At 41.5% G+C, this 130529-nt stretch overlaps 1 protein-coding gene across 3 annotated transcripts; it reads right to left on the bottom strand.

The window, feature by feature from the left end:
* Positions 1 to 21938: 21938 nt before the first annotated feature.
* On the bottom strand, positions 21939 to 130227 carry ARHGAP8 (Rho GTPase activating protein 8). Of its 3 annotated transcripts, XM_054038014.1 has the most exons (15): positions 130100 to 130227; positions 118883 to 118985; positions 110315 to 110428; positions 101729 to 101869; positions 81009 to 81096; positions 78156 to 78287; positions 73198 to 73284; positions 69769 to 69867; positions 68797 to 68907; positions 53842 to 53915; positions 50503 to 50556; positions 32274 to 32351; positions 31484 to 31612; positions 27147 to 27250; positions 21939 to 23869 (listed from the first exon to the last, which is right to left on the bottom strand). In XM_054038014.1, the coding sequence occupies exons 2-15, from the start codon at positions 118935 to 118937 to the stop codon at positions 23672 to 23674; spliced, it is 1464 nt and encodes a 487-aa protein (XP_053893989.1). In that variant the 5' UTR covers positions 118938 to 118985; positions 130100 to 130227; the 3' UTR covers positions 21939 to 23671. The 3 variants fall into 3 exon arrangements, with proteins under 3 accessions (XP_053893989.1, XP_053894008.1, XP_053893998.1); XM_054038033.1 differs by lacking the exon at positions 118883 to 118985 and having other exon boundaries at positions 130100 to 130226; XM_054038023.1 differs by lacking the exon at positions 50503 to 50556 and having other exon boundaries at positions 130100 to 130225.
* Positions 130228 to 130529: the final 302 nt, after the last annotated feature.

Here is a 130529-nt window from a genome sequence, read left to right as displayed (position 1 = left end):
GACGTGCATCTGTTTTCCCAAGTGAGGGACAAGAGGGGCTTCATGCACTTGCCTCCTCTATAAGGCAGCCATACTTTGGACCAAGATGGAACAGCCAGCCCCTTTGAAAAGCAAACCCAGTTCTTCTCCTGTAGTGCTGAGGGAGCAGGCTGTGAGACTATGTCAGGCCACTTGGCTGAACAGACTCCTGTGTGAGGCTTTTGTGGAAAGCCTAATAAAGGTAAAGAAGGGCCATGTTCTCACGCAGTCCTACTGAAAGCGGTGGGGCTATTTCTGGGGAAAGACACAGTCTGGCCCTGAGGAGGAAAAGAAAGGAGATCTCACCACCTTACTCTGGACTCCCTCTCAAAGCCGAGAGTTAGGGTTTCGCTGGCCCCTTAGGGCCATGGCAGGGAACTGGGAATGGCCAGTGGGTTTGTCAAGGCTGATTCCCCACTCTGGCACTTCGAGTGCAGAAGGTGGGGACCCGCAAGGACTTAAATTAATACTGGCCACTCCAGGCTTGTATTAAACTCCCAAGGTTATATCTTCTTTCTGACCTTGGATGGGTAGATGCTGCCACCACCCAAATGCAGAACCCTTTTGAGAACCCAGGAAGACGCACTTGGGAATTCCTTCCTGTGGGGTACCCTCAAGCCCTTTCACCCCCGCTCTGGGGAAGAGCTGAGAGAGAGAGAGAGAGAGAGAGAGAGAGAAAAGGAAATCAGCTGTTGCCACCAGCTAATTAAATAACATGTGCACAAACCTCTTAAGACACAAAAATCCAATTCTGTTCTTTAAAAAGGTAAATTTCATTAATAAAAAAAGACAATACACCTGGAACTTAGGCTTTTGCTAGATTAAAAAAAAAAAAACTACAAGGATTAAGCATCAAGAATAGCCTCAGCTGGTATCAGCCAGTCTAGCTCTTAATTTCCACTAAGTTACCTTGGCGTGCACCAGCTGAGGATCTGGTCCACTAGTGGTGGGGGGAAGGGAGAGGGGAGGGCCAGGCCAGAGAAAGCTGATTGTTGAAGCCAACCTAATGGTTTGGAGAAATAAGCCAACAGAATGAAATCCTGAGCCTATTTCTTTGAATCCCTATATTCTAAACTATAATCAAAGTCCCACATGCCCATGAGGCTGAGGAACAGCACTTGTTTGCGCCACAGAAGTGCATTCCACCACCTCAGAAGCTGCTGTTTAGGTCTGTTAGAATATCTGGCTATTTGTTGGAATTAATTGTTACTTTTTCCTCTGACTGCCCCTTCATGTTCTATATCAGAAACGATTCTCGGTGGCTGCCACTGCTACTTCTTCCAAATTCCTTTATATGGATTTCCTCCTTATTACTCTGAGGCTTGGTCTACACTAAACCCCCAAATCGAACTAAGGTACGCAACTTCAGCTACGTGAATAACGTAGCTGAAGTCGACATACCTTAGTTCGAACTTACCGCCGTCCAGACGCGGCAGGCAGGCTCCCCCGTCGACTCCGCGTACTCCTCGCGGCGAGCAGGATTACCGGAGTCGACGGGGAGCACTTCTGAGTTCGATTTATCGCGTCCAGACTAGACGCGATAAATCGAACCCAGAAGTTCGATTGCCTGCCGCCGAACCAGCGCGGTAAGTATAGACAAGCCCTGAGAACCATCCCTATTCAGATGCACTCAGCCATCTCGCATATCTCTCCCTCCCTCAGACTGACACACTCATGGCTAGATCCTCCGATCGTTTTATCGTGGGCAGCCACATGCACTCTGCATAATGAAATCAGAGCATGACGGGGCAGCTATGGGGGGGGGGGGGGAAACCTCCATCAGTGACTGTAAAGCAGACACAAAAATGATTTTACAAAGAACATGTAATTCACCTCCTACAGCTTTAGTAGAAAGGACTGTACCACCTTTTACTTAACTGGGGAAGGCCCAGCCTAAAAGCAAAATAAAACACATACTATTCGTTTAATGTAACTATAGTACTGTTTAAGGTCTTAATTCAACAAGTTACATAAGCACATGCATTGCTTTAAGCACTGACTTCAATGGGACTGCTCACTTGTTTAAAGTTAGGTGCATGCCTAAGAACCTTCCTGAACTCGGGTGCTAAGATACCCAAACATTTCCTCCCAGTCTTTATTCAGGCCTAATCTGATGGTATCCAGTTTGCAAATTAATTCCAGTTCTGCAGCTTCACGTTAGAGTCTGTCCCTGCTACAAACCCCGGTGCCAACTCTGTCCACATATCTATTCAAGGGACACCATCCTAGGACCTAACATATCAGCCACACAATCCGGGGCTTGTTCACCTGCACATCTACCAATGTGATATATGCCATCATGTGCCAGCAATGCCCCTCTGCCATGTACGTTGGCCAAACTGGACAGTCTCTGCGCAAAAGAATAAATGGACACAAATCGGACATCAGGAATCATAACATTCAAAAACCAGTAGGAGAACACTTCAATCTCTCTGATCACTCAATAACAGACCTAAAAGTGGCAATTCTTCAACAAAAAACTTCAAAAACAGACTCCAACGTGAAGCTGACTGGCTCAATAATATCTAAATTAAGCCCAATCCTGCAACTGGATCCATGCTGGAAAACTCTGATGCCCACAGACTCCCTCTAAAGGAAAAAGTAGAAGGGTCTACCTGCGTAGTAGATCTAACTGTAGTAATGCTCTGACCCTGACTTGAGTGGGGGCTCTGCAAGACAGCCCACAAGCTACAGGATCAGGCTTTTAGATTGTAAGCTGCTTTAAGGAGGGACCATGTCTCTTCAGCACCTCACCCAATGGGTCCAGATTCTGACTGGACCCTTTGGGTGCTACCAAAATCTACACAAATAATAAACAAACATTTCTCAAAGACTGAGAAACACTATATCAGGATACGGAATTTTGGCCCAAAAGGAAAAACGCCAAGAAGGGTATTATAAGCCACCAACTAAAAGTGGGGCTTTACAACAGGCTGTTAGCCTAACCTGCTCAGATTCGCCACTCAGCTTTATCCCTTCCTGAACCATTGCGGAGTGAGAGTGTTGTGTTAAATGTGACCCGCACAGAGCTGCCAGCAATTAAAAAAATGAATAGCAATTTTTTGGATGAGGCAGCACAAATGCCAGCTTTTCATTTTGTAATTCTTTTTAGTTCTGTTTTTCCAAACTACCACAGTGATGATTTCTCAATGAAGGGTCAAACGTCGGCTGTTTTTGAGAGACTTCTGTGCTAAAATCCAGCCACAAAATGCCCATTACAAAACCTTTATTTCCAGAGTAAAAATAACACTTTCTGCCCCACTGTCCCAGCTCAAAAACAGCTGACTAAATCCTACCCCAGCTTTCCAAAAAGGAAAAACAAAAACCCAGTACTGGGTTGAAAGCAAGCATGGAAAGGGGAAAATAGACTGAAAATGGAGGTTAAAAATGGAAGTTAAGCTACAACCTTAAACACACACACTCTCTCTCTCTCTCACTATGGCCCCTATGCACTACTCTGGCAGCCCCAAGAGGCCATAAAACTGCTCTAAATGGGCAGTTTATGATTCTCCCTGGTGTATGTGTGTGTGAGGGGGGATCACCAGCTGGGGTAGAACCAGTGTAACCAGTCTTGAGCCACTCTTTCGCAACACACAGGGCATGCTTGGGGAGGGAAGGAGCATGGCTGCATCACAATACACTCCAGTGATCCCCAGTCAGTATAGAGGCCACTGGAAGAGGGGATGGGAAGGCTAGAGCAAAAGTAGCCTACAATAGACATGGTCAATTTTTTTTGGAAGGGGTTTTTAGTGAAGGAAAATGGAATATTTATAATGGCTATTTTTGCAGGAAATGTCCCTTTGCAACTAACTGTATTGTGCTTTTGTTGAAAACTGAAACATTACAGCCACCTCCTCCCCCCGCACATTTTTTTTTTCAGTTTTCAACAAATGTTCATAGAAAATCTTTGAGGAAAACTTTTTTTTTTTCATTTTCCTCAATTTCGTTAGGTTTCAGAGTAGCAGCCGTGTTAGTCTGTATCCGCAAAAAGAACAGGAGTACTTGTGGCACCTTAGAGACTAACACATTTATGAGAGCATAAGCTTTCGTGGACTACAGCCCACTTCTTCGGATGCAGGTTCCATTCTATATGCATCCGAAGAAGTGGGCTGTAGTCCACGAAAGCTTATGCTCTCATAAATTTGTTAGTCTCTAAGGTGCCACAAGTACTCCTGTTCTTTTTGCTCAATTTTGTTGTTGTTGTTGTTGGCAGTAGCAAACATTTCCCAACCAGCTGTAACATACCGGCATCTCCGGCCCTAAATCCCACTGTGCATCACTTGGCCAGACCTATGGACCATATTTATACACATGCAACTATAGACACAGACACACATGCAAAGTACAGGTCATCTTCAGCATTCCTAGGGATTTGTTTTATACTCAAACCACCAATGTGGGATGAAGAAAGGAGCAGGGTGGTGTGTGAGAAGCCATCATGCAAGCCCATAGTAAGTTCTAGATAGCTAGCATAGACATGCTCCGGAAAAAATAGTTGCTTTTAAACAGACCATTTCTTTGAGCTAAAAATGTAAGAGCTGAGAATAATGACAGCCCAAGTTCCTTCAGCTCTTGTCAACAACCTGTGGAGATTAAAAGGCTGTCAGAAAGCTATCAACCGAGGCGTCAGAATTGCTTTCTGAAGTCATTCTGAATTAAAAACTAATGATAGTTTTCTTTGATAGCTCTTTTTAGTGGAGTGCAGCTGGAGGAAAATCAGCCAAAAGGGGAATTCAATTTTTTTTTAATAATTAATTTTGACTTTCTTTACCATATGATTTCTGGGTATCTCAGTCATCTTTTTAATTTCTCTCTATACAACATGAAGGAGGAAATCTTGGTGAATAAAATGAGTGGTACATTTTTCATTTCCTCTCCCAGTACTTTGACAATGTGTTTACATTACCTTATCAATCATTCCTTGTTCCTCCCTCCACAGACACAATAAGTAGCCCATAAATAACGGTGGGATTTTTGCTGGGGTAAAATGACCAGTTTAAATGAAGAGGCTTGCTTTCTAACAATAATGTTGATAGAGTTGCTGGTGGAGGTAATAAACAGAACAGCTCGACATGTTGCAGATAGTACGGTGTAGAAAAAGATGCTTGAATGTTTGCTTTTCTGCCTACCACAGTTCCAACCATTCCCCTCCCCCCCTCAGTACCTCTAAAGGTGTCCCCCTCCCCCCCCCATGGTTAAACCCCCATTGGGATTTTTATTTTCAGAATAAATTTTCATTGCAATGCTTTGTTTTATGCTCGAGAGAGAGAGAGAGTATGTGTGAGAGAGAGATCCAGTCTCCTCTTGATTAGAAAGAAGGGGCAGGTTTGTTCTTTTGATTATGAAGGCAGCAGAGCCAACTGGCACAGAATCAGAGGGTCCACACATAGAGTTAGTTAGGGGCAGTTATTCCCGAATAACTCCCATTTGTATGTAGATAAGCCCTTAAGAGAGCAACTCTCCCCTTTGTTTTCAATCACCAAGGGGAGGCAGAGAAAAGGAAACTTACAATCACTATATATTTCCAATACGGTATTAGTCTTAAAATAAAATATTTTTAAAAATTGTGTTTTAGTATGGAAACATCCCCTAATAAGTTTAAAAAAATAGTTGGGAGACAGAACTACCTTTGGAGATCCTGCTTTATACCTAGTTTGACTGCTGTCCACCAGCAGGGGGTGGCTTGTGAGTGTGAGAGAACTTTCATAAGTGTTGGACCTAGACTGTGGCAGTCCCATAGGAGATAAGAATGAATGCCTGAGCATTATCAGAACTAAATGCAAGACTTGCTTCCTCCTCTTAACTTTCCCTCAGTAAATTCTTCTCGCTCTCTCTTTCGTGCTGACCCATGCTTGTAAACGTATTGAGTTATTTCTTTTACAGGCTGGGAAGGAAGAGAGAGAATGAGAAGAAAGAGAGTTATTGTTTTAGTTTTTAAATGATTGGGTGGTGAGCAGATGCTAGAGTGCCACAGGCCACGTAAGTATTTTGACAGTCACATGAAAGCTAATGGCCCAATTTTCAAATGTGGGCACTGGTTAGCGGACACTGATCTAGAGCGTACCAACTTTCAGCTCCCAGCTTTAGATACCTAGGAGTCTCAAGTTGGGCACCTCAAAATTAGGCCCACTTTTGAACATTTTGGTCTAAAAGTGTCTTGCCCCACGGTTCACTCACAATAACTGTCTCAGCCCACAGTAGGTGCCATGATCCTTTCGGTTTGCAGACTTTTTTTGTAAATACTAGAAAACATGGCCACCTCTTATTGTTCCAGCTGTTGCACATCCTCTAGTATACAGCCCCAAAGTGTTAGATTATTGTAAAAATAATTATTTACACTCTTCAATTGAGGTTCTCCATGCACTTTATTAACAGGTATGAATTAAATTCCATAGCATCCCTGCAAGGTATTTCCTTAATGCTGCAGGGAAGGAAACAGACACGGATAGTAAGAGATGTTACCCATGTGGCAGAATGAGCCATTGACAGAGTTGGGGAATGGAATGAATGTGGTTCCAACTCTCAGCCCCCTGTTCTAGCCATTAGAATATGCTTCTTCTCACTATTAATGAGAACCTATAAAACAAGTCTGGTAAGAGCATTAGCAATTGGTTCCCTCATATTAAGAGGTTTTGTTAAAACTTCTGTCTCCAAGGCAGACTGAAATGAAGGGACAATTGAAAAGGGCAGTGGAAGGGTCTTCAAGCTAATCTGTTCATCCCATTAGATAATTCATATTGGTACTGAAAATAGTTAACATTATTTAAATGTAAACATATCTACAGGGAAATATGTACTAGGTGCAGAGAGCCTTCAGATTTGCCACACACACACACATCAGCTTCAGATCATTAGTTTAATAAACTCTAATGGCTCCCTATTGTCCAGAGGTGGATTCTGGGACATGTTCACGTGCAGATCATTAACTCAAGGGGTATGTTGAAGTTCACCATATCAAGACCTGGTGCGCTGCAGGTAACTTCAACCCACCCATTATTGACATAATAGACTCTAATGACTCCAGAGGATCTATTTCAGCTGTCTGTTGTGGCAACATGGCAGATGTATATTTGCATTAATACTGCATATTCATTATCTTTACCATTATTTTTAAATATGCACTATGTACTATTTTATACAATGTTGTTATAATGCACAGTGTCACAGCAAAAAATCACCAACACAATCAGATCTTATATCCTGTTTTACAATTCTAAGCCCCCTTTCTTACTTCTTAGCATATGTGCAATGTGCCTCAGGTGGCGCGTGACCGGGATTCATCACCGAATTTGGTCTGCTGGTTGGGTCACTAGCTTCCCCGGCTCAGGCCAGTTACTGTTGGGGAGCTTGACATGAATGCTGATCTATGCCGTGTAGAGTTGGACCTTGCGAGGGGAATTAAAAGCAATAGTAAGAGGTTTTACAGCCATATAAATAGGAAGAAAGCAAAGAAAGAAGAAGTGGGGCCGCTGAAGACTATAGCTGGAGAGGAGATTAAGGATAATCTAGGCATGGCGCAATATCTTAACGAATATTTTGCATCGGTGTTTAATGAGGCCAATGAAGGGATTAGGAATACTAACAGCGTGACGGGGGGGATACAGGAGGGGGGATTACAGTATCCGAGGTAGAAACCAAACTTGAACACCTTAATGGGGCTAAGTCGGGCGGACCGGATGATCTTCATCCGAGAATACTGAAGGAACTGGCATGGGAAATAGCAGGCCCCTTAGCGATAATTTTTAATGAATCTGTAAACTCAGGGGTGGTTCCGTTAGACTGGAGAATAGCTAATGTGGTTCCTATTTTCAAGAAAGGGAAAAAAGGTGACCCGGGTAACTACAGGCCTGTTAGTTTAACATCTGTAGTGTGCAAGGTCCTGGAGAAAATTCTGAAAGAGAAAGTAGTTGAGGACCTTGAGGTCAATGGCAATTGCGACAAATTACAACATGGTTTTACGAAGGGCAGATCATGCCAAACCAATCTGATCTCCGTCTTCGAGAAAGTAACGGACTTATTAGATAAGGGAAATGCGGTGGACCTAATATACCTTGATTTCAGTAAAGCGTTTGATACTGTACCGCATGAGGAATTATTGGTTAAACTGGAAAAGATGGGGATCGATATGAAAATCCAGAGGTGGATAAGAAACTGGTTAATGGGGAGAATGCAGCGGGTCGTATTGAAGGGTGAACTGTCAGGTTGGAGGGAGGTCACCAGTGGAGTTCCTCAAGGTTCGGTTTTGGGACTCATTTTATTTAATCTATTTATTACTGACCTCGGAACCGATTGTAGGAGTGGGCTGATAAAGTATGCGGATGACACGAAGCTGGGAGGTATTGCCAATTCGGAGGAGGATAGGGATATTCTGCAGGAAGACTTGAATGACCTTGTGAATTGGAGTATCAGAAATAGGATGAAATGTAATAGTGAAAAGTGTAAGGTGATGCATTTAGGGATGACCAACAACAATTTTAGTTACAAGCTGGGGACGCATGGGTTGGAAGTAACCAAGCAGGAGAAAGACCTCGGGGTCCTTGTAGACCGCAGGATGACTATGAGTAGACAATGTGACGTGGCGGTGAAAAAAGCCAATGCGGTCTTGGGATGCATTAGGCGAGGTATATCTAGTAGGGATAAGGAGGTGCTGCTTCCGTTGTATAAGGCGCTGGTGAGACCTCATCTGGAGTACTGTGTGCAGTTCTGGTCTCCCATGTTTAAAAAAGATGAACTCAAACTGGAACGGGTGCAGAGAAGGGCCACTAGGATGATCAGAGGAATGGAAAACCTGTCGTATGAAAGGAGACTAGAGGAGCTCGGGTTGTTTAGCCTGACCAAACGAAGGCTGAGGGGGGATATGATTGCTCTCTTTAAATATATCAGAGGGATAAATACCAGGGAGGGAGAGGAATTATTCCAGCTTAGTACTAATGTGGACATGAGAACGAATGGATATAAACTGGCCGTGGGGAAGTTTAGGCTTGAAATTAGACAAAGGTTTCTGACCGTCAGAGGGGTGAAATATTGGAACGGCCTTCCGAGGGAAACGGTGGGGGCGAAGGACCTGTCTGGTTTTAAGATTAAGCTAGATAAGTTTATGGAGGGAATGGTTTAATGGAAAAACATGATTTTAGTCAAAGGAATACCGTGCCATGGCAAGTAAACAGTATAATGGCTAACAAGGGTCAGGCTGGAGACTCTTGCCTACATGCTCGGGGTTTTACTGATCGCCATATTTGGGGTCGGGAAGGAATTTTCCTCCAGGGTAGATTGGCAGAGGCCCTGGAGGTTTTTCGCCTTCCTCCGCAGCATGGGGCAGGGATCGCTAGCTGGAGGATTCTCTGCCAATTGAAGTCTCTAAGCCACAGGATTTGGGGACTTCAACAGCAGAGTCAAGGGAAAGGGTAGGGACGGCTTTGTGGCCTGCATCATGCAGGGAGTCAGACCAGATGATCATAATGGTCCCTTCTGACCTTAAAGTCTATGAGTCTATGAGTCTATGCCCTTTCCTTTCTTACTAAGAAATATTGACTGGAATGCACAGGTTTTGTGGTATTTGCAGGAAACGGTGTGCTAAGATGGATAGTCCTTTATACTTTTCCCACCCAGATGCCAAAGAGATGAATTAGTAGAGCTGGTGAGGAGTTTTTCCGTGATTTTTTTTTTTTTTTACTGGAAAATGCTGATTCATTGAAACAGAAAATTTTTGCAGGAAAGGATCAAGTTTGATGCCATTTAAATTGAAAATTGTTGACATTTTTTAAAATGAAAAATTCTAGTTTTCTGGTTTGAAATTACTTTTTGTTTAGCCCTGTAATCTAATTATAGTAAATTATATATATAGCCACCTCAAAATCAATTTGAAATATTTCAATTGACCTGAAGCAATAATGTTTTTACATTTTCATTTCACAAAAAGTTTTCAAGATTGACTTTTCATCCAATTCAGTACAGGGAAATTTTTTCAAAATCTTGAAACTTTTCACGAGACCCAAAAACCTTTCCCTGGGCAGCTGCATTCATTAGTAGTATTCTTTCAATGTATAAAAGCATGAAATAGAAACATAACATCCTATGTGATATAAATTACAAGGGGAAAAATTCTCCCCAAACTCTCTTTCTAATAAATCTCACTCCCTCATCATGCCCCTCCTTCCCCCCAAAGCCGCAGGGCTGTCCCGGGAACCGCAGCGGTGAAAGGTGCAGAACGTGGGAACTACCCCCAGCCCAGCCCTGTCCTCCGGCATGGCTGCTGTACAGACCCCAGACAGCACTCAGGAGATACAGCTGCATGGAAGGGCTGGGGGCAGTACAGCTGGAGGAGCTGCTGGTGTGGGGTCACTCAGCGGCCCCATGTTCTGTGCCTCCTGTGTCTTTCTGGTAAGGTGTACCAGCTATAAATCTCTTACTGGTCCGGTGTACTGGACTTTACTGCTCTACTTGCACCATTGTAGACCCACATCCTCTGTCTGAGTTACTGAAGTCCTCAAATCTTGATTTAAAGAGTTCAAGTTACAGAGAATCCACCATTTACACTAGTTCAAACTAGCAAGAGATCCAGGCCCCATGCTGCAGAAGAAGGTAAAAAAACCTCTGATAATCTGACTCAGGGGAAAATTCCTTCCTGACCCCAAATATGGCAAACAGTTAGACCCCGAGCATGTGGGCAAGACCCACTAGCCAGACACTTCAGAAAGAATTCTCTGTAGTAACACAGAGTATTTCCCCATCTAGTGTCCCGCCTCAGGCCATTGGAGATATTTGCTAATGGCAATTGTGGCTGGGCCATATGCCATTGTAGGCAATCTCATCATACCATCCCCTCCATAAACTTATCACGCTCAGTCTTGATCTGGGTTCTGTCACTCTGCCACTGACCTGCTGTGTGACCTTGGAGAAGTCACTACACTTAGCTGTACCTTTGTTCCCCCTCACTCTGTGTCCATCATGTCTATTTAGACTGTAACGGGCATGACTTTTCTCTTACTCTGTGTTTATACAGTTTCTAGCACAATAGGACCCCAATCTTGATTGGAACCTAGCCACTACCGTAATGCAATTAGTAAATAATAACAATAATTAAATCCTAGAAGAATGACCTAATTTATAACAATCCAACAGCTTGTTCTCCAACACGGTGTTTTCACAGTATAGGCCGTAATGGATGCTAAACAGCTGCTGCACCAGGAGTGTAGTTCTATTAACTTTCAAATGGTAATTATAAAAAGAAGTTGTGATACTGTGTCATGTATATAATGTGGTATTATTATTGCCTTCCTTGTAGGAGCACACCTGGTTTCAGCTCTTGCGAATGATGGATACAAATCCACTGCTTATTTGCACCCTTCTGTAAAGATCTTTTGATGTAAAACCATAGTGGTATTATCTTACTTTAATGTTATTTTTTAATGTAATAGATTTGCTTTTTCCTTTGCATGGGCCATTTACCCATTAGGGCTGTGAGTTTGCACCTTGGAAGGATTTGTTGCAGTACTACTTGAGAATGCAGCCTCAGCCACGAGGCAAAGATTGGAATAAAGATTTATTCAAGCTTCAGAACAGCAGAGGTCTTCTAATCCATCTACAAAGGTATATGTGGTTTCTGGCTTATTTGTTTTACTCTGGTGTTAAATCCTCCATGAAGAACATACAATATATAAACAATTGGGGCGACCAGCTGCTAACATTTGGTAGCCCAGTTAGTGTGAGAGACTAGTGTACAGAAAGTGGGTGAGAAATAAATCCTCCTTTCAGATCTCTTATGTAGAAGAAGGGGAATACTGACAGCGAAAGAATGCATTGGAAACCCCTTCTTCAGGTATATGCTAGGGTTTAGAATGGAAAATGACACTGCTTGGTGTGATATTGTTTCCATTCTGGGCACGGTCGTTAAATATAATATTAGCTTTACTGGACTCATCAGCTGTGGTTGCATTTCAACTACCTATCAATGTGGTACATTTTCGGGAGGCGAGGGAGGCTAGGAAATAGGAAAACAGCTTTTTCATTTTTTTACACTCCGCACAACAGCGCTGGGATATTATTAAATACAAAAGTGTAACCTATTTCTCAGAACCATAACCATCTGTCTGTTCCAGAGATGGTGAAACATATTTTGGGCAATTTCATACTCATTCGAACATTGTGATTTCGAATTTCCTCATAGAATTAAACCCCTTGCAGTTTCAGTTCCATTTATCCGCAGTCTTATAGAAATGGTGAAAGGCCGAGTGGCCTCTTCCCTTGTATGGCCAAAATGGAGAAGGTGAACTGAATGGAGGTGTGAAGAAATGGGGGCTAAGGAGCAGATGCATGAGGAGCATTATTAATAGCGAAGTCAAATTAAGCATGTGTGTAAGGGGAGTGTGGGTGGGGCACCGGAAGCAGCCTGGTTTTAATCACATAAGTATGGAAATAGCAAAGAAAAAGTTTGGAAGTGACAAAAGAGGGATTTAGCGGTGGGGGGGAAGGACAGGCAACAGCCCTGAGGAGGGATGGGGGAGAGAGAGTGAGCTTTGGCAGCAGAGAAAGCATGTTTCTTTGGAAGCTGACAACAGAGAAAGACGCAGGGTGGATAATATCTGTGTCTGGCACTTTTAGGGCTTAGTATCTAGAGTGCTGGGTGCAGTGACAAAGAATCTGCCCAGAAGAACCCCACGCGATTGCTGTAGAAATTAAGTTCAGACACTGAAGACGATGCAATCTGGTGTATTTTACAGATGCTTTTTATTGCCCCATTAATTAAGGGGATAATGTTTGTGGTGAAGGAATAAGAGGCAATAAACTGCTTTTGTGAGTGATTAAAGAGAAGCCAGAACATTTGAAAGCACAGAAGCAGTTTAGAGCACACTCCAGCATTGGGAACACATTAAACTCCCCCCACAAAAGATGGCCAGGTGGGGATGCCTGATTTCATGTAGATTTAAAAGTTCGGTCACTTTGTTGGACTTCCCATTGATGTCACTATGGTGACAAGGGAACTTAAGGTTAATAACCATTTGAGGACAGAAGAAAAAGTGAACTACTATTTGAGGAAGTGGCCTGGATAGAAATAAAGTAGTACAATGTCACATAGAAGAGGTGATTTTGAGAAGTGGAATCACCTTCTGCAACCAAAATATTTGTGTAAGCCAACATTTGCATCTGCAATGAATTGTAGCACAATTCCTAGCACAGTGACATGTAGGGGTTACACTTAGTCACTCAATCTTCTAAATGGTGTGAATAGCTCCAGCAAAATTATTGTACCTTCAAAATAAGAGGCCAGCGAGAAATCACAGCTATAGCATCACTGAAGTTTTCACTGTCTTGTGAAAAGTGATTGCTAATTTTTTTCTGGGCTGTGGTTAGCTGAATTCCTTCTCTTGAATTCAAATTATTACTAGAGCTGGGTGGAGAAAGGTAATTCTGTTTCATGGAGGATTTAAAACGAAAACCTATGAAATTCTCCAAATGGAGCCCATTGACTCCAGGGCAGGTCATGTGGTGGGCTGCTGAGGAGTTAGGCCCATCAGCTGGCAGGAAACCAGGCACAGCTCCGTCAGTTTCTTGAGGAACTTACTCGAAATAAAACCATTTCTGCAAAACTTTTCAATTTCAATGAACTGCTAAATCCCGACAAAAAATATTTTGTAGGAATGTTACCAACCAGATCTAATTTTTTCGAATAGCTCTATATATTGCAAATAAGTGTGGTGTCTTCTAGGACTGGTGAACTAGCTCAACTGGTATCTATTATATCCACCAGGGCTGCAGGACTCTTCCTCATGGTGTCACGTCTCATGCTGTCAAAGCCACCAGGATGGAGGCATGTCACATAATGACCAAAGCATATTGGGATTCAACGATGGAAGTGAATTCCAGGAAAGAGATCACACCTGAATTCTTTTTCACTGCAGACACAAACACAATGAAAGCACGCATATCTAGACCTGGGCAAAGAAACTGACTTCAATGAGACTTGTGCTTCTTAGTCACTTCTAAAAATGCCACCCTGAGGTGCCTAGATATAGACTTGTTTGAAAATGCTGGTCTTGGTCCACTGGCTAGTATATTGTCCAAGCCATGTCCTTATCCATCAACCTATTACAAAGATAGCTGCATGGGTTAAAGCAGAAAAATGGTGATACACCTCTACCCCGATATAACGCTGTCCTTGGGAGCCAAAAAATCTTACCGCGTTATAGGTGAAACCGCGTTATATCGAACTTGCTTTGATCCGCCGGAGTGCACAGCCCTGCCCGCCCGGAGCACTGCTTTACTGCGTTATAACCGAATTCCTGTTATATCGGATCGCGTTATATCGCGGTAGAGGTGTATTTATAAGTAGGCTTGGAAGGATTAGATTTTTATTGGTGAATGTCAGTAGAAAATTAATTTCACCATACACACACAGAGCAAGAAAAAAATATTTCCATTGAGAAGAATCAAAATTTACAGATACGCAAAGTAAGAAAAATGCTGCTAGAGAACTTGCTAATGTTTGATTTAAGGATATTTACTCTAATTTGTGTTTTAATGGTTATAAAGCTTTAATTTTTTGAACCTCAATGCTTACTGTCATTAAATAATTATTGTTTGACCCCCCGCCTGTTGTCTGATTCCCCTTATAATTTCCAACTGTGAAAATTTAAATTGATACAAAAATTAAAAATGCTTAAAACCCATAATTTTGTGCAATTGTGAAAATGTATATTGACAAAAATGCTTAAAAGTAATATTTGTCAAAATGATAACAAAAATAAAAATCAAATTCTGCCAATTCTATTTATAACAGGAAAAACCTAATGAAAAGTGTTTGTAGCGCACTGCACCTTTTAAAGACCCTCCAATATCGCTTCTTAGATTAGTTGGCTCTAAAATATTGGAGAATGTTTTGATAGGTTATATACACTACATACTCATATGAAAGCTGGTTTACTATATGCACAGGAACAAAGATAAACACGAACAAGATCCTCAGCTGATGAAAATCAGCATAGTTCCAATGAAGGCAATGGCGTTACGACAATCTACACCAGCTACAGATCTGGCCTCATTCATATGGAGCAAGTATTCTACACAAATACTGAGCCTAATTCTCTGCCAGTGTAAAACCATTGACTTTAGTGGAGCTGCCCTTACTCACTTACTTAATTTGGCCCATTAGCTTATTTAGATGGTAAGTTTTAAAACTGAATAGAATAAGAGGGGGAAATTGATTGGCCAAGAGAATGCCAACAAAACCATACAACCTTATAGTTTGGCCGGTTCTTGCAATAATCTTGCTTCTTGAAAGGTGTAATAAAGGAAAAAACCCACATTTTTTGGAGTTTTGAAGACACTTCACTTTTTGCTGCAAAATGCTTCCAACGCAGGTAGGTATTCAGGAAATAAAGTGGAATGGCGGAGCCTAGTATTATTGTATAAATTCTACTTGCTTCCCTACCCAGGTGACTAAGTGCATATTTCACATTTGAATAAAATACCTTTTGATTTTTTCTATTAGAATCATCATGGTATGGGTGGGTGAATATATCAATATTTGTAAAGCTCTGAGAGATTCTCCAATGAAAGATGCTCTACAAGTGCAATGCATTATTATATACTATACACAGAGAGATGTAACAGATCCAGTAATGCGATCACTCATACTTATGATCATTAAGAATTATAACAACTCCTTTGGTTAACAGCACTGTTCTATCTTTTCACGTTTCTTTATAGATTCTGGACAGCCCATAAGTCACCTTATTTCTAGGAGCATTTGATAATCAGACTAATCCTGGGAACAATTTAAAACTCCTAATAGCTCAGTAAACTAGAATGTGTAGGCAATTTATTCTCTGCATATTGTCAGTACAGGTAACACTCCATTTCTCATTTCATGAACGCATTTTATTGTTTTAAACTGAAACCCAGCACATGTGTTTCCAACAGATTATCTCCATAATCATTTCCTTTTTGCTATGGAAATGATCTGAAAATTGTTCTTTGATACAAGGGAAGAGTTCGCAAGGGCATGCTGTACAAAAGCTGGAATTGTGCAATTACCATTTGTAAAGAGAAACTGTTATCAAAGTAACTGCAGGGGACATCTCCAGGAATCCTCTTGGAGTCAGGAAATTTGAAACATACATTTCTCTAACATGAATTTCACTATAAACCCTTCTGAATAATGCATAAGATTTGATTTAACATCATAGTTAATTCTGGCATTCAGTCCCAGATAACAGGGGTTCCTAGGGCAGATTACCACACCCACACACCCTTTTTTGCAACTGAACTGTGTAGTAGTTGCAAGTCTTTTGATGCCAAAGTGCCTTCTGTCTTTGAAGGATTCTCCCTAATGACAATGCTGAAGCACAACAGTCAGGCCAGGTCTACACTATAAATTTACATTGGTATACCTACGTTGCTCAGAGATGTGAAAAATCACAGAGGTACATTAACTACTCCCGACGGCATAGTCACATCTTCACTAAGGGCTTGGTTACACTTGCGAGTTAGAGAGCATTAAAGCAGCCCCATGCGCTTGAACTCACAACGCGTCCACACTGGCAAGGCACGTAGAACGCTCTGACTCCGTGGCTAGAGTGCTCCTGGTACTCCACCTCAGCGAGTGGAATAACGTTTGATGTGCTCCCGCTAAAGCACCACAGTGCCAGTGTGGATGCCCTGGTCTGTTAATGCTCTCTGATCGGCCTCCAGAAGTGTCCCACAATGCCAGTTCTAGCCACTCTGGCCATCATTTTGAACTCTACTGCCCTACCTTCAGGTGACCAACCGTCAGACCCGCCCTTTAAATTATCTGGGAATTTTAAAAATCCCCTTCCTGTTTGCTCAGCGAGGCGTGGAGTGCTCTCAGCGAAACTTTCCAGGTGACCATGCCTCCACACGCCAGGCGAGCCCCAGTATGGAGCAATGGCGGGGTGCTGGACCTCATCAGTGTTTGGGGGGAGGAAGCTGTCCAGTCCCAGCTGCGCTCCAACCATAGGAATTATGATACCTTTGGGCAGATATCAAGGGACATGATGGAAAGGGGCCATGACCGGGACGCACTGCAGTGCAGGGTTAAAGTGAAGACGCTGCGGAATGCTACTGCAAAGCCAGTGAGGCAAACCGCCGCTCTGGTGCTGCCCCCGCAATCTGCCGTTTCTGCAGAGCTGGATGCGATACTTAGGGGCGACCCCACCTCCACTCCGGGGACCACCATGGACACTTCAGAGCGCAGTTCAACAAGGCAGGAGGAGAAGGAGGAGGAAAGCAGGAGCGAGGGTGCTGAGGAGGAGAAAGACACCCCAGAATCCCTAGATGCATGCAGCCAGGAGCTGTTCTCAAGCCAGGAGGAAGGTAGCCAGTCGCGGCGGCTGGTGCTTGGGGAAGGACAAACACCAGAGAAGGTTCCCAGTAAGTGGCTTTTATTTTGGAAAGGAAGTTATCCAGTGCGGGCTCTTGGGGCGAGGAGGGTTAGGACTAGGGTGTTGATGTGCTCTCTCACTTTGCGGTAATCGGCCTCAGTGATCTCTTCAAAGGTCTCATCCAGGAGTTGGGCAATGCACTTGCGCAGGTTTCTGGGGAGAGCCACTGTGGTCCTTGTCCCAGTCAGGCTAACGTGTCTGCGCCACTGTGCCACGAGGGGTGGGGGGACCATTGCTGCACACAGGCAAGCTGCATATGGGCCAGGGCGGAAGCCACATTGCAGTAGAAGACCCTCCCTTGCTTCTCAGGTCACCCTCAGCAACGAGATATCTTCCAGGACAAACTCCTGCGGAAAATGTGGGGACAGTGTTCAGTATAGGGGCCCCCTGCAGCTGTTGGCTCTCCCCAAGGCACAGAAACCCAGAGGACAGTACGGCTGTGAAACAATCAGTTCCCCTTGACCCTGTGTCTACTCACCATTTTGGGGCTCCCATGGGTTATGTGCACTCGCTTTGGGATGGGCAATTTCTGCTATTGTGTAGACTGTGCTTGCCCTTAAGTACAGGGGAATCATTGCTCTGACTGGTGTGAACAATGCTGCCTCTGTTAAGTATTGCATTTTTCCTTTATAGATGCAACCTTAGGATCTCAGCCATCCGTGTTATCACCGGCCGAAAGACTCCAAAGAATTAGGAAGAGGCCACGTAAAAGCAAAGAAGACATGTTGCATGAAGTAATGCAGAAGTCACTTAACGAGAATCTAAAAGCTCAGGAGTGGAGGGAGAGTGAAAGGAGGATCCGCCAGCAGAATGAGGAGTGCCAGCACAAAAGCGCAGAGCTCCGGCAGCAAAGCACGGATCGGCTGATAAGCATCATGGAGCGCCAAGCGGACTCAATCCAGGCGCTCGTAGCTATGCAGGCGGAGCACTACCATGCCCACCCCCCACCCAGCCCTTTTCCCAAAACTCTTTCCCTTGTGCCCCCATGTCACCTCCAACCTACTTTCCCCAACATCCGGGTTCTTATTGCCACCAGCTGCCTCCAACACCTGAAGCTTCACCACCCAGCCCTGCAAACTACGACCCCTACCGACTGCACTCAACCCCCATCACCATGCAGTATAGTCATCCTGAAGTGCAGCACTCATTGCACAGCACTCCAGACTGGATGTCTGAGTATGAGAACAGGACATACGCAAATCTGTGATTGTACCGTTCCCCACCCCACCCCCTTGCCCTTTGTTTCCCAAGCAGTTGTGTTTCTTTTCAATATATGAATTTTCTTTTCAATAAATGGATTTTTTGGCTTTGAAAACATTCTTTATTATTGCATAAAGTAAAAGATACCTTTGCCCAGGAAAGCAACATGCACTGCAAGTCAGCATAGCAAACACAGATTCCTACTAACATTGGAACCACTGCTCTTCACTCCTGTGCAGGGCACCAGACATTACCAGCCTCAAATTGCTCCCTCAGGGCATCCCTAATCCTTGCAGCCCCGCACTGGGACCCTCTAATAGTCCTGCTCTCTGGCTGTTCAAATTCAGCCTCCAGGTGTTGAACCTCCGAGTTCTATGCCTGAGTGAATCTTTCACCCTTCCTTTCACAAATGTTATGGAGGATACAGCACGCGGATATAGCCGCGGGAATGCTGTCATCGGCCAGGTCCAGCTTCCAATACAGAGAGCGCCACCCAAAAGCACACACCACAGTCATTTTGCACTGGCTCAGACTGTTGTTGAACCGCTCCTTGCTGCTGTCAAGGCTCTCTGTGTAGGGTTTCATGAGCCACGGCATTAAAGGGTAAGCGGGGTCTCCAAGGATCACAATGGGCATTTCGGCTTCCCCACGGTGATCTTCTTGTCTGGGAAAAAAGTCCCGGCTTGCAGCTTCCTGAACAGGCCAGTGTTCCGAAAGATGCGTGCATCATGCACCTTTCCAGGCCAGCCTGCATTAATGTCAATGAAATGCCCACGGTGATCCACAAGCGCCGGGAGAACCATAGAGAAATACCCCTTCCGATTAACGTACTCGGAGGCTAGGTGGGCTGGTGCCAGAACTGGAATATGCGTCCCATCTATCACCCCTCTGTAGTTAAGGAAACCCTTGCATTTGTGCAAAGCCAGCCACAATGTCATGCACGTTACCCAGAGTCACAGTTCTTCTGAGCAGGATGCAATTAATGGCCCTCCAAACTTGCATCAACACGATTCCAACAGTCGACTTTCCCACTCCAAACTGGTCAGCGGCCGATCGGTAGCTGTCTGGAGTTGCCAGCTTCCAGATTGCAATAGCCACTCGCTTTTCCACCGTCAGGGCAGCTCTCAATCTCATGCCCTTGCGCCGCAGGGTGGGGGTGAGCTCCTCACACAGTCCCATGAAAGTGGCTTTTCTCATCTGAAAGTTCTGCGGCCATTGCTCATCATCCCAAACTTGCAGGACGATGTGATCCCACCACTCAGTGCTTGTTTCCCGAGCCCAAAAGCGGCGTTCCACTGTGGTGAGCATGTCCGTGAATGCCACAAGCAAACTTGTGTCATATGCATTACTCGAGTCGATATCATCGTCGGAGTCCTCACTGTTAGTTTGTAGCTTAAGGAGTAACTCAACTGCCAAACGTGAGGTGCTGGCGAGACTCGTCAGCATATTTCTCAGAAGTTTGGGCTCCATTCCTGCAGACCGAAAGGGAAGACAGAGCGCGCAGTACAAAAAAACGTCGAAAGATGGCGCCAAATGTGGACAGAAGCACAGGGATTGCTGGGATGCAAACTGATGCATCACAGGGCGTTGGGATAGGACCCAGAATGCCCCGCCCCCCCACCCTCTTCCCACAAGCCTCAGCGCCAGAATGAGAAGAGGTGCTCTGTGGGATAGCTGCCCATAATGCACCGCTCCCAATGCTGCTGCAAGTGTCGCAAATGTGGCCACGCCAGTGCGCTTGCAGCTGTCAGTGTGGACAGACTGCAACGCTTTCCCTACTGCGCTCTACAAAGGCGGGTTTAACTCACAGTGCTGTACATCTGCAAGTGTAGCCATGCCCTAAAGCTCTACAGCTGCACCGGTGCAGCATTTTAAGTGTAGATCTGTCAAAGTCAGTGAATGGCTGGGAAGGGGTCGAGCCAGCTATCACACATTACACTTTTCTCTGCTGCCATCTGAGAAAAAGTGACTAGAAGCGGGAATGTACCATCACCGATGTGAACACTGCTCATAATCAGAAACAGTATTACATTTTCTAAACAATATCAAATTGTTCAAACTGCGGGATATTGTATGTCCTGTTCTTAAAAACGAAACAATCCTGGAATCAGAAACTCCATTCTGTACTTCAATCGGTAAATGACAGAAGCCAGCGAACTCTGAAAAATGGTCATTTACAAAGACTAAAAGGAAAAACTGCAGTTTGGTATGTGACAAATAAAAAAAACAGATCCACTCTTTAAATCTCTCTTGGTGCCTACGAGCAGATACAGTAGCTAAAGCCATGCACACTGCAGGCACTTTCACTTGTTGCTAGGCGCCAGCCACTGATTCACACAGTAAGAGATCAGTTTCTGAGACACACAGTCAAAGATCAGCCAAATGATGTAGCATATACCAAATCCACCTTTGTAGGAGACAGTGGACCTCTGGGGAACAGAAAACTAATGCAAGGAGTCAGAAAAAAACAACTTTTCTCTGGGGTGAATTACTGCTGAGTTAGCAATCTATTCCGGCAAGGGCTCTGCTTTCACTATGCTGTAAACTGATACTGGGATACTTCTGCCACTGTTTTCTAGTGCTGTACAAAAAGAGAGCCAGAGAATGTGGTGAAATCCTAGCCCCACGGAAGTCAATGGCAGAACTCCCATTGTTTTCAGCCAAGTCAGGATTTCACCGCTAGGTGTTTTGGTACAGTATTTTGCCTAAACTCCCTCTATACTCAAATAACTGATCAGTGCAACGTTCCCCAATGTCTGAAAACCATTAGTACTGTACTGAAAGTGCCATTTGGCTCAGCTGGATTTTGGAAATATCTGAATGATAACATTTTGTATTTCTATAGTAATTCTCAGCCAGTAATCTCAAAGCTCTTTAAAAAAAGTAGGTATTGTTATTTTCTTTTACTCAAGGAGAAATGGAGACATAGAAAGGTGAAATAACTGCCACTGCATAGCTATCTGACTGTGGGCAAGAGATGTTATTAGAAAGGAGGTTTTCTAATTCTCAGTTTCATGCATTGGCCTGTAGACCAAGGTCCTCTGATATAAATGTTTGGTGCCGATTCACAGAATAGTATCTTCAAAACGTTGTACTGTACTGCACAGGAATTTGTTTGTCTTAACAATTTATGATATAAAACAGAGACTGAACACATTTCCTCCTTTGCAACCTCATTTTCCTAAAAGTGCAACAACATTAAATTCATAAACTCATCTTAATTATGCTCTTTATACTGGGCAACATTTTATACTTAAGTAGCAAAGACATGCCAAACTGGCCACTTGATACTAACAAAGAACAGACACTTAACAATAGATATTAAAAAGCCAAAATTTTGTTTTTAATTGAAACACTTGATGAATTAAGAGAAAATTACACCACAATTTAAATTTTAAAAGGATGTTGCATACAGTACAGCTTGTTCTATAGCTTTTTGATTATTTACATTGTAATAATTTCCTTTTATCGCCTTATGCTGTAGATGACATCTACTGGATAAACATAGGACTGACATAGTGTGATGGGTACTCTCTCCTATTTTCTCTAAATTGCCAAAAAGAATAAATCACTCTCTCCAACAAGGATTTGGAAGCCTGCATCTGTTAGACAGGCAGATACTTAGTCGCTGTCAAGATGAGAGACTAGAAGCACAAGCCCTCAATTAGCTAGAACCGCTGGAAGGGAAAGGGTTCCTTTGTTTTTGAAGGTGAAGGGATAACCAAACCGGTGTCCATGGATCATTGTCTCTACTATATCCTGAATGGTATGTCTGCTTCAGCAGCTTTGTATGGGAGCAGGAGAAGCAGACGTTGGGGAAAATACTGCTTATTTTGGTCACCACTAGTTCAGTCCCTTTTGCTGTTACAACGATAACCTCCCTATCCTGTTCCACTAATGATCAGTAGCAGACATCGAGGGAGCAGAACTTTAAAGTGGTATTCAAATACAAGTATCTAGAGAGAAAACACAGAAACTCCCCCTTACATTACTATGGCTAATTATTCCCATTGGGATTAATGTCATCCCACCGATAACATAGACTAGATTAGATAAAAGTGCCATCAGGAGTATTTTCCAGGGTTCAGGGTGGGTTAAGATTTTCTCTCTCTCTCTCTCTTTTTTTTTTGGGGGTGTGTGTGTGTGTGTGTGTGTGTGTGTGAGAGAGAGACTGATTTTAGAGGCAGATTTCTAACAACTCAAAAAACTTGAAGAGCATGCAGCAAATAATGAAAACATTCAATGCCTTTTTCAAACAATGTTTTCTCACATTCTGAATTAACTATATACTGATACAAACAGAAATTCTTTAAAGATAAAAACACAAATGACTTGATTTGTAAAAGCTCAAGAGTGCTTGTGTAATTTTCCACTTAGTTTGCATGTGCAACTACAATGGTTGGACAGGCATACTAGATATTTAAAAGCACAGAGACAGATGTATGCATAATCTAACTGACACAGGCAAATACTTTGGTTTTCATGGTAATTGCACATAAATGCAGACACAAGTGCACACACTTTTGTGTGTGTGGGAACGAGTGCCTGAAATTCTGAAAAATGGATCCATAATTTGTATATATTTGAAGATTTCAAAAGAAACTTCTTCCAGAGGAAAAAATGCCTACATAGCACTACTGCAAGAAGGGGGATGATGGTCCAGAAGTTAGTATCACCCTAGAAAAAAAGCCACATAGGGAACTTCCAGATGCTTAAATAAATGACAGTCTTATCTACTGTTATGAATTTTTAAACTAACAAATATTTAACAATTGCTAAAGATTATGAAAAGAGGAAAGTTCATGCCACTTTGACTTGAAGGTTTGTGAATGTTTATATATACACACCCACATACAAAGAGTATCGGTAAGCATATTTCCCCTAACATCTTTGATATTTGGAAAATCATGGTGATGCAAAAGAGAGAAAAGGATTTTGCTCTGTATATGAAATATACTTGTTTCTGTAAAATCCTGTGTATAGTAAATTCTCATAGGTTTATATGTGGAGATTTTTGCTAAGGTAGGCATATTCCTTTTCCCTTTTTGTGAACATTAAGGTAAGATCTCACCAGGTACCGTTCGTGAACTGAAGATCTTAGAGTAGAAATCTATCAGTAATTCAGTGAAGAGATTTAGAGGATTCAAAGCACTCAGGGAAGAAGCTCCTTTAGGCGGCCAAATTAAATTCAACCCAAAGACACACGCCAGGTTGGATCCAGTCATTTTGTTATAAATACTCTCCTGGGATACCTGGAAAAGAACAAACATACCACCGAAAGTGACAAATGCAAGCAATATGAAGGGCCAAATCCCACATGGAGCTGCCTTGAGTGAATACTCTATAACCACAGGGGGATCCCACCTCGAGGTTGAGCACATAGTAGCTATGCAGTTGCCCAACCCAGGCCCCACCCCAAGGCTGAGTCCACAGCTCTGGGCCACCCAGGTGCTGGCGAATGGCATTGGGGAGTCACTAAAAAAGCAGAGTGCTTTCCCAATCCCATGATAGGAAGCTGATTGACAGCTAGTGACATAGGAAATCAGGTTTTACTGGTTGATGACTCAGAGAATATGGGTTCTATTGGACCAAAGATCACAATAGTCCTCCATTGTAAATTGAGGGGAAATAAGGACAGTGACACCACTCCCAATCTCCCTCCAAAATCTAATCTTTCTTGGTTAGAAGGTAAGGACACCCTCTTGTGAACAGGTAGCAGTAAGCCTAGGGGTTACTGCAGCTCTGAGACCCAGCTGCCAGGAATGAGAAAGACCAGGATTCATGGAGGGCAGCTTGGCATGTGTATAAGTTCTAAGGATCCTCCACCTGAGAAAGCAGATATTGATCCTGTCTGGCGGCTTTCCATACACAACCCAGTTTTCCTCCCTTGAGTTGACATGGCTATAGCACTCCAGGGTGTGAAAAATGAACATCCCTGAGCGTCATAGCTCGGCTGACCTGACCCTTGGTGTAGATGCAGCTAGGTTGACAGAAGAATGCTTCCATCAACCCAGGGAGTTGGAGTTCCTAAAGTGATGGAAAAACCTCTTCTGTCACTGTAGTCTGCATCTATATGACAGGGTAACAGTGGCATAGCCATGGCATTGTAGCTATGCTGCTATAGTGCCCATATTGCAGACATGGACTCAGTATTGATCTGTCCAGTGAAGAGCCTGCTTACTCAGCCATCTGGGGCTTATGTGCCCTGTACCACCACATAAACAGAACTCAAAATTTAGCCTCAAACTGAGTAACTGCAAACTATCCTGCATGCCGTGCTGTAAAGAGGAAAAGAACCCATTTCCTGACAAACAAATTGAACTATGTATTCATTAACAAGATGGTGGTGTACATTTTTCGCCCTATTTTTATAATTGGAGCCCAAAAAAGTGCTTCTGCAAAATAATTTGCATACATATAAGCATAGTTTTCGGAGCCCACTAAACTCATCTATTCGTGCATAAATCAACTTACTGCATATGCCAATGGAAACTTATACATACAAATACTTGTTTGTGCATGCACACACATTTTGTGAACTCAGCTGAGCATCCATGCATGTAAATCTTTTGTGGGCACCATTTACGGACTGAGTCTTGAAAACACGGCTTGTTTTCCCCTTGTGATTTGTATGCCTAGATACCTCAATTGGGGGACACTGTGCTAGCTGCTGTACAAACATGCAACATTTTCCACTACTCAGATCTGCTCTTAGTGGTCAGGTACTGCTGTTACCCAAAATGATCATTTTCTAGCAACCTGAGATATTCTTGAGTGGGGAACGGACAGTTTGCTCCTTTTTCGGTATGCTGGGCTCATTATTGAAGGAATCATTCACTGCTAGTCTAAGGTCAAAGGACTTGGAGCCATTCCCATAACTCAGGTATTTTACTGCTGTTGGAATCACATTGTCTTGTTGTAGTGTCCCTTGGTCACAAGAAGATATATGTTAAGTAAGGGAGTAGAGACTGCAGAGCAAAGTTGTTGGTCTTTTGCTGAGAAGCTTGAATCAAATTTACCATCTTTAAAAACTGTATCTCGTGATTACATTTCATCCCACTTCATAAAATTACCACAAGTACCTCTTGCACTACTCAAGGCTGAGCTTGTGAGGGAATTAAATTGCCTCTTATATGTAAGAAGGGTGGTGGTCACAGGTAAAAACTGGGATTACTGGAAGAGCCATGTGTTCAAGTTTGAATTATGGCTGCTTGCATAGCACACCTGACCTATGATGAATAGAAATCTCCAGCTTCCAGGTTGTTTCACATTCCCTTGACCTTTATGAATGCAAATACTCCCTCAAACGTGAAAGATTAAAAGCTACAGATCAGCAAAAATTGCAGATCTGAGTGCTAATATCAACTTGACTCTGTGCTTTACATAACAAGGCACACTCAAAAATAAATGCTATGTTCTGTTGCCCAATTATAGAAAACACTATGTAGTACTTTTGCACACCTCATTAACACCTCAAGTGTTCAGCTCTTAAGAAGTGTGTTGAGATGGTGCATCTATTATTGGAACAAAGGCACTTACACGATTCATAACACTGAGGAGAGATATCAGTTGCTGAAATAATAGCAAATGACATGAGGATTTTTATAATAGCTTTTGGAGTTCAGTTAAGTAATGATAAATGAACATGTAGGTATGAAAGGCACCTGTCTGCAATAGGGTTGTATCAGTGTGTTTCCTTTAATACTGTTTTTTGGTGGGGTTTTGCTAGAAAGAGGCATTATAATAACTTGTTTCTGAAATGTGGCTCACAAATACATGGCCCACAAGGCCTTCCCCGAGGACCAATTCCTCAGATGGTATAAATCAGCAAAGTGCCTCAGAATTTAACGGGATTTGAGAGTGCCCAGCACTCTGAAAATCAGGCTGCTTTACTTAGGTGCCTCATAAATATGTATGAAGGGGCTTAAATTTAAGCATCGAGGCTTGAAAAAGTTAGCCCAGAGAGATGGCAAATTGGGCAGTAGGAAGGGAGATTGCATTGCTGCTACTATTGCTAGATTGCTCTTCTGTGGATAAATAGATGACTTTAGACTCCAGGGGCTACTGATCCAACACCTTTCTCTGGCACTAAAGGCTTTACAGGCTTGTTTATTTAATTGCTGGGGGGGAAACATTATTTCCAAGCTTTTTCTAAAAAGGTATTTCACACAAAAAGGAAAAGTAAAAAAAAAAAATTCAAAGCAATAGAAATGTGGAAGTGTCCCTTTCAAACACATTAGCAAGTGTGTGGTTTTATTTCTATTTACACCGTGGTTTCAATTATTTATACAGAGTTTTATACTGAAGTTATCATTGAGGTCATTATTCAACTCTGACTTTTATTAGAAGTGGAGATGTGCTGCAGATTGAAGCTGCTGCATTGACAATTAATGCACAACCACCTTTTTGCATTTCTCCAACTCTTCAATTTCTTTTTCTTTTCTTTCTTTTATTTTAAATGTTGAATTTTGCAAAATCAGACTTTAAAGAAATGTCTGCCAGAATAATGGGAATTTTGCCTATACTCACCATATGAAGGAAGCATATCAAGTATTTCAGAACAACATAATTGTGCTCAGGAAGTCCTTGGATTACTTGTTTACAGCTTGTCACTCGTAAACTGCTTTCCACACCTATAATATCAAGGTCATATGTAATCTAATCCAATAGGCATAAAAATATAGACAAGGTTGTAATTTTCTTTTTAGGACAATTTATATACTCAGTGACACCTGCAAAAATCTGGTGATGTTACTTTGGATTTACATCTTTGTAAGTGAGAACTGAATTTAGTTCGATCTGTTTACACTACTTCCCTTTGTTGAGATATGTGATGGGGCAGCTGCCCCTCAAAGGCAGAAAAGGGGTTAAAAGCAGCCCTAGGGAGGCTGCACTGGAGGCAACCAATTAGAAAGGAGCTGATGGGAGCAGCCAATCAGGGCCAGGCAGACCAATATAAAAAGGGAACTGCAGGGCAGAGGAGTGCAGTTCTCTGCTGGGAGCCCAGGGAGGAAGGATTGTGTCTCTGGAGGGCTGAGAGATCTCCCAGCACCCTAGACAGAGCAGTGCTGCTAGCAGGGACTGGGGGAGCAAGAGACAGCTCCTGGCTGGCTGCTGGAGTTTGCAGGCTGAGGTCCTGAGGCAAGGGCAATGAGGATGCTGGGGCCACAAGAAAGTGACACAGACAATTTGGTGCAGTAGCCACTAAGGAAAGTAGCTGAACAGTGGACTGCAGGTCCCCAGGAAGGGAGGAGCAGTGTGTGGCATGGATGGAGAACTGTGTTGCTGAAGAGGATGCCATGGTCCTTGGAGAGATGTGGGTCCTGGAGAAGGAGTGATGGTGGTGAGGAACCACCCAAAGAGGGTGCACTAATATGCAGAGCTAATTCCCAAGACAGCCAGCAGGAGGTGCTGGAATGGTGAGTTGCACCCTGTTACAGGATAATAATTAGTGGCATGACTTTGGAATGTGAAAACACTTTCAACTAAGATTTTCAAAGCATCTTCCAAGTATTAATTAAGCCTTGCACCATCCTTGTGAGGTAGGCAGGGATTATTATGCCCATTTTACAGACAAGAGAACCAAGACACAGAAGTGAAGTTACTCAAAAATCATGATGTTAGTCATTGATGGAGTTATGAATAGAATCTAAAACACCAGATTCCCAGCCCCTCATATAATCACTGGATAGCACAGCTCAGAGCCTGAGAATAACCCTCAGACTATTCTCTCTACCAGATGAGTTAACTGAAGCTGTTTCTTTGCTACAGGGAAATTTCATGGTCCTAAATTTGAATCCCATTAACCTCTCTTTATGTACTGGGTACAGCTGCACTATATTTATTCCCTGACTCAACTGTCAATGAGACCCCTGCCTCTCAAAATGCTCTCTCCTTACTCATATACCTGCAAACATACCTCTGTTGGGATCCTGCAACAATCCTCCACGTTCAAGTCCTAGGCAGAGACTGACAAGATGGTGATTTCTGTGGATATGCATTCTCTAGAAACTAGCTTGATATCATTAAACTAATTTTCACTGATGAGCTAAATAGGGTTTGAACCCAAGACTCCAAGGGGAAAGTAAATGACACCCTGAACCACTTAGCTAGTCTATTTGACTTCCAATTACATGAACATTAGAATATATTTTAAGGTGTTCTCCAAAAGACCCACACACAGTAAATTCATAGAACTCCATGAAAGCTTTAAACAAGAGTTCGTTATTAATTTGCACTGTACCCTGGATTATCACGAATGGGATTACTCACATGAGCAAAGCTAAATATGTGCATAATGGCTGCAGGATCAGGGACATGTTCAACTTTTCTTCTTCTTCTTTGTTTTGCAATAATGCCTAGGAGCCATACTTATGGCTCAGGACCACTGTATTCCTGTATTATGTAAACACATAACCAAACGACAGTCCCTGCCTGAAAGAGCTTACAATCATAGTCACCAGCCGCAACAGAGACTGCCACTGATAACAATTTCAGCTTTCCAACAGCAGAGTCTCTCAGTTATTAACAGAGCGTTAACAAGCTGTTCTGGAAGCAGCCAACCCTTAGGGTACGTCTATACTTACCCGCTGGTTCGGCGGCAAGCAATCGATCTTCTGGGATCAATTTATCGCGTCTTGTCTAGACGTGATAAATTGATCCCGGAAGTGCTCGTCGTCGACGCCAGTAATCCTGCTCCGCGAGAGGAGTAGGCGGAGTCAACGGGGGAGCCTGCTTGCCGCGTGTGGACCTGCAGTAAGTACCTTTAAGTTCGAATTCAGATACTTCAACTTCCGCTACGTGAATAACGTAGCGGAAGTTGCGTATCTTAGTTCAAACTGGGGGCTTAGTGTGGACCAGCCCTTAGTTACCCCCACCTCAAAGAGCACCAAGTTAGAACAAACACCCAATCACAAATTGTGAAAGAAAGTTCTGTTGACTCAATGCTTACCAGAATTTAGAACCCACCCAGAATGAAACTAGTGGGTAGAAGAATGTGTCTCTCCAAGCAGCATGTACTAAATGCCAGACATACTGGAATATATTGAGTCACTCTGTCAGCATAAAAAATTCTCAATGCCTGGAAAAAGACCATATGATTGAAGTTTTATTACCAGTAGATTCATGTGATGTCAGCCCTTTAGATAATTAATATATTCCCCTCTCTAAGCTTTAAGTCAATCTGGTTTGTTCCCTAATATTTTATTCCAGAGTAGTAGCTCTACTAAAATTTCAATGAAATATACGTAGGCTGGGCCAAATTCTGCTACCACAATTTCACCAGTGCAGATGAAAACACTAAGGTTGAACTGGTGTAATTGAGTGCGGTCCAATGTTTTGAAGTAATTGAGTAAAGCACGCTGGAAATTTTGCCTAATTCTTGATAATGCAGGATTGCAGTACAAATAAATGAATAAACCTTGGTTAAAGCGAGAGGCCTATGTGTGGGCCTTTGGGGCTAAACCTTCAAGCTCCTACTTGCCTTGTGCGGACATTACATATCACATAACATGCTTCCATAAGAGTGGAGCTTGCCCTGGTGGCATCGTTCCAAATTCCTCCCTTGCTCAACTTCCTCACTGCGCACTGATCCCCATCCGGTTGCCAACTTCCATCCCCAGGGGCAGTTGCACTTTAGCAGTAAAGTGATTTTTGTATGGAGCAGTAAATAGTTTCTAAAAGCATTTTGAAAACCTCCAGGATGCAAAGCACCATATAAAAAACATACAAAAAGAACAGAAACAACTTTGAACAACGGGGTTTAGTATGGGAAAAGGGAATAGAGCAAAGCGGGGGCGGGGGTGGAAGAAAAAGTGCATATTAATATATTGTACTATAAATATATAATAATATGCTGTTTTGTACTTCTACAACATGGGTCAAGATTTTAAAATATATAAATCCAAAATTAGACTGCTAAGTCTGTATTTAGGCCCCTGGTCTATTTTCAGAAATGCTGAGTTTCAGAAACTCTTATGCACCTGCCAGGCTGGAAGCTATTAGCTGCTCAGGACTTTTGAAAATCAGGCAGATGCCAAAATATGGACTTGCAATCTAACTTTCTGAAAGTCTTGGACATGGATTTTTACTTCTGTCCTCTATTGGATGGAATGTTATACTTGCTATCAGATCAGTCTAGTGCAGGGGTCTCAAACTCAATTTACCTTAGGGCCAGTACCAGTCCTCAAATCCTCCGAGCGGGACAATAACGTCACTGAAGATGGTGTTCAGAAAAGAAAACGTTTATATTGTATTTTTTATTTCGAATTTCTTAGAAATAATAAACCTGTCATACAACTTTATACAATTTTTTGCCTGCCAGAGAGTTTTTAGTGTTTGCCGATACCTGGCAACGCTTCAGTTCTGTCAGTTGATGTTTGGCCTCAGTGACTGAGCAGTTGAAACCTTCAGGATTGCAGCAAGGTGTGCATCAGATAGTTGTGTTCGGTATTTAGACTTGTTTATATTCGTTGTGGGAAAAAGTGACACAGCCTCCATGACTGACTCTGCCCCGCAACTAATGATGCTGCCTCCATGGCTGACTCTGCCTGGCAACTAGTGATGGTATCTCTGTCCCTCTCCCCAGCCAATGGGAGCTGAAGGGGGCAGCACATGCAGCTGACAGAGCCGGCAGTGTGGCTGCATGCATCTCTCCTCCGCAGGCCACAGTGGGGAGGTTCTTGGGCTGCAGATGACCCGCAGGCCGGGACTTTGAGACCCCTGGTCTAGTGCCTGCAGCTTATTGGAGATGAACGTTCCTATACAAATCCTACTGTGTCATGGGTTAATGACAAAGTCATTATAAAGTAGCCAAACCCAGATCAACTACAAATATAAAACTCATGACATAAGTGATTTATACTCACCGGTGATTCCAAGGATTTGATCGTAGGATTCAAAGGTTAACAAAGGCTGTGGGAGTTCCCTGAGGAAGGTCTTCAGGATAACAGCAGGAATATGGATATCTCCATAGTCATCAAAATTCACAGGCTTCCCTAGAGGACCAAAAAGGAGGATTCCTCAGTTACATGTTTCAACATATCTTTTATTACTGTTTAAAAATTGTGTTCCAAACCACAGTTAGAAAAAGAAAACCTTGTTTGCAGCAGCTGCAAAATCTTAACATTGTCATGTTGTACTTTTTTAAATGGAGTTTTATTAATCTAGCTTCAAGAGACTCACCTCAAAAAGACATTTCAGCAAATGAATTCAACACATTTCACAAATTGTTATGTAAAATTATATTTCATTGTCATAACCATGGAAAAACACTAGAGACAAAATGACAAGAAGATACTGCACTGGATAATTTGTAACTAACTGCAGTAACCTACTGAGCATTGAGGCAATGCAATTGTTTATGAAAAACTAGACCATTTTTGACTTAAGCCTCATAATTCATTAGCTGCTGCAGATCTTGTAAACTCCAGCTCTGACATCAATTGATGATTCATTATTCAGAAAGCTTTAAATGCCTGTCGTTATCTTTCAAGTTTCTGTATTACTGCTTACACTAATATGACATTTTAGGTTACAAATGGGTTTATGATTAACTAATTACATGAAAGATAGCAATACGGTGTCACCAACAGATACAACATCAAGGTGGCCTTTAGAGTGTTATTAATTTAAAGCAACGGGAGGATGGTGACTTACCCTGATTATAGAGTTTATGAACCTCTTTGATAGTTTGTATGCTGGCTGACCTTCTGAACAGGCCTTCTACTCGGAGTCCTGAAAAAATAAAATGAAGGTGCTCTGTGTGAAAGCTGTTGTTCATTGGCTTGTTTTGATGGGTTTAAATCCTATTGGAACAGAATGAGTGGGTTTGGTGACAGGTACACATGACAGATTCAGAGGCAAGCGTTTTTCAAACACTGCCATTTTGTTGAGTTTAGAGTTCAGCGAGGTTCTTCTGAAGAGGTGCCTGCATTTTGTGATCCAGAAGCAAACATGCTTTACTCTGTAATAGCAATCTGAGCTCATCCTTTAGCACACTTTGTGGAAATAACATTTGCTTTTCTCAAGGTTTTATTAAACACTTTGCAATTAATTTTTTTCTTTCAGGGTAAAGTTTACAAAAGTGCCCACATGACACAGGAGATTAAGTTCCATTTCAAAGATAGTAGTGCCTAATGGCTTATCTGTACAAACACTTATTTGTGGCAAGCTGGGGTGTGAATCTACCCCACACTAGCCTGCCACAGACTAGCTGTCTGTGTGGACCCTGTAGCCATATATTAAAAGTTCCCTATTGCACTTCAATCTATTCCTGTTTCAAAGCAGGGTAGTTAAAAATGCACCACAGAACTTTTAGCGCACAGTAGCAGGGTACACATGGAAGTTAGTGTGCAGTAGGCCAGCCTGGAGTAGATTCACATTCCAGTTTGCCATCAATTAATGTTCAAGTAGACAAGCCCTTAGACTATTAAAATCATTGGGATTTAGGCTCTTACGTCCCTTTTGAAAATGGGACTTTGGTCATATAGGGATTTTGCAAATTTTACCCTAAATTTCCCACAAAGGCATTTACTATCCCAAGAGACAGAGAAAACAATGCAGTGAACTTCCTACATTCAAAGCTTTAGATAAACATTTCAAAATAGGACATTTATGTGAACCAAAATGCTTCTGAAATAAATGTAGTCAAACTTTACTAATTCTGGGTCACTGAGAACGAAAATGATGCTTAAAATTGTTGATTGGCTCTAGTTTTCAAGATATGCTATTGGGTCAGTATATACGACCCTTGACTTGGGAATGGCGGAGGATAAGTGAGTTATAAAGGGAAGGGATCTCAATTTAAACCAGAAATGACTAAAATACATCTTTGACTGGATCTATGAATAAATCTATGACTGGGTTTGGACAGAACTTGTTTTTTAGGCAAAACAATGAATGATGCAATCTGAAGCTGGTATTGCATCATACATGATATGAATTGCATCATGTTACTCCTAGAAGTCATGGATGATGCAATCATAACGAAGCTTACATCACTCTGCTGAACAAATTGCCCTATATCAGCTCTAGAAATCATACAGTGTCGTGCTCTCTTATTTGTCAGTGTTTGATTTTGCAAAGGGACACATTTCTGTTTAGCCAAAGTGAGCAGAGATGCCTCGTACTTGTGTGAACAGTGCAGATAACTTCTGCTAAGTTTGTGGTGAAGTGACTTTTGCATCACAAAAGCGCAGTATAACCACTATGGTTAAGAAAGCCTATCACCTGTATTTTGGCTGCAAAATTGGAGATCAGGACAAGAGGTGGGCCCCACACATATGCTGCAACACTTGTGCAACAAATCTTCGCCAGTGGTTGAACAGGAAAAGGAAATCTATGCCTTTTGCAGTACGAATGATTTGGAGAGAGCCAACAGATCATACCAGCAATTGCTACTTCTGCATGGTGCCTCCACCAGTTGGGAAAGGTGTGTCAAAGAAGAAGAAGAAAAAGTGGACTGTGCATTATCCAAACATTCCATCAGCTATACGCCCAGTATCCCACGGAGAAGGACTGCCGGTTCCTGATGCACCAGAATCATTCTCACTTGAGTCAGACAAGGAAGAGGAAGAGGATGAAACTTCTGGTCCTGAACCATCAATGTCACAGGACCCATATTTTCTCCCATCCTCCTCCTCTGAAGCACACCTCATAACACAAGGTGAACTGAATGACCTTGTCAGGGATTTGGAACTACCCAAGAGTAAGGCAGAGCTGTTGGGCTCCAGACTACAGCAGTGGAATCTCCTGGCAGGTGATGTTAGGGTTTCCATGTTCCTGTCATGGAACAGGACTGTCAAAAGGATAGTGACTGTCAAAAGGATCTTGTCCCATTCTTCTTCATGGAAGGTGATCTTGTAGCCTGCAACAACATCGATGGTGTGATGGCAGCCCTCAACATCGTTTACAATCCAGATGAGTGGAGACTGTTCACTGATTCATCGAAGACGAGTCTTAAAGCTGTTTTACTGCATAATGGCAATGTTTTGCCATCAATTCTAGTTGGTCATACAGTCCATATGAAGGAAACCTATGACAACATGAAACAACTTTTGAGGTGCATAAACTATGACCAACATCAGTGGCAGCTTTGTGGCGATATGAAACTTGTTGCTCTCTTGCTTGGTCTGCAGACTGGATACACAAAGTACTGCTGTTTTCTCTGCAAATGGGATAGTCGAGCAAGAGATTCCCACTACATCAAGAAAGACTGGCCACTCTGACAGTCATTGGAGCCTGGGAGGAAAAGTGTTCAGAATCCACCACTTGTTGAATCAAGGAAGATTTTGTTACCACTCTTACACATCAAGCTGGGTCTGATGAAGAACTTTGTCAAGGCCATTGACAAAACACAAGCAGCTTTCAAGTACCTCCATGGAAAATTTCCAAGGTTAAGTGAAGCTAAGATAAAGGAAGGTGTCTTTGTTGGTCCTCAGATTCGTGAACTTCTTTGAGATGATGCATGTGACCATGCACTGCGTGGCAAGGAAAAGATGGCATGGAAAGCCTTCCAGTTAGTGGCAATAAATTTTCTCGGAAACAACAAGGCAGACAACTACAGGTTGTTGGTGGAAAAACTCCTCAAGGCATACAAAAGCCTTGGTTGCAACATGTCACTAAAGATACATTTTTTGCACTCTCATCTAGATTTTTTTCCACCGAACTGCGGAGCAGTGAGCGACGAGCACGGCAAGCGATTTCACCAGGACATTGCAACAATGGAGAAACTCTATCAGGGCAAATGGAGCCCATCAATGCTTGCAGACTACTGCTGGACAGTGACAAGAGATGCTCCATTAATGAATACAAGAGACAAGCCAAGAAGCGCCAAGTAGACACTGAATAGGACTAAACTATGTACATAATAGTTTTTTGCCTTTTGTTTCATAATAAATTTTATTTATATAACCCTTTTGCTGATTTTTAAAGTGTTACATAAACAGGGCAGGTGAAATATCATGTAAAGCAACCATAAACATATGAAAAGACCTAGGTTTACCATTTCTGATTAAAACTCTATCTACACAATATACATAGACATAAAATGTAAAAACTTAAATATCTTAGAAACAGTAGCCAATCAGTTGTTTTAATTGTCATATTTGAATTCAGCACATCAAAATACAAAATAAATAGCACATTTTACCTCTGAAGCAGACGACTTCTCAACAATTGTAGACCAGTGTTATGAACCTCTTCAATTTGCAAAATTTGGGACAAGAACAAGTTATGAGCTTTCTGGTACTTTTTGTTTCCAATTTGGCATGAAGTCACTTTTCCCTCTCCCCAACCTGTGCTGCTCCACCCAATCTGCATTTCCTGCAAGGCACAGTATAGAGTCTGTCTAAGGGTGCTTCATGCTCTGGAATCACTTTCCCTGCTGGTCCAACAAAACTCAGTCTCTTGATCTTCCGAGGCAGGAGGAATGCTGTTTGCTTGAAGGGATGGCTGCCGGTGTGGGAGGTACATAGATTTTTAGGCAATATCCTGCCAACACTTTTGCATGTGCTTAACTTAAAGCATGCAAGTAGCCTGACTGAAATTAGTGGTCACGTGCTTTAAGTTAAGCACATGCAAAAGTGTTTGCGTGAACAGGGCCTTATTTTGGTTTGAGAGTGTTTTAAGTAGAACTAGTTACAACATTTTTGCTGAAATATGCTGTTTCATCAAAGCTTAAATGTTTTGTGGAGATGTATCGGTTTCCACAAAAGTTTTGATAGGCAGGTTTTTAGATCAGGGAGGGAGAGATCCTCTATCCCAGTAGGTAGGACACTGGCCTGGCATGTGGGGGGACTCATGTTAAAGTCCCTGCTTTCTCTCCTACTTCTCTGGTGTGTGAGCTGTGAAAAGACAGAGCCACTAGGGGGTATACGGCAGGCAGATATAAGCCTGTGTATGCAGAAAATAAAGTTGCTCTTGTATTCACTTCCTCCGCGGTGTCCTGGGTCTCTGTAAACGCTACCCTCACTCCATTTGTGTGAAAATATTCTAAAGGTTTTATTTTTGCTCTAATGTGAAACTGAATTGTTGTCCTCGGGTCAGCTCTAGTTTTTAGTCAATATGTTAATTATCATAAATTCACCCAAGTTGGTGTGTAAGGGTGCACTTCATAAAACATAGGTTAATATATTGTTTTTAGCCATCTACTGAATGATGTTCATGAGAGTGAGAGTCAATATAATAGCAGGATCAAGAATGTAAACTAGTGGTAAAACCTAAATAGAAATAAGTCAACGGAATTTGAATGGACATCCAACTAATATTTACAGTGTGTACAAGAACATCTATTAGTAATTTAATTCCAAATTTTGCAAATATTTAAATATCTAAATTTAAAGCTAAGCATGGGCATGACTATTTGCAGGATGTGGGGCTAATACTAAACTTCAGAACATATGGTCAAATCTGGAAGAGTTATGAATGACAGTATACCAGAAAACCCACTTACACAGAGGCTAGGAGGGACAATATAGCGTGTGTGTATTAGAGGACCAAATAGCTATCTGAATGCTTGTTTTACTCCCATCCAACCATATTTAAATTGAATAAAGTTATTGCAAGCCACATCAACTGTTCTGTTTAATTTCTAGCTCAACCTGTGTGAAACTACAGTTCTGAAAATGGTAGGCAGAACAGGCATTGCCTTTAGCAAACAATCAATACAATAATTTCCTGAGAATTTGAGAGTTTTACCCTAGCTGCCATTGGTGCAGAGAGTATTTTCTAGACAACAAGTTTTCCTTGGGATGGATCTCATAATTGGTCACTATTTCATTTTAATGAGTTTATTTAACAGTTAATGCCTTTATCGGATGTGGCTCTCCCTCTATAAACTGCTTTGTAATAAACATCCACTTTTAACATGTTTATTCCTTTATCGGGTATGCTTTACAGTGAGCTTTCCTGGGTCTAATTGAATACATTAATCTGAAGTGCAGACAGCACCTGTGCACGCCTAGCACTGAGTCTCATCATTGTTACAATAATTATACTTAATACCAAACTTTTGCCAGGTAAGTTTCTTAGTGGTCTTATGGGCAAAAGTGACTTTAAGCTTCACCTACAGAAACATGGAATATTGATGTCACCTATGCTGTTTTCAGAGGTAATCTTTCGGGACAAATAAAATGTAAGCAATAAGTGGTAATTTGTTTTACCACAAGCACCAAGCAGACAGTTACCAAAAGTAGGTTTCTTCCAGACCCTTTAACCTCCCCACCACCAATCCACACATACAACTATTTAAATTAACCAGTTTTGATTACCTTTAAGTCAGCACAGCCATCCTTAAAGCAAAACTCCTATAACTAATTTCTCTTTTCCCTTGGGAAGTGAATTACATGATTTTGTTTTCTCCCCAAACCAGCAATATTTTTCCTCAGGTGGAAAATGTGACCCTTTCATAAAGCATGGGTCATAACTTTTGCAAAAAGGTGGCAATGGAAGAGTCATTTTTTGGTAGGAATAAAGACAGCTTTTTTTCTGACTGATTCCTTTTGACCTTTGTAGTGTGTAGGAATTGGAAAGTATTCCTTTAAAAAAGTTAGTATTCCTCGTGCGGATCTCACTCTCAGAAGCCACCAAGAATCTTGCCAGAACAGAAATGTATGTGTATATATGTAGCCTTGCATGATGTATATAGTTAGTAAACTTAACGTTCGGAGTCCACTGTACCTGTGTGCATCCTTCATATTATGATGTTGTGTTAAGAGCGAGAGACACAACTACCTTTTTGAGTAACTTAGTACTATTTAGCACCAGGTCTGCCAAGCACGTTAAAAGAATGCTCTTAATTTTGCAGCGGACACATCAGAACCAATAAGAGCATTGGAAGAGCAAAAAAGTAGCTTCCGCAAACACTGTTCCCATTCTGAGGCATTATTGCTTAGAACGCTGCATTTTTTTTTACTTTTACTTTTTTTCCTCCAGTGAGACCAATTCAACTATTTTTAGGTCTGCATAAATCAAGGCATAAGGTCTGGTTTAACACAACTTTAGGACAGTAGTTTAATTCCACTTCTGTAGAGAGAAAGATACTCCCTTTGGCAGACAAGTTAAACTACTTTGCCATTAATAGCATATTCCAGCCCTACAGTATAAACAGTTGTATGTATAGACGTTGGACATATATTACACACAAGGTTTACTTTAAATGCTTGCTTATGATTTTGAACAACTTAGAAACATTCCATTGCAATTGCATGTCATGCACCCATATACCCCACTCCAACTGGCAGACCCTCAGCTGGTGTAAATCAGTTTGTCTTCACTGTGATCAACAGCACCTGAAAATCTGGCTCAGAAAGCCCAGAATTAAAAATAAAAAAAGTTGGACATTATATAGAAAGGGACAGTGATCTGAATGGGGAAGCGGTTGTATTGTGTATTCACTGACAAATAATTGCATAGCTTGGGAACTTCACTAGTTAAGTATTCAAACTATTTCATAATCATAATTGGAAATAGCTTGATACTCTATACTGCCTTTTAAATAAAAAGGATTTTACTGCCACAGACAGAATTTTACAATGCAATATCATGGCCTGTAACGGCACCATATATAGTTATAGTACATTGTATTACACTCAGAACTAAAATCATTATAGTGCAGATAAAAATATCTTCTAAAACACCTCGAGACTTCTTGTGCCATAGGAAGAACACACAGGAATATTTAAGAAGGATCAAAACTGATTTCTGTGTTACAACTTTGCTGAAAAATTGTTTGCAAGAGAGAAAGAAATTAGAAACTCATTAGATTCCTCTTTCAAAATGAGAGCTAATTACTTAAATTCTTACTGCTAAAAGGAGTGATGGGGCTGCAATTATATTAGAAAGCATCACACTGCCTGAATGACTATACATAAAATACCCAAACTTTGTTTTAAAACTAATCACTTAGGGGTAGATTCTGCCCTGCCCTCACATTGGAACACAGTAGGGGTTTGAGGAAATGGCATAAGTAACCTTCCTTCCTCTGTGTGCTGCTTGTGTAAGGCAGATAACTTATACCTTGTGTAACAGCAATACCTGGGCTTTGTTGGTAGCAGGGGCAGCTCTTTCTACTCCTCAGGGGTGTACAGTACCAAGGATACATGGGGAGGAGGTGAGGCCATGAGTCCAGACCCAGGCAGACCAGCAGAGAGCAGCTAGTTATACTCCACCCAACACAGGGATGTAGCAGTGGTTGCCTCCATGTGGGGCAGTGTGATTGCTCTGTGCTTAAGTGGCACAATCTAGCCCTTGGATTTTAGAATGAATAGGTTCAAGTTACAGCTGATATCTTTGAGCACAGATTATTTATTATATGTGGGCACCAACAAAACGTAAGTGGTTCTTATTACAAGGTTTATTTTTACCTTGAGGTTTCTGCAGACATCTCAACCACACTTGAGATGTATAGTGTCTCAGTGAACCCTGGTAAAAATATAACTTTTGTGAAAAACACAAAAGCCAAGAACCCTGAAATGTATATTTAGCCATTCTCACACTTGCCCAGTGTTGCATTTTTAATGTTATTTGATATCATACGAACTTGATAGAAGCGTAGGCCAATGGGCTGATTCACCAAGCTGGGGCAGGCCAACGGCTTGATTCAGGACAAGTTTTATTAAACAACGGAAGAGACAATAGGCTCAAAGGAATACAAAATGCTAAAATACTTTCCTGCTTTCTGCCAGCTGGGAAGGGGAGAAGCCCTCACTGGCTACTATGCAGAGCATGTCCCAGTTCAATCCCTGGTTTCATGAGCCATGGGAGTAAGGAATACACTGGGTCTCCCTAGATCACTATGGGCATTTAAACATCCTCCACTGGAATCTTCTGAAGAAAGTCCCTGCTTGCAGCTTTCTGTACAGGCCTGCATTCCTGAAGATGCATGCGTCATGGCCCTTACCAGATCACCCCATGCTGACGTCAGTGAAACACCCACAGTGATCCACAAGCGCCTGCAATACCATAGAGCAGTACTCCTTTCTACTGATGTACTCAGTTGCAAGATGGTTTGGCGCCAAAATTGGGATATGCGTGCCAGCTATTGCCCCGCTGCTGTTATGGTATCCCACTGCTGCAAAGCCGTCCACTACAGACTCATAGACTAAGTTCAGAAAGGACCATTATGATCATCTAGTCTGACCTCCTGCACAACACAGGCCACAGAATCTCACCCACCCACTCCTGTAACAAACCCCTAACCTATGCCGAGTTATTGAAGTCCTCAAATCCTGGTTTAAAGACCTCAAGGTGCAGAGAATCCTCCAGCAAGTGACCCATGCCCCACGCTGCAGAGGAAGGCAAAAAACCTCCAGGGCCTCTGCCAATCTGCCCCTGCAGGAAAATTCCTTCCCGACCCCAAATATGGTGATCAGTTAAACCCTGAGCATGTGGGCAAGACTCACCAGTGAGCACCCAGGAAAGAATTCTCTGTAGTAACTCAGATCCCACCCCATCTAACATCCCATCACAGACCATTGGGCATATTTACCTGCTAATAATCAAAGATCAATTAATTGCCAAAATTAGGCTATCCCATCATACCATCCCCTCCATAAACTTATCAAGCTTAGTCTTGAATCCAGATATGTCTTTTGACCCCACTACTCCCCTTGGAAGGCTGTTCCAGAACTTCACTCCTCTAATGGTTAGAAACCTTCATCTAATTTCAAGTCTAAACTTCCTAATGTCCAGTTTATATCCATTTGTTCTTGCGTCACATTGGTACTCAGCTTAAATAATTCTTCTCCCTCCCTGATATTTATCCCTCTGACATATTTATAAAGAGCAATCTTATCTCCCCTCAGCCTTCTTTTGGTTAGGCTAAACAAGCCAAGCTCTTTGAATCTCCTTTCATAAGACAGGTTTTCCATTCCTCGGATCATCCTAGTAGCCCTTCTCTGTACCTGTTCCAGTTTGAATTCATCCTTCTTAAACATGGGAGACCAGAACTGCACACAGTATTCCAGATGAGGTCTCACCACTGCTTTGTATAATGGTACTAACACCTCCGTATCTTTACTTGAAATACCTCGCCTGATGCATCCCAAGACCGCATTAGGTTTTTTAACGGCCATAGCACATTGGCGGCTCATAGTCATCCTGTGATCAACCAATACTCCAAGGTCCTTCTCCTCCTCTGTTACTTCCAACTGATGTGTCCGCAATTTATAACCAAAATTCTTGTTATTAATCCCTAAATGCATGACCTTGCACCTTTCACCATTAAATTTCATCCTATTACTATTACTCCAGTTTACAAGGTCATCCAGATCTTCCTGTAGGCACGATCTACCTTTTGTAAAATCATGTTGTATTTTGTCCCAATTACCATTGACCTCAATGTCCTTAACTACTTTCTCCTTCAAACTTTTTTCCAAGATCTTGCATACTACAGATGTCAAACTAACAGGCCTATAGTTACTCGGATCAATTTTTTTCCCTTTCTTAAAAATAGGAACTATTTTAGCAATTCTCCAGTTGTAAGGTACAACCCCTGAGTTTACTGATTCATTAAAAATTCTTGCCAATGGGCTTGCAATTTCATGTGTCAGTTCCTTTAATATTCTTGGATGAAGATTATCTGGGCCCCCCGATTTAGTCCCATTAAGCTGTTCAAGTTTGGCTTCTACCTCGGATGTGGTAATATCTGCCTCCATATCTGCATTCCCATTTGTCATCCTACCATTATCCCTAGGCTCCTCATTAATCTCATTAAAGACTGAGGCAAAGTATTTGTTTAGATATTGGGCCATGCCTAGATTATCCTTAACCTCCACTCCATCCTCAGTGTTTAGCGGTCCCACTTCTTTCTTTGTTTTCTTCTTATTTATATGGCTATAGAACCTTTTACTATTGGTTTTAATTCCCTTTGCAAGGTCCAACTCTACGTGGCTTTTAGCTTTTCTCACTTTATCCCTACATGTTCTGACCTCAATAAGGTAGCTTTCCTTGCTAATCCCTCCCTTCTTCCACTCCTTGTAGGCTTTCTGCTTTTTCTTAATCACCTCTCAGAGATGCTTGCTCATCCAGCTTGGTCTACGACTCCTGCCTATGAATTTTTTCCCCTTTCTTGGGATGCAGGCTTCTGATAGCTTCTGCAACTTTGACCTGAAGTAATTCCAGGCCTCCTCACCTTTAGATCCACAAGTTCTTCAGTCCAATCCATTTCCCTAACTAATTTCCTTAATTCTTTAAAGTTAGCCCTTTTGAAATCAAAAACCCTAGTCCCAGATCTATTTTTGTTTAACCTTCCATCTAGTTTGAACTGAATTAGCTCATGATCACTCGAACCAAGGTTGTCCCCTACAACCATTTCTTCTATGAGGTCCTCACTACTCACCAAAACCAAATCTAAAATGGCATCCCCTCTTGTTGGTTCTTCAACTACTTGGTGAAGGAATCCTCAGCTATCACATCCAGGAAAATCTGAGCCCTATTATTATTACTAGCACTTGCCCTCCAGTCTGTATCTGGGAAGTTAAAGTCTCCCATGATCACACAATTCCCATTAGTGTTTACTTCATTAAAAAGATGAGAGAGAGAGAGAGAGAGAGAGAGAGAGAGAGAGTGTGTGTGTGTGTGTATATATATATATATATATATATATATATATATATATATATATAGCGGGGGGGGGGGGGAAATAACTGTGGTTTGAGCATTGGCCTGCTAAACCCAGGGTTGTGAGTTCAATCCTTGAGGGGGCCACCTAGGGATCTGGGGCAAAATTAGTACTTGGTCCTGCTAGTGAAGGCAGGGGGCTGGACTTGATGACCTTTCAAGGTCCCTTCCAATTCTAGGAGATAGGATATCTCCATTAATTTATTTAATTTAATTTAATCCATATCCAAATCGGATCCCGGAGGGCTGTAGCACACCCCAAGCACTCAGGGGAGGCTCTAGTAGCTTTCTTTCCCAATGTGATTGTTGCCCAGACAGACTCTGTCTTATCCATTCCATCACTTCTTATTTCTCTACAGTCTACCTCATCACTGATATACAATGCTACTCCACCACCTTTGCCTTTATTTCGGTCTTTCCTAAACAGCACATAGCCTTCAATACCTGTACTCCAGTCATGACTACTATTCCACCATGTTTCTGTTATCCCTATAATATCTGGTTTCACTTCCTGCACCAGTAGCTCTAGTTCCTCCATTTTGTTACCTAAGCTCCCCGCATTAGTGTACAAACATGGTACATAGCAGGTCAGGCACTCCTGATTCCTGTTCAGATTGAGAGCTCATGATATACTGCATGACCATTTGCGATGTGTTCATAACAATGATCCCAACAGTAGAGAACAGTGCAGGATCCACCCTTTCAGACAGAGATGGCAGGTGCACAGTAAACAGGGGCCGTTGAAAAATGCTGTGAAATGCAGTCTGAAGCCCACAGAAAGATGGGACAGAAAAAAATGCATCATGGGACATTAAGCCTCCACCCATGATGCACTGTGATCCACTCTGCCATCCCACAACTCCTAGCTGTAGAAGGTGGAGAGTAGCACACGGGGATAGCTACCCACAGGGCAGTGCTCTCTCTGTCAATGCTAGAGCACCAACTGTGGACGCACTGTCAACAGAAGAAGTGTTGTGAACATGCGCAAGCGATGTAAATATATTGTTTTTTTTATCATTGGTGTAACCTGTGTTGACAAAACTCTGTAGGGTAGACAAGGCCTTATGTTACGGACTAACAAAACTACTTAATATTTGGAGAAAAAATAATTATGGGATGATTCAAGTAGATTTCAGCCTTGGCTGAGAACAAACCCTCCCCCCCCATGAATCTGGGATTGTCTCCTTTATACAGTTTGGATCTTTGATCCTTAGAGACTGTGAATAGGTGATCAGTCAGATAATGGGTTTCTCCTCAAGCTGTAGCTTCAAAAAGCTAGATCTGGAGATAGGGAATTTGCATCCCCTCCTCCAAGTATTTCCACCCACTTAGCTGTATAAGTTCACATTGTTTCCTATAGTCCTTTGAAGCTCATAACACTTCCCAGAGTTCACATTGCTCAGGTTTCCTACCTAGAGGTGTTATATACAATTCCGCAGTAATACATAAACATTTGCATTTTTAATACAATGTACTCCTAAAATGCTTAAACTTAATTCAATAAAGTTTATCCAGTATATTGCAGGAAATTGCCATATCTCTCACACCTACCTTATAGCAATTTCATCTAGACCACATTTCCCTAATCTGCTTATGACAATGTCATGTGGGAAGGTCAGAAGCGTTACTAAAACCAAGATATAGCATGTCTACTCCCCCCCAACTCTCTGCACCCACCACTTGGCTAGTAGCTGTCAAAGAAGGAAATTAGGCTGATTTGGCATGATTTGTTCTTATAACCCTATTATCCCCTAAGTACTTACAATCTGATTGTTTAATAATTTGTTCCAGTATCTTTATATGTATGGAAGTTAGGCCGACTGGTCTATAATTCCCTGGGTCCTGTTTATTCTCCCTTTTAAAAATATGTTCTATGTTTGCGCTTCTATATGTGAAAGAAAGCATAATTAAATATCATACAAATTTTAAATGAATCAAGCTATACAGTAACACAGAATCTCTATTGCTAGAAAATCCCATGCTTGAATAATAAGAATATAGCAATAGGAATATAATACCGACCACCTGAGCAGGATGGTGATAGTGAAATGCTCAGGGAGATCAGAAAGGCTATAAAAATAGAAAACTCAATTACACTGGGGGATTTCATCTATCCCCTGGGTACATGTCACTTCAGGACAGGGTGCAGAGATAAAGTTTCTAGACACCATTAATGTCTGCTTATTAGAGCAAATAGTGCTGGAACTCACAAGGGGAAAGGCAATTCTTGATTTAGTCCTAAGTGGCGCACAGGAGGTGAATATAGCGGAACCATTCAGTAATAGTGACCGCAGTATAATTAAATTGAATATCTTTGTTGGCGGAGGGGCAATACCAAAGAAGCCCATCACAGTAGCATTTAACTTCAGAAAAGGGAACTACACAAAAATGATGAAGATAGTTAAACTGAAATTAAAAGGAACAGTCATAAGAGTGAAATGCCTGCAAGCTGCATGGAAACTTTTAAAAACACCATAATAGAGGCTCAAATTAAATGTACACCCCAAATTAAAAAAGAAAAAAGAGGACCAAAATAGTGCTCAGTGGCTCAACAACAGAGTAAAAGAGGCAGTTAGAAGCATAAAAGGCATCCTTTAAAAATTGGAAGTTGAGTCCTACTGAGGTAAATAGAAAGGAGTATTAACTCTGGCAAGTCAAGTGTAAAAGTATAATTAGGCAGGGTAAAAAGAATTTGAAGAGCAAAAGACAAAAAAAAGTTTGCTGTAAGTTTTTGTAAGTAAAAAGTATACGAAGCCTGCCAAACAGTGTAGCCACTAGATGATCGAGGTGCTAAAGGAGCACTCAGGGAAGAAAAAGCCATTGCAGAGAAGCTAAATGAATTCTTTGCATCTGTCCTCACTGCAGAGGAGATACCCAAACCTGTGCCATTCTTTTTAGGTGATAAATCTGAAGAATTGTCTCAGATTGATGTGTCAATACAGGTGGTTTTGGAACAAATTGATAAATTAAACAATAACTAGTCACTAAGACCAGATGGTGGTATTCACCCAAGAGTTCCGAAGTAACTCAAATTGAAATTATAGAACTACTACCTGTGGTACATAACCTATTCTGTACCAGATGACTGGAGGATAGCTAATGTGATGCCAATATTTTTTTTAAAGCTCCAGAGGAGATCCTGACAATTACAGGCCAGTAAGCCTAACTTCATTTGGGTTGAAACTATAGTAAAAAACAGAATGATCAGAAACAGATGAACATGATGTGTTGAGGAAGAATCAACACAGCTTTTATAACCTATTAGAATTCTTGTCAACAAACATATGGACAAGGATGATCTAGTGATAGGGAATATTTGGACTTTCATAAAGTCTTTGACAAGGTCCCTCACCAAAGGCTCTTAAACAAACTAAGGGTACATCTACACTACAGGGGGGAGTCGATTTAAGATACGCAAATTCAGCTACGTGAATAGCGTAGCTGAATTCGACGTATCGCAGCCGACTTACCCCGTTGTGAGGACGGCGGCAAAATCGACTTCTGCGGCTTTCTGTCGGCAGCGCTTACTACCACCTCTGCTGGTGGAGTAAGAGCGCCGATTCGGGGATCGATTGTCGCGTCCCAACGGGACGCGATAAATCGATCCCCGAGAGGTCGATTTCTACCCGCCGATTCAGGCGGGTAATATAGACCTAGCCTAAGTTATCATGGGATAAGGAAGGTCCTCTCATAGATCAGCAGCTGGTTAAAAGATAGGAAACAAAGGATAGGACTAAATGGTCAGTTTTCAGAATGGAGAGGGGTAAATTGTGGTGTCCCCCAGGATTCTGTAGTGGGACCAGTCCTGTTCAACATGTTCATAAATGATCTGGAAAAACGGATAAACGGTGATGTGGCAAAGTTTACAGATGACACAAAATTACTCAAGATTGCTTTGGATTTAACTGACACTGAAAAGTTACAAAGAGCTCTCACAAAATTGAGTGACTGGGTAACAAAGTTGCAGATGAAGTTCAATGTTGATAAATGCAAAGTAATGCATGTTGGAGCACACAATCCCAACTGTATATACAAAATGATGGGGGTCTAAATTAGCTGTAACCACTGAAGAAAGATCTTGGAGTCATTGTGTATAGTTCTCTGAAAACATTTGCTCAATGTGCAGCAGCAGTAAAAAAGCTAATAGAATACTAGGAACATTAGGAAATAAACATTAGATAATAAAACAAAAAATATCATAATGCTACTATATAAATCCATGGTATGCCCAAACTTTGAATACTGTACGCAGGTCTGCTCACCCTATCTCAAAAATGATATATTAGAAATTGGAAAAAGTACAGAGAAGGGCAATAAAATGGAAGGGCTTCCATATGAGGAGAGATTTAAAAAACTGGAACTACTCTATTTAGAAAAGAGAGGACTAAGGGGAGATATGATAGAGGTATATAAAATCATGAATGGTGTGGAGAAAGTGAACAAGGTAGTGTTATCTATCTCTTCACATAACACAATAACCTGGGTTCACCCAATGAAATTATTAGGCAGCATGTTTAAAACAAACATAAGGAAGAACAGCTTCACACAATGCACAGTCAACCTATGGAACTTGTTGCGAAGGCCAAAACTATAACTGGGTTTAAAATGCATAGAGGATAAGTCCATCAATGGCTATTAGCCAAGATGGTCATGGATGCAACCCCATGCTCTTGGCATCTCTAAGCCTCTGACTCCCAGATGCTGGGACTGGACGACAAGGGATAGATCACTTGATAATTGCCCTGTTCTTCTCATTCCCTTTGAGGCATGTGACATTGGCCACTGTCAGAAGACAGAATACTGGGCTAGATGGACCACTGGTCTGACCCAATATGACCATTTTTATGTTCTCCAGTCCTCTTAGGATCTCACCTGTCCTCCATGAATTCGCAAAGATAATTGCTAACTGTTCAAAGATTGCTTCAGTTAGTCCCTTAAGCACTCTAGGATGAATTTAATCAGTTCCTGACACCTTCTAACTTATCTAAATATTCTTTCACCTGTTCTTTACTGATTTTGGCTCGACTTCCTTCCTCCTTATTGTTAGTATTAATTGTGTTGAGTATCTGGTCACCATTAACCTTTTTAGTGAAGACTGAAGCAAAATATGTATTAAACACCCCAGCCTTCTTGATGTGATCAGTTAATAACAGAGGAGCAGAGGACCTATATTTTACTTTGTCTTTCTTTTGCTCCTAAGGTATTTAAATAACCTCTTCTTATCACCTTTTATGTCCCTTGCTAGATGTAACTCATTTTGTGCGTTAGCTTTTCTGATTTTGTCCCTTCATGTTTGTGCTATTCTTTTGCACTCTTTCCTAACAATTTGTCCACTTTTTATAGTATTACTTTTTGATTTTCAGGTCATTAAAGAGCTCTTGATGGAGCCATATTGGCTTCTTACTATTCTTCCTATATTTCCTTTGCATTGGGATAGTAGTAAAGGCACAACTGCAAACTGTCTCTTTGAGAAACTGCTAGCTCTGCTGAACTCCTTTTTCTCTTAAATTTTATCCCTTAAATGTTGACTTCACTTGGTGAATTTCAATGGTCTTTGTTCTGCATGACATCAGACTAGATGATCATAATGGTCCCTTTGGGCCTTGAAATCTATGAATTATGAAAAACTCATGACTTCTGTTAGGCCCTAAGTGAGAAGTTGTCCCAATTGCTACATTTCCCACTTCATCCCCATTTTGTGTGTAGTCTGTCTTTCAAACTGCAAACTTTTTGGGGTATTGGTGGCAATGAGTAAACATATACATTTAAATTATAATAATTAATACTAACAACATTATTAGCATAACAATGACACCTCAGACAGGGATTCCTTAAAAAATTCCTGTGTGATTAAAAGCTAAGAATTTGCCAATCCCTATTAAGTGATTATCAACATACAGTCCCTTGTTAGCCCAATAATCGGTGTGGCAGAACAAGATCTGAGTTTGGAGGCCATCTTGGGATTCTTTCCCTTCAGGCTAATGAAAGTTACTTTGTCTCTCTGTGTGAAAAGGGGGTTTGGACTCCTTTCTACATAGTTCCTGGCTGCTGCAGCTTGAGAGGTGGAGACTTGTTCTGCTTTGGTGCAGCACCCTAAAAGATCATCACAGCTACCTCCTGCTCTGCTTAGCACGTGCTTTGCCACAGGAATCTTGTCAGCCAGGACAGGATTCCAACTAGGTGGACTTGGACACAATTGGTTTTGTGCCTGAGACTGAACTGTAGCCTTCACTGTGGGTGCAGGGTAGAACTGCTAGCCAGACTCCCTGAGGTTGCCAGAACTTGATGGCAGGCTGCTTCTCTGAGGTCCCCATATTCTAAGTACCTAATCTAAAGCTCACTGAAGTCAATGGAAGTCTTTGAGAGACTCTAGCTTTAGTCAAGGCACTAAAATTGTAGTGAACAGCAGGTACAATGAGATCTACGCTCTTTTAAGCAGGTTCAAAAGTGAATGCCCACCATCTACTGGTTAACACTTTGACTGCATTGCATGTGCTAGGAGGCTGCGGATGTCAGAAAACTTCCCAACTCACAAACCATGGTCTCTTAGAAACATGGTTCATAATGAACTCCCTATGGTTGGAAACATGGCAGCCCTAAACAGATCTGTGCTTAAGTGGGGGATAGCAGATCACTGGGAAAGCCCATCCCCACAGCAGGTGCCTGGAGCCTACATCAGAACAAAGAGAAAGGAAAAAGGAGAAGTACTTAGGCTTGCCAGTGCTTGGCTAGAATATGTAGCTTTGAAAAATTACAGAGGAACTGAATGTATCCAGACTGAGAACTTTTGTTAAAAAGCATCATCATACTTCCTTAACCCCTACCCTTCACAGGCTCTGCAAAATGTGCTGAACAAGCTGGTGGATTATAGTTGGTTTTTAGCCAAAAGAATTTTTAAAAAATTAAATGATGTGGTCTGGAGAAAGTCCAAGGATTATTACTGCCCACCGGGTAACAAAATCACTTCATCTGGAAAAGACTTTGCAATGACAAGGCTGACCCAGTGCTTTTCCTCATCACAACAATGAAAACTGAACGCCTGCTCTTTTTCTTTTGTGCTTTTCATGTCGCTGCTATAGCAGACAGAGGGTATTTAGGCCAGACTCAGCAGTTGGTGAGGTGGAGAGCATGGGATCAGTGTAGCAGTGAACTAGAGAGAGCATCAAGAAAGAAACAAAATAAGAAGTACAGGAGGTGTGGTACCAAATCTGCCCAGCAGATTGTTACGGAAAGACACATTGTTAGAGGATAATCATGGTTACAGTACCTTTATTTCCTGCTGAACCGCTAAGATATTCAAGATGACGTCCATGTGTGTGCACTGCTCCAAAAACACAGCCAAAAACTCTCAGAAAATATTCATTGATCAAACTGTATTTTTATAATTAGTTTCAAGACAATAAATTTGTCATAATTCAAGACAACTTCATCCTTGGTTTAACTCTGCATACTTCAGTGGGGTAACATGAGGGAGGGATTTAATCTATTAAGATTAGTATGAAATGAGCATCCTAAATGTATTAAACTAAAGTAACAGTCAAAATCTTGATGTTGGGATGTGTCTGGAGTAGAGCTAACTGCTTTCATCATATGGTGGTTGGTGTACTGTATTGGAACATGCACTATAGCTTCTGGAGATTATAAATTACCCATTTACAATTACAGAGATAGTCTGCAGTTGCTGCTAATTCCCTTGCCTGAACACATTCCTAGCAGCGAACAATATGCATTCTCTACATCTAGCCACAGGACATTTGTCACATGTTACACTTGTAATGGTTCCATCTTCTAATTTGGCCTGGAAGCATGACTCCTGCTTACAATTAAGTGAGGCTCCAAAAAGTGGACCTCAAGTGGATCCAAACGTTCTCACTAAAACCCCCAGTAGAGGTGCTCACATATTGAAGATCTGAGGTTAGTATTAACAGCAGAATTGGCCCACTCTCCATTATTTGACCTCTGGATACTACAGGTGATTGAAGGCAATCCATATGTCATTGAGAGGAAAGGAGCCAACTGTTCTATACACCTTTATGGATGCTTTATGGATGCTGTATTCAACTTCTTGCCAATCAGCAGTAGGTATTCATGCGTTATCACCCTCATTTGGACATATAGATAATATGCCAATGAATTATTTTACTGTAGGTATGAATACAACATGGATTGTTATTTAATGTGTAATAAATTAAAATTTAGCCTACATGGCCTCCTGATTAGACCAAGAAACTATGGGTCAATCCCTGGGCTCCACTAAATTCAATGGAGTTCTGTCATTGACTTCAATGGAGCCAGCATTTCTGTCAGGGAGTCACCAACAGTGCAAGAGGCGGCTTTTTTTCTGTGCAGTGATTAGTACGGATCCTTTCCAGACGCAGTTTAAACAGGTTTGAATCATTTGAGTCCTGGGTTAAAATGAGCTAATAAATTCAAACCAAATCTCACTGACCATGAACATGAAGACTGAGGGTAAAATTCACTCCATTCAGAAGGCCAGCACAAAATCTAGAGTGGGATTTACGTCAGGGCTGGCTCCCGGCACCAGCTAATAAAGCAGGTGCTTGGGGCAGCCAATACAAAGGAGCGGCACTCCGCCCGGGTCTTCGGCGGGAATTCGGCGGCGGGTCCCTCAGTCCCTCTCTTTCTCTTTGAGCTGCCGCCGAAGTGCCACCAAAGAGGAAGAGAGGGAGTGAAGGACTCGCCGCCGAACTGCCGCCGAAGAATGGAGCGGCGAGATTGAGCTGCCGCTGAAGTGCTGCCGATCTGCTCTCCGTCCCCCCTCCCCCCCCCGCCCCCGACGCTTGGGGTGGCAGAAAACCTGAAGACGGCCCTGATTTACGTGCTACATAGGCCTTGTGTGGGTGTGGGCCACTTCTGAAGAGGGGTGACTTATACCCTGAATGCATACTGTTATTCTTGGTATTGGTGTACCATCAAAAAAAAAAAAAAAAAAAAAGAAAATGGAAAAGAAAAAAGAAATCTCAGATAAAACTGCCTTATTTAGGGTGCTAAAACAGAGCTGAACATGGTTTCCACCAGAAGCAAAACAAAATATAAAAAGCAAACCAACAAAAATCAGCCAAGATTTCTTCTAAACCCATTCAAAAGGTTTCCCATCCTTAGTGAAACTTTTGGCACACTAAGTCTAAAGAGAATCCGAGCCAGTGTTTTTTCACTTGGATTTATCCATGTTCTGTTGTTAAAGATTCACACAGCTCTTGGTTGACTCTTGGGTTCCATTCCTTTTCTTCCACTGACTGACTATGTGACCTTGGGCAAGTAACTGAACCATGCCATGTCTCAGTTTAACTATCCATAAAACAGGGATGAAACTGGCATCTACCCCACAGGGCTGCTGTGAGGCTTCATTCATGTTTGTGAAACTCTGAGATTGTTGGATGAAAAGTGCTATGGAAGTATTATTAAAAATAAAGGCTCAAAGTGCACAGTTGCAATGCACCAGGAGAGAGACCAGGAACCAGAATGTGATGCTCTGAGAGTCAGAAACTGCTCCCTGTCCGCCCCACCGCCTCTTCTCTAGTGGAAAGTAAACTACTTGAACTCTGTAAAAAGCAACAGAGGGTCCTGTGGCACCTTTGAGACTAACAGAAGTATTGGGAGCATAAGCTTTCCTGGGTAAGAACCTCACTTCTTCAGATGCAAGTAATGGAACATCTGAAGAAGTGAGGTTCTTACCCAGGAAAGCTTATGCTCCCAATACTTCTGTTAGTCTCAAAGGTGCCACAGGACCCTCTGTTGCTTTTTACAGATTCAGACTAACACGGCTACCCCTCTGATACTTGAACTCTGTATCTGTCACACAATGCTGCTTCTTTGCATTGTGTGACAGATACAGCTGCACTGGCTGATGCATTTATGGTGGAGCCAAGACTCCTCCCACAAACTCTTTGGCCAGCTGTATGGGAAGGGATGTAACACCCTTTTGGGTAGTTGGCATCTCATGCTCCCATATTTCCCTGCATGGGCGTATAGGGCAACTGACAACGCTGCCCTTAGTTGGTAACGGATATACATTTTATATACTATAAATGCAGGGTCTGACCTGCAGTCAAAGGAACTTTGATATCAATGGGAATATTTTGCTGAATGAGGACTGCAGGCTCACTCCTGTAAAGTAGATTTTTTTTCAAGTCTGAGTTTCTTATGACATTGATTTTTTTTTTTTTAAAGCTGAACTCCCCATTGATTTTTACTGGGAGTTTTACTTAAAAAGAAATCAATGGCACAATGTGGGAGAGGACGTGTATTTCAAGCATTCTTTTTTCACTTACCATTTCCTGCACCTGAAAGCAAAAAAACAAAAACAAAAACCCACAAGCGTTTTTTTCTTATGGGACAACAATGTAATAATAAAATAGCCCTACCAGAGTTTTTGTCAATTGAGGTCTCTATTCAGCAAAGCACTTGAGCATATGTTTGGTTCTCACTGAAGCCACTGGTTTCTTTGGTATCTAAGCATATGCTTCAAATTAGGTATGTGCCTAAGAACTCTGGTGAATTGGGCCCTGAGATCTGTATAATTTCATAATGATACCCTTGTGCAGATGTTTTCCCCCACCCACCCTCAAATAAAAACCGATCTCACCTTTACTTTTCAGGTAGGACACAGTTTGCTTCATTACTGGTGGGATTAGTTGCCCTTTATTTTTGTCCTTGAGACTGTTGGAAGAAAATAAAAGTGCCACCTCATTTAAATGACATTTATAGACTAAAAGAAAGGAGTAGCCTCCAAATAAATCTAAAGAGATGTATTTTATACATACATTAAGCAGGTGCCTGCACCACACAAGAGTTGTTCTACAATTATAAAAAAAAAACCTCCCCCCCCACAAGGCTCTAATGCTAACCCCATCCCAAACCAATGCCCTATTGAAACTAGAAAGTCCAAGTTTTAGACAAAGAGCCATGCCTAAATGCCTTTTTTCCTGGTAGAAATATCTATCTATCTATCCACACACACACTTCATGCCGAGTAATAAGTAAGTGCTGTTTACTGTTCTGAAACAGAGTCAAGGACAAGAAGGCAGAATGATATTCCAGACTAACTTTACCCCAGTTTTGATTGTTTTCACTCTGGTTAGATTAGCAAGCCACAGCAGGGTGGCTTATAACAATGCAGCAGTGACGACAATGGTGATGTTTTTGATTGGATTTTGCTGTACGTTTTTAGTGGAAGGGTTTTAGGAAGGCTTAAAGACAGACAGAGAAGGAGTTTGCTGTGAACGTTTTATAATAAGTCTTGATCAAGGGATGCTGCAAGTTTAGCGGGCTTTTATCATGTTGATTTTTCTTTGTCATTTGTCTCCTTTTAAGCTACTGTGTATGTATAATTAAAAGGATATTGTACTATTTATTTTTGAAGGCAACGTGATGCAGTGAGGTTGAGTTTATTAATGCTCTGAATGATTCCCATGAAATGAGATTTCTCTCTCTCTCTCTCTCTTTCATGAGTGAGCAGCTGAGGCTAAAATCGAACACAGCGTTTTTTTGATCTAGACACATCAGAAAATTCTGCAATTATCTCCCTTATTTAAAAAAAACAACAGAAAAATATGTTTGGCTTTGACAGGTTTTGAAAGTATACCAACAAGATGGTCAGTATTTGGTGAGCATTCTGTGACGTTGTGCAGTCTATATGGTTTTATAAAAATATGATAAGTGAATATCATGTAACTGGGATATGCTTCATGCAAAAGGTCTCTTGTAAGGTATCATTACAAAGCTTATAATTTACTGAGTGTGATCTATCCTATTTGTATAAATGTACCACTCTTGTATCTAAAACTAGAAATATAAAATATAACTCTGAGGGCCTATTGTAATTATGCAAAGTGTGAGCCATTAATGGTGGTTTGAAATCTTGACTCCCATTAACCAGGACCATTGTCTGCAGATGGCTGTGTTTTACCTGTGAGTCTTCCTGTATGTGTGTGTGCTGGCAAGTGGGTAATGAAGTCTTGCAGTAACATGTGATCATGTCACCTGAACTGGACTCCATCTTTAACCTGATGCTTTTCCAGTGGAGGGAGGGGAGGAGGTGGAAACCCAGAGGGACAAAGGGTTCCCGCCTTATGCAAAAGATATATAAAGGGGTGGAAAAGAACAAAGGGGAGAGAGGAGCCATCATGAAGAATCCCCTAGCTACCACCTGAGCTGGAACAAGAGCTGTACCAGGGGAAAGAATTGTGCCCAGGCTTGGAAGGTGTCCAGTCTAAGGAAAAAACTTACTGAAGCATCTCTGAGGGTGAGATTATCTGTATTCAGTTTGATTAGACATAGATTTGCGCATTTTATTTTATTTTGCATGATGACTTACTTTGTTCTGTCTGTTACTACTTGGAACCACTTAAATCCCACTTTCTGTATTTAATAAAATCACTTTTTACTTATTAATTAACTCAGAGTATGTATTAATACCTGGGGGAGCAAACAACTGTGCATCTCTCTCTATCAGTGTTATAGAGGGCGAACAATTTATGAGTTTACCCTGCATAAGCTTTATACAGGGTAAAATGGATTTATTTGAGTTTAGATCCTATTGGGAGGTGGGCATCTGGGTGCTAAAAACAAGCACACTTCTGTGAGCTGTTTTCAGGTAAACCTGCAGCTTTGGGGCAAGTAATTCAGATCCTGGGTCTTTGCTGGAGCAGACGGGAGTGTCTGGCTCAGCAAGACAGGGTGCTGGAGTCCTGGGCTGGCAGGGAAAGCAGGAACAAAGGTAGTCTTGGCACATCAGGTTGCAGCTCCCAAGGGGATTTCTGTGATCCAACCCGTCACACATTCCACTAGTGTTTTAAAGCACTCAACAATCAAAAAGGGCAGATCGCAGGTTTAAGCATGGTATATATTTACATACATAGTTGTGTGTTTCCTATTTGAAATCAAAATCATGTTTACTATCAAACTCTCAGCCCCAAGAAAAAGAAATGCAGAGGTCTGTGAATGTGTTAATGATCTTTGAGAGATTGCAATCACTGTGGCTGATACACAGAAAATATAAGATGTTCATCCAGGATCAAGCCATACCCTCCCAGCACTATGATTAGTTGGAATCGCTCATGTGGAAGGGGATGCTTTTTTTATTTCAGATATATTATGATTTCTTCTCTCCCACAACCTATGTGGTTTGCTTATTATTTTGTAAAAATAAATGAATTAAATTAGTTAAAGTATATTTAACAAACTCTGAGAGCTGGTAGGTAAAGGCCCATGGGAACAAAAGCTAAGGGAAAAAGGAGTTCAGGAGAGCTGGCTGTTTCTCAAAGAGACAATATTAAAAGGCACAACAGCAAGCTATCCCAATGAGAAGGAAAGATAAGAAGAACAGTAACAGACCAATATGTCTGCATAAGGAGCTCTTCAATAATCTGAAAATCAAAAGAGAAATCCGACCAAAAGTGGAAACAGAGAAATTGCTAAGGAGGAATACAAAAGAATAGCACAAGAAAGTAAAAACAAAATCAGAAAGGCTGTGGCACAAAATGAATTATGCCCAGCAAGGGACATAAAAGGCAATGAGAAGAGGTTCTATAAATAACTTAGGAGCAAAAAAGACAAACAAAGAAAAGAGTGGGTCAACTTCTTAAAGGGGAAGTAGAGCTAATAACGGAAAGAAGGCTGAGGAGTTTAATGCCTATTTTGCTTTAGGGCATGTCTACACTTACTGGTAGATCGGCACTGTTGCAATTGATGCAGTGAGTGTTGATTTAGTGGGTCTGGTGAAGACATGCTAAATCAATGGGAGAGCACTCTCCTATCGATTTGTGTACTCCACCTCCCTGAGAAGCGTAAGGGAAGTCGACGGGAGACACAATCCCATCGACACAGCATAGTGTAGCCACCGCGGTAAGTGGATCTAATTATGTCAACTTCAGTTAAGTTATTCACATAATTGAAGTTGCGTAAGTTAGATTGATTTACCGCGGTAGTGTAGACCAGTCCTAAGTCTTCACTAAGAAGGTTAATTGTGATCAGATGCTTAACACAATGTTAACCACAAGGTGGAAGGAACATAAGCCAGAATGAGGAAAGAACAGGTTAAAGAATATGTATACAAGTTAGATGTATTCAAGTTGTCAGGTCTGATGAAATTGATCCTAGTTACTTAAGAGAGTAGCTGAAGCAATCTTGGAACCATTAGAGAGGATCTTTCAGAACTCATGGAGGACTGGTGAGGTCCTACAGCACTGGAGAAGGCAAACGTAATACCTATCTTTAAAAGTGGAGACAAAGAGGATCCTGGGAATTACAGACCAGTCAGCCTAACTTCAATACCTGGAAAGATACTGGAACAAATTATTAAACTATCCGTTTGTAAACACCTAGAGGATAATAGGGTAATAAGTGATAGCCAACATGGATTTGTCAAGAACAAACAATACCAGACCAACCTAATTTCCTTCCTTGACAGGGTTACTGGCCTACTGGTTGGATGTGGAGAGAAGCGGGGGGAGGGGAGCAGTAGACATGCTATATCTTGGTTTTAGTAAGGCTTCTGACCTTTCCACATGACACTGGCATAAGTAGGGCCCTACCAAATTCACGGTTCATTCATTATGGTCAATTTCACGGTCATAGGATTTGTGCTGTATGGCTGACAGTGCATATGTGAAGAGCAGCAATTACTACTGGCATTTTGGAATAAAAGATGTCTTATACTTGCTGTTTAAATAGCAGCAATACAGCAGAATATTTTCATATGTCTGCATCATATTATAACAATAGGCCAGTTTTAAACGGATCAGTTCTAGCACATGCTCACACACTAGTCAGGGAAAGTATTTTCTGGAGTAGACTCTATTATTAGTTAGTGCAGCATGTTACATGTTGAATGATTCAGTTCTAGTTTTTGGACTAGTGATAACTCACTTAAGGTGCTGAACATTGTTCTCAACCACCATTAAGTATTCTTGGTTGATAATCTCTCTCTCCTTTTCATTTTCCCCCCTCTATGACATGCTGAGATTCAGTTTAGAATTTTTCTTTCCCCCTGGTCGCACATGCACTGCATACACAAACAGGAAAGATTACAGCAGAAATGAAAGCACCCTGAAATATTTGATAATGGTTCAGTGTTTAAAAACAAGCTGAAGCTATGCGATTGTTGCAATTCCTGCATTTCCCCTCTTCTCCTGCCCCAGCCATGGCAATCATTAGATAAACTAAAAATTTTCCTCCCTTTCCACAACAAGATTTTTAAAGCCAAATGGAGACAATTGAGAATGATGCCAATAAGGTCAACACTGCGCTCTGCACTGGAGCTCAGCTGTGGGGTTCCTTGATTACAAAGGCAATAGAGTGGAGCAACAGGAGTTTTACAGGAGCTTGCAGGGTGTACGCCAAAGGACAATGCCACAGCCTGGCACATGTTGTGATTTTTTTAATTAAGTGTTGAAAACTGGAACCTCATTCATGCATTACAATTGTATTCATCAGATCAATATAAGATGAAGATGCCTTGATTTTTATTTTCTTGCATTTTATTTTAATAAAATCTTTAATGATGGTTTCTTTTGGAATAGCAACAGTGATGCTGCCTCTTTCCATTTAAACCAAGGGAGTGCTAATAATTCTGCATAACCAATATCCGTGTCTGTCTATATTATATTGTGGCGGTGGGCTTGGTGAATGAACAGAAAATATGTCCTGTTTTATATAGGTATTCTTGTGTACTGTATATGGATATTATTTGAAATTCCTGGATTTATGAATATGATAACTTAGTGATGAGTAACAGCAGGTCTTTATGTCCCACAATACTCAGTGTCCACTTCATCTGAGCATAAAGAACCTCGTTCAGCAAGTTACTTAAGCTCACGCTTAACTTTGAACATATGAGTGGTATCATTGACTTTGAGTTGGGGCCTCACCTCTCAATAAATTAGTGTTCAAAACAAATCATGGACAAAACATTCTGGAAGAGGACAACTCTTCTACATGATGAAGTTAATTATCAACTTCACTGCTTAATTCATTCTATGTTTTCAAAAGGACAACTTTTTTTTAAACAGAATTTGAAACCTTTAGAGTTATTTTAGATTAAAGAAATAGGTAGAATTTGGTTCCAGAACAATCTGGCCTACATTCAATTGATATGCTATTCTTTATCACACAGTGACAGAGTATTTTGTGCTGTATAGGCATAAATGAATACAAAGCAGTTCCCTGCTCCAAGGATCTTACAATCTGCCTAAACGTGGTAGCCATTTTTAAAGGGAAATGGTCAATCTTTGTAGTCCCCCAATGGCCCAGATTCTAAGGAAATCCTATGCAGCACTTCTGGATGATTTTTAAATGTATTTATTAATCCTATTTATTATTTGTACTACAGCAGTGTTTCTGGGTCCAAACCAAGTTCAGGGCCCCCTTGTGCTAGACAGTTGATGAGAGCTCTTGCCCCAAAGAGTTTACAATTTCAATATTATCATCTCCATTTCACAGATGGGAAACTGAAGCTAATAGAGATTAAGGCCCTGATTCGGCAGAACTCTTAAGTATGTGTTTAAATTTTAGCACCTGCTTCTGTCCCACTGAAGTAAATTAAAGTTGAACATGTGCTTAAGGGCTCTGCCTGAATCAGGGCCTGAATGAGAAGTCTATGTCAGAGCCAGGTAGGGTGACCAGATGTCCCAATTTTATAGGGACAGTCCCGATATTTGAGGTTTTGTCTTATATAGGTGCATATTACCCCCTTTACCCCCATCCTGATTTTTCATACTTGCTGTCTGGTCACCCTAGAGCCAGGAATTGAGCAATATCTCCTGAGTCCCAGTCTAGTGCACTGACCATCCCTCCTCTCATACATAAATCCTCAGAGATGCTATACGGGGTTATTTTAAATTGTGGGTGGTGAAAGGCAGAGGGGATAAATAGATTGACCATGTCCCTTTAAAAATGGTTACCACCTATAGGCCCTGATCCCATTTATGACTCATGCAGACAGATCTCTGTACCTTCATGGAGCCCTGCTGAATGTAAATTCCTTGGGCCAGAGACTTACTTCATATTCTTTTCCGCTTACAGAGCACAAAGCACAAGTTTGACTTAAAGTTTCTAGGCAGCACCAACGCAAACTGTAAGAAGCGAGGAAATAAGCGAAGTCATCCAATATCCCAGTCCAATCATCAGTTCCCCTCTCAGTTGAGCCTCAACTCCTTCCTTTCCACTGTCCACATCTTGATTTCTAGGGAAGTTATTTAGAGGAAATAATAGTATAATTTGTAAAGGTATTTTTTTTTTGAGGGGAAAAAAAATCTTTCCATCTATGCAGATAGACACATAAAATGAAGGCAGCCCGCAGTTAAGGATAGAATGCTACAAAAAGTGGCACCAATAAAATTTTTAAAACTCTTTAAAAATGTCTAAAATAGCAGTTTTGTAAAATATGTGGCATAAACAAAATACCTAAGAGTGTGGTATGGTATAAAAGTTTTATTGGAACTCATTTGCCCTGTATAACTTTTTTCTGCCTGTGGTCCTCATGAATAATATGGTGATCCTTAACTCATGCCAATAAAATCTTTATATAACCACACATCATTGAATCTCAACAGATACAAACTCTGTCTTTTCTCCCTCTCTCCTGCAATCCTCCCAGGGAATCTTCATGCAGATCACATTTCTCCTTAAAGGAGAGAGAAATTTTGGGGCTTAAACAGGTTGAGTGTACCCATTTAATATTCAGAAACAGGACTCTGGGCCATTGAGGACAGCATAAGGATGAAGAGCTATAAGATAAGCTGATAATAAGTTCTTCACCTCACTTGTAAATTAAGCCCAACTCACTATATCTGGGATTTCAAAGAAGCCTAAGAGAGTTAGGCCCTTAACTCCCAGTAACTTTCAATGGGATTTAGATGCCTAATTCCTGTAGACTTTTTTGAAAATCTTGGCCTACGACGTTAAAAACTTCTGCATGACCTAATGAACTCCTCTAAGAAAAGGAACTGCCTCAGACCTGCATCAGTAACCCAATGGGAACATCTCCTCCAACTCTCTCCCCGCCACCTGTAACAAAATACTTCTTCACCAGCCATTTGAGATAACAGCGAGGGACCCTGAATCAATGCTTGTCATTTTTTGATATCCTAGTTTTCATTACAACTCTGGGCAGCCTGATTGCTAGGAGACAGAACCAATATGAAATGTCAGCCTGAGATAAATGTTAACATTATAAAGCAGGGCCCTTGCATTTATGATTTTTAAGGTGGGATTCTCAGCGTTGACCTAACTCAGTTTCCAGTGAAGTCAGTGAGAGTGTTACCATTATCTCCAATGAGGGCAGAGTTAGCCAACAGTGAACTAAGGAAAATCCCTTAACTATTAAACAGTATACAGGATTCCTATTGACTGGTTAAGTCAGCATCTTGGAACTATCAAACCTCAAGCTTATAAACTCCATCCTCCAGCCTATAAACTTTTTTAATATAAACTTTAACATGAGCAGCTTCCCTTCGGTACCCTCTAGCCTCATGTATACTTCTGACAATACGAGTGCTGTTGGACTGGAACAAAATACACTTCTACTACAATCATACTTATTATATAACCAATGCCTGTAAATATAGAGCAGGTGCTCTCAGTTACACTCCACTGAAGAGTTATATCTGATTTACACTGTTGTAACTGAGGGAAGGATGTTCCCCCTTACTGTAGGATGACAAACCAACCGCTAGTTTCAATGAGAGTTTTGCCTGAGTAAAGACTTTGGAATTTGCTGCTAAAAATCCAGCTCAGTTTGTGACTCTGATCTTGCAAACGATAGTGCACAGGCAGACCGCCCATGCGCTATGTACTTCACTGTGGCTGCGTGTGAGTGCAGCAGTCCACATGCTATCAAGTGCAGAACAGGGGCCCAAGTGCACTGTCCCTCCAAGTTCCAATACAAGGTGCAACGCTGCAGTTGCCTGCTGCAATCCCGTGATGGAATAATTCACAAGCACAGTAGCCACAAAGTCACCCTGCTGTGAGTAGATGTGCATTCCTATTTGCTACACATGATTGTAAAACTACCCTCTCTGTTTGTCTCCTAAAAAAATGACCAAGCTTGCCTCGTGAGACAAAGACGTGCAAGCTGCCACTTTGCAAGAGAAATGTGAGATCACTAACAGATTGTGGATGCAGGTTACAGTAATCATAAGAGGAGACAGAATGAGTAAGAGCAGTTCACTCATGAAGACACTGAGGCAAATTTGATAATTTTCAGTTTTACATTTGCTAAGGCTCCCATTAAGTGTCATTATTCCTCCTCATTAGTTTACCTTTCTCCATAAATCCAATTTAAATTGATACATTTATTTCTCATTTAGAATGTGTAGAGGCTTTGTTGTTTTGTTTTTAATTTTTATATGACACCATTTCACTTGCAAGAATCACTTCTTTGATAGGGGTTTGGCTAACAGTTGGGATAAATATCCTTGTGTACTTGAGCGTGACTAGTTCGAGTGATCTGAACTGAATTCAGACATGAATGGGTTCGTTAAATTGCCTAGGAAGGTTGTGGAATCTCCATCATTGGATATTTTAAAGAGAAGGTTAGACAAACACCTGTCAGGGATGGTCTAGATAATACTCAGTCCTGCCATGAGTGCAGGGGACTGGACTAGATGACCTCCTGAGGTCCTTTCCAGTCCTATGATTCTATGATTGAGGGAAATAATCACACCTTTCAGAAACCAAGTTGTCAACGGATAAGTGAAGATGGATTAGCCTTCAACTGGTGGGTGACATGTGTTGATTGCTGCTAGATGGACTTGAAGCGAGCTCAGAGAGAGAGAGAGACTATCATCTTGAAAGCCAAGAGATAATTCAAAATAGCTGGAATACCTGCCGTCTTTTGCTGGGCCTGATCAAGAAACATTTCCACTTGGCTAGATTCCACCAGGAAGTGTTATCCCTTCTGCTATTACTAAGAACAGCTTCAATTGCTTCTGAGCTCAGGTGCTCTACATCTGATATCCACCCAAATACCAAATTGAGATGAAGAGAGTCCAGGTTGGGATTTTTGAGCTTGTCATTCTTCTGGGTCAATAGATTTGGGAAGGATGGAATGCTAGTGGGTAGATGGGTTGACATCTGTAGAAGGCTTGGAAACCAGTACTGTTTGGGCCACTTGGGAGCAATTAGGATGATTAGGGCTCTGTCTCACCTGATCTTTTGCAGAACTGGAGGTATTAACAGGATGGGAGAAAAGGCATCTCTCACATGGCCATTCCAGGACAGCAGAAAAACACTGGGCTTGGAAACCTGTTCCTGAGCCCCCTGGAACAGAATGTATCCCATTTCCTGTTTGTCTTGGATGTGAACAGTTCCCAAGTATGGGTTGCACATTGAGCAAAGATAGCATCCACCACTGTGTAGTGCAGCTTCCATTTGTGATCGGTGGCAAAATATCTGCTGAGGCTGTCTGCTAGTGAATTATGGGCACCCGGTAGGTACATTGTTGACAGGGTGATGTGGTTCTAGATATCCCTTCACTGCTCCCTGCTTGTTTACATAAAAGACGGTTGTTAGGTTGTCTGATATTATCAGGACATGTCAGGATCATATGAGTGGTAAAAACGCTTTTCAGGCTTCTCTGACTTTTCTTAGCACCAGAAGATTTATATGCATTCTGTATATATGCAAATACCTTTGGGTGTGTGAACATCTATGCTGCTCCCCCTGACCCTATCAGGCAGGCATCTGAAACTACTGTTTTCTCCAGTGTCTGGGGAGAACTCCAACCCTCACATTTTTCTGCCACATTAGCAAGGCTTTCACCTTGGGTGGAAAGCCACCCAAGTCACAGTCACCACTGTGTTCATGCTGTGTCTGCTCGGAATACATACCGTTCAGAGCCAAGCTTTCAGGCAATGGAGGTGGAGCCTGGCAAAAGGGGTCATCGAAGGATACGATGCCATGTGCCCCAGCAGCATGAGGCACATACTGCCCATAATCTATTTTATCAGATTGCTCATGGGGTGAAATCTGACCACAGGGAAGTAAGCCCTTGCCCTGACCGAGGCCAGAGTTGCACCTACCTATGAATTCTATAGTTTAAGTTAGTCAGCTTGGATTCCCAAGGATGCTGGGAGATGAAGTGGTGATGAAGTCAAAGCCAGGACTTCTGGACACAACATACCATCAGAAGCCAGTCCTTTACAGACAGGAAGATGGTGGTGATGTTGCATCTGACTTGTGCTGCTACTATTGAAAACACTTTTGTAAAGACCCTGAATGCTGTTGCTATATTGAACGGAAGCACCCTGTATTGGTAGTGCTCAGATGCTACCATAAATCTGAAGAATCGTATGTGGGAATGGTGAATGTCCAAAAGAAAGTATGCATCTTTCATGTCGAGAGATGTGACCCACGTGTCTTTGTCCAGAGATGGAATTCTAGATGCCAGTATGACTATGTAGAATTTCAGCTTGTGAAGAAACACGCTGAGTTGTCACAGGTTGAGAATGGGTCTCCACCTCTCTTTTTTTCTTGGGAATCAGGAACTATTTCAAATAGAACTTGTTTCCTTGATATTGAGGTGGTATCTGCTCTACTGCACCATGGTGGAGGAGAGATTCTAGCTCCTCAAGGCAGATCACTTCATGAGAGTGATCCCTGAAGGAAGACAGGAAAGTTGTTGTTTTTTTTGAAGGGGTGAGGAACTTGCTGGTATAGCCTGAATGGATGATAGCACTCATTTGTCTGTTATCTCCCTCCAGTTGTGGGGAAAGTGTGCTAGACAGCTGCCAAAGTGGACATTAGAATTGGGTAGAGAGGGCATCAGCATGGATTTGCAGTTCCCAAGCACCTCATTAAAAGTACCTTTTGGTTGGGGGATGGGGGAGAAGTTGGGTTGATGCAGCCGTGTACCTAGTTTTTGCAGTCCCTGTTCTTTATGAGGCAACTTGTAAATTCATTGGTGGTAGAAGGGCTGTGGCAAGGGCATGGGCTTATACAGCTACTTGTGGTGTTTCCTCTTCTGGGCTGGTGTTTATATGTACCCAGAGAATGGAGGTTTGCCTGAGAGAGTCTTTTAACAAATGCACAGACTTATCTTTTTGCTTAAGAGTTTACTTTCATCATAGAGCAAATCCTCTACCATATTTTGAGTCTCTCTTGGGAATCTCATAGCGCATCACTGTGTCAGCAACATCAGGTATGGCTTGTAGTGAACTTCTGGCCACCAACTTGCCCTCATCAATAAGGACTTGAAATTGAGCCATGTGCTTTTGCGGGAGTTTCTCTTCAAAGTCAAGGAACTTTGAATAGTTCATAAAAATCATAGTTGGCCAGCAGCGCCTGGTAGTTTGATATTTTAAATTGGAGGCTGGTTGATGTAACTACCTTCCTTCTTAGGAGTTCCAAATGCTTGGCCTCTTTATTTGCACGGGTAGTTCTTGCATGTTGCTGCCTTGATCTTTCAATGTCCACCTGAATGATCAGAGAGTTGAGGGTAGGGTGGGTAATCAGAAACTCTGCTCCCTTATTTAGGTCAAATTATCATTTTTTCTGCCTTCCTGGAGATAGGGGCACAAGTTGGTGGCATGTGCCATATGGCCCTTGCTGGTTCCATTATGGCTTCATTCACCAGAAGCGCTATTCAACTGGATCCCGTCAGCTGTACAATGTGCAGGAGCTTATGTCATCTATCCTGAACCTCTTCCAGGGAGATCTGGAGCTCATCTGCTACTCTCCATAACAGATCCTGGAATTGTCAGAGGAAACAGTGAAGCTGGAGAGACCATCTCCTCAGGAGATGAGGAAGATAATCTTGATGGTACTGTTGACATTGGCAGTTCTGACTTATCCTCTTCCTCCTCCAATGTAGTGGAGGCCAATGAACAGGGGAGTCCCACTGGCCCGGGTCTGACTGGCGTCTCATTGCATGCTCCATACATTATTTTTGAAGCTGGAGTTCTTGTGCCTGTTGAGTTTGGCTGGGAAAGGAGCATAAACTTATTGCACTTAGCAGAACTCTGAGCTTCTCTGAGGCAATACAGGCAGCTATGATTGTCATCCTTCACCGAAAAGGGGACAAGAGAGACAGTTGTTAAATTCCAGTAACTTGGGCATAATCTAAATCCCATACAGAGGGGAAAGGGAAATTTCTGGGGGGATGGGGAGGGAATTCTAACTAACAGTTAACTATCGTGAATAAACTATACTAACACTATCTACGGTAAAAACTTTAATAAACTTGGAAATATTTACAGGTTGAAGATAAAAAGCTCGGCTCTGGACACTGGAGATTCCATCTTAGGCCAGGCGGTGGTGTGACCCTGTCACCAGGCCAGAGCTTCTCCCCAGCTCCAAAGCATACAATGCCACACCCAGTCTCAGTCAAGGAGGCTTATTTCTTTTACACCAGTTATCAAACAAACAGAAAACAGTCTTAACTTAGTCCTTGACCCCAGGGCCACCCCTCCCAGGGATCTCTGGCACTTCAGCTCCTGACAGCTTCCCAGCCTCAGTCACTCTGCCCCCTTCCTGGAGCAGCATCCCCAGGGCTGCTTCCCTGAACCCCTAACCCTTTGCTCCAGGGATCTACCACAGAAGCTAGCTCTGTTCCAGTGTGGCTTTCCCTCCCTAGGGTGCAGCCTGACTTAGGCCTTCCTCCTCCAGCTGCCTACTAGCAGCCTTTATAGGCCCAGTTGTAGCCCAGCCCTCTTTAATTGGCTGGATTGGGCTCACCTGCTTTGGTGAGGGACTAGACTTAGTCTATCCACAGGGGAGCTGGACTTAGTCTAGCCACAGGGACCAGCTACCCTGTGAGAGACCCTAAGAACCTTTCAGTGCCAACTGGCAGAGGACCGACTGTTCTGTAACTCCTATCAGGCCTAACATACTGCTCTCATAGTATTTATCTAATAAGAGTGTGCTGTGAATTATCAAATGAAAGTTGGTGACACAATGGTTCTTAATATCATTGTGTGATGTTTGTACAGATGGTGTTTAAAGAGTCATGTATGTATGCTGGAACTATATGTTTAAAATATGTTTGTCTCAGACAAAGGAATATTGATCTGCCCACTTCTCTCATGTAAACTGAGCATGGTAATGCCAGAGACAATGAGCAGTTCATTTGCTGCTGAGGTAAACATCAGTTATCAGGAAGCAAAGGAAACAGCATGGCAACTCAGGCAAAGATAATTAACTTTGGGGAACAGAAGGAGAAACAAAAAGGCATCTTCTTATCCATCACTGAGGGCACAAAGAGGTCAGGCTCTTTGCATCTGTGAATGTTGGATCCCCAACCATGTGGGTTGGTGATGCTGAGAAGTAGCTGTAGGTGAGAAAACTGCTTTAGACAAAGCTTTGAGCCTGCTAAGGTTATATGTAGTCTCTCAGAAGTGTGTTATACTTATGTATTATTTGTAGCCATTTTCTGTTTCTATTATTTCTGATTAGTTATCACAAATCTCTGTTCTTTATTATAATAAAGCAAGAATAGGTTTATTAAATTAATTTCAGTGCTGTTACAGTAAAGTGTGGTGTGCATCCTCAGCTGTATCAACAAGCTGGGGTGTATTCTCTCTCTGGAGATGGCGGACTTTTATGTCTGTGGGTATCCAGTGACAGGGACTGACAGCTGCAAGGAGATGCTTCTGGACAGTTTCGGAGCTGAAGAACACCAAGGGTTTACCTGCAAGGCAAAGTTAGGACTGGCAGAGTCCTAAGGAGTTTGTTTGGCAGGCTATAACAGACTGGGATTGCAGAGAGTTGTCGCACAGCGTAGCACCAACAAATTCTTATTTTGCTAAGGCAGAAGGGTGATAGGGTGACTTACAGTTCTGGACTCCCCAAGAAAGCATCACAGATGTCAGGAAGGAACTGGAGAGGCGGTTGGTCCACACCGCCCCCTATACCACCAGTACAGAGTTTAAGGAGAGCAAGGGTGCAAGCACAGACCAACAGACACTCTGTACAAGATACTTCCAGTTTCAGGCACATGGAGCACATGCATACCCCACAGTGGAATACACATAGGGACCAGCACTTGAAGAGTTACATAATATCTAGGCTTGCACAAGTTACTGCAGGCATATCATGGAGCTCCCAAGGGCTCTAGGGGTATGTCTACACTGCGAAAAGCCCACCCATGGCTGTAAGTCTCAGAGCTGGGGCCTAAAGACCCGGGCTTATGTTTCAGTGCTAAAAAGAGCAGTGTAGACATTCCGACTTGGGCTGCAGCTCAGGCTCTGAAACTTGGTGAAGCGGGTAAGTCTCAGCGCCGGAGCTTCAACCCAAGTGGGAACATCTACACTGCTATTTTTAGCACCGTAGCGCAAGCCCCATCAGCCTAAATCTGTAGACTTGCTGCTGCAGGGTTTTTTGTTTTTTTTTCAGTGTAGACTTACCCAATGCCATGAATTCACCAGACGTTACTGTTTGGTCTTACAGTTACCAGCTTTCACTGTTATTAAAGAGAGACAGAGAATATAGAGAGAGGGAAATAAACATGGTGGTAAATTAATTTCCAGATTTTGTATGATGTGAATCCACAGTGACACAGTACATTCCAGAGTTTATTTCAGAGGTACGATCAAAGAAATCTTACTATTGTAGGCTGACTCCAAATTGCTGGGTAGGAAGAGGAGGTCTTGGTGGAGGAAGCTTAGCTGAAGGTGGTGATCTCCCCTTCTGTTTATCCCGAAGATTTTCATCATGTCTGAAAACAACAAAAATCATTGACTTTGTACGTATCAAGAGTGAAACTACAGTACACATTGATTGCACGATCACTCCTATTGCTCACAATGCTGATCTTCTGTAAGACCACAAATACCTCCAGTGATTTTTAATTTTAGTATTTGTGAGACCTTTGAAAGCACTGATGCAATCATTAAGTAACACATGAAAGAGCTGTTTTGCTTCAATCAATAAAATATAGTAATAAACATGTCCAAGAGATAGGAACACTCTTATAATTTAAAAGCAAAATTCAACCACAGCTGCTGCTCAGAAGCACATGCAATCCTTTTTACAAATGTAAAGCTGTACTATGCTTTTTGTTATTACATATTTATACAAAGGTATCCAAAAACCCCACACAGCAGTAACACTCATAATAAAAAGCTTCCAGTTATTTTCATTCAGCAGTGACATAAAATCACTTTCTGTCAGTACACAAAAGAGTAATAGGTGAGATTTTTTTTCTTCTCAATAAACAGCATTATGCACATATACAATAAGTAAATTGTATGCGCTACTCATAAGCAGTAATGATATATGGCAAGGTTTTGTTAATGAAGACACAGCGACTACAATTATATTAAGAAAATACTTTGCATCTGAGGCTAAGAGGATATTCCAAACCTGAAGAGAACTATACAATGTTCTCTTTTGTAAACATTCAACATCTTTACAGGATGTCTTTGCTGACAATGCCGTTTTCAGAGCCAAATCTAGCCAAGGACAAATAGCAAATTAGGCTTTTAATTGTTATAGAAATTAGATTAGATCTTATTTCAAAAACAAAGAATATTACACAACTCTCCATTTCAGGAGATGTTATTAACTTGCTACATACCGAATAACATCTTCAGGGATATTAAGCTGGTCATATTTGAGATGCTCTCTCAGGTCACTTAAATAGTTCAAATAGGTGATCTTTTTCCCAAACTTATGACTAAACAAAATAGTGGGGGAAAAATGACACAATCAGCATAGGAGAAACATCAATGAAAGGTTTGTTTTCTATTACAGAATGTAAGTGCAAATGAAACTCAAAATTAAACTATAACTGAAGCAGCTGGAGACACAAGATGTATTTCATTTTCACATGATCAAACATACACAGTGCATTTCTGAGAGTCTGATTTGAATAAAAAAACCTCACTTTCATCTGAATGTTTTGCGATTTGCATAGATATGAAAAACATTAGTTTGAGAACTGCTGAATAACAGTTTTCATATGGTGCTAGAAAACTTTTCAAAAAGGAATGTTGAACACTTTTTATGTAAACTTCTGGAAAGAATGCCACATTGCTGACAGAAAAACATGTATGTATCACTTTAATCTTGCTCTCTATTGAAAGAGAAAATAGCAGGACAGTAGATATTATCATCTAATAAATGGAAGGCTTAAATTTTCCAAGAATGACTATTGATTTTGGGCATCTCAACTTTTGGATGCTCAGCTGTAGACACCTTAAAAAGGCTTGATTTTCAAAGATATGTTGTGAAAAATCAGGCCCCTTTAAGGAGTCATAAAATGGGACTCCCAAAATTGTGACACGAAATATTGCTAGTCAAAGTTGAAAATTTAAAGGCCCATTTACTGACTCGGGTGTTCCAAATATGATTTAAAATACAACAACACACTCTGAAATAAGCCTCTTTTTCTGTAAAACAAAATATGTCTTGTAATAAAAATTAAAGCAAACCAACAGAAATGTGATATAAAACACACTCTTCTCTTTTCTATAAGTTATACAGACAGAGAACTGGGAAACCAATACTCTTGCAGTAACTGGCTCATTGCCAAGTCATCCAACATATATACACACGCTCCCTCTACTGGAAGAAAGTATGAATTAAAAAAGTTAATACTGTCATTTAGAAGGTATTAATTAAAAGGAAGTGCTAGATTTTGCTACCAGGGAAATAGTTTTGCAACATTAACAGATTTCAGCCTGAATGTGCACCATCTCATTTGGGCTTTTCAGCATGCTTTTTCCAATATGGTCTATGATTTTAACATTTTATGTAAGGCAATTAGCTAACTGTAATATAGACTGCATTAAATGAAAAAGGAATGTCTTTGAGAACTCACTCTAGTAATACAATTTTACAAAATGGGTAATTTGCAGTTCACTACAGGCAGTCAGGAATTTTTGTTCTGTAAAACTGCTGCATCATCATTGCTGAATGAGATCATATTGTGCTATTTTTACAGTTTCATGGCTTTTACTAATTCATCCATGGAGAACAGCACCCTTTTCCCCTTGATATGTTTTTTTTTTTTTTGGGGGGGGGGGGGATGCGAATGCTTAGAATTATTAAATGCCCTCTTTTCCAGTCTCCCTTGGACTTTAGAAGTGATCAATCAGATTTTACTGTAGCTCAAAAAATTTCAAATAAATATTTACTTTTTCCTTAAATATATTCAAACAATTATTCTACATTTTTTTCTTATTACTTTTGTTCTTTGACCTAATAAGTCACCCACTTGCTTATAGCAAATGCTCTGTTCATCTATGCTATACTCCTAAAATAAGTCTCAAGTGCAGTTACGACATTTACATTCCATTCAGTATTTTTGTGAGAAACATTAGCAGTGACATTTTCTTGAGTTATGGCCATAACTGAGCAGAAGTTATAAAATACAAACTCTGGTATTTCCCCCCCTTTCCTTTAGTGAACTTTGGCTTGATATTGGTTTTTAAATCAAAGTATAAACTGTCAACATAAGATCACTCTGAAATAACCTGAAAGCAGAGGTACATTGAAGGGTACAGAAAATTCCTAACGCATACTATTCTGGTAAATTAATGTTATGTATACGTGGGTTTAAATTTTTAATTTTTAATACAACCCACTAGCAATACAGCATTAATAAAGAGAGAGAGCGCTATAGCCTGGGACTCAGACAGAGACTTGCAGATGCACTTGATTTTAAATATCTTTCCCTGAACTTTATGTTACTTTAAGAACAGTGGAATCCTCCTTAAACAGAAGTGTGGGACAGTATTTGACACTTAAATAATCTGCAGCAGATAATATTCTTTCTAGCTTTTGCATTTTATATAGACCAAATCTTCATCTACAGAATGTATAGATACTTTCAACTTTTTGTAACCTCATTCTTGGTTTCAGGGTTGTTGTTTTTTTAAATGTTGTTCACAAATTTTATTGTAAAAGAATATTACAAAATTATAATGGCAAAAATTCAAATAAATTATTTAGATCAAAAACCAATATTGAGATACACAATGATAAAAATAAAATCAATGCAAGGATAATGCATTATGCTGAAAATTTAACCATAACAGAGGCAGAAGAAGAAACTATATTAAACAAACCCTGGTCAAAATTTTCTGATATGAATGCTTATGCTATATTAATATTACACACATTTCAGTAGGCAGATGGATTTAAAACCATTGATCCAAGAACAATATTCATCTTATTACAGACATACTATCAAACTCAGAAGGGAGTGAGTACTTGGAACAAATAACGGTCCCAAAAACTAGGAGGCCATTACCTTAAATGGATACCCACTGATGTTAGCCCACTGTAGCTCTATTAACCACCCCTCCAACCCCCATGCATTTGAAAGATTCCGGCTTCTGGCAGGAATAATTTGCAAAGGCTTGGAGGTTCAGGGAAAGTTTTGTATGGATATATTTGTGAAGGTGATTTTGTCCTTCCATGGTGTTTGTATTACTCCCTATGTCCTAGATTCATCAAAGCATTTAGGTACATGTTTAATTTTAAGCACACAAGTAATCCCGTCTCCATTCATCAAAGCACATGAGCACATACTGAAAGGTACAGGTAATTTATTAGTTATTATTTGTATTGTGGTAGTGCCTGGGAGCCTCAATGTGGGATCACAGGACCCCATCTTGTTAGCAGCTGTACAAACACAAAGACAGCTCCTACCCCAAAGAGCTTACAATCTAGCCATGTGCTTCAGTCACAGTTACTTCAATGCACGTTTAAGTGCTTTGATGAATAAGCATGGACGTAAGCATGTCCTTAAAGTGAAGCACATGCTGAAGTACTTTGCTAAATCAAGACCTCTGCATCTTCATGGAAAAGGGAAAAAAAAAAATCCCAAACTATTTTTACATACCACTCTCATTCCCTCTTAAAATATATTACATTAAGCCACACTTTAAATATTGTCTGGTATCTTACTTGAGCAGTATATTTTTAAAAATACATATTAAAAGACAAACTGTTCCCCCTAACTTATATCGGAAACTCTCTTTAATGAAATCACCTATACCTTATGAGAGGTTTAAAAATGTTCCACAGAATTTTTATGAAGTTGGTTGGATGTACAACATAGAGTGCTTTAAGATTTTTCTTATACCTGTGAAAAGAAAATTAAATTGTTAGAAGACTTTTAATATCATATGCTGTAGCATAAAGTAGCTGCAATTGAATGAAAAGGTTTTATTACTGGAACATTAAATATATTCCTTTCAAGTACACTAAAAAAAAAATCTAATTCAGAGGAAATTGAATGTAAAATGAAAAAAGGAGCTGGTCAGTCCTGATGGCAAAAAAGTAGGCCAAGATTACACTACTACATTGCTAAGCAATGTCTGGGTTGTTTTGTGGCTTTAATAATGGTGGTAGTGAGGACATCATTTAAATGATAAAAAGAGCTTCTTGAAAGTTCCAGTGAAAGAAATAAGTATTTTACTTCATTTTCCATTCTTTTCTATCATTGAGTTTCATACTGGGGAAAATTTTTATTCTTTCAGAATTAAAACCTACATCCATTCATTTATTTCTTTTGCTCTATTTGCTTTGGTTTGTTAGTAATTACTGAAGATATTTGGGGAAGATCACCAGCTACTGTAAACTGATATCATTCATTCCAATGGCACTATGCAGATTTAAATCAGCTGAGTCCCGGCTCCAGTGTGTTTAAAACAAAATCTCTCTTTCCCCCATAATCCTGATTGATCCTGCAGTGATGTATCTGATGTCATAAATAAAGGATCATAGTAGGGCTAAGCAGGAAGGGAAACTAGGCTGCTAGAAGGAATAAGATCTTATATCAAAGGAGATACAGAAAATGAAAGGCCAAGTACATTGGTTTGTATATAAATTGCTGCTTTTCTCTTTTAAGTTTTCCCCAATAGGGAAGGTCCCTCTTGAATGCTGACCATTAAAGGATCATCAGTAACATATTCCACTGATCAAGAATTGCTAAAGCCACCTTTGCACAACAGCTTATATACTTAGAGGTGGGTAGGAGGAACCAAGCACTTAAAGCAGTTTCTTCTTTTTTATTTTAATTGCACCCAAGTGGTTTTGAGTGGGGGGGGGGGAAAAAGTATTGTTTTTATAAAGCCAGCATCAAACAAAGTTTCGAACTGTGCACCTGGGAACACTTTGAATAATAAAAAGCAGTTGTTTTATTGAGTAGAAGTTCATATTTTGAGTCTATTTTATACCTGGAGGTAACAGGTGGACCCATTTCTTCTGTGAAAAGCTACATATTTATATTCTTCTTCTTCACCTATGTAGCACAATTACATCCCTCAAAGACTTCTTTGACCTGTGTTGTAAATAACTTATCTGAAATTCTTCCTTTGAAACCCATCTATGTTGACTATTTTTATTTGTTACACTCGCCAACTGGGGGAGAGAGGAGTACAGGGGACAAAATTTAGTGCAAAAAGTACACAGGGTATTCGTTTAATTTTTCCTTTAGATAGCACAACTGAACATGAATATTGGGCTGTGAATATTGCTGTGAGCTTCCCAATATCAATGTGCTAAGAATTCCAACTGTGATTCTAATAATGGGTGTAAGGTTGCCTGCTTTTGCCCAATTACCCACTCTCATCTGGTTCCCTTTCGTTCTCTAGGTTTCTGGCTGGTGAGGAGGATGGAGAGAATGGGTTTGGGCAGAAATGAAGGCCACACTGTGTGAATAAGATGCGCACACTTCAGAAGCCCCTCTGTTGCTTCTCCCCCATATGGTGACTGTGAATTTGGTATGGCTTTGTGTAAAGAGAGTGTGTGACAGGACAGGCTTACAATTTCATATGGTCATTCCTTTACAGGAAGGGACCCCAGCACAGCAAAGATCACTGTTATATTATGTTCACTATGTGTAAGTCCCTCTCCAGTCTCAAAACCAATGACTATCTTGCACTCACTGTTCTGAGAAATCTACCAGCAAAAGCAAACTCCCTCAGTCTGCCACTGAGCTGAGAGTGATATGTGACGACAGCAGTTGGACGTTTCAGATGACAACATCGCTCTCCATATTTGATGGCTGCTAGGCAAAATTTTACTTTTTGTGTGGTGGGTATTTAATGTTTCAGTTTTTAGTGTATGAAATTCAAAAGGGTGGTAGATTGGGTGTTGATCTCAGCCTCTTGAATATGCAAAATTGGGCTGTGACTCTCATGAGAACAGGATCTGCCATGAGATGTCTGGTAATTTTTCTCCCTCTGGTCAGGTTACAAATACACCTCTACCCCGATATAACGCTGTCCTCGGGAGCCAAAAAAATCTTACCGCGTTATAGGTGAAACTGCGTTATATCAAACTTGCTTTGATCCGCCGGAGTGCGAAGCCCCGCCCCCCCGGAGCACTGCTTTACCACGTTATATACAAATTCATATTATATCGGGGTAGAGGTGTACCACCAGAATAGTCTTTCTTATGGTTACTTTGGTAGATCTGTTTCTAATCCCTTCCATAATCGGAAAGCTCAGAGGCGTGTGAAAAATGTAAAACAATAGTGCTACTTCTGATAGAGGGAGTAAGGGGGAAAGGGTGGTGTTTGCGTGTGTGTTTATTTTCTCTCACTTTGCCCTCTAGTTGTTTGCCCAGAGCAGAGAGATTGTAAAAGATGAACTGCTGCCAGTTGGGTCACTTTTAGCTCCACTGCTAGAAGCCTGTGTTTTTGGAACAGACATATCAGAGGTTCTGTCTTGGCTCCCAGGTCTGTAATGCCATTTATCTAGCAATCGTGGACTACATAGTAAAACATAAAGCGAAGGAACTATGGCCTTTGTTATGAAGGAGATCAGAACAGATTATCATCATGGTCCCTTCTGACCTTAAAATCTATGTAGTGAAATGCATTCTGGGCCAGAATTTCAGAAACTGGCCTCCATTTTTCCTACCTCCAGTTTAGTCCTGGAACTATTTAAGGTATGAGCTGCTATATCACAACTGTGAGATAATCACAAATAACCAATGTCAAAGTGTTGCAAACATCTTTTTAAATATGCCACAGAATGGCTGGGCCTCCTTATTATGGGTCTGCAGGATTTTTACACCCTGGATACCTAGAATGTTCACTGTTAATCATTTCTGCATGGTTAGGATGACCATATTTCCCTATGCTGAATACGGGACACCTGGTAAAATTACTTGTATTCAAGCAAGTTCAATGGCAATCAGTCAGAACTATGCAGTACAAACGTTCAAATTAACATCACTTTGAGTGAATCCCTGTTAAAAAGAAATACTGTGTAGTTGGATTCTATTATTTACTTCATATCTTTAAGGCTTTAGGGTTCACATGGAGAGGGGTGACACACACACACTCATACCCCCCACAGACACACATGAGGAGAGGTGACACACACACAGTCCTGTATACCTCTCTCATGGGGAAGGTGACCAACCAACCCAACCCTCCCTGCCTGGCACCCTCTGCCCTCGATGCCTGGCTGGGCCCCCGGGACAGACCCGCCTCTCCTGGTACCTGGTGCCGCATCTTCCCGAGACAACACGTGTGGGGGTGGGCGTAACGCAGGGTCACATGCCCCCCAGATTTCTGCCAGGGTTCACATCAGAATGTGGCTAGCAGCAGCCTGTCGGCACTGTGTGGCAGGGAAGGGACAGAAGCTGCTTCCAGCCACAGGGGAGATGTGGGGGGAAGGTATGACCTGGTCCGTTTCTTTGCAGAACTCATCTCTTCTTCTTCCTCTACCCACCACCCCGGGGCTGGAAGCAGCTTGTCCCTCCCTGCCTGCACAGTGTCAAAAGGCAGCTAACATCTCCAGGCTGCTGCTGGCCATAGACATAACCCAACCACCTCCTGTCCCCTGGCTACCTGCGCTGGCAGAAAGGGATTAAGCCCTAAGGATGCATTGTGCACCAGGGCCCAGGGAACCTGACTGCAGGGGCTTCAGTGAACCCGGTCCGAGAGGTGGCTCAACAGGGGAGGGGTCCTAGAGGACAGAGCAGCCCCGTGCTCCCTGGGGGCAGGACCAAGGGGGTGGTGAAGATGGTGCTAAGCCCCTGCCCAGGAGGTTGCTGTGGTGTCTGCAGGTTCAGAGTGTGAACAGGCTGGAAATCCCTTCTCCCCCAACACCAGAGCTTAGCTGAGGGGTGGAGAGGCTTCCCCGTGCCAGCACCATGCGGAGGTTTGGTACAAGCAGGGCTTGGCTCTTCCTGGCCAGCGCCCTGTGCCAGAAGTTCTTGGGCTTTCCCACGGCATTGGCCCAGCCAGAGGCAGTGGGGAAGGAAGGAACCATAGTCTTAACTAGGCTGATGTGAGCTGAGCGCTCTGACCAGGGGCTGGGTTTCTGCCCAGCACTGGGAGCGGGACATGCCCCACGGGCGGGGGGGGGGGGGGGGAGATATGGAGGAACAGCGGGGCTGGGGGGGTTAGGGGGATGAAGGGGCAAGGCTGGAAGAGGACAGCAAGGAGGCCCGCACCAGCCACTGCAGCATACAGCCAGCCCCAGCCAGAAACGGGATGGGGGCAGTGCCCTGCTGGCTGAGAGCTGGCATGCAGCAGGGGCTGTGCTGACAGACCAGCATAGGGACTGGCCAGCCCTGCACTCATCTTCATCATCAGCCACTGGACCCCCCCACTCACCGCTGATGGGCAGGTGGCTGGCGAACAGGTATCTGGACAGCACCAGGACCCACCATTACTGATGGCAGGGGGGAGACAGAAAATATGGGACAATTTGCCCATTTTTAAGAAAAAGTCGGGACACTTTTCCAGGAGGACTTTAATACAGGACAGTCCCTTTAAAAATGGGACATCTGGTGCATGGTAGAAATTTCTAATCTAATCTACAGTAATGGACATTAATTCTTTGATCTCAATAGCAAAGAAAGACCAAAAGGTAGACCTCTAGCTTGTTGGGTCTTCATGAAGAATATGCCTCCTTCTTGGAAGTTATGCAGGATACAATAGTTAGATCCTACCCACAGAAAGGGCAGACACAGAATATTTGGAGAACATACTTCCTGTCAAATTCTTTGTAGGCACTTTGCAGCCAGTTCAGAGAGGGTTTATTCCGACTGTTCAGGCCATAGTGAAAGTAGACAAGGGTGTAATCATTCTCCACATACTGGTCGAGTGTATACCTCAAGTATCTGAGAAGAGAGGCAATATTTTAGTATTAAAAAGTGATATCTAATGTATTTATACACTGAAAAGTTCCAAAGGACCAAAATCACTATTTTTGCCCAGCATGCCAAAGTTTGTAAATTCATGTTCATGATCAATATTAATACACACATTCATTATGTATCATGATGCCAGTGATTTCATGTTCAAGGGGAAAATGTTTCACATTAAAAGAACGTGTCTAGTCAAGAGTTACAAAGATTGCAGTGCTGACAGGCAATCAAATGATGAAAAACCTGGGCACGCTTTCTGAAAATAATGAAGAAGCCATACAATAATTGAGTAGGGCTCTCCTGCTTTGTGTTCTCATCTTTCTGAATTCCTATTTTCTGAATAAATATTGGCATTAACACTTGTCAATAAATGGTGAAAAGTGAAATTTTGTGAATTTTTTTTTTGTCAATTTCAAATGTTTTGAAAAATTGTAACCAGCTCTAATTACTGTTGCTGGCATCAGATACTTCCTTCTTCCTTAAATTAGTCTGGCTTTCTTTTGTAGGGATTTCATTATCAGATCCCTAGGTGTTAAGATAATTTAAGGAAATGTACTTAAGTAATCCCATCTTGAAATAATATTGCAAGTTTTTATAAGCAGGTTTCTTTGTATTGATTCTTTTATGGTATAGTTTAAGGTATTTTTCTTTTCCCTTTGTTGTACAATTGAGAATAGGGCAAGGCGTTTTTTTCCCCACAGCTGAATTATTCAAATAAGGCAACAATGCCACTTGAGTAGTACCATCTCAACTCACCTCTCTCTGAACCAGATTTTAATTTACCCGTGTTATTACATTATCAATTCTTGCTTATTATTCTGTGGCATAGTCTTAACCACTTTTCTTAATTGCATGTAGGCACTTTTCATTTAATAAAATGTGGTTCCACGTGGCACTTGTTACGCTGGTGGGAGTCTGCAAGTTCTGAATTCACTGTGACTATTACCTATGCCAGAGATCAGCACCCTTTGGCACGCAGCTCGCCATGGTAAGCCCCCTGGTGGACTGGGCCGGTTTGTTTATTTGCCCGCGCCGCTTCCCGCAGCCCCTATTGGCCTGGAGCGGTGAACCGCGGACAGTGGGAGCCGCCATCGGCCAAACCTGCGGACGCGGCAAGTAAACAAACCAGCCCGGCCCGCCAGCGTGCTTACCCTGGCGGGCCACATGCCAAAGGTTGCCGATCCCTGACCTATGCAAATGCATTTAACTTTATTATTCTCTTCTCCTCCCATCTTCTACTCCCTTGTTTATTGCTTATTTTCCATTCCTTATTGTAAAAGTCTTAGACTGTGAACTATCTGGGACAAGGACTGTCTTTGCATTACTTGTTTGTACAGGGGTCTTGATCCCTGGAGAGGGCTTTGGAATGGCAGTCATGACAATAATCATTCAGAAGGCAGTACAAAAAATGGAAGTTTCTGGAAATAAAGGTACAGTATCCCCAAACATACCCTTGTGCCCAGGCAATCTATTGAGCCTCCTTGCCTTATATAATTCCCTGGCGTACTATAGCTAAAATGCAGTACTTCAGAGAATAATGGAGCAGAGTTTCAGCAAGTGCAAATTACTACAGCTCATGGATCTATGACAATTTATGTCAGCTGAGCTCTGCCCCCTGTTTCTACACAGCCAATTGCCATTTCCAAACCTGCAATACTATCCATAGAAGCATTACTTACTAGGACAGTATTTCCAAGAATGACAGTGAAAACGCTGCCACACCAAATCCATTCCAACACGGTTTCATTTGCAAAATATCTGCCATGCTGGCCCCAGTCTGAACAGTTTATCCTCAAACCTTGCTTGGTCTGATCCTAGAAAGGAAAGATGGTCCAGTGCTGGCTTGGGACTCAGAAGATCTGGCTTCAATTCCCTGCTCTACCATAAACTTCCTATTTGACCTTGGGCAAATCATGTAGCTGCTCTGTGCCTCAGCTTCCCATCTGTAACACTGGGATAATAGATAGATCCTGGTCTAACCCCAAACTAGGTCCTCCAGATTGCAGCATTTTATCTCTGTTACCATGCTACAACCAACCCTTAAAAAGGATGTTGTGAAAAGGAATATTCATTTACAACAGCTTGAACCAAGAAAAACCAACACCATTATAAGATGAGATAATGAAATACTAAGCTTAATTAAATACTTGGCTCATTAAATTTTAGTAATTAATGTGAATCATCTAAAGATCAAAAGCAAAAAGCATTGTAGTATAAACAATGAAACAGCATTCCTACTAAATGTTTTTTGAGAAGCGAAAACGAAATAAAAACAGCTTTTGCTGTTCCTGCAGCTGGTTAAATACCATGAAAAGTATTTGGCAAATGTAATATTCAATAAATACTTATTTATCAAATAATAAGTTTGAAAAGTACTAAAATATTTTAATTTTCTATTTGTTTGTCTCTCAAAATAAGTTACATCAGAAAAATCCATTAAGAGTTGATTAATAACATAACTACAATACACAAAAAAACCTGCTGTTTCTGATTAAGTTGCTGGGGCTTGGTTTCCAAGATAGTTTCTCCCCTGATTCAGTGGCTTAGTATTCAGGCTAGCAGGTGTTAGACACTTTTTTCATACTCGACCAAAAAAAGCCCATTTACCTACAAATGAACTCATGAGACACCCCATTTAAAATTTTAAGCAGTGTAAACTGGAGAGAGAGAGAAGGTGAAATGAGAGAAACTTACTCTAGTAGTCTGCTGTGATTGAGCTGATGGGAAGGGGGCATACGACAGCAACTGAAAGTAATCACCCTCCTCCCAGAATTGTCATCACCTGGTAAACAAACACAGTCAATAAAGACATTTATATAGCTCATTTCATATGCAGAAGGATATTGAAACGAGACACGGATATGAAGCAAAACCTTGGATCTGCACACCTACAAATTCTGAAAAAGGACCTGAACTTTGTAAGTCCCATCTCCACTCCAGACATATTGTGAACTTTGCCATCAATTGACAAATTATACTCAGGAATTCCTTTACTCACCCCGGTTGTGAGTTGAAGAAGTTGTTCAGCAGTGTACATAGGACACTGGGGACAGAAGCAAAGAATGCCATATTCAAACGGAGGTGAGAGCATTGAGTTCCTTTCTGGAGGCACTCAACCCCCTGCAGAATTAAGTCCAGGAAGATTAAGGGCCTGCTTTTCAGACTGGCCTTAACTTGGCTTCCCTTTCCCCATCCACATGGAGGCAAGACTGTTTAAACATGTTATGCCTATCTTTTGCCATTTATAATGGCTGTAACTTTTATATTTGTACTACTAAGGGAAAGGATAACTAATAGGTGATTCAGTTGCTACCCGCGGACTTGGGAGTCCTCGGTTCAATTTCCTCCTTTGCCATAGATTTCCTATGTGCCCATGGGTAAGTCACTTAGGGTAGGTTCACACTAAATAGTAAACCTGAGTCTGTGGAACCCATGCCTGCAGACTGGTGTTTCCAAGTTCGTGCTTGAGTGTCCACACTGCAGGATAAATCCAGGCCTCCCAACTGTACTGATGTGTCCAAACTCCACTGTGCAGACTCGAATCAGACCTTCTGCTTCTGGAAGTGTATTGGATTGTGGGAGAACTTGTCTATGCATCCCATGTGACTTGACCAGAAATGGTTTGAGCCCACTGATACATCCAGCCAAGCCATTTTGTGTCCACACACTCCCATCATCCTGATCCAGTGGAGGAACTTCTCCAGATCACGCCGTCAGTCCTATTTTGGGACTCAGACAGAGCATCTGTGATATGCTGGTGGATATTTTGTCAATTGTTTTTGACCTGCCAAACACACTGTGATGGGTTTGGTCACAGAGACCCCCTTGAGACTGTCACCTGATGTGCTAAAACTACCTCTGAGCCTGTTTTCCCTGTGAGCTTGGGACTCCAGAACCCTGTCTTGTTGAGCCAGACACTCAAGCCTGCTGCAACACAGACCCAGGGTCTGAACCAGGTCCCCAAAGCTGCAGGCTTTAACTGAAAACCACTCAGCAGGTACTCCTGTCTCCAGCATCCAGACACCCAGCTCCCAATGGGATCCAAACCCGAAATACATCTGTTTTACTCTGTATAAAGCTTATACGGGGTAAACTCATAAATTGTCTGCCCTCTATAACACTGATAGAGAGAGTATTAATCCCAGGTATTAATCACTTACTCTGGGTTCAATGATAAACAAAAGCGATTTTATTAAGAATAAAAAGTAGGATTTAAATGGTTCCAAGTAATAACAGACAGAACAAAGTAAGTTACCAAGCAAAATAAAATAAAACACGCAAGTCTAAGCCTACTACATTAAGAAACTGCATACAGGTAAATCTCACCCTCAGAGATGTTCCAATATGCTTCTTTCACAGACTATACTCCTTCTTAGTCTGGGCCCAATCCTTTCCTCTGATACAGTCCTTGTTAGTTCCAGCTCAAGTGGTAACTAGGGGATTTCTCATGACTGCAGCCCCCTTTGTTCTGTTCCACCCCCTTTTATAGCTTTGGCACAAGGCGGGAATCCTTTGTCTCTCTCTAGGTTCCCACCCTTCCTTATAAATGGAAAAGCACCTGGTTTAAGATGGATTCGAGTACCAGGTGACATGATCACATGTCACTGTAAGACCTCATTCTCCATTCTTTCAGAGTTGGCCTGCACGTACCTGAGTAAACAGAGCCATTTACTACTAATTGTCCTGATTAATGGGAGCCATCAAGATTTCAAGCATCATTAATAGCCCACACTTTGCATAGTTACAATAGGACTTTAGAGTAATACTTCATATTTCTAGCTTCAGACACAAGAATGATACATACATGCAAACACACTCAGTAGATTATAAGCTTTGTAATGATACCTTACAAGAGACCTTTTGCATGAAGCATATTCCAGTTACATTATATTCACACTCATTAGCATATTTCCATAAAACATATGGAGTGCAACGTCACGCACACCTCTTGCAAGGGGATACTAACATGCCAGCTGTGACCCAGCTGATGCTGCTCAGACCTGTTGCCACAACTGCAGATTCCCCCCAAACCAGGGCTTCTGCTGCAGGGCCACAAGTGCAGACCGCAAGATTGGATCATCATGTGGACCTTGGATGAACAGCAGTGGCTCCAAAACTTTCACATGAAAAAGCAGGTATTCTTGGGGGGGGGGGGGGGGGAAGGATCATGAGGTGATCAGCACTGGGATGTGCCCAAAGGTGGTGGGCATTAAAAGTGTGCCTGAAATAACTGCTAAGTTTTGAGAGAATGTGCTTTCCAAACTGCACTGGGGCTATCAATGTGCCCGTAGTTTGCCCTCTTTAAGGAACACGAGTACGTAAACTGCAAAAGACACTACTCCATCATTATGCAGGCCCTGGTCGACCACAGAGGCAGATCACCAGCCACAATGGATGAAAAATTGTGGTAAAAATTAACAAGCACCCTGTTAACAAGCATGGAGATGAAGTACAGCCTCCTTACAAGCATCCTGAGCCCATGCACAGACATGACTGACTGCCAGCCATTGGGACCTAACACAGACAGGCAGCCAACCTCGGCTGTAATTTGACTCAGATTTCAGCCACCCCTGGACCAAATACAGACCCTGATTTTGTTTGGACTCATCACAGACAGCTTTATTTTTTTTTTATACTCAGCGTACAGGCTGTCTGGGACAGTGCAAGTGTGGCTGATTTATAAGGTGCATTGTATTGCCAGGGAGGGGGTATTGTAACATACTATACCTTGGGAGAGCATCTTGTAATCCCCATATTCCTCATCTGTATATAATTGTGATATTGCATATAAAGCAAGCCATGTGAGGTATCAGGGAAAAGGCTGATCAGCTGAAAGTCACTGTTCTATCTAAATATGTATATCTTTAGTGCATATGAACTTATGAGATTGTGTTGTATGGTTGTCACTAAAACATGCTGTAAGTTGGGGAATCAACCACATATTAGGTCCCCAGAGACAACAGCAAGGAAAGTAACCAACACCTGGGTGGAGTGTCAACCAACCATCACCCAGCAAGGGAGCTACAATTCAATGACTCACCTGCATAAGGCCACACCAGGGGAATTGCTCAACCTTGCCTGGGGACTCAGCAATGCCCCCCAGACATGCCTGGACTTGTGTTCTCCAAGCACATGGACTAAGGGTATAAAACAGAACACAGAGGCCACATGCTTGGCCTTTCTCCTTCCCCCACCTATGCTGCAAACAGCAAAGACACTCAGAAGCCTGAAGACTCAAACAGAGGGTACTGGCCCAGGTTTAAGGGACAAACCTGTATATTAAGGACTGCAATATCCAGTGGGATGAAAAAAATCTTAATCTAGCTGTTGCCCAGTCTAATAGGGTTGAGAGTTTAGACTGCGTACTTATATTTTATTTTGGTAACTATGACTTTTTGCCTATCACTTATAATCACGTAAAATCCAACTTTTGTAGTCAATAAATTTGTTTTAATATTTATCTTTATCAGTGAGTTTGCCTGAAGTGTTTGGTAAATCTGCTCAGATTTGCAAAGGCTGGTGTATATCCACTTTCCATTGATGAAGTGATGAACCAGTTAATAAATGTGCACTGCTCATCTTGAGCAGTGCAGTATGGTATATTCCTGAGCTACAAGGCTGGGAGCTGGGAGATTTGGCTGGTGCCATTCTTGGTGTGATTCATGAGTGGCTTTGGGAGCATTCATGCAATCTAGCTGGGTGTGGGGCTCCACATGCTGTTGTGCTGAGTGATAACAGTGCCTGCAGGGGTTTGCGGCTTGTCTCTAGCAAAGCTAGGCTGGAGAGTTAAGGGGTCACAGTGATCCCACAGTCCCAGACTGCACCCCGGGATCCCGTCAGAGGTATGTAAAGCCTTGTCTACACTACACAGTTTTGTTGACAAAAGTCAGCTTTTGTCAACAAAACAGCAGTGTACACACTGAAATTTGCCTACACTGAAATGCTCTTCCCACCAATGTAGCTCCCCTGCTATGCTGACATAATAAAACCACCTCAACAAGAGGCATAGGGCTTATGTTGGTATAGTTAGGGCGACATTCAGGCGCTTCTTCTACTACTGGTTCTGCTGCGGGCTGTTCCGCAGGTCTGTCCCCAAACAGGAACTGGGTGTGAATTTTTGGGATGGAACAGCTGAGAAACACAGGCCGCGGGTTTGCAGGAGAGTGCTGGCAGACTCTCCAGACCCAAATCTGGCAACCCAAATTGAGCTGCATCTACAGTGCAAAATCCTTGGTCTTGGAGCCGCATCACAGTGGAGCTAGGGCTTGGACTCAGACCTCTGGCTGAGTCTGTAGGCCCAAATCCTGAGATCTTTCTGGCCTGACTGATGTGTATGTGGATGGTAGGTGTCAGACCTGAGTCAGAGTCCAGATTTACCATTAGAATCAGATTCTTAAGATGCAGATAGGCACCGAGTGGGACTTTCAAAAGGGAGTTAGGTGCCTAGGTGCTATCTGCATCTTTAGGTACCCAATATGCCTTTAAAAATGTGGCCCTTAGTCTCTCTGTGCCTCAGTTATAGCAGTAATAGCACTGCCCTATCTCACAAGGGGGTTGGGAGGATAAATATATTAAAGACTGTGCGGTGCTCAGATACTATGGTAATGGGGGTATATAGCAACAATGGGAAGACATTTCTCTTAAATTAACTGGGATGCTCTGCATTATTTTAATGGGCCTAATTCACATATGACCCTGCCTAAACTCAAGCTTTGAAGTAAATTACATTTAGGTCCTGGTCCTATTCCCACTGAAGTCTCAAGAAAGTTTGGATTTGATGTCGTGGGAGCAGAATAAATAAATGGTATTCTTCATTACCAGTTTCTTGCAAACAATCATCTGATAAATGGTTGGTAATGAGCAAGCCGAAGAAAAGGAAGAAAGAGTGAAGGGAAGGAAATGGGTGAAACTGGTAAACAAAATGAATTAGTGAATAAATACTTAAATCTTCTGAAAAGCTAGGGGCATATAGCTTGAGACTATTCTCAGGCTGTTCTAACTTGTGCAGCTGATGCTAATCCAGAGCAGAAGAACTAAGCTAATGATCGTCTTAGCAACACAGCCATACAAATTTTACATGGATGAATAATGTCGTCAATCTATTAACACACTTCAATCAACATAAGACAAGCAATTCCTTTTGTACTGAATGGTTTTGTATTGTTAAATAAAAAAACCACTGTGTATTTCTTTTGTCCAATACCTGGACATTTTCATAATCTACGTCTGTTTGGATTTCCCTGTATATATTCTACCGTACCTCAGAGATCTGCTGCAGCAGAGTACCTTGTTTCAAACCCATCCCATTATGTTGGGGGAGGGGAAATTAATATTTAATGGAATTTTCATGTAAAAAAAAAAAATCCTGTTTAAAATACTAAATAGAATATTCACGTACTGCTTCAGAAAGAAGAAGGCAATGAACAATTGGTGCATGCACTGAGGTAATCAGTAGTCTGTTTATAAAACAGGTCACTGTTTTATTTCCTGGGGGGACTTGTTAAGTGCCTTTCATCTGAAATTCTCAGAGCACTTACAAAGGCATTCAAATCTGACAAATAAGCATTAAAATTAATGATAAACAAACATGAAATTACAAACATTACCAAAAGACTTTTCTTCCCTAAATCCTGACACTATTTGACCTATTCGTTCATGTCTGACATATGTTATTATATAGCATTCATATAATACAGGCACATAAGACAGACATGATATTGTATTAGCAGAAGTAGGTGCACTATGAGGAGTTTCTACACCTTCCTTTGGGCATTCAGTATTAGCTAACGTTAGAAACAGGTAGAACAGTTTCTTTGTCAGATAAGATCACCTCCATGAACAGCAGAACTCTATGCCTGGTTTCCAGTTAAGGTAATAAGGTCTCTTATTGTTACTTTTGAACTCCTGCCTGTATTTGATCACCTGCACTAAAGGCTAGAATACCCATCACCTACCTCTTATACAGAGTTTATAATCCATAGCTTTACAAAGGAAGTAGGTACTATTATCCCAATTTTACTGATGGGAAAACTGAGGTGAAGTGACTTGCCCAAAGTTACCTAGCAGGCCTGTAGCAAATCCTTCTCTCATGAGCCCCAAACCATGAGCCCTGGTCCGCCACCCCACTGCTCATTGGTAGAAGGCACAGTTACCTTACAATCAGAAAAAATGACTGGGACTCATGACACTTCGATTCTATTCCCAGCTCTGCCCTGATTTAACTGTGCGATCTTGAGTATATTACCCACTCTGTGAGTCAATTTCTCCATTTGCATTAAGGGTATAATAATAATAATAATACCAACTTCACAGGAATGTTGAGGCACAGAAAAACTCCTGTTTTTTTTCCCATACAAGTCTAATTCGATCATAAAATTTTGAAGAAAACAACCATTGTATAAAATTAATGGCTGACCAAAACAAAACTGGAGCTCCACTGGTATGACAGAGGAGACTGCTGGCCAGATGTTCTGTATGAAAACCTTGCAGCTTGGAATTTACTACCCCATTCAGTCTGAAATAGCTTGACTCGGATGACCTCACGTTTTCCCCCTGCACATTTGAAAACTGGGGTTTGGAGTGGCAGGGAATTGTAATTGTAAGGGTGGAGAAGAGTTCAAGGAGGAGTGGGGTTTGTGATAGGTTCTTAAATTTCTGTATTTAGGACGTATTTTTATATTGTGTCAAGGATACCTACAGCATACAGATAGGCCTTTATTTTAACATTTATAGAATTTAAAATACATAAATAAAGTAAAAGTTACGGCGTGGAGGCTGCATTTTCCTGCTAAATTGACAAAAAGAAAATTAGAAGAGAAGGATGCTCATTCTGTATGGAAATCAATGCAAAAAGAAGTGCAAGCTGAACAATACCCCTTAATGCATCAATATATTTTGAAGTATGTTCAGGTCAGAGTGGTTTTGTTTTAACTCAACTTATTTTTCTTTAAAAAAGAAGAACAGGAGTACTTGTGGCACCTTAGAGACTAACAAATTTATTAGAGCATAAGCTTTCGTGGACTACAGCCCGCTTCTTTGGATGCATATAGAATGGAACATATATTGAGGAGATATATATACACACATACAGAGAGCATAAACAGGTGGGAGTTGTCTTACCAACTCTGAGAGGCCAATTAAGTAAGAGAAAAAAAAACTTTTGAAATGATAATCAAGATAGCCCAGTACAGACAGTTTGATAAGAAGTGTGAGCATACTTACAAGGGGAGATAGAATCAATGTTTGTAATGGCTCAGCCATTCCCAGTCCTTATTCAAACCGGAGTTGATTGTGTCTAGTTTGCATATCAATTCTAGCTCAGCAGTCTCTCGTTGGAGTCTGTTTTTGAAGTTTTTCTGTTGTAATATAGCCACCCGCAGGTCTGTCACTGAATGACCAGACAGGTTAAAGTGTTCTCCCACTGGTTTTTGAGTATTTTGATTCCTGATGTCAGATTTGTGTCCATTAATTCTTTTGCGTAGAAAGAAGTGGGCTGTAGTCCACAAAAGCTTATGCTCTAATAAATTTGTTAGTCTCTAAGGTGCCACAAGTACTCCTGTTCTTCTTTTTGCGGATACAGACTAACACGGCTGCTACTCTGAAACCTGTCATTATTTTTCTTTATTTCATGGACTGATGGCGTCCAGGAATTTCAGTTGAAAATGGAAAACCTGCTCAACCTTCCTTGAAAAATGGTGCTTCTTGCATCTGTCACCATTCTCCTTCTCCAAATGAGTATATTCAAGTAAAACCACTCCTTCTGCCCATCTTTTCTCCCATTTCAGAGTTACAGCTTCTAAATACCCTGAAAAGAAACCAGAAGAACTGGGACCAAACGAACTGGGAACAAGCCCCACTGTGATGCCAGCAGTGTGGCCTCAGCACTAGATTCCAGCTACCAGTGGGCAAGAGGTCTGTAATGAGAACACTCATCTCAAGAAGAGGAAGAGGGACATAGAGCAAAGGAATACCATTTCTCAAAGAGGAGGCCCACGTTTTCTAGTTTCTGGAGACCATTTGTATTCACTGAATAAATATGAGTCATGCAGGCGGGACTGTGCCACGAAGTTTGAATCCCAACCTTCTCAAAGTACAGTGCAGTTCAGATCCGGGGCCATAATTTAGACCTGTATCCTGTTAAAATTAAGCTCATCACACTGAGAATATATATATAGATATAGCTACATGCACACAAACAGCAATTTTAAGTTAAGTTTAATTTCTAGTGCTTTTTCCCATTGGTTTGAACTCAGTATGAGTTTCTAACTGTCTTGCTTTCTCTTGCTTCCTACCTGTTAGCATGAAACTGCCAGATAATAGCCAGATGTAGAAAGGCTAAAAACTCGAGTTTTTTCTTAAATACTTGTTTTGTTTCTATGTTCATTTTCAGTATGTTTACCTGCCTCTAAAAAATTTGAAAGGAAAATCACTATATAAATTACTTGGAGATTTTCAGATGAAAAGGTGCTATGTAAGTGCAAAGATTATTATTATTTTTGGGTCCAATATTGAAGTCCTTAAGGAGCCAGAACACTGCAATTAACTCTACATGGGCAGAGCCCTACTCCCCTGCAGAATTTCATTAACTTCAACAGGGCTATGTGCAGAGACAGGAATCTGACCACATGGAGTCAATTGCAGAATAAGGAGCAGATTTTCAAAGGTATTTACATGCTTAAAGATGCAGATATATGCCAAATGGGATTTTCAAAAGTGTCTAAGCGGGTTAGGCACTAAACGCCCATTGAAACTAAACACCTAACCTGCTTACACACTTTTCAAAATTCCACTTGGGGATAGGTGCATCTTTAGGTGCCTAAATACCTTTGTCAATCTGGCCCATAGTTCTCACTCAGGCATAAGTCTCTGACGTCATTAAGCCAAATTGCGCTCTCAGTCATTTCAGGGACTGAAATGGATTTCCCCTCTTGTGGCATGTGAGGATATTAAGTGCTGCCCTTGGATCAATCACCCAAGATCATGCAGACGCACCTAAAGCAAACAGTGTAAAGGAAGAGACCTCAGCAGATTATTGGCTGTGACAGCATCAGAACTATCAGCTGAAGCAGATTGTGTTGAGCCAGTTCTCTTAATACTATGAAACCAAACTGTTCCTGTGCATTATGTGCTGACAGAAGACGCTTCCCCATTGAGAAGGAGCGTATAATGTGTTCAGTCCAGATTAAGATTTGTGCAAATTAAAATATAAGATCACAGGAATTTGGGATTTTCTGTCACATTTCAAGTCTATGCTGAGCACTGCAATAGATGTACATTGCATAGCACTTTTAATCACCAATACAAGTTTTAATTTAAAAAATTTAAAAAAAAATCACCAACCAGCAGATGCAGGGAAGGGCAGGTAGGAAAATTAATTGTTTTACTTTTTAATTAAGATCATGGATGGCACTGCAATTGCTAACTGCATGTTGCAGATCAAAGATATTTGATAATGGCTGTAGCTTATCCCAATTTGCAAATAAACTCTTGGGATTCTTGTAAAGTCAAGCACTATTTGTGAGGATTTTTTTATATTGATTAAGCAATATAAAATACTAAGATCATTTTATTATGTTTTCTAAAATGTCAGTTACAGCTACAGGGCCTGCTTCTGCTCCTGCTAGAGTCAATGGGAGTTGTGCGATTGACTACAATGGGACCAGAAATGGGGCCAAAATCTAGGAAGGTAGCCATAGCAGCAATAGAAGTTTCCCATATTTTTATTATTTCCAAATAATTTAAGCCTAGTGATAATGGTACCAGTTTGTACCAAATGGTACCAGGATGGTACCAAACTTGAATAATAAAAGTACAGCAATAGGAATATACTACTGACCATATGGCCAGGATGGTGACAGTGATTGTTGAAGGCTTAGGGAGGCTACAAAATCAGGAAACCTAAAAATAATGGGGGATGTCAATTATCCCCATATTGACTGGGTACAAGTTACCTCAGGACGGGATGTAGAGAGAAACTTTTTGGATGTTATTAATGACGGTTTCTTAGGGCAGCTAGTCCCGGAACCCACAAGGGGGAAGGCAATTCTTGATTTAGTCCTAAGTAGAGCACAGGATCTAGTCCAATAGGTGAATAGATCTGAACCACTCAGTAACAGCACCCATAATGTACTTAAATTTAACATCCTTGTTGGGGGGGGAAATACCAAATAAATCCACCACAGTAGCATTTAACTTCAAATAGGGGAACTACACAAAAATGAGGAAGCTAGTTAAATGGAAATTAAAAGATATGGTAACAAGAGTACCTGCAAGCTGCATGGAAACTATTTAAAAATACCATAATAGAGGCTCAGACTAATGTATTCCCGCCTAGAACAACAACAACAACAAAAACAAACAGTAAGAAGACCAAAAAATGCCACCATGGCTAAACAACAGAGTAAAAGAGGCAGTTAGAATCAAAAAGACATCCTTTACAAACTGTAAGTCAAATCCTACTGAGGAAAATAGAAAGGAGCATAAACTCTGGCAGGTCAAATGTTAAAGTGTAATCAGGCAGGCCAAACATTTTTTTAAAGAGCAACTAGCAAGACACTAAAACTAACAGCAATTTCTTTTAAGTACATCTAAAGCAGTAAGGATGCCAAACAATCAGTGGGGCCATTGGATGATCGAGATGCTACAGGAACACTCAAGGAACACAAGGTTGTTGCCGAGAAGCTAAGCTCTGCATTAGTTTTCACTGCAGAGGATGGGAGAGAGATTCCCACATCTGAGCCATTCTTTTTAGGTGACAAATCTGAGGAACTGTCCCAGATGAGGTGTCAATAGAGGAGGGTTTGGAACAAATTGATAAATTAAACAGAAATAAGATACTAGACCCAAATAATATTCACCCAAGAGTTCTGACGTAACTCAAATATGAAATTACAGAACTACCTATTGTGGTATGTAACCTATCACTTAAATCAGCCTCTGTATCAAATGACTGGAGGATAGCTAAGGTGACACCAATTTAAAAAAAAAAAAAAAAAAAAAAAAAAAAACACTCCAGAGGCTATCCTGGCAATTACAGGCTGGTAAACCTGACTTCAGTACCAGGCAAATTGGTTGAAACTATAGTAAAGAACAGAATTATCAGACACATAGATAAACATAATGTTGGGAAAAAGTCAACACAGCTTTTGGAAAGGGAAATCATGCCTCACCAATCTATTAGAATGATCTGAACATGTCAACAAGCATGTGGACAAGGGTAGTTCAGTTGATATAGTGTACCTGAACTTTCAGATAGCATCTGACAAGGTCCCACACCAAAGGCTCTTAAGCAAGTAAGCAGTCCTGGCATAAATGGGGAGGTCATCTCATGGATCAGTAATTGGTTAAAAGATAGGAAACAAAGGATAGGAATAAATGGTCAGTTTTCACAATGGAGAGAAGTAAATAGCAGGGTGCCCCAAGGATCTGTAGTGGGACCAGTGTTGTTCAAAATATTCATAAATGATTTGGGAAAAAGGATAAACAATGAAGCTTGCAGATGATACAAAATTACTCAATATATTTAAGTCCAAAGCAGTCTGCTAAAAGTTACAGAGAGCTCTCACAAAACTGGGTGACTGGGCAACAAAATGGCAGATGAAGTTCAATGTTGGAAAATGCAAAGTAATGCATATTGGAAAACATAATTCCAACTGTTCACACAAAATGATGGGATCTAAATTAGCTATTACCACTCAGGAAAGAGATTTTGGAGTCATTGTGGATAGTTCTCTGAAAACATCTGCTCAATGTGCAGCGGCAGTCAAAAAAGGTAACAGAATGTTAGGAACCATTAGGAAAGGAATAGATTAAATAGACAATAAATATCATAATGCCAATATATAAATCTATGGTATGCCACACCTTGAATACTGTGTGCAGTTCCGGTTGCCCCATCTCAAAAAAGATAAATTAGAAATTGAAAAGGTACAGAGAAGGGCAACAAAAATGATTAATGGTATGGAACAGCTTCTGAATGAGGAGAGATTAAAAGGGGACTGTCCTGCTTGGAAAAGAGAAACCTATGGGGGGAATATATGATAGAAGTCTATAAAATCATGAATGGTATGGAGAAAGAAAATAAGGAAGTGTTATTCCTTCACATAACACAAGAACCAGGAGTAACCCAATGAAATTAATAGGCAGCAGGTTTAAAACAACCATAAGGAAATATTTTGTCACACCACACACAGCCTATGGAGTTCATAGCTAGGGGATGTGTGAAGGCCAAAACTATAACTGGGTTAAAAAAAGAATTAGATATGTTTATGGAAAATTGGTCCATCGATGGCTATTAGCCAAGACGGTCAGGGATGCAACCCCATGCTCTGGGTGTTCCTAAACCTCTGCCGACTGTTGAGACCGGAGATGGGTCATTCGATACTTTTCTGTTCATCCCCTCTGAAGCATCTGGCACCAGTCACTGTCAGGATGCTGGGTTAGACGGACCACTGGTCTGACCCAGTATGGACATGCTTATGTTTGTATGTAATGGGACTAATCCTCATTTGTGTCAGGGATGGTATGGATGGTTGTCCTTTCTACTTATGTGAAACTTGGGTAGCTGAGGTCAAAAAGGATTCCCAGGATAACCTAGAGCAGCCTAAACTTTAACTTTTGTCCACCAAGCATAGCAAATTGCAAAACACATAACATGTGAATCAAAAGCCAAAATATGACATTCCCCCCCTAGCTACAGCACTATGAGCTGAGATCTTCAAAGCTTCTTAGAAGATTCAAATGCTCAATTTCCATTAATTTGAATGGAGTTGGAAGTGAGTCTGAATCCCTTAGGCATCTTTGAAAATCCCAGCCAAGAGCACTAGAAATGAAATTCTCCCCTCTCCACAGGGCTCACATGGGACTCCATGGAAGTCCCATGTGAACCCTGTGGAATCTTTAGATGAAGAAAGATTGTAAAAGAAAATTACAAAAATGCTTGGCCAACAATTTTAAGGATGTTGTTTGCACTTAAATTGTTCACTCCTTAGGAAACTGTAATGCTTTTTAACATGCACCAACAATTACCATGGACGTTCTAAACCTTTTATTTTTTTAGCATAATTAATTTAGACAGCAGGAGCAAACTGTTTATTATTTAGGACACATATTTGATCCACTCAGTGAGCACTGAGGCTGACGTGGATTTGAAGATTCCATAGTTATTTCACAGTTATAAAAAAATGTTACTGCTTTCATTTCACAAGTCCTTTCTCTGACTGTGTTCACTATTCTGAATTCCAGTCACGTTCTGAATTTATTTGGAAACCAGTTCTTTGTGAAAAGACCTCATCTGGAATCATGGCTTTAGCTCAATTCCGGAAAGCACCTAAGCATGTGCTCAAGTGATTTCTTATATAAGGACAGATTAAAGTGCATGCATAGGTGGTTTCCTGGATCTGGGCCTTTGTTTGTTCTCTTCACCAATCACATTTAATATATTTTCCATATAGTTTTCTTAAAATCTTGGCAAACATCTTGTTCTTTCAGTCAAACAAAAGCAGAAGGCACCACTAGCTTTCTGATGTAATTAATTGTTTGTTTAGTTTCATCTGGTTCCATTCTTGAAGTTGAAATAGCAGAGTGAGCCAAACCCAGATTTAATTCTGAAGTCAGTGGAGTTATACCTGGAATGAATTTGGACCTCTGTATTACAGAGATGCTCTGGTGTTGTATTGAGGGTTAGCATCAGGTTTAGAGATACAAAGTCAATATTTTGCTGTTGCACAAGTAGCTTCCAAGAAAATGCAGATTAAAGAGCAAAGAAATACAAGGCTGGTTCAATGGAACATGTATACCTTGTGCCTATATTGTTCAAGTGTGAGATTTTACACCTTCCTCTGAAACAATTAATGAACTACTGGTGGAAAAACAGTGTCAGACTTACTGGAGTGGCTCACGACCAAGTGTGCCAACCTCATGGCGGACTGTCAAAAAGCAGGGCAGACACACCAAACTGATATGTTCTATAATTCGATTTCACCAACCCTGTAACAAATGTGAACTCCCAGATCGCTGTAGCAATTTTACCATGGAGTCACAGTCAGTCCCCTTGGGCTCTCCAGTCTATCTTGCCACCCAGGCAAGCTGGATTTAGTGATAAATGGTCACAGACACCAAAAATCACAAAATATTCAGGCTGCTTCCAGTCCTAAGAGACCAGTCGCTTACCCCGATCTCACACCAAAGATACCACTTGTATCCAATGCTGTAATAAACTAACTAAAGGTTTATTGACTAGAAAAAAGAAATGACAACTATTTACAGGTGAAATCAAGCAAGCATATATACACAAATGAGTTCCAGTCTGTGATGACTGGTGACAGAGATACAGTAATCTGTCAGCATTGAATGTCTTTTTAGGCCTTAATCCAGGGTGACCCTGGAGCCCTCAGCTTTTTGTTTCTTAACTCCAGCCCTTGTGAGAGTGCAAGAAAGCTATTTTTATTTTCCTCTTCCAGCATTCAGACAGATAGGATGAAGCCTTCTGCACGTATATCTCCATGGGTAGATGGGGCAACAAACAAAGCTTTTGTCCTATAATGGACCACTTAATTTTTGATACTCCTTCTGGATGGGTGGGGGGGGGGGGGGAAGTCTCTCTTCCCATCTGAGTTCACAAGTTCAAAGCAGGCATTTTTACAATTATAAAACAAACATATTTTACCTTGTAGCATGGAATACAGACATTACAAATAAGATTAATGCATTCATCAATTTACAAGCATTTTATAGAGTCCAAACACATCCTTACAAGTCTAACACCCATCGTTCAACTATATTAACATATAATTGAACAGGTCTAGTTTCCAGCTATGAATTTGTCAGTGCTCAGCGGATGCCTACAGACTTGGCAAGACCTGGTATCTGATTTACCGGCATCACACACGATACCAGATTAGAAAGACCACTGGTCTGTTCTGGAGATGTGCCTAGACCAGATCCTCAGATCCGAACACTCCCAAATTCTGAAAGAGTTCACATTCAGATCTGAACTTTGACACTCAAGCTCAGCTTCATTTTCTTTTACATAGAGATTCCTGTGTTCTTAGGGTATCATAAAGTAAAAGAGATTATAAGCAGACCCTTGTTCTCTTGTTGAATTTGAGCAAATATACAGTCCACACATACCCTAAGACTTTAGACCTTCCTATTGTGCAATACTTTCTGTTTTGATTTCTAAAAAACAAATATAGTATGTAGAGTCTGATAGCCAAAAGACCGATACGAAACATTTATTTCTTGTATGGGCTATGTGAATGTTGTATTTTGTGGTTTTTGATTGAAATGACTGGAAAAGAGAAATGTATAGAGGAGACATTATTATAACAATCATTTTAAGAGGAAAAGGGGTAGGAGCAAGTGAACATGCACATTTAAAACCAAGACCAAGTCAACTCAAATTACCAGCTATAGCCTAACAGCTAAGAGGACAAAAGCACATATCTAAGTATTAAGACAGCAGATATCAGAATTTCTTCTAGAAACACACAAAATCAGCACACATGCAAAAATACTGCACAGAATCATGCAAGAAATAATCAGAGGCCATACTGTGAGAGGATAATGGAACATAAAAACAGCCACACTGGGTCAGGCCAATGGTTCATCTAGCCCAGTATTCTATCTTCCGACAGCGGCCAGTGCCAGACGCTTCAGAGGGAATGAACAGAACAGGGCAATTATCAAGTGATCCATCCCCTGTCATCCAATCTCAGCTTCTGGCAGTCAGAGGAAAATAAGGGAAAGAGCTTGATGTATTATGTAGCTTTTATATTTTATTTCTAATCAAATTAAAGTAAAAACAATCAGTACTGCAACAGCCTTTACTTCTGTGGGATTCCAAAAATGTTCATGTGCTTACAAATGGGTACATCACCAGACCAGCAGAATAATTTGCATGTTTCAAGCTGACATATATGTAAAATAGCCAACTGCATATCAGCATTAATGAGACAAGTCAATCTGAGTAAACATCCCAATTTCAGTCTGAACAATTATTACAGCTAGAAGTCTTTAAAAAATCCACCACACTTTTGTTTGACAGTGGAAATTGGATTAACTTTGTTCTTATTTATACAGTGTGAAATAGACTCCAAAGAATCTTTTGGATCTTGTCAAAGCTATTGTTATGGTAAGCAGGTATAAATTATTTTAATTTATGGGAGGAATATTAGATTGTTATTAAAACATAATGAAAGGCTATTTTTTGCATTTAAAAAAATTATTGTGGAAAATAGAATCAAAGTAAAAGCCAGAACAATTATTGCACAGAATCTTCACTTAAATTCTGTCCTCTCATTCCTTATCCATTTATAATATATTCCATTGTCTTTCAACCACAAAATTAGAATGGAATGAACAGCTTGCAGAGTTACTTTAACTAAGCCACTCCAAACACTGAAATTATCATTTGTTTTATTTGAGAGATGATTAAAATGTATAATAAACTAGGTACAAATAATTTTTTTTAATGATTTTTTTTTTTCAAAGGATCTGACCTTTTCCCAGAGGGGAAGGAGATTTGAAAAGACTATCCCTTTCTGAGTTGCTTTAAATCCAGCCAGCATACGAATTTGATTTGCTACCAGTTAAAAGAGGGAGTAGGGAAGTCTCTCTGCTGAATTGAAGCATTCCCCCTCCCCACCGCCTCCTTTATCTTTACTTATTTGATTCTCCCCTAGAATTTTATGATTTTTAAATACTAAACAAAGATTCTGATGTGCAGTTACTGGCTATTGGAATGCACTCGGGTTTTGCATTTAAATTGTTCAGTGTGGTTACCAAGCTCCGGCATGTTACTCCTGACTGACATGCCAGCTAAAACCACGGCTTTCTGATCTTAAAGCAGCTATTTTTCACTACCAAGGCCGCCACATTAAGAAAATCATTTGTACAGAAGTAAACATTTTAACCAGATGCATCCCTGGAGTACTTCTATTTGCTTCGATGGAGTTAAGCCAGGGAGATTATATATATATATAGCCTTTTGATTTCAGTTTGAGCAAACATGCTTAAGAAGGGAGCTCTAAAATGAAACAAGGAAGCTGCAAATGAGTACTTTTTAAAACCATGCTGATTCTCACTCCAGAGAAATCTTGCAGCAAATGCTCCTCCCCTGATATGTCACAAGACTGAGGTGAACATCCACAAATAAATATAAGTCAGGTGAGACTGTTATTGAATAGAAAGGCTACTTAACATTCTTTATCCACTTTGTATTCTCTTTTCCTGTAGCTCACCATCAGTGAAAGCGTGATTTTTTTAAAAGGAGTTGGCTCAAGAAGAAGAGTATATATATTACTTATTCCAAAAATTTTGGCCCCTTTTGAATTTCCCCACCATTTAAACTCCTCCTACTCAAGGGGCAGAACCTGGCTCAGAATATGAAGGACATATTTTCTGTTTGCTTACATGCTATTTAGATATTTTGTTCAACAGCTAATTTCCTCTCATGCCAATTTCCTCATTCAGGAGAAATCACTAAGATTGCCATGCAAATAAAAAATAAGAAGCAAATCTCAGAAGAAATTTTCAAACTACATCTTTCAGAGGGTTTAGCTGCGCATCAGGCACTGTGCTTATAAGCCATGATTAACATGGTCTAGAAAATATTTAGTCCTGCCTCAGTGCAGAGGATGGACTAGATGACTTATCGAGGTCCTTTCCAATCCTACATTTCTATGATATCCTCCAGGAAGGATAAACACTGCGGGATCCGTTAGAATTAATAGCAGCTACAGTGGACAAATGACAAGGGTCAATGAGTTCCATTGGGGCTTTGAGTACAGGGAAGATGAGGTACACAAACATAAGAGAAAACCTCTTTTACAACAAGAGACTGGAAGTATAATGTATTGCTAGAAGGAAAAGTTCAGACTCTCAAATTCAGGCCCACAACATTCAGGTGCTAGGTATAACAGCGGGGGGAAAAGCATTGCCTTCATGGACAATTTTCTGGCAGATCTGCTAAAGCTGAATATAAAAGATGATCCCTTTTATTTACTGAAGTATTATCCTATAACGATGTGTAACGAGGCAGGTGGTAGAGGTTGCTGGAGGGACATTATAATGACCTTGATATTTTCAAAGTCTCTGTTAACTTCTCTATTTATGTTTCTAAATTTCTTCTCTATTTCAAAGGTTCGCCAGCTCATTCACACTTCTTTGTTAATTTAGTTTCAGGGACTTCATGCAGAGCTTTGATGTCTTGGTATTTTTCTCTGTCACACACCGGGGTGTGGGTGGTGTGACCTAGTGATGTGAACAGGAGTCTGGCCTAGTGGCCTAAGCAGAATCAGACGGCAGAACCAGAGGAGTGGTCAGGGGACAAGCTCCTGACACAAACACCCTAAAGTACTTTTGTTCTGTCAGACTAGTATCTTGCTCAGTCAATAGAGTTTAGGGTTGCCAACCATCCTGGATTGGCCGAGAGTCTACCAGAATCAGCCTTGATCTCCTGGTGGCTATTGAAAGCAATCCAGGAGATTTTAATAGACCACCAAAGTCCGGTTGGTGGTGCAGCGGGGCTAAGGCAAGCTCCCTACCTGCCCTGGCTCTGCGCAGCTCCTAGAAAGGTCTGGCATGTCCAGCTCCTAGGCACAGGGGAGGCCAGGGGTCTCCATGTGCTGCCCCTGCCCCGAGCGCTGACTCAGTAGCTCCCATTGGTTGGGAACATGGTGAATAGGAGTTGTGGTGGCAGTGCCTGCAGGCACGGGCAGCGTGCGGAACCACCTGGCCCCTCTGCCTAGGAGCCGGACATGCTGGCTGCTTCTGGGAGCTGCCCAAGGTAAGCAACGCCCAGCTGCCCCAGGTCGCAACTCCCTCCTGCACCCAAACTCCCTCCCAGAGCCCACATCCCAACCCCCTGCCCCAGCCCTGAGCCCCCTCCTACATCCCAATCCCCTCATCCTCAACCCTACCCCAGAGCTCCCTCCTGCATCCCAAACCTCTCATCCCTGGCCCCACTCCAGAGCCTGCCCCCTCTCCAGCCAGAGCCCTCACTCCCTCCTGCACCCCAACCCCCAGCCCAGTGGAAGTGAGTGAGGGTGGGGGAAGAGCGAGCAACGGAAGGAGGGTGGGGCCTCAGGAATGGGAGGGCGGGGCCTCAGGAAGGGAAGGGCAGGAGGTGTGGCAAGGGTGTTCAGGTTTGTGCAATTAGAAAGTTGGCAACCCTAATAGAGTTTGAATCTTGTACTCTCTTAGCCATGGGTTTAACTCTTACTTTGTGTATCAAGTTTGTGGTGAAGCTGAGGTAAATTAGTTTTACCTGAAAATATACATATATCTTCAACAGATATTATGGGTAACATCATGGCCCCATAGAAGTCAATGGTGATATTCCCATCTACTTCAAGTGTGTCAACCCAGACATCTCTGGGTCTGGCCATCTCAGAGTGAATTGGCTCATCTAATACTTCAAGATCTCCAGTGTAAATCAACTGATCAAGTACTAATGACTCAGACTGCCATCTATGGCCTAGATTCAGGAAAGCATTTAAGGATATGCTTAAATTCATCCTTATTCAGGAAATTCATGACCTAGCCCTATGCAAGTAAAAGGTGCAAAAAACGTGCTTTAAGTTTGTAAAGAATTTTGGGATTCAGCAGGTGACAAGTGGGAAATACTATTAGTTATTATTTCATTCTGTAAAAAAATGCCAGGCTTTGTAGTTGAGGTGCAAAAATGTCAAGGTTACTCATAAGCTCAGGCTTACGCATTACTGTTGTGTTGCAAGTTAAAATAGTGCCAAAAACAAATCAAAGGAAAAAAACCCACAAGGGACACTATCAAGATAAACATTTTAAAGATGTGCTTACCTGTCACTAATAAAATGCTATATGTTATTAAAACCGGAATTTTTAAAAATCTAATGACCTGATTTTCAAAGATGTGAAGTACTTGCAGCTCCCAGTGACTTCCCCTTTGAAAGTCAGGTGATAAATGTACATTTTCACCATTTACACTGATAGTTTACATTTTGCATTTCATTCATTTTAGACTAACATTTTAGACTGCTCAGTTGTTTTTTTTCTGTTTCTTGTGGGCTAGCAGAATGATCATGTGTCTGGCTTCAGAACATACAGGAAATGAAAAACAAAACAACTTTTCACTGACTATAAACAAATACATCTATTCATATTTAGGTCTTGTACATTTGTTTTTAAACAAAACCAAACCTGAATTTGTGGCTGATGGTCCTGAACTGGCAAAGCACTGAAGCGTGTACTTAAACTCTAGCAACATGTCTGAAGTTAAGCATATGTTTACATTCTTTTCTGGATCGGGGTCCAAAGAGTCTACACTATTCCCATGTATCACTTTAAATAGTGTAATATGAAACAATATACTAAGGTGCAGAGTAACATCTGCTAAATCTAGGAAATGTCATGCATTTTAATTTTTATAAATATACCTGCTAGCTGCACAATGCCATGCCTCGCAACATCGTAGTATGGATGATCAATGCTTAGTTCAGTGTCTTCACATGCTGCTGGTGTGAAGGAGGTCTTTCGCTTTTCCATTATTGCATGTTCTGCCTCATCTTTCTGTAATTCTAAAGCAGTAAGCAAGAATTTATAAAATCAACTACTAAAAAACCTTCTTCTATCTCGTATACAATATTGTGACATTGAGATCCACCCTCCATCCTCACAATGATGCCAGCTTTCTTCACTCACTCATTTATTACTTTTTCAAAGAAGCACCTTCATACTTTCTCCTATGCTGGGCTGCATACATGGGAGGAGCTCCCCATAAACATCTGCAGCAAAGCTCTTTCATTGCCTTCCTTTAAGTTCTTCTTGGCTACGATGCCCACAAAAACTTGACAATGGTTAGGCAGTTCTTATGCTGTGATCACTGCTTGTCATAACAACCAATGTTGTCTCACTGTTTCCTTACGCTTCCCCTGTCTGTCTGTCATATCTTGTTTTATACTTGGATCGTAAGCTCTTTGAGACAGAAAAATCACTGTCTGAAATCTTAAATGCATTGGGGGACACAGTGGGTTAGACAGCCTAAGAAAAGCACTAAGGGCCTGATGCAAAATGCAGTGAAATCAATAGGAGTCTTTCCATTTACTTGAGTGGACACTGGACTGGACTCTTTTCAGTGAAAGGTAGATATGGCCCTTTACTGTACATGGACATGACATGACATTTCACCAAAAACAAGTGTGATACTTAAAAAGAGATGATCCCAAGCATGCACAGGCCTTGGTGTGGGAAAACAAATACCTAGATCAAACACATTGTGAGCTGAATGCAAAGTTACAGCCATTAATATTTCAATACTGTTCAAAAGAATGATTCTGAGAAAGATACTAGAGTAAAATTATAATTGATATACTAACATGCAAGTGACCTGATGGCTTAAATTAAGAAAGGCTGATATTTCAAGAGACACATTATTGCTCTCCCAAAGCATATCACTCACTGTTTGTCAGCTGTTTCTTTATCATACAAGTTATACTAAGATGAAGTTAGTAATATTATCAAGAAGAGGAGGTTACTTGCCTATAACTGGAGGTTCTTTGAGATGTGTGGTCCCTATCTGTATCCCACTGAGGGTTACACATGTACACTAGGCGTCCAGAGTTGGAGAATTTGAAAGTAGTGTCCATTGGTTTGTGCATGTGCCCTGGTTTGCCTTGTGCTTCTGTCCGAGGCAATAAAGGGCAGGGTGGACAGACTGCATCTTCAGTTCCTTCTGTAATCTGAATTGACCAATCTGCAGCAGAGGGGAAGGTGGGCAGGAAGTGGAATACAGATAGGGACCCACACCTCTTGAGGAACCTCCAGTTACAGGTAAGTTACCTCCTTTTCTTCTTTGAGTGATGGTCAAGTGACTATTCCACTGAGGGTGATTGACAAACAGTACCTAAGTTGGAAAAGGGTGCGAGGATAAGGATGGAATGGTTGTGAGGAGAACTGTCGTGTCAAAGGAGGTGTCCGCTGCTGAGTCCTGCACTTAGGTGTAGTGTGCTGCCAAAGGTGTGCACCGAACTCCACAAGACTGCTCTAGATACGTCTACAAGTGGAATGTCCTGAAGGGAGGCTGTGGTTCAAGCCTGAGCTCTCGAGGAGTAAGCCTGCACCCCTGTAGGAGGTAGGCCTGATAGTTGGTAGCAGAGTTTAAAGCAACCAGAAATCCATTTGGAATTCTTTGGGTGGAGATGGCTTGCCCCTTGAGTCTCTCTGCTACTGCCACCAGTAGTCAAGGAAACTTCCTGATTGGCTTTGCTCTCTGTAGGTAGAAAGCAAGAGCTCACCATACATCAAGGGAATGGAGTTGACATCCCTCTGCAGAAGCATGTGGTTTCGGAAAGAAAACAGGTAAGTAGATGGTTTGATTGATGTGAAACTGGGAGACCACCTTTGGTACAAATTTGAGATGTAGATGTAAAGAGACTTAATCCTTGTGGAACACCATGAAAGGCAGGTCTGTCATCAGAGCCTTGAGTTTGCCGACTCATCTCACAAAAGTAATTGCAACCAGGAAGACAACATTCATAGAAAGGAGGGATATGGAGCATGAAGCTAACAGCTCAAAGGATGGCGTTGTTAACAGAGAAACTAGATTCAGGTCCCACTGGAGTGTGATCATTTGGACAGGTGGGAAGGTTCTGATGAGGCCTTTCCAAAACCTAGTGGTAAGCAGATGCATAATGACAGAGTAACCTTCCACTGGAGGGTTGAACTCGCTAACTGCTGCCAGGTGGACTCTCAAAGAACTGAGGGCAAGACCTGATGACTTTAAGGAGAGACTGTAGTCTAGGATGAGGGGGATCCCCACTGATTCTGGTAAGACTCCTTTGTGTTGAGCCCAAGATGAGAAGTGTTTCCACTTGGCTTGGTAACATCACCTTGTCCTTGAGGGCTCGTAGCAGGCGCTGCTCCAGTGTGGGGATTCCTGGGCACCCACAAGGCCAAGGTCCGCAGGTGAGACTGTTCGTCTGAAGCAATTCTCATAGCCGTTTTTATCATCATCTCTTTCTCAGGGGGTGTATACATCCACAAACAGGCTCTGGCAAGAAACACTACTGCTTTCTATTCCCACACTTAACACTCTTGGGCCCTGCTTATCTCTTCACCTGTTTATCCAGTCGGAGTGGCTGCAAGCCAGGCCGGCCGATCAAAGCCAGTTCACTACTAGCTCCACCCGGACCATCCTATAACAAGCCAAGGTAACTTGCGGTCAGCCCCAACACTCCACCCCTTCTTTCCTGGCAGAGCTATGCTGAGGAGGGGGCCATACACAGCTTCATGGTATGCCATGAGCACTCACACCCACTGTGCCATCCGTCGAACAGAACAACAGAGGGCAACCCACAATACAGAGCAGCCCCCCCATCACTACAAAAACAACAACAGTGGGATGTAACATTAAATTTAGGGCAGCCGTGGCCTTAGGGGACCACCCCTTAAATACATCCCACCAATGATGAACAGTTAGCTCCGACTCAGCCTTCGCTATCCAGACATGGGAGCCATGATCATACAACATTCTTACCTGGGTTCGTGTGAGTGCTGCACCACGCTCTACCAGCACCTGAGAAACCATAGGGTATTGCTGCAAAAAATATTCCAACTCAGCAAAGGTAACCCCGAGCTCCAGAGAAACATTCCAGGGTCTGAATTCAAGCCACTGCTACAAGCATCTCTCGTGGTGCTCCAGTACACCACAGTTGGTGCGGTCAACTACATGGGTGACATTGCAGCGGCAGTGCTCCACCAGGGGCTCACTGCACTCCCCGTCTTCCCAGACTACCGCGTGAAACGACAACACACACACACACACACACCACCCCGGCCACTGTCGTAAACCCACGTGTCGTTGGTAGCACTCCGTCGCAAATGCCCGCAGGTGATTGTATTCCACTGGTCAGCATGGGATGCCGGCCAGACCTCTCCATAGCTGGTGGCCATATTGACCACGGTGGGAAACATAATCGACTTGCCAAATTTGAGCAGGCTGGTCTCACCGTGGCACCTGTCCAGGGGAGCCGGCTTCCACCTGTAAGGGCTTAACAATCTGGCAAATCTTACAAACAGCTTTAGCTGTTTTTAGGGCTACATGTGAGGTTGGGATACCTTGGGCCTGTGCCCAATGGTACGCCCCCTCCTGGCCCAAGTGCCCTGAGTGCGTGTGTATCCAGGAAGCCAAGAGGGAAAGAGCCTCCCTCTCATTGGCAGGGGCCACTGTACACTCGGCTATGTGGGCCAGTTGGTCCGTGGCAGCATTCCAACGATGCTCCTGGGTACGATTCTGGTGGGCACCTACATGAAACACATAAATCAAAAGGTCCTGCGCAGAGGAATACAATTCCTGCCAAATAGGGGCGCCTCACACAGGCTTGCCATGGACGGTCCAATCCTGGGCTCTCGAGTGGCCCATCCAGGTGGCCAGTCCCTGAGCCCCTGTCCAAGAGTCAGTGTACAGGCATACCTCAGGGTCCCCAAGGGCAAGCGCCACCTCACCGCCAGCAGCACAGCATAAAGCTCAGCATATTGGCTGGAGGCTCCCTGTCATTCGGCAGTCTCGTACAACTGGCGAACAGGATTTAAGGCAACAGCTCTCTAGCGCTGCATATTACGAACATACCTGGCCAAGCCATCAGTAAACCAGGCGTTGGTCCGCGTGCAGCGCTCAAACTATCAAATGAGGCACCCCATTGCACAGTGGGGGCTTCAGGCGGGGGCTGAACTGCAGTGGGGGGGCGGCCGCCTCGTCCTCCTCCTGGGGCTGCACCAACTGTTCATGAAGCTTATTAGTACCATGGGGTCCTGCGCCGGCACGGTCATTAATATACCACTTCCACTTCACAATAGAGCTCTGTTGTGCCCTCCCCACTCGATTTCCAGTGTTGGGTTCCAAAATCCAATTCATAATGGGGATTTTGGGCTGTAAAACCCACAGTCTGCCCCTCAGTCAGGTGCTCAGTTTCAATCCAGGCCCAATAGCAAACCAAAAGCTGCTTTTCGAACAGAGTATACTGGCTGGCCGCTTCAGGGAGTTTACAAGACCAAAATCTGAGGGGACGCTTATTGCGGGCACCCAACAATTTTTGCCACAGACTCCAAGAGGCGTAATCCTCCAGCACTGACACCTCCAGGTGAAAGGGGCTATGAGGATCATAGGGGCCCAAGGGCATTGCGATCTGGATGGCAGCTTTAGCCTCCTCAAATGCACACTGCTGGGATCTGCCCCAATCGAATGGGGTCTTTTTCCTAGTGACATTATAAAGGGGCTTTAAAATCAAAGCGAGGTGTGGGATGTGGTTACGCCAGTAACCAAACAACTCGATCACTCGCTGCACCTCAACCTTGGCTGAAAGCTGGGCAATTTGGTCTACAACAGAATGATGGATGTGGCACTGCGCCCCATGCCACATGATCCCAAGGAATTTCACGCATCGGCTGGTGGGCTGTACTTTGTTGGGATTAACAACCCACCCCCTGGCCTGCATGTGAGTGGTGAGCGCCTGCAAGGTTCACTCCAAGCTCAGTGGTTTGAGCCTGCTAAACCCAGGGTTGTGAGTTCAATCCTTGAGGGGGCCATTTAGGGATCTGGGGTAAAAATCTGTCTGGGGATTGGTCCTGCTTTGAGCAGGGGGTTGGACTAGATGACCTCCTGAGGTCCTTTCCAACCTTGATATTCTAGGATTATGGTCCATCCCCTGAATCATCAAATCATCAATATAGTGGTGAATAGTCACTGATTCTTTGGGGGTAAATATCTGGAGGTCATCCGCCACCAACCCATGGCACAACGTGGAACTGTGGACAGATCTCTGTGGTAATCGAGTGAAAGTGTACTGGCGCCTGCCCCAGGTGAAGGCAAATTGGGCTTGTGCCTCTTCAGCAATGGGAACTGAGAAAAAGGCGTTGGCCAGATCAATAATGGCATACCATTCCCCCTCGGTCCGCCCGATGGCCTCAATTAAAATCACAACATCAGGAATAGCGGCCGTGGGGGCACCTCCCTGTTCAGGGCCCGGTAGTCTACTGTCATCCATCCAGACCCGCCACACCGGGCTCTTAAAAAGAGATACCACTGGCTTAATGACCCCTGCCCGCTGCAACTCAGTGATAGTCTCCCCTATCTCCTTCTGTCCCACTTCCTTGAATTTGCTGTAATTCAGCAAATCATATTTGGCTGACAATGCCTGATAGTTTGCGATTCTCAATTGCAGGCTGGAAGATGAGAATACTTTACAACCCAGAAGATCTAAGCACTTCCCTTCTTTAGCTGTAGATTGAGGGTGTTGTTGTTTAGATCTTTCTGTAGTAGCCTGGACTACAAGGGAATTTGGGGGTGGGGGTGAGAAAAGAAATTTGGAGTCTTTGGCTGGAACACAGTAGCATTTTTTCACTCCTTTGGGAGTAGCTGTGCAGGTGGCTGGGGTGTGCCATACTGTTCTGGCAGCTTCCAGTACGGCTTTGCTAATCAGCAATGCTATTCTCACTGGCGAAGGATATCCAGACGCTTGTGCTGCGAATCTTGGATCTCTTCTGCAGAGATCTGGAGTTTCCCCTCGACTCTCCTTAACTCTCCTGCAACTGTCTGAATTGATCTGGCAGAGAATTGATCTGACTGATGCAGCCACCGCGTTGTCAGGAGAGGAAGAGAGGAGCCCTGCTCGTCCTGGCAGAACCGCTGGGATCAGGCTAAAAAGTTCTTATTCTACCATCGGGTCTGTATGCCTGGTGGACGGATCCGCCCCGCCCTTTATCGCCTCGGACGGAAGCACAAGGTGAGGCAGGGCGCATGCACGGACCAACGGACATTACTTTCAAATTCTCCAACTTTGGATGCATGGTGTGCATGCGTACCCCTCAGTGGCATACAATAGGGACCATCACTCGAAGAGGAACATTATTAATTCCACTTTTTGGGTATTTCAACAACAACATTTTGCATTCTGAACACCTATGTATTTCATATAACTTGACCCCTACCCGAAATACATATGGGAAAACAGAGTATATAAGGTATTGATTCCAATCAGATTTATGTGCAAATAACTAATAACTGTGCAGAAAATACTCTAAATAATTTGTTTTATTTTCCATTGCACAATTTTCCAAGATCTATCAGATTACCCCTTAAACAGGAACATATTAGGATTGTGGGGTTTTTTTTGTTTTGTTTTGTTTCATTTTGCCTTTTAACATGGCTTTGTAACAAAAATGCATTTAAAAAACATGAAAAATGATTACACTCATGGCTGGGCCTGGGTTTGTACGGGTATGCATGTGTGTTTGGTTTTGTTTAAATATCATGACCTTCTCCCTGAACTCTCACAATAAAAAAAAAAAAAAAAAAAATCCATAGAAAATAAAATAGTGGCACTTTTAGTCTTAGAAAAAAGATGTAGCTATCAAAATAACCTATTTGTTACCTCTGCACACATGTAAGGATAAAATTCATAACATTGCCTACAAATGTATACTTCCCTACCTTTTAAAAATGATGAACTACAAAGGCAAAAATATACCACTCTGAACAGCTGGATGCTGTGGTTGTAAGGACAGAACACTTATGTCCTGAGAACTAGTTGGGAATTAATGGATAATAAAAACACAACCCAGACATGATTTTTTTTTCTAAATACAACCAACCACCAACAAAAAAAACCCCAACTTTGAATCATATTAAAAATGAGAACAAGGACAACAGTGTTCAGTTTTGCTTATGAATTTTAAGTTTCTGCACAGTATAATCAACCTTAGTAAACAAACAAAAAACAATAAAGCGGGGCAGGGACAGAAAGAGTTAACATATTAATATCATGGGGTAGAACAGGGGAAGTTGTTTAGTAAACAAATGTGCTTACAAACATTGAGTTCGCCAGAATCAATTGATATACAAAAGGCTATATTAACTTAAATATACAATATACTTTTATGTTAAAAAGACCCAGAAATTTAAACCAAAGTTTCATAAACACTCTGCCACTGTTAAGCTTATTTTGTACTGTACATAGGCAATCTCAAGTGTAAAAATTTATAATTAACTCTGACTGGTTTAGACTCACATGGTAAAGAACTGCAGATGTAAAGCAAACATGTGTATTCATTTGTACTGTAGTTACCTGCAGTGATTAAAGACGCCCTACTATAAATCAGGAACTTTTTTGAGACTAGCTACCTTGAACTGATTGAAATAATTCCTTATTAACCATTTTTTAATTTTTGGCAAAGGTAGGAGGGAGGATGTCTCATAGTAAAAAATGCTCATTATTCCAAACTGAGAACAACCCAACTACTGTTCATCACCCTGCTTCAGTTCCTGCTGGCAGTTACTGCTGTTAACCCTGGCTATGAGGGAAAAGGGAAGGCCTGATCCACAGTCTACTGAGATCAATGGGATTCTAATTTCCATTGACTTAACTGGATTTTGGCTCAGTCCCCAGGACTAAAATGGGAGCCAGCTGTTGTAGAAATACATGATGACTGGGAAATCAAAGTGATAATATGGGACAGGGTAGGAAAGATAGAGTAAAATATAGATTGTAAAAGGTTCCTCCTCCAAGGTTCAGTCTGGCATCCTCAGAACTGAGGTTTGGGTTTTTTTTTTTAAACACTGATTTTTCAAACTGATGAGCCCCGTAAAACCAGGGTCATATTGCTCTGTTCTTCTAACATATTCGGAGATAACATGCAATACCGCAATCTCTATGCACATTCAATACTTGTCTCTTTGGAGTAATGACTCCCATTTGTGCCACAATATGTGATGATGGTGATATGCCGATAGTCTAGAATTGCACTGGGAACATATACCAATAATTCATAAAAGCTGCATGTATTAAACTAACCTTCAACCCTAATGGCTTTAATAGGGTACACATCAGTACAGTGGCTATAACTCATATTGGATTGCTCAAAATAGTATTACAAAATGCCTGTGAAGTTTCTCACTTAGTGAAGATGCTCTATTAAATCATCTGTAATTCTACAAAGATATTATTTGAAGTGCAATAAAAAATATTTACCTATTTCGGCTAATTCCTCAAAATCAATTTCAGACATGTTTTCTATTAGGAACAAGCCTAATTCTTGCTGACCGATATTTGCTGGATTTGATGCCTCTTGGTTCTCAATCAACCCTAGAAAAACATAAACAGTTACCATCACTGTGAAAAAGCCTTCAGCTTTTGTTTACATTGTGTACGACTAAAGAAAAAAATCCTATTATATGATTATGATTGGGTAATTGGAACCAAATCATTTTTATTTGGTAGAAATGTTGTTACAGTAAAGAGGATTATAATAGGTTTTGACTTAGCAGTCAAGGTAATGGAAGGTGTAGTAACAGGATTTTCAGCAAAGACGATCTATAGAATGATTTATTTTGGATATTTTCCTTCTTCAAAATACATATTTAATATATATTGTGACTACAGCCAACAGAATTAAAGAATTGTCAGTAATCTCTTCTTGGGCTACATAATTCCTTTTATTCATCTCACAGCTATCTGTCATTTCCAGGAGAAAGTAAAGTCTATACTCATTCACAGTCGCCATCTTTATTTTGTTCTGCTACAGCAATAATTCTAATTTGACAAAATTGATTCCATATCAAACAAAATCAAGAAAACTTCAGGTAGACATAACAACACTAAATACTTAAGCTACACAGCACCTCAGATATTTTACTGAGGCACAGAGATATTAAGTGACTCACCCAAGGTCAACACAATTACTCTGTGTCAGGAATTGGGAATGGGATTTGGAAGTCCTGTCTCCCAAATTCCTTCTCCATTAACTACAATACTCTCTTACATTAAAATCTGAGCTCAAATTGGCAGGAAGGCCAGAAAAAGATCAAGCTTTTCAAACTCTTCCTTTGTTTTCATTTTTAAAAATAGCATCATGATTCTGTAGTTGTTTTCTTTATAGAATTAAAAAGAACACTGGTAAATTTATAGCTGGGCTGAAGAAAAAGTGCACATGAGTACACTCAAACCTTCCCCCAAGCTTAAACGTCAGCAATGCTATAATATGGAAGATCATCTTCAGCACTGGTGTGCAAACAAGCACACAAACCGTTTAGATTTCCTTGTCAATTCCCCTGCTCCTTACTGCTACATCATGTAGCTCCCACAGCCCAAAAAGGTTCTGGATTTTTTTTCTTCCCTTTTTAAGAATACACTAGAAATAGGTTTTTAAAAAATCCATAGAGAACTGAGATATTACTAGTATTCCCAATGAAGTAGAAGTTCATTTCAGCAAAGCACTTAAGCATGTGCTCATCTTTAAGCACAAGTAATTCCTATTTTGAACACATATTTACATGCTTTGCTGAACTGGGACCCACATCGTTAGAATGGTCATACATAAAATTTTAATGGTACATTTGAACTACATATTCAAAAGCCCTTCTTATGACTAGTCTTTGGACAGATGTGTCGAATGTTAGAGCTCTCACCTTCTTCCTTCATATGCCTTGGCTATTTTGTTACATATATTTGATATTTATGAAAACATAACCACTGCTGGCCAAAGTCAGCTATGGCGTTACCCCACAGCAGTTAATGAAGTTGTACTGCTTACAGAAGGGCTGAATCTGGTCCCACCTCTTCAGTTATGTTCATTAAAGAGCAAGGTAGATCAGGACACACAAATTCACTGCATATCCAACACAGATGATTATAAAAGGGCTCCCAAAGAGGGTTAAACTAGGGCAGCTGAAATGTTGAATTTCCATTCCATGAAAAATTCTGACATTTCGGAGGAAAAAAATGTTCTAAATCATCATATGTCAAAATTTTGAGATTTTCTGTTAATTTTTTTAAAAATTATTTTGGGTGAATCAAGAGATTTTGTTTCAGTTTTGAAATATTTTATTTTTTAATTTTATTTTTACATTATTTTAAATTAGGGTTTAATATTTTTTAAAAAAATATAAAAAAATAATTTAAAATAATTGGTGTTTGGTATGCTAAACAGCAACTGGAAACTGGTAATTGACATTCACATTGATAATTCAGTATGGTAATTGGCTTGGTAATTGGTTTTTGGTTTGGTAACGTGTATTCTAATTGATTTGGTAATTGGTACTTAGTTTGCTCATCGGTAATTGGTATTCCAGCTGGTGTTATATGATTGGTATTCTAATTGGTAACTGGTTTAGTAAAAATTAAAATATATAAACATATAAATTTAAAAACAAAAAGTCATTATGAAATGAAAAATCATTCTGTTCCAATAAAATTGAATGCTTTGACCTTTTCAAAACATGTCAATTTTGATAAAACAGACTTTTTACAATAGAAAACGTTCCATCATACATTTTTTGACCATCCCTAAATTAAACATGCATTATTTATAGCCTGATACACAACTGTGTGTTACGCCCAAATTCAGCCAAGTACTTAAGCACTTAAGTGATTTGCTGAATCAGGATGTTAATCATATTGAGCTGTTTGTAACTATACAGCCAATTATTATTTTGTTAAATTCCACCAATTTATCTTTCACTATCACTTACACTCTGGGCCAGAAGCAGGCAAGCTACGGTCAATGGGAGCTGCAGGGGAGGCGCCTGCGGACGGAGCAGCACGCAGCAGAGCCGCCTGGCTGACCCTCCACGTAGGAGCCGGAGAAAGGATGTGCTGCTGCTTCTGGGAGCTGCTTGAGGTAAGCGCCACCAGGAGCCTGAACCCCTGAGCCACCCCGCCACGCCCCAAACCCCTGCTTCAGCCTTGATCCCCCTTCCACACCCCTCGGTGCCAGCTGGGAACACCCTCCTGTACCCCAAACCTCTCATCCCCAGCCCCACCACAGAGCCCTCACCTCCCCATGCTCCAACCCTCTGCCCCAGCCCTGATCCCCCTCCCGCCATACAATTTCTATACCCAGATGTGGCCCTCGGGCCAAAAAGTTTACCCACCCCTGCTCTGAGCTGTCAGAATGTCCAACTCAACAGCTAATCTTAAGGACAAGTAAGCAACTGAGTGGGCATTAGCAGCTTTGCTCATTTTCTGAGTCCCCTTATCTAAAACAAGTTCTGCAAATCACAGCCCAACTGCCCTCTCAGATAGCCGGTCTGAAGAGGGGGAAGCAATATCTCACTGCCAGGCATACCCCTGGACCCTTCCATCCTAGCTCAACGTTAAAATCAAAGTCCATATTACAGAACATAATAAACTAAGGCCCTCATCTTGAAATTCTCTGCATGGATACAGGGAACTACCAGTGCAGAGAAGCTGCAGGATCAGGGCCAAAAAGAATTTAAGTTACAAGAATGTAAGAGTATTTAAAACTTTTGTTCTTAATTTTAAACACCACTACTAGAACCAGAAATAATAATATTCTTAAAAACAAACAAACAAAAAATCCAGTTCCAAACTGGGGATATTTTTCCCTCCAGCTAAAGTACTCATGAACAACATGGTTAAAGATCAATCTACTTACAAAGTCTCTGAACACTGTTACAGTGCATGCTATAGTATTCTTTGGGGGAGAAATGAAAACCTGAATAGAAGGAAAGAAAACTAATATTCCATACGATAGTTACCTCCTTAAGACTCAAGTTGGAAAAACCTTCTCTTTTATATAGCTTCTTTCAGACCCTGCAGGATGGAAACAACTCCTCCTCTTTAGTACTAATTGGGCCACTCCAAGCTTTAATAAAGTAATCTGAGCAAAAAGATTTAAACATCCCCACAAAACTGCTCAGTAAGGTCTGATTTTTACCAAGTAACATTACTGTACATGTGATATCAACAACTCTAGTATTCAGTGTTTTCCACACATTTAATGTGCAAAGTTATTAGGATGCCAAAAACAATTTAGGTGAAGAAAAAGGCGGACAGGGAAGCAACTATCTGCCTGGTTTTGGGCTTATTGTTCCCTCAGGGTCTGCAATTAGAAAGTTTCTAGTTACAAGACAAATTTATTGTAGCACCCTAGGAAATTGATTTCCTCTTGACCGCAGCATTCTCAGTTCCTAAGAGATAACATAATCTGCTTGATAGCATTCTATGCCAAATATCACCATTTCTGATAAACTGCCAGACTCGCTCCACCTCAAATTTGTTATGATAGAAGTTTGGAATCATTTTACACTATACCACAATCTGTATCCCTTCACATGCAATCTTATTACTTACTGACAGCCCTAAAAGATTGTTACTTGATTAAAAAAAAAAAAAAAAAAAAGCCGCCACACATACAGTAAGTAGTCTGATAATGAACTAGCATCTATGGATATTTCAAACAAAGGCAAGGGATCCCTCACGATGTTTGTCAATATACATGCCTCTTTGATGCCTCCTCTTTTTTGTTCCTTCAGCTGTCAGATATGTTTCTTTTTCAAATTTAAATAGAATGCTTTTGCTCAAATTTTTCCCGAACATTCCTGACCTCTACCGATAATTCAGATGGAAATAATATATAGGCTCAATATTTGTTTATATGACATAAGGTGCAAAAGTGAACTAGAGAGGTTTCTGAGGATTATTTTATTATTGGTAATCAAAAATTACAACAACTTTGCATTTATATTGAGGAATCCCAAACAAATTTCTCTCTCTCTCACATACACATACTCACTAAGGCTGGGTCTACACTACCCACCTGAATCGGCGGGTAGAAATCGACCTCCCGGGGATCGATTTATCGCGTCCCAACGGGACGCGACAATCGATCCCCGAATCGACGCTCTTACTCCACCAGCGGAGGTGGGAGTAAGTGCCGTCGACGGGAAGCCGCAGAGGTCGATTTTGCCGCCGTCCTCACAGCGGGTCGGCTGCGATACGTCGAATTCAGCTACGCTATTCACGTAGCTGAATTTGCGTATCTTAAATCGACTCCCCCCTGTAGTGTAGATGTAGCCTTAGTGAATGAACTGTTGTGAATAATTTATTTAACAACAAATTTAACTTCTCTTCCTTTTCATGGACTATCTTCAAGGAGCTTATTTTTTTCTCAATTTATTTACCATTTAGGATGTACTAAGCATACTTAGCCCAAAGATTTCTCATGAGCAGTTTGCTGAAAGTATTTGATAGTCAATATTCAAGTTGCGTTGGTTCATTTCATATTCTCTAATGCAGGCTTACACTACCTCTCTTCACAGACATCCGTATCTCCTTCACTAGCCACTTTCTTCTTTTTTTTTTTCCATCTCCCTTTCTATTTTTTCTTCTGATCCTCCCTTCTTTCTTTATGCTGGGCTGCTGTTTAACATTTGGGCATTCACATAAGTAACCTACCAAACAGCAATACATAGGACCAGATTCGCCAGTTCTCTAAAACTACTTTGTGGCAAGAGATATGTAATAGAGAATTTCCCTTGCATAGGGGAACTCTCCTACCATAGAAAGTTGGTGATGATGCTCTGGTGCCTCCTGCTCCAGCCATATCCTCAATCTCTGGGTTTAAGAGAGGAAGCGTGCGAGGGGCATAGTGGGCTGGTACCTGGTGGAATGGAGTGCCACCATGCCCAATCCTCCTCCAGTAGGTATAATTTTTATTTTTTTAAATGGAGATATCCTATCTCCTAGAACTGGAAGGGACCTTGAAAGGTCATTGAGTCCAGCCCCCTGCCTTCACTAGCAGGACCAAGTACTGATTTTGCCCTAGATCTCTAAATGGACCCCTCAAGGATTGAACTCACAACCCTGGGTTTAGCTGGCCAATGCTCAAACCACTGAGCTATCCCTCCCCCCTAATGTTCTATGCCAGTGACAGAAATTAAAGTAGCCCCATTATAAATAAATTAATGGAGATATCCTATCTCCTAGAACTGGAAGGGACCTTGAAAGGTCATCAAGTCCAGCCCTCTGCCTTCACTAGCAGGACCAAGTACTGATTTTACCCCAGATTCCTAAGTGGCCCCCTCAAGGATTGTACTCACAACCCTGGGTTTAACAGGCCAATGCTCAAACTGCTCTAAGTTCTTCCAGGGCTGGGCAACCAAAGATCAGTGAGCTGCAAGCCACTTTGTGCCCACTAGTCTCCACACAGCTCAGAGAGAGTGGCAAATCAAGGACCCACAGCATGAGGTCTCTACTGTGGCACATAAAACATATGTCTATTTTACTAGTGACATAAAAATTCACCCTCACCTTACACGAAGGATACTAGTATTTATGGCATGTGCACAAATATAATTCAGTTCTCTTTCTGGGTTTTGTGTGTGTGCCTGTGTTTGTTTTTTAAAGTGACTGTTTCTTGAATATCTGACACAGAACCAGGACTGGTACAACTTAGCTCTTGAGGTCATCTCTCAGGATCACAGCAAGGTTGTATTCTAAATGTGAAAATATTTTAATCTTAGCATGCTATTTGCCACCATACACATACACATTTGCCAACAGACACAGCAGTGACCAACAAAGACATTAGTGAGCCTGCAAAGGCTCATTTAACTTCACTACTGTGAATAGTTCTATGATTTCAATGAGACAATTCACAATAGCCAAGGTAAACAAGCGTATAGGTCTTGATGAGATCAGGGCCTAAATGGAAAGGCCAAATAAAATTATCAGAGCTGGTCAAATTTTCCTGAATTTCAAGTTTTTGACAGAATTTCTCATCAAAAATGAATTTTTGAACAAAAAATGAATGTAAATTTTTCAACAAAAAAATAATCAAAAATGTGGGTTTTAGCCAGCTGTGGTGCTGGTCAAAACTTTTCAACAATTGAAAAAATGGACAGAACTACAGAACTTTGATATTTTGCAAAACAGCATTAAAATTTAGAAAAAAAAACAAAATGCTTTTTCACTAGCCGGAAAATTCCCCAGGTGGAGGCTCCAGCCACTGGGAAAAGAGCACATTCACACTTAGCATTCTTTAAAAATGAAAAATATTGAATAAAAGCTAAATGGTTTCTCACTACCATTTTCACTTATGAAGAAAAAATTTTTCCACTGAAAAATAGCCTGTCACCCAAAAATGTTTCACCAGCTTCTAATTACAACTAGGCCCTGCACCCTTCGCCCCTACCATGTTACTGGCCAGTTTCCTTGGAAACATACCAGCATCTAGGAAAATTAATTTCAGCAGGATAACCAGAGAGCACCACTTTCTTTCATATCCGTTGAAAGAAAAATCTGGAGTTATATGGGGTCAAAACAAAAGAGAGAAGAGAGACACTCAACCACAGCTCTTTGACAGCAAGAAAATGTGCTATCTGATAAACAGTCTCTCTTGAAATGTCTCTTTTCAGTTCACTAACTGGTTTTCTTTCTACAGAAAGTGAAACACTTCCTGAACAAAGAACAGCTATGCTTCAAAATGAACCGATTATCTGAGATCACAATTCTTTTAATACAAAAATGGTTTTACACTCAGGTCACGGCAACTTTTCTTAGTACAATGTCATAGGCTTTTTGGCTCCTTCATTTAGGGGTGAAGTCCTCTCAATAGTCAGTAGTAGTAGATTAGAGCTCCCCTGAAATGCACCAAAAATAATTTTCACCTTTTCTACTTAATCAATCAGATTTTGTTTTGTTTCCTGTTTGTTTTTTCAAACCACATAGTGTTTGATGGAACTGGATATCTCACCAGACCTTTCAACTCTAGTTTACTGCTCAGAATCCAGCCTGAGTCAGCAGAGATCAGAAATCTAATCTGTTTATCAGACAGCTGTTTTAGTGGCCTAGGTGACATAGGTTGGAAGCTTCAGTCAAGATCCTAGTGGAAAGAAGTCAGCATCACCAAATCACCATCACAAATGTGAAAAGAAAAAAAAAAGTAATTTCAGATGAGAGGATAAATATAAGTTTAAATATCTTCTTAATGTTGGTATGGTATTTATCAGAGGTGGTTTTTACCAGGAAAATCCATGTTTTTAACCACCCACGGAAAAAACTACCGGTAGTTAGTACCAGTTTAAGGCATTTTCTACAATGGAACCCCGTTGATCCGATCCAATTTGGACTGGGGCCAGATCAGATCATCAAAATGTTGGATAATCAAGAGCGTGGGTGGGGCTTTGACTGTCAGCCCCAAGCAACGGGGCGCCGCCTGTCGGCCCCGCTGTCCCATTCAGTTAATATAGACAGCTGGATAATGGAGACTTGGATCAAACGGCGTTCTAATGTATTTTAAAACTGTTTGATTAATGTGCACCACAAACCACATTACATTTAGCTTTAGTTACATATTCAAATTGTGGTAACCTATGAATCTACTGCCTTATATTAATTTAGGGTTGTACAAATAAAAAGTTTTTAAAACTACAGTGGGCATAATACTAATGAATGTAACCATAATACTGAACATCAGAATGTCTGTATACATTCTAATTCAGTATTTTTTCAAGGAAGTTATACATGTTATAACTCATATTTCCATTTTCAATATCATATAAACAAAAGTCAAAAACATTCAATTACATGAAAACAACAATAATGCAGAATGATAGGCTTGAAACATTAAGCAATCAGAAGCATGCCGAGTTGTAGACTACCAGTCTGGGTCCATTTGGCCACACAGGATTCGGCAGCAAAACAACTTCAATGTAATGGACAGACCGAGCTGATTCTTCAGCTTTGAATGGATGTTTCCAAAGTTTGAAAGATTTGGTCTATGCTTGATGAACTTACTGGAAACTGTGCAATTGCACCACCAGTTCTGTGAAGTCAGATGGAACATCTGCATTCTTCAGATTTTCCCAGCATGTTACAGGTGAAGCTTTTTCCTTGACAACTGTTGAAAACATTGATTAGGGATACTGAGTTGCTAAATGCAAGTACATATGGCAGAAAGTCAGGATTTTTGCTGAGAGACCATGGCCATGCAATTTTTTCTTGTTCAGCTGACAAGATGCTTTTCCATGTAATGCTTTGCATGCTTCCACACTAAAGAAATCAGTAAATGTGACTAACAGTTCACCTGCTACCTGCTTTGTAGACTGACCTTAGGCTGCTGATCATTGCTTGAAAAGTTGGATGTTCAATAACAGAATATTACAGGCATACAAAAATTCGCAATTTTCAAGTCTATCTTTTGTTTCAATTCTGGTGTTGCTTTTGTTACAAACAAATCCATTTTTGCTTGAAAAAAATCATGATATTTCCTCCTCATTGTCTTTGGCCAACTTGGATCTAGCTATTTTGATGTACTTGGCAATAGCGTTGCAGTGTTATAAATATCTTCAGCCTCAGAGTCTGATTCTAATACAATGCAAATAGATTTAGCCAAAGTCAGTGGTTCTGGTGTCTCTGTTCTTTCCACTGGTTTCCTCATTTGGTCTTCCTTCCCACTCACTTTTTCTTCAAAGACTCTGCCATCTTCATGGCTATTTTGAGACAAATTCATGAATTGAGCAAAGTGGTCTTCCATCTTTGCTCATGTTGGAATCAGGGCCGGCTCCAGGGTTTTGGCCGCCCCAAGCAGCCAAAAAAAAAAAAAAAAAAAAAGCCGCGATCATGCTCTGCGGCAGCAATTCGGCAGGAGGTCCTTTGCTCCGAGTGGGAGTGAGGGACCGTCCGCCGAATTGCTGCCAAACAGCTGGACGTGCCGCCCCCCTCCGGAGTGGCCGCCCAAAGCACCTGCTTGCCAGGCTGGTGCCTGGAGCCGGCCCTGGTTGGAATATTTGACTTGAGTCACTGTACTCACTGAGTAAGTTGCACTCCAGCCACCCAGATCAAGAGACAGAGTACTGGAATGGACAGTCAATTTGGCAATTTACTTCAAACAGAAATTGAAACTTCTGAATCTGGGAATTCCCCTTCTTTGTTTGCTAAACAAATAGGTAATTTTCATTGCTAAACAAGGAAGGGGAATTCCTAAATACAGACATTTCAGTCTCTGAGATAACCTAAAGCTGTATGTTACTGCCTTGGCTGAGACTCTTTTTTATTTAATTTCCTTTAATTAAAATTAAACAGATCATATTACTGCAAAACTATTATCAAATTGCTATATATATATATATATTTCAGTAATTTTCATAGAATTAGTCTTATAATAATTCCACTCCCCACCCCACCCCCATTTCTGGTTTAAACTGGTATTTACTGGCACCCTATCCTAAACCAGTTTTTCCTGGGGAAATTGCCAACCTTTATACCAACCCATCTACAATTGAGACATATTTGTGTGGTGGTATGGGTAAGCTTCAGTGCTTAATTTGTAATGAAAGGGGTGCCGGGTCACATGTAATTTTTTTACATTCATAACTGATGTAGCAAGCTTAGAGGTGCGGGGATTATGAACTTCCAAGCCAAGAGGTCAGAGGGTTCATCCTGGCACAAATTAAGCACTGGTAATCTTATACTACTACTGTTCCTGCAGCGGATAAATAAAGGATTTCAGTTTCCGATACGATCAATTAGATAAATTTTATCAGCACTTCATTTTTTAAAAAAGTATATAGGTACTGCATTAAGTATTTTATTTAAAAAAAGTCAAACATGATCATTCTGTTTTAGCTATAATTCTGAATTTTAGAAATTAAACAAAAAAAGACATCTCCGTATATTATTATTTGAGTCCCAGTTCTCAGCAGCAAACAGTATCAACAAAGTCACGCACAGTTATTTGGAATGCAGATCCACTTTATATACATTAACTCCCCCTGAAATTTCTGAACTTGACCTGTCTGTTCAAGGTCTTGGTGGTTTTGGCTAATGGACTGAAGGGTCAACTATCTGCAACACACCCACAAATCAAAAAGCTTAGGAAGGTTGTGTGAAAAATCAGGATTACTTTTCTCATCTCAAAAAGAAATATGGGAGAACAGACAACAAAATTTTGTATGGGTTACTTTTTAGAGTCATTCAACACACTCACTTGAGGTAAGTATTGCTGCTTTTGGTTGGAGGTTGGAAGGTAGAAGTGTCATTGTCTAACGTCTAACATCTGTATTAACTTACTTTAAAGGCTGAATGTTTCCTGAAGGTAAAGTGTACAGTATTTCAAAACAGAGTTTTCCCAGATTTGGAGTAATATGATAATATATTAAATAGTTATTCTTACATAAGGAGAACTTGATAGTAACAGAACTCGTTCTGAAGTCCACTATACTGGGAAGAATGATATATCAATTACAATTACACAGAGCATTGGGAATAAAAGGTATCCCTTTCTTTTTGCATTCCAGGTTTATCACATTGTTTCATTAATAAAACTTTTTACAAAATTCCTGTTGGGAAACTGTGAATGTAAAGAGTAATATTGATTTGAGCCAGATTTTTGTTCACAGCATTAGCCCAAAATAAATCCTTCTCAATGGCTATTTTCCCTTCAAGTAACAAGAGTTCAAATTTAGTTGTCTTGAGCTATGTACTTACAGCTGTTCTGGGTGATTAATGTTATTGATATGGGTATAGAGCAGGAATGGGCAAACTTTTTGGCCTGCAGGCCACATTGGGGTTCCGAAACTATGGAGGGCCAGGTAGGGAAGGCTGTGCCTCCCCAAACAGCCTGGCCCCCGCTCCCTATCCACCCCCTCCCACTTCCTGCCCCCTGACTCCTCCCCTCCCACTTCCTGCCCCCTGACTCCTCCCCAGAACCCCCCGCCCATCTGATCTCCCCTGCTCCTTGTCCCCTGATGCCCCCTCCCAGGACCCCCCACCCCTATACACCCCCCCGCTCCCTGTCCCCTGACTGCCCCACCCCTGTCCACACCCCCACCCCCTAACAGGCCCCCTGGGACTCCCACAACTATCCAACCCTTCCCTTCCCCTGGACGCCCCCCCCAAACCTCCGCCCCATCCAACCGCCCCATGCTCCCTGTCCCCTGACTGCCCCCCAGGACCTCCCGCCCCTTATCCAACCCCCCCCCCTCCCCCCAATTCCTCACCCCTTTACCATGCCGCTCAGAGCAGCAGGACTGGTAGCTGTGCCGCCCAGCCGGAGCCAGCCATGACAACGTGCTGCCGAGCAGGAACTCGCAGCCCTGCTTCCCAGAGCGCTGGCGGCACGGCGAGCTGAGGTTGCAGGGGAAGGGGGACAGCAGGGAAGGGGCCAGGGACAACCTCCCCGTCCGGGAGCTCCAGGGCCGGGCAGGACGGTCCCACAGGATGGATGTGGTTTCCCTATTGTAAATATCTCCATGTATCAGCTATTCCTAGTTCTGTAAGTATTGAAGCAAAAGGATTATTTCTACCCATTACTAGAGCAGGGAGTTTTAGAAATGCTCTTTTGTTGTCTGAAACAATATAGCTATTTTCTTATCAGATGCATTCACTCACCTGGCACAACAAAACTACATGAATAAATTTGTCTAATATGTAACCAGTTAGAAAACTGTGCAATCTTGCTATACTGTTAGGAGAAAATAATCAAAACAGAAAAAGTGGCTGCAATACCACCCATTGCAAAACCACTTTCTGAACCAGTGTAGATATTTATTGACTAAAGATATTATAATCATAATAAACATTAATGATCAATCATAAGGAATCTGCTTTCTATTAAATTAATAAACTGTAACAGGCAATAATGAGGAAGAATTATGTTGGGCTGAATTCATGCTTAACCAGCGCTTCTGTCTCAAGGGATTAAACGCTTTGGATCTTTGACTTAAGTATATTTTTAAAGACGGGACTTTAATTAAATTAACCTGACAAGCTACTGGATAAAGACTGGGTACATCACGACCACAGTTTTTTAAATTGCAGAATTATTCAGTGGGGATTTCTCTGGCTAGATTAAATTATGGCTTTATTTAATAACTGAATATATATGTAACATAGCCCTGCATTTCAATTTATCATCAACACATGGTTACAGTTCAGCCAGCATGTCATAAGCCCCCCCCCCAGCTAAACCAAACTGAAACTGCAATTTCAAGCAAAGGAGCACAGTTCCCAAATGCATTCTACATACAATGATCACATAGCCCGCGGTTTGGTTATCAATCAGTGTTCAACACCAAGCCATACTGCATTATCCACTGCACCACAGTTCCCCTATTTCCATTTGTCTATTCTTATGATAAATTCACTAAAACTACAGTCCTTTTTTTTTGGTCTGAAATACTTTGATTTCCCTATTTAAAGCAAAAATATCAAAACTGAACTTTTTCCTGCCAAGAAATTTCCAAAACTATCATAATTTATTATTAAAGATGGGAGAATTTATACTATAAGGCACCCTTGAATTTTACCACTACAGCTAAATGCAAGGTGGCCAAAATGCAGCCTGGGGGCCTCATAAGTTCCTCTAGCTCTCCTAACTCAGTACTAAAGATGTAATTTTGTCTTGTGCAGCCCTCTGCACAGAAGCTAAGCCCCAGTGTTGTTTTAAAGTTATTGTGTGTGAAATTTCTTCCTGTTATTGACATTTTGAAAATTATCCTAATATTCTTTAGCTTACATTATCTCCAAAATTGCTTGGCCAGAAATTCCAAGTTTGTTTTACGAAGAGAGATGGCTTTTAGTTATTTGTTTGTGGTTAGGATTTTTTGGAAGAGGGGGAACACAGGGAGAGGCAGTGGAGAAATTACAGAATAATATAATACAGATATTTTGGAGAGGTTTCTGGAGCTGGGGATCATGAGAGAACAATAGAAAAAGCCAGACTTTTAGCTACGTTAAACTTCAAATGCTTAACATTTTTAAGATATAAAACTAGTGTTTAATAGTTTTCCATGTGGACAAAAAAAAGCTTCTGTCATAACTATAAAGGGAAGGGTAACAGCTGTCCTGTGTACAGTACTATAAAATCCCTCCTGGCCAGAGACTCCAAAATCCTTTTCCCTGTAAAGGGTTAAGAAGCTCAGGTAACCTGGCTGGCATCTGACCTAAAGGACCAATAAGGGGACAAGATACTTTCAAATCTTGGGGGGAGGGGGGGGAAGGCTTTTGTTTGTGTTCTTTGTTTGGGAGTGTGTTCGTTCTCGGGACTGAGAGGGACCAGACATCAATCCAGGTTCTCCACATCTTTCTAAACAAGTCTCTCCTATTTCAAACTTGTAAGTAAATAGCCAGGCAAGGCGTGTTAGTTTTCCTTTGTTTTCTCAACTTGTAAATGTACCTTTTACTAGAGTGTTTATCTTTGTTTGCTGTACTTTGAACCTAAGACTAGAGGGGAGTCCTCTAAGCTCTTTAAGTTTGATTACCCCGTAAGGTTAATTTCCATACTGATTTTACAGAGATGATTTTTACCTTTTGCTTTAATTAAAAGCCTTCTTTTTAAGAACCTGATTGATTTTTCCTTGTTTTTAGATCCAAGGAGGTTGGATCTGTATTCACCAGGAGTTGGTGAAGGGAAGGAGGGGGAAAGGTTAATTTCTCCTTGTTTTAGATCCAAGGGGATTGGATCTGTGTTCACCAGGAGTTGGTGGGAGGAAGGAGGGGGGATGGTTAATTTCTCCTTGTTTTAAGATCCAAGGGGTTTGGATCTGTATTCACCAGGGAATTGGTGAAAGGTTTTCTCAGGGCTTCCCAGGGTGGGAATCTAGAATTGGGAAATGGTGGCAGCGGAACCAGAGCTAAGCTGGTAGTTAAGCTTAGAAGTTTTCATGCAGGCCCCTACATTTGTACCCTAAAGTTCAAAGTGGGGATCCAGCCTTGACAGCTTCCTGTCCACTTCCTGCATTACCCTATGCTATCCATTACTCCACATATCCCACCAGGGTATAACTTTCCCATCTCCACGTGTATACATATCTCCTGCAGGGTGCAGGAGGGGGATCCAGGCTGGGGCAGGGGGTTGGGGTGCGGGGGGTGAGGGCTCTGACTGGGGGGGGGATGAAGGATTTGGGGTACAGAAGGGAGCTCCAGGCTGGGGCTGAGGGGTTCCGAGTGCCGGAGGGGGTTCTGAGCTGGGGTAGGGGGTAGGGGCACGGGCTCCAGGAGGGAGTTTGAGTGTGGGAGGGGGCTCAGGGCTGGGGCAGGGGGTTGGGGTGCGGGCTTCAGGCAGTGCTCACCTTGGACAGTTCCCCGGACACAGCAACATATCCCTCGGCTCCTAGGCGGAGGCGTGGCCAGGTGGCTCTGTGTGCTACCTTCGCCCGCAGGTGCCATCCCCGCAGCTCTCATTGGCCATGGTTCCCGGCCAATGGGAGCTGTGGAGCCGGCACTTGGAGTGGGAGCAGCACGTGGGGCCCCCTGACCACCCCTGCACCTAGGAGCCAAGGGACACGTCACTACTTCCGGGGAGCCACGGGGAGCCAGGTAGGGAGCCTGCCAGCCCAGTTGCAAACGGACATTTAATGGCCCAGTCAGCGGTGCTGACCAGAGCCACCAGAGTCCCTTTTCGACCAGGTGTTCCAGTCAAAAACTGGACACCTGGCAAGTGGCGACCCTAGTTGCAATACACACTATGGATAAAGATACAAACTTGCAAGCTCTACACAGACTTACATAAACCTACATCATCATATAATCAACACATTTAACATTACATTGTTTAGCCCCTTCTCCTCCATCAGCATGACACAAAATGAGAAAACATATAACTTAATGCCTTCTATAATTATATTCCTTCTGATATTGAACAAGGTATTTAATAAACACTATGTAAAAGCAACAATGCACATCCAAGGATATACTTTCATTATAGAAGAAAACAAGAGGGGGGAAAATAAATGTTGGGATGGATGGAGACAATAGTGATAAATGATCACACAGCGGCAGGGAACAGGCTAGAACCTTTGGAGCTGTTCCTTAGCTGGTGTAAATTCTCATAGTTCCATAGACTTCAGTGGAGCCATGACTATTTACGCCCGCTGAGGGTCAGCGTCTTTTATTAGTCTTTCTAATCTTTTCTACATTTGGGTCCTTTTAAAGTACAGTATATTCACTGACTGCAAGTAAAGTTGTTTAGGGGTTGAAGCAACTTCAAACTTACATCTATTGTTTTAGAGGCATTTTCTGCATATTCAGCAGATGCTGGCATATTACTAGACCTCCAGAGGCACAATCTTTCATATTTACTTCACCACCATTTATTCACAGAGTGTTCAATACATATTCAGTTTGTCATCTTAGCCTTTGTCCCATAACCAGTTTATTCCCATTAAGAGCTGAAATAACTATTTTTAGACCAATTTTATTTTTCAAAAATAGCCTCACGGCATGCCCAGCAGCACTGCTAAAATTAAGGGTTTGTCGGTATTTCCTTTACAACCACTCCTCGCTCTACAATCCAGAGAGGTTTATAAATTGGTCATTTTAATTTTGCTTTAGTCAGTAATTTCTCATAGGAGTTCTGTGGCCCAGGATTATTATTATTTTTTTTTTAGAGCTGGTAGAAATTTTTCAAACAAAAAAACAAATGTTTTGCTGTTTTCAAATGCAAATTTTTTTTTTTAAATGAAAGCTTGTCTAGATTGTCAACATTTTTCATTTTTCACAAAAAAATGGTGCCTTTTTTCAGAAAACATTCTTTAAATTGACACAAGAGTTATCAGGATTTTTCATGTAATGAAAACCATGAATATTTACTGAAAATTCCTGCAGCTCAGCTGGAGGTGAGAGAATCCCGCTGAGAGGCAGGGATGCATGGCAGTGCTGCCAAATGTAGAAGTGCCATGTGAGATAGCAGACCCGTGCCAGTCCTCTACAGAGCAAAATAACAGTGTTATGAAATATGGCAACCTAGGCCCATGTGATCAGCTACTGCAGTTACAAACTGTGGATTAACCTTTTTGCATATGGATGCAAACCATGTTTAAGCCAACCATGTCAGTAACTGGTTACAAACACACTTGAAAGTCATAGTGTAAACGGAGCTTCTAGGCAAGTAGGCAGGCGTCCTGGCAGGGTAAAAGCGGGGTGGGAGGGAGGAAAAGGAAATAGGTCATTTTAGTACTGACTGACTTATTTGCGATCCTATAAATGTGACTCAACTGAAAAACTGTATTATAAATATAATGTCTTTTTTATTACGTTATACCATAGAATCAAGTAATACTGTTCAGGTTGCTTGGGTCAGGGTTTTCATATGTTACTCTTCAGTCTCAGTCCCCAGCCTCTGTTTTCTTTCTTATAGGGTCATTTTCCATGGAGAACATGTAGACATGAACCAATTCAGGAGGTTAAAAAAATGGAAACAAAAATTTGTGAAAAATGTTTGCCTTTTATAACAAAAATCAAAATTGTTGAAAAATTTCATACAAATTTCAAATATCAGCCGACCATATAGCTGGTCAAAAAACAAGGAAAAAAGGTTCTGAAATTTTCATGACTTCCTCCCTCCGACTCCCCAATCAGAATTTCAATGGTTTTTGACCGATTCTATCAGCCATGGGGTAAATGGGTACAACTGGACTGAAAATAACTGCTTACACCAATGGTAGAATTGACTTTGCACCATTCTCTAAAATTGAGAACAAAAGGCACTAACTAATCATATAAGCATCAATCCTGCAAACACTTTAAGAACATGAATAGCTTTAAGAATTTGAGGCATTCCATTAATTTCAAGGGGTCTACTCACATGCTTAAAATTAAACATATGCTTAAGTGTTTGCAAGATCAGTGTCATTGTGAACAAGTATGTTTCTTTACCTCTATTAAAGCACTTTTATTATTAAAACTGAAAAAACTTTAAAAAATCCATTTTACCTCTCAATTTTGTATTCCTCATCAAATAATGGGGCGGGAGTCCGGGAATCAATGAAGTCGGTTTTGTTTTTAATTCATTAAAGTCAGTTTCACTTCCAGGTGTCTCAGTGTTACAACATTTTGTTTGAAATCACTCGATTTATTTATTTATTTTAAAAGACAACTTTCTATTGGAATGTTTAAAAGTTCTGGAAACATTCCATTCTTTAGTAAACTTAAGACCCACTTTTATGAAATCTAACTTTGGGGCCAAAATCATGCATTCCTTTAAGCAACTTGCCCTGGGTGACACAGCAAGTCAGCGAAACTGAACATATATTCCAAAATGCCTAATCGATAGATACTGAACTGAAGTGTCCACTCATTCTTGAGGTGGCATGTCCAGAGGGAGAGAAGCCTGTTCCTGTCTCTGGCAAAAAAGACTTTAGTCTTCATATTTGCCAGCCAAGCACTTTTGAATAACACTAAATTTGTAAGTTATATACATTTCCACACACAAGAAACTACATTAAAGTAATGTTATGGTTGCAAAGTCAAGCACTCAAAAATTAGGTTGTGCTAGAATTAGGTTTGCCTTTGCAACCTTAATTTAGCCCACTCGTATATATGCATTGGTCACATACATTATGATACATTCTTTGTTTACATGATGATATACTGTGCTCTGAATTAAGCAGGGATCCTGGGGGAAAGATTTTAGCAAGCTATTAAATCTTTTACAAAATTTGAGCACATTTTTATGTGCAGTGTCACATAATATAGAAAGAAAAAATAGGTGAAAAAATTAAAAACTCTGAAAACTGAATAAAATATATTTAAAATGGAATAAAGTTTTATAAAGCAATGGGGTGGCCTTTGAGCTCTGCTATAATGAAACTCAAAGTCAAATGTCCCCCAGTGAAGGTTGAATGTTTTACAATAAATGCAGAACTATTTCCCCCATTCCACTTCTGCTAAGACGTTCTGATTCTCTACCCACTTATGTTTCTTTGTTAAAGAAATCTAAGGCATTGAACCTGTAATTATTAGTTCCCTGGCAGACTGCTGAACCTGTGTAACATGGCTGCCCACTCACATAGTATCAATTGCAGAAAAAGGGCTTTAATCATAGCTCAACATTATGATTTCTGTACATTAACTACTCATCAGAGAAAATAGTAAAAACCTAGCAGTAGCTATTATTAAAAATATATACTGCTTCGTATTTATACAGGAGTGCCTGGGATTCAACAGGCAGTATTAAAACAAGTATTTGCCGTAAGAAATTATTAAACTGTGCTTGGCTTAAAATATATATTAATAAAAAGTGTTTTTAAGATGAAGTATCTTACTCTTTGCTTCCTGTCTTCCAAGGGATGTGTATTTGTTATATTGTCTGATAACAAGCACATCTGTTGGGAACTATTTGTTTGTTTGGCTGGGAAGAGTTTTGACCTACAGCAGAATCTCAGAGTTATGGACACCAGAGTTACAAAAAGTGACCAATCAACCACACTGGAACTGGAAGTAGGCAATCAGGCAGCAGCAGTCAGACAGGAAAAAAAAAAAAAAAAGCCAAGTTCAGTACAGTCCTGTGTTAAATGTAAACTACTAAAAAATAAAGGGAAAGCAGCATTTTTCTTCTACATAGTAAAGTTTCAAAGCTATATTAAGTCAGTGTCCAGTTGTAAACTTTTGAAAGAACAACCCCAACTTTTTGTTCAGCGTAACAAACATGTCCAGAGTTAGGAACAACCTCCATTCCCAAGGTATTGGTAACCCTGTTCTACGGTCTAGCTAAAACACCAGCCGCAGGAATTTGGCGTTTAATCTAAAAAACAGGGCCGTCTCTAAAAACTTCCGCCAAGGCTGAGAGGGTTTTTTTTTCTTCTTCCACCATCCCAGAAAGTACAAGACCCCTGCAGCCTAAAACAACAGCTCCTTCGCCCTGCCACAAACCAAGCCCAGCAGGAGCAACTCCCAAGGACAAGTCTGTGCGACGCACGCGCTCCTGGTACGCTGCAAGCAGCAGGGAGGTGGGGGAGCCGTGCCCTTACCTTAGCATGGGAAGCCAGCAGGAAACAAAATCCCGCGGGGCGGTCGGGCCGTTTGGGGGGGGCGGGGGCAGGGAAACTCACTGGGGGGCGCAAACCCGCGCAGTGTACAGGGGCTGCTGGTCCCCCTGGGCGGGCCGCAGGGACGAGCGCTGGGCAGCGCAGCCTGTTGCGCGCTCGCGCTCTGCGAGGAAATTCCAACCAGCCGGGTCCTTCCTCGCGCCGCGCAGCCCGGCTGCCCCCCGGGCCGGAGCTCCCCTGAACTCACTTCGGGCGGCCGCGGCTCCTGCTCCCGCGCAGCCAGGGACCAGCAAGGTGGGCTCCGCAGGCGGCTCCCGGGGGAGCGGTGCCTACCTGCGGCGGAGGAGGGGCAGGCGGGGGGTGGGGGTGGAAGGAGGCTGGCAGCGCGCAGTGCTGCGTGCACACCCCGCCCGTCCTGCCCCGGAGCTGCCTTCCCGCGGCCAGGGCAGCCCAGGGAGAGCTGGAGGCAAAGACGGGGAGCCCGGCCCAGGCCCCTTCTCCCTCCCATGGCTCTGTCCTGTGCTCCGCTTGGGGAGCGGCTGGCGAGGGGCCATTGAGCGCCCTCTCCCCCCGTACCTGAGTGAGCGCAGCGGCCTCCCTTGTTTTGGGGACAAGTAAAGTCCCCACCCGCTTGTGACAATCGCTGTGCTTTTAATGAGGAGTGCGGGCTGGGCTCA

This window comes from Malaclemys terrapin, chromosome 1 (genome assembly GCF_027887155.1).
Source record: "Malaclemys terrapin pileata isolate rMalTer1 chromosome 1, rMalTer1.hap1, whole genome shotgun sequence".
Classification (NCBI taxonomy): Eukaryota; Metazoa; Chordata; order Testudines; family Emydidae; genus Malaclemys; species Malaclemys terrapin.
This window is presented reverse-complemented; position numbering and strand designations above follow the sequence as displayed.

Excerpts from the sequence above, each read along its gene's own strand:
- ARHGAP8 (XM_054038014.1), bottom strand. The coding sequence starts at position 118,937 with ATGCAGATGTTCCATCTGACTTCACAGAACTGGTGGTGCAATTGCACA. Across the intron at positions 68,908-69,768 it reads ATCCCTGAAGATGTTATTCG|ACATGATGAAAATCTTCGGG; the intron begins GTATGTAGCAAG and ends TGTTGTTTTCAG. Across the intron at positions 53,916-68,796 it reads TTTGGAGTCAGCCTACAATA|TCTCAAGGACAAAAATAAAG; the intron begins GTAAGATTTCTT and ends TTCTTCCAACAG.